Source organism: Ochotona curzoniae, unplaced genomic scaffold (assembly GCF_017591425.1).
Source record: "Ochotona curzoniae isolate NIBS_2020 unplaced genomic scaffold, NIBS_Ocur_1.0 scaffold_3208, whole genome shotgun sequence".
Lineage (NCBI taxonomy): Eukaryota > Metazoa > Chordata > Mammalia > Lagomorpha > Ochotonidae > Ochotona > Ochotona curzoniae.
The window spans coordinates 60,080,825-60,203,521 of NW_024467106.1; the positions used below are offsets into that span (position 1 = coordinate 60,080,825).

At 48.5% G+C, this 122,697-nt stretch overlaps 6 protein-coding genes and 1 pseudogene across 6 annotated transcripts; all 7 read right to left on the reverse strand.

The window, feature by feature from the left end:
- Nucleotides 1-6,122: 6,122 nt before the first annotated feature.
- LOC121144670 lies at nt 6,123-7,477 on the reverse strand (annotated as a pseudogene).
- A 41,660-nt stretch (nt 7,478-49,137) lies between these two features.
- Nucleotides 49,138-54,771, reverse strand: LOC121144989 (NUT family member 2G-like). The gene is made up of 6 exons (XM_040963617.1): nt 54,566-54,771; nt 52,580-52,708; nt 51,465-51,604; nt 50,741-51,030; nt 50,371-50,493; nt 49,138-49,902 (listed from the first exon to the last, which is right to left on the reverse strand). Exons 1-6 carry the CDS (start codon nt 54,769-54,771, stop codon nt 49,138-49,140), a joined length of 1,653 nt encoding a protein of 550 aa, XP_040819551.1.
- Nucleotides 54,772-61,774: 7,003 nt separating this feature from the next.
- Nucleotides 61,775-72,956, reverse strand: LOC121144990 (NUT family member 2G-like). The gene is made up of 8 exons (XM_040963618.1): nt 72,909-72,956; nt 70,563-70,616; nt 67,204-67,841; nt 65,216-65,344; nt 64,107-64,246; nt 63,383-63,804; nt 63,013-63,135; nt 61,775-62,539 (listed from the first exon to the last, which is right to left on the reverse strand). Exons 1-8 carry the CDS (start codon nt 72,954-72,956, stop codon nt 61,775-61,777), a joined length of 2,319 nt encoding a protein of 772 aa, XP_040819552.1.
- Nucleotides 72,957-74,414: 1,458 nt separating this feature from the next.
- On the reverse strand, nt 74,415-80,538 carry LOC121144991 (NUT family member 2G-like). Its single transcript, XM_040963619.1, has 6 exons — nt 79,844-80,538; nt 77,857-77,985; nt 76,747-76,886; nt 76,023-76,444; nt 75,653-75,775; nt 74,415-75,179 (listed from the first exon to the last, which is right to left on the reverse strand). Exons 1-6 carry the CDS (start codon nt 80,536-80,538, stop codon nt 74,415-74,417), a joined length of 2,274 nt encoding a protein of 757 aa, XP_040819553.1.
- A 7,163-nt stretch (nt 80,539-87,701) lies between these two features.
- LOC121144992 (NUT family member 2A-like) lies at nt 87,702-98,255 on the reverse strand. The gene is made up of 8 exons (XM_040963620.1): nt 98,208-98,255; nt 95,862-95,915; nt 92,495-93,132; nt 90,508-90,636; nt 89,398-89,537; nt 88,674-89,095; nt 88,304-88,426; nt 87,702-87,830 (listed from the first exon to the last, which is right to left on the reverse strand). The coding sequence occupies exons 1-8, from the start codon at nt 98,253-98,255 to the stop codon at nt 87,702-87,704; spliced, it is 1,683 nt and encodes a 560-aa protein (XP_040819554.1).
- Nucleotides 98,256-99,713: 1,458 nt separating this feature from the next.
- Nucleotides 99,714-110,905, reverse strand: LOC121144993 (NUT family member 2G-like). The gene is made up of 8 exons (XM_040963621.1): nt 110,858-110,905; nt 108,512-108,565; nt 105,143-105,780; nt 103,156-103,284; nt 102,046-102,185; nt 101,322-101,743; nt 100,952-101,074; nt 99,714-100,478 (listed from the first exon to the last, which is right to left on the reverse strand). The coding sequence occupies exons 1-8, from the start codon at nt 110,903-110,905 to the stop codon at nt 99,714-99,716; spliced, it is 2,319 nt and encodes a 772-aa protein (XP_040819555.1).
- A 1,458-nt stretch (nt 110,906-112,363) lies between these two features.
- Nucleotides 112,364-118,487, reverse strand: LOC121144994 (NUT family member 2G-like). The gene is made up of 6 exons (XM_040963622.1): nt 117,793-118,487; nt 115,806-115,934; nt 114,696-114,835; nt 113,972-114,393; nt 113,602-113,724; nt 112,364-113,128 (listed from the first exon to the last, which is right to left on the reverse strand). The coding sequence occupies exons 1-6, from the start codon at nt 118,485-118,487 to the stop codon at nt 112,364-112,366; spliced, it is 2,274 nt and encodes a 757-aa protein (XP_040819556.1).
- Nucleotides 118,488-122,697: the final 4,210 nt, after the last annotated feature.

The window sequence follows — 122,697 nt, forward strand, 5'->3', positions numbered from 1 at the left end:
CCAGTGTGACATATCCTTAAATTTTTTGAACACCTGTTTTACATGCTTCTTGTTGTTCATAAGAAGCTTTATAATAAGTGTTTTAAATTTTGTATTCCTCATTTTCTTTACGTCTTCCTCAGTGAACTCTTAGGTTTGCAAAGGGTTTTGCTCCTTTGCAGGGGAGTCGTCAGTAATATTCATTGTGTCTGTCTCTTCTTCTTTTGCTCTTGGTCATTGTACTTCTGGTTAGCAGATTCTTCACCTTAGGGCAGGTTTCTAAGCTGTGTCACCCACAGTTCTACAGTTCGATTTTACTTATTGCAGTTGGTACCCAGCTCTTTGTTTGCGGCCAGTTGTGCTGCAACCTCCAGCAAGTTCCAGGTCTGGGTTCTTATGTCAGATTTCCACCATGGTCTCTGTAACCCCAGCTCCTGGCTCACCACTCTCCACCTCCTGTGATACTGTGCTGAGGCTTCACCATTGTCTGTACAACTTTCCTCCACTTCTGTTTGGAGTAGTTCCCAGGATTAGGGAGACACCAGATGTCCTATCTAGCTAGGTTGTTGGTGATGGTGATCTTGCCAGTACCTGTTGCCCATTAAGTCTGAGGGCCACACAGACCTATTTTGACCTGTGTGATGCCACAGTCAGTATTATTTTCCTGTGGGACCAGTGCAATGCACTGAGCTCAGTGAGTTCTTGTGAGCTCAGCACATGTGCAGCTCACTGTGTTCCCTGCAGTCCTGAAACTTTTGCCATACTGTACAAAATGGTGCCTGATGTGCCACTACTAGAGTTCTTGATCTGCTGTCCATCAGGTCTGAGGGCTACCTGGACTTGCCTTGGGTGGAACTTGTAGGATGCCACGTTGATGCAATTCACTGAGTTAGAAATGAGTTGATTCCCAGCTCAGCACATGTGCAGCCCTGCCCCATAGCCCTAGCCTCCTTAAGCAAAATGGTGCTTGGTTTGGTCTAGGAGGTTGACTGGGCTATGAAATCCACCCTGTTCCTGCCCCGCCTGTCTTGGACCTGCTGCTCTGTCTCTGTTCCTAGTCAAATGAACAGACCAGCAGGACGGACAGTTCTTTGTCTGGGTTCACCTCCTGATCTCCTGGTGAATGGCCCTTCCCACCTTGTTGCCTGTGGAGTTCTGGCTGCCAGTACAATTCAGATTGCTGTTCACTGAATGCCGCTGGAGTATCAGTCACTGCAACTCCACACCATTGTGTCCATTGCTTTCCTGTGTCTGTCAGTCTCCAGGTACCCCTCTGTTGTCACTCTGTTCTCTTCTGTTTCCTGGCATGTACCCTCTCTGCTTCACACTGGCTCACGTTTCTCTGTCTGTTTAAACCTATCCTTACCCTTTTCCACCATCTTGATTATTTCGTACAAAGTCATTTTAAAAAGTTCTACTTTTGCCCACTCCCAAAAATAACAATCATTAGAGTAATCAGACAGTGTGTTAGATGCTGGATAACAGATTTCTATGTAACATCTCAGGAAGACATCACCAACGTTTTCTGAATTGGTTCCAGTGGCTTAGTGAGTTAGGCCATGACTTAGTGGCTAAAATCTTGCCTTGCATGTGCTGGGATCCAATATGGATGTTGGATGGTATACTGGCTGCTCTACTTTCTGTCTAGCTCCTTATTTGTGGTCTGGTAAAGCAGTGGAAGATGGCCCAAATCCTTGGGACTTTGCACCCACAAGGAAGAAGCTCCTGGCTCTTGGCTTCGGATCAGGTGATTTCTGATCATTTTGGCCACTTGGAGAGTGAGCCAGCAGATGGAAGATGTTTCTCTCTGTATCTGCTTCTCTTTGTAAATCTGCCTTTCCAATAAAAATAAATACAACTTCAAAATTTTTTTCTGAATTAAAAAACCTAGTACTTTCATTGTACAACTGGAAAATCTGAATAACACAACCTATATGAATGTTAAGCAATTTATTTAGTATTAAACATTTGAGAGGAGTTTTCAAAATGTTTATGGAAAGTGTGTATCATGAAAAAACTCCATGGATTTTAGAATTTTTTGGAGCCGAAATTGTCTTTTAATTCAATTTTCTACAGTTTTGGAGTCTCTCTGTTGATGGAAAATTTTGATTAGGAATCCAGATTTATTTATAGTAGAGGCTAAACAGATTATATAGATGTGCAGCGTAATTCCAAGGATATTCAAGACATGAGTTGCATTTGTTGTGCAAGCTACCCACCATTTGTATCATAAGAAGCTGCTAAACATCTATCAAATTTGAAAGAGAAGTATCTTTAATCATGGAAGCTTAGCCATGGTTACATGCGCATACCCAAACTCCTCAGGTCATTTTGGTATGCTTTCTCAAAGAGTTCCAAGCAGAATCACAGAGCTTTAGCATCAGAGAACTTAAAGCCTCAGAGTTCCTGAAGATTATATAGTGCAGTTCTTATGATATAATCTTGGAAAAAGCTAATATCCATGAATGAAAATGGGCTTTCCTTGATAGAGATAATGGGAGAACTTTACCTCTTTTACACAGTGATTAAAAATAATGTTGAAAACAACAATGAGTAAGCTAGAAGTTCTCTGCAATATGTCTTCCATTCTCTTAGTATGTATGCTCTTTTCTTTGACAGATTTCTAAAACTTTTTCTATTTTCCATGATACAGTTCTAGTTGATGTTCTATTTTAGATGCATTTAAAGTTGTGAATTATAACATATACATAACTTAGTTTAATCCCATTAAAATATATTTAAAATCTGAAGACCTCTTTCTTAAACATCCATGTACTTTTATTTCATAATGCAATATGAAATTATCTCTTATGTTGATTTTACCTTAATACCTAAAAAATAGAATCCAAAGCTTAACAATGACTCTCATTATATATCATATAGGACATTAATCAAAACTAATTTTATAAATTATTTGTGTGCATACTTAATATATTACTGTAAGAATGGTATGAAATTTTTTTATGTGTATGAAAAGCAAATTCTCTAAAAACATTCTCCCTAAAGAGGAAAGATACATAATAATATTAAAAGTTTCATAGTTACAAATGCTATCAAATTTAGCAAAATAATTAAATTGCTCTTTTATGTCTAAATGCTTAAAGAAATATAAAAGTAATGCTTTTAAAATAATTTTGTTTTTTATTTTTACAAATGTATTATATTTTTGTTGAAAATTATAGCTTCCACTTATACAGGCCACTCATCATTTACAGTTTTTTAAAGACATTTTAAAGTTACTTTGTAAGTTCAACAGAGTAATGATTTTCCGGAGTTTCCAAACACTTTTAATATATAATAATTTACTCGAGTTTTTATAATTATTAGTGATAAATTTCAACACAAAGTTTTAGTAATATTTAAAGTGTGAGTTAAGATATGTTCTAAGTCAACCCTTAAAATAATCTTTCTGTATAAGAGTTATCAGCAACTTGAATTTTAAAAAGGGTTTCTAAGACCATGTTCATACTTAGAAACATTGAAATTGAATTGCTCATAAAAGCTCAAGATTCTGTATATTTGCCACTGTTAAGTTATTTCTTTTGTTAAAAATATTCATTTGTTTGAAAGTCATAGTTATAGAGAGAGGGAGAAACAGAGACAGAGATATTCCCCTGTCTGTTTCACCCCCTGAAGACCGTACCAGCCAGGACTGGGCCAGGTTGAAGCCTGAAACTGGAACACCATTCTGATCTTTCACACGGGAAGCCCAGGTACTCCAACTATTTCCACTGCTTTCCCAGGCTCATTAGCAAAGAACTGGATTAGAGTTGGAGTAGGCCAGGACTCAATGAGGGCTCTGATATGCAATACTGGCTTTGCAGGCAGCAGCTTAATCCACCATGCCACAATGCCAGTGCCGTTTCATTTTAACATCAACTTCTCTTTTTCGTGCTGTTTATAAAGAGCTTAAAAATGGTATGTCAATGAGAACATAATGAGTTTACTAGGCAAATATATATTCCATGACCAATTTCAGAAAGATCAAATAGCCTAGATTTATTATAATCTCTATCAAGATTTGTAAGAAAGGAATGTATGCAGGACACTGGCACCTCGGGTTGTGAAAAACAACAGGGTCATCTTGAAGAATACATGCTTCCTCTCTTGTAGGAATATTGGTTGACACTTTTATAAACATTCCATTTCTGTCTTACGTTACAGTCTTTCTTTTCCGTTTTGACCTGTCTTGGTAGTTTCTTAAGGCATGTTTTTGGGCTCCACAGAGGTAACAGGAGACTCAAATGTGTCCCAGATCAAGTGACTGGTGGACTCCTCCACAGTGGCATCTGTCACCAGAACTTTGTTGGAGGGAAATAGCCAGTTGTTCTGTGAAGCTTTACCAGAAATTTCTGGAGTGTTGCTTTTTCTTTGTCAATCTCCCTGAGCCGAATAATTAGAGCTTTATGAATTCTTTCGACGTGAAGTTTGGTCCTCTTTTCTTCCCCAAGGTTGTTTACCTGAGTCCTCTGCAGGTGTAAGGCATCTGGTTCTTTGAAGGTTCTCTTATTCATGAGGTAGCCATCCCATCCCTGTGTTAGTTCTGGCCCGGGAGTTCAGGACAGGAAAGGGAGGCTGCCTTGAATGGCTCAGTAAGATGATTCTCCCTGGGGTGTGGAGCAATAGAACCGCAGCTCCATGGGAACACAGACTCAGAGAATCTCGGAACTGAGTGACATCAGAGAACCACCTACGCAACCCTTAAATTAATTAATTAATTAATTAATTAATTTTAAAGTGTCCATGGCAAATGTATTATGCTTTAGGAAGCATAACCTAAAACCCCAACATTAAAAAGCTATGATATCTCTGTTCATGGTAGAACAGAACTTCAAAATATATATACTTTAAATCTATTCAGTCAGTAAACAATCTTATAAAAGTTATATATATTTTTGTCAATACCTTCATTACATTTATAAATACAAGATAAACATAGCACCCCATCAAAACAATTAAAATGCCTTACAAATATCTACATATATTTCATATCTATAAAACTTCCAGAGGAGTGCTGTTAATGGTAGGTCCCAGCTAATGGTCCATTTACTTTTGCAGCAAAATACATATAAATCTGTAAAGTGTTCTTTATCCATAAAACACCTTGAAAAGTTAGCAAGACACTTGTTGTGAAACTGAGCTTCACCAAACCCTCCTATTTCAGAAAGGAATTCGATGTGCAGATTTCTATGAGATTCAAAACTCAGGAAACAGATTGAGAGAAAAGATTAACTGGGAAGAAACGCAAACTGCCGAGCAGTTAGGGCAGGAGTGTGAAGGATGAGAAAACCTTTGGAGAAGCAGGCCATGGGAGGATGGTGAGAAACGATCAGGAGTCTGTACTTGAATATAAGCTGCACTGGTGTCCCGCCACGAACTCATCTACTCTTAGGAATGTTCACATTGTTCAAGGAGTTTCTTCCAAGCGCCCTCCACAATGTCTCTGTCGCCACTAGGTTACATGATGCCTGTGTCTTCTGTAATAACACTTCAGATCTGACCGGGACACTACATCCAGAAATCGGAGTTCTACCTGATTTAAATGTAAGAGAAAAACTCCTCCAGCTAGGAAAGATGATCATTAATCAACATTGCCAATGTTCATTTCAGCCAAGCATAGAAAGTAGAGGAAATACAAGAACAAAAACTAAGTTTTTGTCTGACCTTTGGAAAAAGGCAACGGGTCCCTGATACGGAGTGACTCTCGAGTGGCCACTCACCATGCCTATGGGCATGTGAAAATACCTCAAAGCAGGAGGGAAGAAAATAAAGATCTTTACCTGAAATCTTGCCAGAGGCAGCAGTCCACTGCAGTCCTGCAGTCTGCCCTAACCTCCAGGGTTACTCAAGAAAAGCTATCCTTTCATCAGAGCTATCACCTTTATTATCTGAAGTTCAAAGTTTGGAATCCAGATAACCTTGAGAGTTGCGCATTAATTGCAATTATTTCAAACCTTACCTTGTTCTAATAATGCACATCAAAAGAGAGAGAATCCAAGCAAAGGAATAAGAGGAGGAAACTGAAGGATGGAGTCCCTCATCAAATTTCAGCCTGAAGGATGCTGCTTTACATCTTCCTGCCCACACCATGCAGCCCCCAAGTGCAGCTCCCTCCGTGGTTCTTCCCTCCCCCTCTCCCCCGCCCCGCACCACGCAGCCCCCAAGTGCAGCTCCCTCCGTGGCTGTCAGAGGTGGGTCGTGCTCAGCAGAATCCCCTTCTTGCCGAGGTCACAATTCGGTACATTGACTGCCAGGCTCCTCAGAAGAGGAGAGCTCACAGATGCTGCTGTCCTGCCACAGCGGCTCAACGTCCTCCCCAGTGCCCCTTTCAGGGGAGCTGGCCAGGCTGCCACTGCCACTGCTATGCTTTTGAGCGCCACCAGCTTTGCTGTACTCAGGGATGAATAAGGCAACCAGAAAAGATGTAAGAACTATACATGCTCCAAATAAAAACGGTGGGCCTGCAGGGTGGCACTGTTGGAATTCAATTCCATACCCAGATTGGTGAGCTCCACATGGCGGCCACAGTGCCTGCCAACCATATCATCCAGGTCTGAGATCCAAACCTGTACCAGGCCAACTGGAACATCTGGAAGCCCAGGCCAAGGAGGACAATGCTCTTGTTTCCCAATGACCTCATCAAGATGCTGAGAAAGACTGGCTGAGCCACAATAGAAAGAATTCCTACCATAGCTATGAAAGCTACAATTTTCACAGATCCAAAACCTATGACCTGCCTGAGATACAGGGAAAAGCTCGAATACTGTCCAGCTTCAGGAAGGTAGGAAAGAAACACGGTGATGCACTTAAGTAAGACAGTAGAATCTTGGCCAACTTTCTTTAATGACGCGAAAGGGTCCACTTGTTTCCAAGAAATCTGAGCTCCCCAGGAGACTGGTCGCATTTTCTCAGGAAGAGATCCTGGAACAGCCACCAGGATGAAGCAGATGTCCAGGAGGGCCACCATGGTGGCCACCAGCACCACAAGGCTGTCCCCATAAGTGGCAGAAAGGTATGCTCCAATGGCCGGGCAGCTGACCAGACTAGCGGCAGATGTGGCTGAGACCCTTCCGTAAGCGGGGCTTCTCTCGTGCTCCTGGGTAATGTCAGCGACATAGGCGACTGTCACAGAGAAGGTAACGGAGAAGACTCCAGACACAGAAATCATTGCAAAATCCCACCACGGGCTGATCCTCATCAGGGGGATTGGGAAGCAGGTGAAGAAAACGGTGCTCAGGAGGAAGGACTTCTGCCCCCCACACGTCAGACAGAGCTCTTATCAGCCTTGCGCTCAGAAACCAGAGCAGGTCCTTTACACCTTGAATGAGACCATTCGTAAGAAATGTGTGCTGAAGAAATGTTTCCTGCAAAACAGTCAACACTGGAGTTGTCAGAATTCAAGGAAGATGACAGCATGATGCACACTGGGCCGGCCAACGCCTGGTAACAAGCCTGCACGCGCGGCCTGCACTCCTGCGCGTTTCTTGGGCATCGCTGCCACCTCTGCTCCGGACACCGTTTTCCGCTCCGGCTCCCGAGGTGGTGGTGGTGGCGGCGGTCGGGTCTCATGCCGCAGCCATGCCCGAGCCGCCTCGGGATGCTCCGGGATGACGGCCACGCCTCGGGGGCGGCGGCGCCCTGGGCTTCATGGGCTTTGCGCCCCCCGACAGCCTGCGGGCAGGGCGGCGGTGCAGCGGCCACGCCGAGCGCACCGAGGGACGCGCCGACCAAGGGCTCCTCCCCGCAAGCGCCCCGGCAGCCCGGCCCCGCGCGCCCCGCGACGCCCCCGCCAGCGGCCCGTCCACAGCCCTTAAATTTATCATCAGGAAATTTAAGCTGAAAAACATTCTTAATTGAGGGAGATAGATGAGTGAATTGACGGACCAGAAAGAGCCAAAAGATGCTTCTTTTCATCCCGTGCTTCTAGTTAGTTTGAGTGACATTTGCCTTTAGTAGTTTGTCATTAGAAACGTATAAAGTCCACAGAGGATGACATAAGGCCTGCCTTCTGTGTTTTGAGGCTGGAAACCCAGTGAGGCGCAGTGCTTGTTGCAAAGACTCACAGGCCTAACCCCGTAAGGCACCCTTGGAAGCCATCCCTTGGTGACCATTCCTCACAAGGACTCAAGCCGATCTATAGAATCATTAATTGATAAACGTTTGCATAGTCTTGAGTTCATACTGTGATTTGAGAATCACAGGTACATAGTGATTCATACTGATTTATATCCTTGGGATCATACTGGTTCGTAGAACCACAGATGCATACTGATTCACAAAGCATGCTGACTTACAGCATAGTAAATCCGTTTTGATACCTTCAATTCAAACCCAGCACCACAGGACACATGATGGTCTCTTCCTGCTTTCTTCATTTGTAGCTCTTTCTCCCACAGAATTTGGCTCTCATTGTCCACAGTTCTGTTTGCTTCTCTGCTCAGTCCCAGAATGCACATAAAATAGTTAAAAGAACCATCTACCCCCAATCCTTGTTGAATTTATTTTTGAGCGTACTAAAATTTAGCGTTTTCTAAATATAAAACCAATGAAGAAGTATATTCAAAGAGGTGTTCTTTCTATGGCTCCTACCTAGCTCCCGTTCCCCTATCCTCTCCAGCTCACTCGTCTAACCTCTATAATTTGATTTGTGTGTAGTTCTTGTGCATTTTTCGCACAAATGGGTAGATCTGAGGTGTCCTCACAAAGCTTATGGAAGTGGCCATCATTTGTCAATTCAGTATTTCCATGAATCTTTTCTAATCTCCTTGTATTTTAGTCTCTTTCTTTCTTATATGAAAACTAGATACATCATGAAAGAAGTTCTTATCTAACGTAACTCCAGTCTTGAATCCAAAATGAATAATCCATTCAGAAACTAAACCAAATTGTATTAGTCTTTGCTAGGAGCTGCCATCATGGTATAACATGCTACACTTGCTCAATTTTCCTTCCCTCTGACAGGGAATATCTTTTTCCATCTTTTCATTTTCAGTCCTTGTGTTTATGTATTGCTGAGTGTATTTCTTATAGTCAGCAAATGGATGATTTTCATTTTTTAATCCATTAATCTAGAGTATATGTTTTAATTGGAGAGTTTAGGCCATTTGCATTCGTGGTTGTTACTGAAAGGTAACAGCTTGGCCCTACTACTTCTTAGTAGATATTCTTGTTGCTTGCTTTGCTTTGTATTTCTTCTGTACCTTTTTTTTCCCCCTAGGAATTGTTGTACCTTCACATTCTTTCATGTTCCTTCATTAGATATCTGGAGGTGTTTTCTGGTTATGGTCAGCATGCTCTGGCCAGTGCTCATGTGGGCTGTTAGAGTCCAGATGTGGCATAACTCTTCTTTCGTCAGCAAAGGAGAGGTAGTGAACATGTTTGTTAGTGTAAATACAACCTCTTGTCTTACAAGGTGATTAGTGCCTGGGTTTAGCCCACAGTGGCTGCAACCCCCACCCACACCAGCATATGTATCACTGTGACTTTTGGTGATCTTACTCTGGAGGTCTCTCCCAGCTGGTCTGAGTCACCTTCAGAATGGCTCTCCTCCACTACCCCCACTGTGAGGTCACCAACTCAGACTTACAGTCATGAAGACCATGGCTTTATCCTTTTGATAGAACCACTTGATTGTGTGTACTCTCAAAGAGCCAGACGCATGCTACAGCAGTTGCAGCCACCATAATCTTTGGTGACCTTTCTCTGACCAGTTCTCCCAGCTGGCCTGGGCTCCCTTCAAAATGACATCTTCTCCCCATCAGACCAAGTGCATTGTGGGAGAACGGGAGAAAAAAGTATACTCTGCCTGTGATGACCTGCTGAAACCCTTCCCCTGCTCTGGCTCCAGTCTCATCACAAAGTGTGGTCATGGTATTCTATGCCACACCATGTCACCAGTGACTGTCCACTACAGTCTGCTCCCACCACTCTCTCTGTATCTATTCTCTTCCCCGGTCTCCTGTGTGGTGTCTCTGCCCATGATGTTTCTCAGCCCTCTGCAAAATTTCCACTGTGGACCTTATTCCAGCTCTCCTTTGGGAATAAACCTTATCCACTTCGTTTTCACTAGCTGTCACTAGTCAAAATCAGCACAGCTTTCCCATTCAGCCATCTTGGAAACTCCTGTTTAATTCTTTAAACTTGGTCCCAGGTCTAGCATTTGAGATACCTTTTTTGCATATCAGAGTTGCAGCCTGAGCTCAGTGGCCCCTCTAGCAGCCAGTTGCAACTTCTTGGGAGCAGTGATGATAACTCAGTTGGTTTGATTCCTACAACCCGTGGAGATGACATGAAGTGAGATTCCGATTCTCTGCTTTGACATGGCCCAGTCTTAGACATTTGTATGTGTCTGAGGAACTGTTGATAGGTGTCCTCCCCGCTTTTCCAAACTCCTCACCTTATTCTCTACCAAGTAAATTTTTAAAATGAGGAATAAAAGAGTATTTTTTTAAAGAACAGTTTTCTTTTGGTTTTTAAACATTTACTATAGATGTTTTGAAGTCTTTATCTGCTAATTTAAATATCAGACTCACATACAAATTTTAATATTTTTAAGAGATTTGTTTATTATTATTGAAAGGCAGATATGCAGAGAGAAGCAGAGACAGAGAGAAAGATTTTCCATCTGCTGGTTCACTCCCCAAGCAGCTGTAATGGCCAGAGCTGAACCAGTACAAAGCCAGGAGGCAGGAGTTTTTCTGTGTCTCATCATACATATAGACATGCACAGGTGTTCAGTGTCAGACCACAAAGGATGTGTAGAAGTTTTTTGCAGTCTCATTTTCATTCTTCATTTTTCTGTTAGATTCTTGTTTAGTCGGGGCAGGCATTTGGTGCAGCAGTTGAATTGCTACTTGGGATGCTGATATTGCAGACAGAGTGCCTGTCCCAACTTCCAAATGTCGCCCTTCTGTTATTATGTGTTCTGGGTAATAGCAGGTAATGGCTAGTTCCTGGGCACCTGTCACAATAGAAGACCTGAGTTGAGTTCCTGTCTCTTGACTTTGGCTTGACCCCTGGCTGGCCATTGCAGGCATTTGTGAATGAACCAACAGATGGCAGATCTGTCTGTGTTTTGTCATGCTACCTTTCAAATGAAAATAGATAATTTAAAGTTTTATTTTTCTCTTATATTCTTGCTAACTGCTAGATAACAGAAACAAAATTAAATAGAGGGCTCATGCATGGAAAATATATCTCAAAATAAAAACATGTTCTAGTATTGTACTCAGTAAGAATGTTTGAGCAATGAATTTTAGAGCAATGGAATTTTAATTTGTTGTTTGGTTTTCTTACATTCAAATCAAAGAGCTGCAGAAACAGTGCACAGCAATTCAGACCCAAGAAAATGTGTATGAGACCAAGTGAATATGAAACCAAAAGAGAAAATGGTTCTCTTCTAAGAGCAGGAGAGATGGGGAAATCTGCCAACGACAGTAGGAAAAAAGCATTTTGTTTTGCTCTGCTTTCTCTCTCTAAAATGTTTGTTTGCTTTTATTTAAAAGGCTAATTTTTACAGACAGGAGAGGAGAGACAGAGTTCTTTCATCCACTGATACTCTCACCAAGTGGCATCAATAACTGGAACTGAGCTGATTTGAATCCAGGAGCTTCTTACATGAGTACAAGGACTCAAGGGCTTTGGCCATCCTCTGCTGCTTTCCAAGATCATAAGAAGGGGAGCTGGATTGGGAGTGGAGCAATTGGGACGCGAACCAGCACCCATATGGGATGTCAGTGCCACAGGTGGAGGATTAGCCTGATGTACCACTGCATTGGCTAGGTTTTTTTTCTTTTTAAATTAAGCATACATTTTGATGTGTCACTTAGGCCAAACATTGTTCCAACAATTTACAAGTAGTGTTTTGTTTAGTATTCATAATGATTTTTATTGTTTAAATATTTTTGTTCTATCCATTCTCACCTAAGTGAACAGATAGATATTCAGTACCTTTTCTAAGGTCACATGGGTTTGGTTAGAAGCATCAGGGTATAAACTCAAGTTCACTGTTACCACTTTCTAGCTTCTGTTTCCATCATTACAACTCCATAAGATTTACCTGACAATGCACTGAAAATAAGAATAAGCACACTCAGGCCCAGCGTGATAGCTTAGCGGCTAAAGTCCTTGCCTTGAACACACCAGGATCCCATATGTGATCTGGTTCTAATTCCAGCAGCCCTGCTTCCCATCCAGCTCCTTGTCTGTGGCCTGAGAAGCAGTCAAGGAGAGCCCAAAGCCCTGGGACCCTGCACTTGTGTGGGAGACTTGTGAAAAATTCCTGGCTCCTGGCTTTGGATTGGCTCAGCTCCAGCTGTTGTGGCCGCTTGGGGGAGTGAATCATCAAACGGAAGCTCTTACTCTCAGACTCTCCTCATCTCTGTATATCTGCCTTTCCAAAATAAAAATAAATAAGCACACTCCATGTTGTGAAACAACTGCTTCCCTGTAGCCTCTGGGATCTTCCATATGTGAGGAAACTTCAGAATTTTTGTGGAAAAATGGAATTTAAAGAGTATTTTTGTGCATGTTCTCATCCTGTTTTGCACTTGCGGAGTTAGGCTCTAGACTGCACTCCAAATTTAGAACATGTAGTGTGAGAAAAGTGTGTTTAAGAGGACAAGGGAGAGAGAATGTCTTAAAGCAAAAGGTCATCTCAGCAAATCAGAGTGTGGTTTTTTGTGTGTGTGTGTGTTGGTAGTTCATCCTGAAGGAAGTAGTCTTGTCATGTCCACTCCTGGAACCTGCACTCTCCAGAGGACAGTCCACCTTTCTCCCCTTTACTGGAGAACCTAGTCTATTGAATAACATTGAGGTAACCCAAGTTTCTTTTTTGGTTTTTGATAATATTACCTTAGTAAATATTTATGTCCTGACCTCTTTAATTTAATACCTATGTCCTGACCTCTATAATTTTGACCTCTTTAATAACTTAAGCTTAATTTTATAGTATGTAACATCTTCTGAGTATTTTGTAGTCGGAATATTTAGTCATGAGTTTATTTCCCACTCTGGTCACTGATTTTCCTTCCCAGAGAAGTGAGCTTGATCTTGATTTTTTCTTAATTTTAATTTATATATTTTTAAAAGATTTATTTATTTATTGGAAAGTCAGATATAGAGAGAGGAGGAGAGACAGAGAGGAAGATCTTCCGTCAGATGATTCACTCCCCAAGTGAGCGCAACGCCCGATGCTATGCTGATCCGAAGCCAGGATCCAGGAACTTCTTCTGGGTCTCCCACACAGGTGTGGGGTCCCAAGGCTTTGAGCCATCCTCGACTGCTTTCCCAGGCCACAAGCAGGGAGCTGGATGGGAAGTGGAGCATCTGGGATTAGAACCGGCGCCCATATGGGATCCTGGCGCGTTGAAGGCAAGGACTTTAGCCGCTAGGCCACACCGCTGGGCCTGTGATGCTTGATTTTTAAAAAAGCTTTCCATAGTTATCCTTGGCCCCTTGCCACCCATGTGGGGTATCAGAATGGAGAAGCTGTCTCCTGATTTTGCCTGTTCCAGACCTTGCTGTTGCAGTCATCTGTGGAGTGAAGCAGCAGATGGAAGAACTTTATCTCTTTCTCCCTGTTGCTTTTTCATACAATAAATGTTTAAGATGCTTCATTCTTTCTGTTTAAAATTAATACATAACTAAGGTTTTTGTAAAATTGATTGAAAATATGTAGTTTGAAAAGACTACAGATATCAAAATCTTTTGCATCAAAAGAAACTTGTCTTTTCCTGTCATTTTCCATTAACTTTTAAAAAAAGATTTATTCATTTTTATTGGAAAGTCAGATATACAGAGAGCAGGAGCGACAGAGAGGAAGATCTTCCATCTGATGATTCACTGCCCAAGTAGCTGCAATGGCTGGAGTTGCACCAATCCGAAGCTAGGAGCTAGAAGATTCTTCTGGGTCTCTCTCGTGGGCGCAGGGTCCCAAGGAATTGGGCTGTCCTCAACTGTTCTCCCAGACCACAAGCAGGGAGCTAGATTGGAAGTGGAGCAGTGGGGATTAGAACTGGCACCCATATTGGATCTTGGTACATGCAAGGGGAGGACTTTAGCTACTAGCCTACTGCGCTGGGCCCTTCCATGAACTCATGAACTTTTATAAATTCTGTCATATTTATTTACAGCAACATGATATGTACTATGGTTTTGTTTGTCCTGGTAACATGGCTCCTATATTTCTGTAGGGTAGATTTTTACAATGCGAGGTTTCATCATCCCTTAAAATGCAACGTATCGGAAAGGATAAGGTGGACAGATTCAGCAAAAATAAAGCCTCTGCATTTGAATTTGAACAAATTAGCTTTTATTAAAATATAACTCCATGGATTATGACTGGGTTTTTCTGATAGTGTTTAATACTCAAGTCAGTATTTATTTGTCAATTGCAGTTCTGAAATGGGGACATCGTGGAGGAGGATAAAATTACTTTTGTAAGATAGACTTTAACTGATAAAGTCACTTAAGATAGGTAGATTTTAAGTGAGCCCGATTATTAAATCTCTATGTGAGTCATAAATGTTCAATGAAACGCAGTGTGAATTCCTACTTTTTGAAAACTGACTTGATAGAAACAAAAATTCCGGAGAGTCAGGAGTCCAAACCCCTCAGTGTTTGCCAAATCTAAAATCCTTTGCCAGATTATTTTGTAATGGAACCTCACATAGACCAACACCGAATGCAGCATTTTGAAAGGCTGGGACAAGAACCAAACGCCTTCAGTGCCTAGAGGAAACAGGTGCTCGGCCAGCTGCAGGAGACTCAGCTTTTGCGAGCAACTCTGAGAAAAACTGTGTCCGGAAGGGCTTCTTTCTGCCTCTGTGGGTAGAAGGTTATGAGTGGATGTTCCTCAGACCCAGGAGGCCAAAGGCGAGACAGCCACAGGAGTTTCGGCTGCAGCTGTCCCTTTAACCTAGTGACCAACAGCCCTCTAAAATCTGCCATCTCGTAGCTCTCCTCAACTCGCACCCAAAACCTTCCTGGGACGCCCTGAGGCGGCAGCGCGATGTGAGTGCGCATGCGCGGTCCTTCCAGCCGGCGTTCTCGCGTCGTCTGCCAGGGGCGCAGCACGAGGGCCGCCTGGGTGCCCAATGGCAGCGTGGTGTGAGTGCGCATGTGCAGTCCTCCCAGCCGGCGTTCCCGCGTCGTCTGCCAGGGGCGCAGCACGAGGGCCGCCCGGGTGCCCAATGGCAGCAGAGCAGTGTGAGTGCGCATGCGCAGGCCTCCCAGCCGGCGTTCCCGTGTCGTCTGCCAGCGGCGCAGCACGAGGGCCGCCCAGGTGCCCAATGGCAGCGTGGTGTGAGTGCGCATGCGCAGTCCTCCCAGCCGGCGTTCCTGCGTCGTCTGCCAGGGGCGCAGCACGAGGGCCACCCGGTGCCCAACGGCAGCGCAGTGTGAGTACGCATGCACAGCGCTCCAAGCCAGTGTTCCTGCGTCGTCTGCCAGCGGCGCAGCACGAGGGCCGCCCGGGTGCCCAACGGCAGCAGAGCAGTGTGAGTGCGCATGCGCAGCCCTCCCAGCCGGCGTTCCTGCGTCGTCTGCCAGCGGCGCAAGCACGAGGGCCACCCGGTGCCCAACGGCCGTCGGCCCGAGGCCCTGAGATACAAGAAACGGTAATGGCTGCACTGGCCTCGTGTCCTGAGCATGTTACCGAGGCGCTTTGCCGGTGTTGCCGGCTGTCAGCCTCGGCGTGGGCAGGGCACGCGGCCCTGTGCGGCCCAGCGCCCGCGCCATGGCCCGGCTTGCTATTGTTTCTGTTGGTGCGGACGTTGATCTTACAAAGGGAGATCCTGAAGTGTGTCCCATCGGGGTCTGTTGTCCTCCGAGGAGGGCAGAGAGGGGCTGTTTCCTCAGGATTGGCAAGCCCTGATCCTGTTCCTCCAGGAATGGGACCAGGTCTCAGGGGGCGTGTTGTTTGACTTCCATGAAGAAAAGTGGTCAACCTGCTTTTTGTTAAAATCTCAGATTAGGGATGTGTGACTGACTTGGCTTGATTCAGTTGAGCTTTCTTCATATCCCAGGCTGTCGAATCATGAACAGACTTGCCCTAGAAGGCTGGCAATTAATACAAGATTTTGACGAAAGTGAGCCAAAGGCCGTGTGAGAATCAGTTTGTCTGAAGTTTATAATAAAGCATCTCATAAGTTTTTTGTATGTTGTGTCTTTTTCATCTGTTGCCCCAGGGGAATTTCTCTCACAAACAGGTGTTTGTCTCTGTTCCTGGTTTTTCTGGGAGGCCAGTGCATACTTTTGAGGTTGTGATGTTTTCTCTTTGATGTTTTGGGCATGTGGGAGTTATGAGGTGGCTGTGTGTTTCATTAAGTGTGTATTTGTGGATGTCAGTGATTTCAGGAATTCTGCTGAAGTGATGTGAGCTGTTTGGTATATCTTTGGGAGTTAATTGGTAACATATACATTTGTAGTTTGGTGATTAGATACATAATTGGCAAGAAGTTGATATGTATACGAAGATGTGTGGGCGGTGTTTGGATATATTGACTAAGGGGTAGGTGATAATTTTTTAGTCTGTAGTGTTGGGTAGGTTTGGTGGGTATGAGAGCCCACACACATAAAAGGGGTTTGGATAAAGCAGCTCTCTTTGTTTTTAAAATTTACTTGAAAAGTAGAGTTAGAGAAAGAGATAGGTATTTCAAGCAATGGTTCACTCCTTAAGTACAGCCAGGAGCCAGGGGCTGCTTCTTGGTCTCCCATGTGGGTGCAGGAGCCTAGGCACTGGAGCAGCTGAGACTAGAACTGTTGCCCACATGTGATGCCAGCATCGGGCAGGCAGTGGCTCAACTCCTTTTGCCACAGTGCTGTTCCCATGGTTCTAATTTATTGTTGGGAGGAATATTTTACTTTAAGCTTCATGACTATGAGGGTGCGCTTGTGTGTGGCGGTGGTGGGTTTGGCGTGCATATGGGCAATTTTTAGGAGTGCGGGTATATTTGAGTGTGTTTTTTTATATTTAGTAAGTATGGGGGATTATTTTTATAATCATAGCATGTAATATGAGTGTGAAAGCTTCTGTGGTTTTAGAAGTTGTATATGTCTATATTAACGTGTGTAGAGAAGTCCTACTACTATGTTTTGGTATTGGTGAAGTTAAATTGTGCAATATAGAGTTTGTTAAGACTATATTACAGGGACCGTGTATCCTACATTCTCACCAGCATTTATTGTTTCTTGATTTCTGTATGACAGCAATTCTGACTGGGATGAGATTGTGATCACGTGTGTATCAGAGTTCATGAGGCTTAGGAATTGTGTATTTTGGGGACTGTGGGAAGTTCAGGGTGTGGATTTAGAAGCACACTGTTGTGGATATGTTTAGTGTGGTTTTCTTTGTATATTTGGTGTGAGGATCAAGGGTCCTGCTGGCGATGCAGGAGGGTACATTTTATCTGAAAGGACGTGGATGTGCTGGAGGTGGCTTACAGATGCTTGAGCCAGCTGATGGTTCACATCTTCTGTCTACACTGTAAGCAGTGGTCTTAGGTTGGTAGCTTAAAGTTAGTCATCCTGGGATAATTTACTTCAGGGAAACATCACATGGTAAGGATTTGAAGGGTCCAGTCAAGGGGGCTGCAGTGTCAGCTCTGTGATTTTTGTCACTCTGGATAAGCATACGAGCCTTCTGAGTCTCAGTTTCTCTTCTTGTAAAATGAGAGGATAGTGGTAATTCTACAGGGTTCTGGACATTTTGGTTATAGTGTTTGTGGCAATGAGTGGCACGTTAACTGCCCATTGCCCTAGTGCAGCTCCCTTTTCCTCATAAGGAAGAAAGCAGCCCGTACTTTGCTGGTCTGCTGGGACATGGACTTCCTACTCCTTTTCCCAAGAATCCCACCTCAAACTCTGCCTTACAGCAAACAGAGTGCTTAAAGCTCTGCTGCAGTGTCCACACCTCAAAGCAACAAGGTCCTGGTTCTTCACTCTGTGTGGTGCTGGCCCCTAACTCTGGCTCTGGACTTGGTTGTAGATCCAGCAGGGGAGGGGGCCTTCCTTTGCTCTTCTGTTTTCAGCAGGAGAATGTGGTGCAGCTCACTGCTGAAGGATGTGTTCAGAGTGGTGGGAGTTGTGTGTATTTTCAGGGTAGTGTGTCTTTGTACATACAAACTCAGGGCATATGGGAGTTATGTGTTTATTAGGCTGGTTTGGAAGCCTCCATCATATATATTTGTGGTATTGTTTGTGTTGATATACATATGTGAAATTTCTTGTGGGTTATGTGTATTCTAGAGTTTGGGTGCTTAAATATAAATTTAGTGTTTGTAGGGAGTGTGCATATATGTTTATGAAAGAAGAGATTATGTGAAGTATAAATTGACTAGGGACTATGGCAATTTATAGCTTGTGACGATTTTATACACATTTTTGAGAGGTCAAAATGTTCAGTGTGTGTGTGTATATATATATGGACTGAGGTCTGGTATTCTATTTTTGGAGGGTTATGGAAGTTCATAGATGTATATAAACTGAGGAGGAGAGATAGTTGAAGATGATTTCGGGGAAGTCTTGATGGGAGCGTACATGTGTGCACACATGCACACAGTTTGGTGGTGGTGGTTGGTGTGTGTGTGTATGTGTGTATTGCTGAGAGGACATGAATCCATTAGTATGTGCCTGATTATTTGATTTAACAAATCTGCATCTCAGTGACTTATAATAGCAAATGATTGTTTTGTAAGTCACATATCCTCCAGTAGTTGGTTTTGCATTGTTGGTTTCAGGTGGATAGAGCAGCATTGTAAGGGACAGAGGAGTTTTTGTTTGTTGTGTTTTCTGCTCAGATGTCATTCATGGCATTTCATGTTGCATTTCTTTGGCCAACAAAAGTCACTTGATCATACCTGAGCTCAACAAGGTATGAATGTGTGATTTTTGAAGATATCTACAGAGAGGGACAATAAATATGCTTTGTAATGGTACGTCTGCCACATTTTGTAGATAGATTTTAGGTCCCATCGCTGTGTATATAGTGTCCTGAGGAGTATGAAGAGATCATGTGGGAGTGTTTTTAAATGTATGAAGGCTGCTGTGTGACAGTGACCCATTGTCAGATGTGGAATGTGTTATAATGAAATTAGGGGCTTCATGCCCATTTCAGTGATGAATGTTTGGGTGTCTGTATTCTGTGTCATGTATGTATTATATATTTGAAGTATGTATTTCAAGTAAATGGGTGTGGTGAGTTATTTAATGGTTTTAGAAGTGCATTTTAAGGGAATATGAATAGCCTATTTAATATATTATGGAAGTATGGTGGGTTTGGGTTTATATGAAGGACTGTGTGAATCTGGAATATATTGGGCAGTCAAGGGTGCATTTATGAATGATGTATGAATGGGTGGGATGTAGGAATGGTTCTGTACAATTTTGAGAGTATTTTGAGATAATGTGAATATCTGTACATTTGACAAGACGTAGTATGAATTTTACTGTTTTGTATATCCTGACAGAAAAAGGAGTTTAGTGAGTGCCCATGGTTTCTAGGAAAGAAGTTGGGTGTGCCTTTTTTTTAAGCAGACATTTTATAAAAATGGGAGATTGGGTACATTTGGATATTTTGAGTTATGTCTGTCTACTCTGGTGATATGGAAAGATTCTGTTAATAATTTCTCAAGCCAAAGACTGTGCGTTTGTACCGAAGACAATGTGGTTATGGACATATTTGGATCTATGAGTAAATTGTAGATGTAAGGATGCTTGAACTTGTGAAGTGCAGTTGAATATATTTGGGAAATGTGCCTGTGTTCCCATTCTAGAGCTGTGAATGTGTGGTGCATATTTTTGCTAGGAATGTAGGGTGATTTTATGTATAAAGGGCTTTGGAAATTTAAATTATATACTTTTAAGGCCTTTGCATATACTTGGGATATATATTTTGGTTAACGGAGTTGAGTATATTTTTATGTAAAAGTTGCATTAGGATGCCTTGATGAGAATATATTCATGTATGTGTAGTTTATATGTTTGGATTTAGAGCTTTATTAAGGGTGGTGTTTGAATTTTATCAACTGCATTTTCTGCAACAGTTGAGATGACCATGCTTTTCCATTATTGTGCTAATGTGATGTTTTACAGTGATTGATTCTCATGTGTTGAACCATCTTTACATTACAGGAATAAGTTGTACTTGGTACTGGTCAAGCTTTTTAATGTGTTTTGAATCCATTTCACTTGTATTTTGTTTAGTATTTTTGTATCAGTATATGTAAGTGGTATTGATAATTAGTGATGATCTTTTTTTAATGTGTAGTTTTCTTATATCGTCTTTGCCTTTGGCATCAGGGTAATGCTGGCCTCATAAAATAAGTTCGGGAGTGTTCACTCGTCCTTAATTTAATTTATTCCTTTTAAAATCTTTGACATAATTCACCAGTAAAATCATCTAATCCTAAACTTATAATATTTATAAGGTTTTTGATTACTCATTTGACTGCTTCATTATGTAAAGATTTTTCACATTTGCTGGTTCTTTATGATTCAAGCTTGACATGCTATTTTTCTAGTATTGTCTGTTTCATCAAGAGTTTCCACTTTGTTGGCATACATTTTTTAATATTTCTTATATATTTATGAAATGAGCAGTAACATCCTCTTTTTGCTTAATGATTTGAGTTGTCTCTTCTGCTGGCGATTTGTTAATTTTGTTATTTTTCAAACAACCAAGATTTACTTTTGTTGATTTTTTTTTCTGTTTTCTAATTTATCTCCACTGTCACCTTTATTTTTTTCCTTCATTCTGCTAGTTTGTTTCTTTTTCTCTACTTTTAGGTTGCTGGGTTGAGATTTTTTTTCCTTTTATAATACAAATTTTTAATGAACAAATTTTATGTAATTGAAAACTATTCTATTTCAAAACACAAGAAAACTTAAAATATAAAGGAAAGAACCAAAAAGGAAGTATGTATGGCCTATATACATATGTGTATATACATATGCATGTATCTATCTATATACATAGATATACATAGATTTATATACATAATATTCGTAGATATGTAGATACACACAAAATACATTCATACATGTCATTTAATCTATATGAAAGAAATTATATACTTGTTTTTGAGATAAACATTTTCAATTAAGATATATTTTCAGTAAAGAACAATCAGTTGTTACAAGCAGATAGAGTGCCTAATATTCTAGTTCAATGTTCACACATGTTCATTTATTGTGGGATTCTATATCTCAGTGTATAAACTATATTCTTTTCTGTGCATCACATGTTATGTAAGAATATAAAATAAAAAGCATAATGAAAACAGTTTAGATATTTTCTTACATTTAAGAAAGAGTAGTAAGTACAAAAAGACTAAGAATTACATGTTAGCAGTGCATGTTCATTATTTTTGAAAGGTCAGAAGACTTACAGGCTCATTATTATTAATATAACCACAATATGAATTATCACTTAGAAACAAGTGGCAGCTATATGTTTATATTTAAAATAATAGCTACATATTTATGTTTTAAAAACTACACACAGAGTATCTCATTCTTTTTACTGCACTCAGCATACACTGCTATGGAGGGTAGGAGGCACCAGTTGTGCTTCCAACATATATAACATAATAACATATTTCAAGCATTAAAACTGTTTAAGTTACAAAAATCAAGTTTGTTTCTTCAAACATTTTTATCTAAGTTTGAAGACAACATATAGGATAGACACCAATGATCTTCATATTATTTCATATACTTTAAAGTAATTATTGCAGAGTCAACAGTTGTAGAAAACCTGAAAATATGGAGGTTATGGGAGTGGATGTATTTTAATAGGGAAAAAAAGCCTACAACAGATATATTTTTGCCTGGATATCAAACATTAAATAATTATTTATTACATTGAACCTGCAAATTAAGCCAGAACGCTCAAACACAAAAATTATTATTGTAAACACAGCATTCTTATTCTTTAGTTTCTTTAGATAATTTCACTAATTTTAGAGTATTTACCTGAAAGATCATTAGGAGTCATAATTAGAGTACTCATACAAGTCTACTTTTATTTTTAAAGAAGTGCCATGTATTACATTTTTATTTAAAAAAAGACATAAATTAATGAAAGCCTGTTTACTTTCATCTCTTTCCCTTTTTTGCTCTTTATTGAATGCTTGTTTTAGACATTTTCTATCCTTTAATCCTTACCAATGTTGGGTGGGTTCACCATCCCGTCTTACAGATAGAGCTGTGGCTCCTCCAGCTGAGAAAACAAGGGATGCCAGAATTAAAAGCACTGCCTGAGTCCAGAGTTATTTCCATTACACACTATGATACCTGTGATTATAATCTTTACATCTGGCCTGAGGGGAAGGTTGTTGAAACTGGCCAAAATTCTGTTGTGTAGAACCATCACAAAAATAACATCTAAGATTTTATCAGAGTATTTTATTTGAACACTTGAAAATGTTGTCTTCACTCAAAACAAACCCAAAAATTATTGCTTAAATAATTGTATATATGCTTAGTTTATTCTACACATAGGTCAGCAGATAAGTCTACAACATAAGAAAACATAATCAGTGATCATTTAAGAAACCAGGCATTTGGAAACATCATTTCCAGTGCTTGATCTGAATAATTCAGGCACAACTCATAGTTTTGGATCATTCCATTGATTGTAGTAGTTTTCTGGAGGGAGAGGGAAGAGTGAAATACAAATAAATGAAGGCTTAAGAAATGCAGTTGATATATACAGTATTACATATACAAAAATCCTGAAGCATCCACTGAGTCTTGTTAAATGGTCTGAGTAAGTGGTATAAGAAGAGTTTCTTCTCTCACCTCTGTCAGGTTAGGCCCCTTATTTTAAAAGGTTATTATTATTATTTTTTTAAGCCATAGGAAGAGAGTGAAATTTAGGAAAGAAAAGCTTATAAAACCAGTAAGAATCAAAGCATGGTATTTTGTACCTCTGCATAAACTCCTCAGGGACAAGTACAATGTCCAGATGATGGCATTTATAGGACTTGACAAACTAGTGTTAGTTAAACATTGACACAATGAGACTGTAGAGTTTACATTTTAATTTTGTACGTGGAGATACAAGTTATTTCTTTGTATCATGATCTTGTATTTTTTATTACAAATCATCACATATAAGTTACCTTGAAAAGCTATTTTTGGAGTCTTCCTCTTGATCATGCTTCCTAGTATTTCTTTACAAGGTTCTGGTTATCCTTAGTGTCAAGATTTAAAATCAGGGTTTCATTTCAAAGTTATTTCACTTTGCATGCCAAGGCACAGTTTTTTTTATCTCTTCTAAATCATAAATTTTACATAAACTACCAAATAACCTGCTAAATAAGGATACTGAGTCACAATGTGAAGAAAAACAAGATTCTTACCCCACTTATATAACTTATTCAACAAGATTGATTGGATCACTATGTGTCTTTGATTTGTATTTTAACAGCTATATTTAGCTGTTGCATTTCTCTAAGCCCCATTGGTCTCCAAAATCCTCGAGAATCATTTTGTGGGGCCTGTATATATTGCAGATGGTGGAATGACCCAAAATTGTGTGTTGTATCTATACTCCTCTCTGGGGATAAATGTGGACTGTAATTCTCACATTGCATTTTGAGCAGCACCCTTGCCACATAATATGTACAACCTCAAATAGATTTTAAGCTGTTTCTGTTTTAGCTTGCTAGTAGCAAGCCACTAAATATGGAGGAATAAAATCTTTCCAGGATTCTGCACTAAACCAACCAGTGTCCATATCAAAATTGTTATTTTTTTTTAATCTTCCAGACTAAAGCATTTGTGCATTTGAGTTCTACTTTATCAGTAAAAGCCTTCACATTAACACGAGCAAAGAGTCCTTTCCAGATTCCCAAGTGAAGGGGGGAAATTAACTAACTGAAAGGCCAGCTGCTTGCAGGCATGCTTGACACAGCTGGCTCTGGCAAACCCAAAAACTCACAGTCAACTTTAGAATCCTAGTGAACAGTGACAAATGAGTAATATCTGAGCTCAGGCCCCTCTTTGACATTTCGCCCCTTTCCTCTCTATCCCCACCAGCCTACCACCAAAACCCCAGCCCACCAACCATTAAACACATCTTACCCCAAGAAAGCAACCCATTGTAAAAAAATTTTTAAAAAGCTGAACAAGGTTTACCTTGAAGAAAATAGCCTACCCTTCCCATTCAAGGGTCCTATTCTGCCTCACAGAGCCCCACTCCATGAATGTCCAGTTCTTGATACCCTGTACTTCCTGCACAGCCTCGGGCAACAAAACCCTGCTTTTGTGACTCAGCCAGGACTGACAGTTAAGGCTGCAGTAGCCCCTGGGCATCAGGGGCCTTCTCGCAGCCAAAGCCCATTCAGATCATGTATCCCTAGGCTTGTGAGAAGGGCCTGGCCAGAGCAGGGCCTGATGGATGGCCTGGAAGATGGAGGGAATCAGAGGGAGGAAGCTTGCCCGGCCTTGGTTGTAGCTGCATCTGAGGCAACACTGATGTGTCTTTGGCTGTGGGCTTGGGCCAGTTACAGGGATGCCATCTTTGCCCACACCTGTCGCCAGCTCCCACCACCTCATCATTCCCTTTCCCTACATTCACTTGCCAAGGATCATGTGGGACCTGTGTTCTTCCTTCCTCAGAAACCAAGGCTGGGATAGAGCACGCGAGGACAGCTGAAAACCCAGCATAAGTTGCTGGCCATCACTGTCTTTCCACACTGGGGGGCTGCGTGGTCCTTCTGGGAGGGACTACAGTCCAGGAGCTGCTCCTAGCAGGAGCCGAGGGAGGCACCGCTGGCCAGTGCTGTGATCACAGGGTCCATGGAGGTGAAGTGTAAATTTGGGCAGATGCAGGGTGCCTGGGTGGTGGCTGGCTATACAGAGACATTGTGCATGAGTGAGTGAAGGATGATGTGTAGGGTCCTGGTGAAGGGAAGAAGGCCTTGTCACCTCCTCTACTCACCCTGAGTCCTTTGTCACTGTCTTAGAAGAAACATGGATCCCGCAACCGTAGCACAAGATGGGATGGCTGACTGGGCCTGCTTTCATCTTTTTTTAAATCTTTTTTTAAAAAATTAATTACATTGTATTATGTGACACAGTTTCATAGGCTCTGGGATTCCCCCAAACCCTCCCTATACCCTCCCTCCATGGTGGATTCCTCCACCTTGTTGCAGTATTACAGATCAAATTCAGTTGAGAGTCTTTCATTGCAAGCATATACCAAGCAAAGAGTCCAGTATCTAATTATCCAGATACATTCAACGGTTTCTTGGGGAGATCATCTCAGGTCTGAAGGTAGAGCTGGCAGAATATCATGAAACATCAAAGTGTTTCTTTAATTCCGATTCTAAATGGTGTCTGGTGTCCAATGCCCAAGATCTCTTAATTTGGCACATTCTAGCAGAGCATTTCTGGGACATTGTACTCCTAAGACAGTGCTCTCAGTGCTAGATCTAAGGGACTGCTGGAACAGTTGAAGTCATCTGTAGTTGTAGTTGCACATGTTATTTTATCTGTAGTCATCTACGGATGCCAGACTAGTGAGAAGTTCCTTCACTTCTCTCCATGTTTGACTTGTGGAGGAAACCCTTATTACTTCCAGCAAGTGCATGTCTGCAGATTAGTTGCTGCTCTGTTATTTCTCAAACACAACAGTCACACCACTTCAAGGTTTTCAACCTCCCCTTGCAAAATAGGAATCCTCAAAGCAGCCATCTCCTGACTTGTTCAAAGTACAGCTTTTCTCCTTCTAATTTTGTTTTGCCAGAGAGATTTAGGAGAGTTGGTATATATTCCTCTCTGGAAGGTGTATTTGTCCCATATACAGCCTGTGAACATGAGAAATGCTCCAATTACATCTTATTATTTTGCTAAATTCCTTTGCTGAAAGTTGAGAAGCAGAATCTGGCTGAGTTTTCACTGTATCTGGTCTTGCCTTTGCTGCATAGTGTTCAGCAAAATGAGGCTGAAACTCATGCATGATGTGATGAACTGCATCAGAATTCAAGAGATTAACTTGCCCAAATTTTGATCTTGTATCAAAAAAACCGCTACTGTTCTTGAGGAGTATAGAAGAAGGGTGTGAAGAGATAGGAAACTTCAGAATGTCAATCTAGTTCTTATAGACTGTATTTTTAAATACTTTGTGTATTATTTATCATTTATCAGTGAAAATATGTGATATTTGTCTCTTGGGGACTAACCTATTTCACTAAGCATGGTGGTTTCCAGTTGCATTCATTTTGTTGGTGAAGACAGGATTGTTTTGTTTGTTACATTTATTGGGATATTTATAAGTTCTGGTTATCAATCCTTGATCAGTTGCATAGTTTACAAATATTTTCTCTTATTCTGTCCATTAACTCTTCACTATATTGAGGGTTTTCTTTGCAATGAAGAAATCTCATTGTTTACTGTTTTCCCATTTGTTTTTGCTTTTGTCTTGCTTCTGGTGTCTTACAAGAAGTCTTTGCCCATGACAGTTTTTGCAGGGTTTCCCCTCAGTGTTTTCATATAATAATTAGATGGCATAAGATCATAAATTTAAATCTTTGATCCATTTCAAGTTGATTTTTGAATAATATATAAGGTAGAATCTTGTTTCATATTTTTGTATGTGGGGAGATTCAGTTTACTCAGCATTTGTTTTTGAAGAGATTGTACTGTTTCCTGGAGCTTATTTTAACTTTATATTTTCAAAGATTAGTTGGGTACAGATACAGATACAGATACAGATACAGATACAGATACAGATACAGATACAAATACAGATAGATTTCTGGGGTGCTGTCTGTCCCATTGATCTGCATGTCTGTTTTTGTGCCAGTTCCAGGCTGTTTTGATCATTACTGTCCTGCAGCATGTCTTGAAATCTAGTATAGTGATGCATTCTGCTTTCCTTTTGCTTTTAAGATACTTTATCTATTTGAGGACCTTTGTATTTCCACATGAATTTTAGCATTAGTTTTCTCTAGATCTGAGAATATTGTTGGTGTTTTGATTGGGATGTTCGCAACATTTTGAAGGTATTAATTGTTCCTATCCACGGACATGGTAGTGTCTTCTGTTATTTTGTCTCTTTGACTTCTTTCTTAAAAGTTTGTTAAATTCATTGCAGAGGTCGTTTACAGTCTTGGTTATTTTGACTCCAAAATATTTAAACTTTTGTAGCTATTAGAAATTGAACTGATCTTATTAGATCATTGTGTGTATACAAAAGTTATTGATTTTTGTATATTAATTTTATATGCTATAATTTTCCAAACTCGCGGAGTTCCAATAGTCTCTTAGTGGGAATCTTTTGGTTTCTGTATATATGTGATCATGTCATCAGAAAAGAGGTATATTTCCAATTTATATCCCTTTCATTATTTTTTCTTGCCTAATTGCTCTGACTCAAACTTTCACAACTATTTTGAATAGATATGGTGAAAGCGGACATCCTTGTCTGGTTCTGTGTCTTGCTGGAAATACTTCCAACTCTTCCCCATTGAATACAATTCCTGCTTTGGTTTCTTTCATATATATTGCTTGATTGTGTTGAGGAAAGTTCCTTCTATACCCAATTTGATTAATGTGTTTTAATCTGCACCTTTTGAAGTAATCATACGGCTTTTACTTTTCAATTTGTTAATGTAATGTATCATATTTATTGATTTGTGTATGTTGAAGCATCCCTGCGTGCTGTGCATAAATTCCATTTAGTCTGGTGGATGAATGATCTTTCTGGTATGGTGTTGCATTCAATTAGCTAATTTTTGAGGATTTTTGTATATATATTCATCAAGAGTATTGAGCTATAGTTCTTTTTCTTGTATCTTTTTCTGGTTCTGGAATTAAGGTGATGCTGGGCTCACAGAATGTGTTTTAGGAGGATTTCCTTCCTTCTGATTGTCTGGATCAGTTTGAAAAGCATTGGAGTATGTAGTTCTTATAAACTTTGGTAGATTTCAGCAATGAAGCCACCTGATTCTGTGTTTTATTACTGATTCAATCTTGGTCTTGGTGATTAGTCTATTTGGGTATTCTGTGTCTCCTTGGCTTCATTTTGGTAGATCATGTATGTCCAGAAATCCATCAGTCTTCTAGATTTTCCATTTAACTGACATGTAGCTATTGTAATAAATCCATAAGATTATGTAATTTCTGTGGCATCTGTTGTAACAGATCATTTTCATCTCTGATTTTATTAATTTGATTAGTCTCCCTATTTTTATTAATTTGTTGTGCCAGTGATGTATCAGTTTGTTTATTTTTTCCTAAACCAGCAATTCATTTCATTCATCTTTTGTACAATTTTTGGTCTTAACTGCATATATTTCTAATACAATTTTAATTGTTTATTTCCTCCTGGTAATTTTAGGTTTAGTTTATTGTTTTATAGATCCTTGAGATGCATTTTTAGATAATTTAGTAAGTATCTTTCCAACTCATTCATGTAAGCACTAATTGTTATAAACTTACCTCTTAACACTACTTTTGCTGTAGATTTTAAGTTTTGATATGTTGATATCATATTCATTCTTTTCTAGGACTTATTTTCCTGTTGCTTTCTTTAATATCCACTGTTAATTAGCATATTAGTTGGCTATCATGTGGCTGCATATTTTCTAAAGTACCTTAAGTTAATTTGTAGTTTCACTCCATCTTGGTCAGAAAAGACACATGGTCTGATTTCATTTTTAAAAACTTATTAAGGCTTACTTTATGTCCTAGCACATAGTCTTTCCTCAGTACAGTTACATGCGCTGATAGAAGAGATAGGTATTCTGTTGCTGTGGGATGAAAGATTCTGTAAGCATCAATTAGGTTCATTTGATTCATAGTATAACTTGGTTTTGTTTCTTTGTTGATTTTCTGTCTAATTGATATGTCAGTTGATGATAGTGTTGAAGTTTCTCATTGTTTTTGCATTGAAAGTCTGTGTCTCCCTTGAGATTCATTAGACATTTTAAATGCTTTAGGAGGATTTCTTTCCTTCCTTCTAATTGTCTCGATCAGTTTGAAAAGCATTGGAGTATGTCATTCTTATAAATGCATCCTGGCATTGAGTATGCATATACATCGGGTACAGTCACATCTTCCTATTAAATTGATCCTTTAATCATAACATAATTCTTTGTCCCTTTCAACAGTTTTTGAACTAAAGTCTGTTTTGTGTGATACAAGAATAGGTAGTCCTGCTCTTTTCTGCTTTCCATGGATATGGAATATCTTTTTTCATCCTTTTACTTTCAGTCTATGTGTATCTTGGTTGATAAAATGATTATTGAAAGCCACAAGTAGTTATGTCCTGTTTTTTTTTCCTCCTCCTTTTTCTTAAAAGATTTATTTTTATTTGAAATGCAGAGTTACAGAGAGAAAGAGAGTCAGAGAGAAATCTTCCATCTGAGGGCCCAGTGTGGTAGCCTAGTGGCTAAAGGATCTCATATGTGCACCAGTTTGTGTCCCAGCTGCTCCATCTCCCATCCAGCTTCCTACCTGTGCCTTTGAAAAACTGTCGAGTACAGCCCAAAGCCTTAGGACCCTTCACTTGCATGGGAGACCTGGAAGACCTGAAAGTAGCTTTTGGCTCCTGGCTTTGAATTGGCTTAGTTCTGGCCATTGTAGCCACTTGGGGAATGAACCAGTGGATGGAAGATCTTTCTCTCCTCTCTATATATCTGCCTTTCCAATAACAATTAAAATAAAAAATCTTTCATTTACTTGTTAACTCCCCACATGACTGCAGTGACCAGATCTAAGCTGATCTGAAGCCAGGAACCCAGAACCAGAAACCAGAGGCTTCTTCTGAGTATCCCACATTGGTGCAGGGGCCAAGGGCACTAGTCATCCTCACTGCTCTCCAGGGGCATAAGCAGGGAGATAGACCAGAAGTAGAGCATCTAGGACACAAAGCAGTGTCCATAAGGATGCTAGCACTTCATGCAACTGATATCAGCCCCTGAGTTTTCTTCTTTTATGACTTGGACTGTGTCTCCTTCATTATCTCTTATCTTGTAAGATTCCTAAAGAGAGATCAACTGTCTAGTTGGAGATCCTCTGAAGATAATGCAGCTTTTCTCACAAGTACATTTTAAAATATTTTATGTTTTACTGTTGAAAGTTTGATTGCAATGTGTCATAGTGAAGACATTTCTGTTCCTGTCTATCAGGAATTCCATGTGCTTCCTATACCTGAATATCTTTTTCTTTCTCCAAATTGGGGAGGTTTTGTGCTATTGTTTCATTGAGTAGACTTTTTAAATCATTCTTTCCATACCTTTAGAACTCCAAAGACATGTGTGTTAGGTCTTTGCATAGTATCCCACGAATCTCAAAGAAACTTTCAGCTTTTTGTTTGAGTATTTCCAGAAAATTTGTTTTAGGTTAGATGTTTTTGTTTTCTGATTCCTGCAGTCTGTTGTTAGGAATTTCTATGGTATTTTTATTTGCAATGTTGAATTCTTCATTTCTAATATTTCATTGTTATTTCTTTTCAGTATCTCAATCTCACAGGAAATGTTTTCATCCATGGATTTTCTTAACTCGTGCATTTGCTTCTCATTGTTTTTGATTATTCTTATCACTGTTTTTAAATTAATTTTCAGGTATTTCATCAATCTCTACATCTTCACATCTAATGTTGGAATGTTGTGTTCTTTTGAGGGAGTGATATTGTCTTTCTTATTCATGGGTCCTGTGTCTGTGTATGTTTATTTTTAGGCATTTGTGGGACCACTTGTTGTTTTTCTTTCACAGTCTAGGCAGGATCCAAAGTCCTTGTGGCCTACAAGGGTCTCACTCAGGCAGTATCCCCAGTGACAGGGCTGCTTGCAATCTCCTCCTGATGCTGACTCGGATGCTGGTAGATGTGAATCAGATGAGTACTGCCTGACTTTTCACTTCCTACAATAGCGCTCTGCATGAGTGAGGGCTTGGAAAGATCAGGAGGGCTTGCCTGCTACAAGCCTGGCAGCTGTTCCCAGCTCCTGGGTTGAAATAAAAATTTTCAGGTGACTGGGATTCTTTTCCAGCTGGAACTGTGAGTGGTGATCATGGCTACTCCTTCCTCCCTTTTCATGGTATGATGGCCACTCCCAAAGGCTGTGCTCTGCAGGTGGCTACGGCAGTGTCTGTGTCTTCTTTCTTTCTTCATGGTGTCTTCCTTTTTTTCCCCCCCTCTTTTTTGGTGAAAATTTTCTCTAGCCAGACACCTTTCTTCCTTTGTCCTTTTCCTATCCTGACATTAGCATAGCTCTACCTTATTCAGCGTTTTTCTGTTTCTGAAGAAAATTTTATTTTTCTTTTCATATGATAAGTAAAAAGGTGAAAGAGGGAGGTAGGGAGGGAGATAAATGAGCAAAAAGGAATAGAGAAGGAAAATATTTAGTATGTATGCTAGCCAAGTAAGAACAAGAAGGGAAAGGGAACTCTTCAATCCAGTGATTCACTCTCTGATGCCTGCAACAGTTTTGCAAAATCGGGATCCTGGAAAGACCAAAGTTGGGGTCCTGGAAGTCATTCTAAGTTTTCTACGTGGTGACTGTTACCCAAGTGTGTGACCCCAAGTTTGTGCTGCTCAGGTTGCCTATTAGTTGGAAGGTGGAATGCAAGTAGAATAGATATCACTTGAACCAGGAGCATCCTAAGTGCATATTAACCTCTGTTCATACCATATAGCTCTCCTGCCAGGCTTCGGTTTCTTGGGGTCTTTGGATGACTGTTTCTGACTTATTTTTATGTCTCTTACTTCTAGATCTGTTCAGATTTTCAGAATTGGTTGGCGATTCAATCCTGGTACATTGTATATTTCTCAGTATCTGTTCAATTCTTCTAGGTGTCATCCAATTTGTTGGTATAGAATTATTCATATTCTCTTGTAATCATTTTTATTTCTATGATGTTGACTAAAATGCCTGTTCTTTCTTTTAACTTTTTTATTGAAAGACAATGTTACAGAGAGAGGGAGAGAGACAGAGATCTTTCATTTTCTGGTTCAGTTCAAATGACTACATTGGCTAGAGCTGGGCTGATCTGAGGTCAAGAACTAGGAGCTTTTTCAGGGTCTCCCATGTAGATGCAGGGGCCCAAGGACTTGAGCCATCCTCCACTGTTTCCCAGGTCAAAACAGGGAGCTACATAGGAGGTAAAGCAGCCTGGACTAGAACTAGCACCTACGAGGGATGCATGCACTATAAGGCAGAGGATTAGCCCATTGAGCCACTGTGCCTACCCCAGCAAAAAAATATTCATTAGAAAACCTAGTTTGTGGATCTCAGCATTCAAATGGGATACCAGAAGAAGCCAGACTCATGGCTTTGGAATGATCCAATTCTAGCTTTTGCGGCCACTTGGAGAGTGAAGCAGCAGATGGAAGGTCTCTCTCTCTCTCTCTCTCTCTCTCTCAATCTCTGTCTGTAAATCTACCTTTTATAAAAACAGTCTTGGTATCTTTCGAAAGATAATGTATATTTCAACACCAATAAGAACTCAATTGAGAATTATCTTTTCTTTTAGCGATAGTTTCTTTGAGAAATCATAAACAGCAGGAGACATACTGGATCTCCCATGAGAGTTCCGTGGGCCATCTTCTGCTGGAAGTGATGCAGCTGGGAGTTGAGCTGCTGCTCAAATGGGATGCCAGGGTCACAGACAGAAGCTTAGCCTGATAAGCCATCTTCTGGCCTCTTATTTATTTCTAAGTTTAGTTAGTTTAGTTTAATTGTTTTCTTCAAGTTGGGAAGGGTTGTGATTTTGTGAATATTTTCAGCGCCACACTTTTGATTTTTCTATTTTGTTTATCTCTAGCCTAAAATTTTCTGTCTTCTACTATCTTTTGGTTTAGTTCTTCTTTTGTTACTTCTATAAAAGTGAACAAATACCACATATTTCACAATATAGATTTGGAAGCGTGGTGATACTTCCTACCCTATTCTCCCTCTTGTCTGTATTCTCGACCCACCCTCCTCCTTCCCCAATTTTTTCCCCTAGTTTTCACAATGACATACTTTTAAAAAAAGGTTTTTGACTCTTATTTTCTGTGTTGTAATTTTGTAAGAACAGGGCTCCTCCCTTTCTCTCCCTTTCCTCCACCCTCTTTTCCCCCTCCCTATCAGAATGGCATTCCTTTATTCCCTTCACAAGCACAGGCTTAGTATTCCATTAGGTAAATACAGTAAATCATAGAAAGTGGAAATTTTTCAGTCTACTATCCTTTAGGAGTATAGGAAAACACAGGTCTAATTCTTTTAAGTTGTTGATTTGTGTTTTTCCTTTAAACCTAAACTGCTCCATGAAAACATCTGTGGTGAAAGATTTAAATAATAGATTTTTTCCCCCAAATTTCTGAAGGCTGGGAAGTGGAAGATCAAATCATCTTAGATTTCCATGTCCATACACTTCTAACTGTTCTTCTCTGTGCTTCATTTAGGTCATTGATCTTTTGTGTCATCAATGTCCTCTTAATTCATGCCTAATCCACTCTTTTATTTATTATTTTTGATATATTAAAGTATGCTTGTATGTTTGATTTCATCACATATTATTAAAATACATATTCTGAATTATCAAGATTGAATAATATTAATTATTTGTATTAATTTATCCAGAAAACTTCCAAATGAACCAGCCATTTATTTACATGTGTTCCACTGAAGAAGGGGCACTTTGGTGGTGTTTCCTTGATTCCCCTAAGACTCCAACAACTGTTTCTACTGTGTTTTCCCCTTTACTGCATTGTTATTGTCACAATCATTCCAGGATATTTTGAGAGATTTGCTGGGGTCCGTGCGGTAGGTGTGGATGGCACGAAGGTGTGAAGAGAACAGCTCCCCTGCTTGGCAGGGCCGGGGGCAACTTCCAGCTATTTGGCAGGGCCCAGCGTATTTCTCTCTGACCACCCTGACGCTGTTTCACCCCCTGACTGCATGGACACTCGAGCACACCACTAAGAATTCTATATTCTATTGAGGCATTGTTGTTTGCCCCTGTGAGATAGTTTTACAACCAATGTGAGCTTGAGAGTCAATGTCACTGATAATGTCTTGGTGAGTGGGCCTTTGACAATTTACACACAGGAGCACAATTAAGCCCATGCCATTTTTGGACACCTTATTGTGTACCTACCCATTGCCCTGAAATCGGGCCCAGACATACAGCACACCCTCTGGGAAGGGGCTTGATATATATGTCTTAAATACTAATGCAAGGGATGGGAGTGAGAGCTGAAACTGCTATGGCAATAAATATAGTTATTGTTATCTCAAAGGCTAGCCTGCCTTTGCAATTTTTTGGAGCCTAGAAAATGTAATTGTTTTAACTGCTTTTATAATTTTTAACTAGAAGAATTAAGAATGTTTTATTAACAAAAAAAAGCTTTTGATTATTGCTTTATTGTTTATGGGATTGTAGAAGTCTATAGTTGTAGGGGGATTTAACATTTAAAGTTTCTGTTTTAAATTTTAGGTTTTTCCCTCATAACCTATTTTCCCATTAAGTGATGGGAAAACTGTAGAAGCAGAAATGTAGTGGGAAACTACCACTAATTAGCAGGTAATCGCATGTGCCTTGGTCTTAGAGTCCTGGCTGTTACTCCATGACTGCTGTTGTAGAATAAACAATAACTTGCTTTGAAGAATATGAATACAGTATTTTACAAAATTATCTTTAGGGGCACTTGCTTAGCCTTGAAGTGCAGAGAGAGTGACCAAATATCTGTACATGCCCCCTTAATTTTAAAAAGAAAAAAATAAAATAGTTGCTTGTGCAAAAGCTTGTGAGGTGTTTCAAGTAAATAAAAAGGACAGCTTTTTCTGAAGCTGTAATGAGAACGCACCAAACGTCTGTGTCTGTGTCTTTCTTTATCGCCAACTCCACGCACCCTTCCCGAGCTCTGAACTCAACTGGAACTGGACTCCGACAGAGATTCAAACAAGCAGACTAGGTCTTGAACAAGTCAACAGCAATCCATTTGTGATCAAGTATGTTGATTATTTAGAGCAGATGCTAAAGTATCAGAGAGAGGGAGAGACAGAGACAGAGATCTTCCCTCTGCCGGTTCACTCTGCCAAACATTTGGGCCAGGCTGAATCTAGCAGACTAGAAATCATCCAAGTTTCCCACCTGGGTTGCTGGAGCCCAAGTACACAGGCCATCGTCTGCTGCTTTCACAGACACAACAACAAGAGAATTCAAAGTGGGGAACTAGGATGTGAACAAGTATCCATACGGGATGTCAGTGTTACAGGCAGTAAATAAACTTGTTGCATCACAGAATCTCACAATTCTGAGATTTTAAATGGCACTTAAGAAATTATAATTAAGTGATACTGATTCTATTTGATAAAGTCAGCTGACCAAACTATCCCATTCGGCTCTCATGAATATGTGTCTCACTGTTAATGATATTAGTATACTGTTTTGTCTTATTTCCCCGTTGATTTTTCCATTTCACACATTGGTGTTTATGAGGTCTGATCATACAACTTCTCAGATATGACTCTGAGGGGAGAAAAAATAAGGAGACTGGGAAATAGTACACCTCTGGCTGAGATTGAAGACCAACAATGAAAAATACTTCTTTATTTATATTTATAGGGCAGCGATAGCCATCATCCATCTGTTGGTTCACTTCCCAAATGCCTATAACAGCAGCTGAGTCTGCTGGGCCAGATTGAAACAAGATGCTTGGAACTCAGGTCATAGGGATGGTGGGGACATAAGTACTGCACCTAAGTAAGAGATCAGAAAGGAGCTTCTGACTTCTGTCCAGCCCACCCCTGGACATTGCAGTTATCTTTGAAGTGAATCAGTGGGTGGAGGATCTCTTTCTGCCTCATTTTTTTCTGTAACTGTCTATAATGTAAATAAAATGAATCTTTTTTTAGAGATTGTAAAAAATATAAAGAACACAGGCTGAAAAATACCAAAATGTGAAATGAAAATATCCATATGCAGGATGCAAAGTACAGTTGCATGGAAGCATATCAACAGTAATCCATTAGTGTAGCAAATAGTTGCTTTAAGTCAATTTTTATTTAAAAAATGTTTGGAATACCAGTACATTATTAACATGTTAAGTATGTATGTCTCATAAAATTTTAAAAATCTGTGGAGGTATAAAGTTTAGTGAAAATTAGTTTTATTTTTGCATTTTTGCCGGAGTCCAGCTCCAGCTGAGTTCGGAGCTCGGGAAGGGTGCGTGGAGTCGGCGATAAAGAAAGACACAGACACTGACACTTGTTGCGTTTTTGCTGCCTCCTCCGCTCAAGAAGAAGCTGTCCTTTTTATTTACTTAGACACATCACAAGTCTCTGCACAAACATTTGATTTTTTATCTTTAACTTTAGAACTAAGACAGCATGCACAGATGTTCAATTAATTTTTACTTCATGGTCAACCAGGTGCTCTTAAAGATAATTCTGTAAGTTACTATAATCAGTTTCTTTAAAGCAAGCCATTATTCATTCTTCAGAAGTAGCCATTAGGTGACAGCCTGAACTCCAAGGCCAAGGCACAGATGGTTACCTACTAATCAGTAAAACATTCCTACTACATTTTATTTTCACAACTTATCACTTAATGGGAGAAATACATCAAAAGGGAAAAAAACATAAAGATGTAAGACAAAAAGTTCCAAACATTAAATCCCCCTACAACTGCAGGCTCTACAACCTCATAAACAATCAAGCAATAATCAAAAGTATATCTCTATGATGTTAATAGAATCACCCTATATTTCCTCTAGTTAAAAAATTATGAAAGTGGCTAAAACAGCTATGTTTTCTATGCTCTAAAGAGTTGCAAGGACAGGCTAACCTTTAAGGTCACAGTAACTATATTTTTGCCATAGCAGTTTCAGCTCTTACCCATCACTTCCATTAGTTTGTAAAATTCTTGTTAAGCTGTTTCCCAGAAGGCATGCTATATGTCTGAGCCCGATTTCAGGGCAATGGGTAGGCACACAATAAGGTGTCCAGAAATGGCATGGGTTTAATTGTAGGTTTAATTGTACTCCTGTGCGCAGTTAAAGGCCCACTCACCAAGACATTATCAATAACATTAACTCTTGAGCTCACAGTAGTTGCCAAAGCCATCTCACAGAGGCAAACAATGCCTCAATAGATTACAGAATTCTTAGTGGGGTGCTTGAGTGTCCATGCAAACAGGGGATGAGACTGCGTCAAGGTGGTCAAAGAGAAATCCGCCGGGCCCTGCCAAATAGCTGGAGGCTCCCCAGGCCCTGCCAAGCAGGGAACTGTTCTCTTCACACCTTCGTGTCATCCATACCTACTGCACAGACCCCAGCACATTTTACCATTTATGTAACTAGCTTTCTTTTTTTTCCTTCTAGTTTGTTTCTAATTTTATAATAAAATTACATACACTGTGGGATTTCTGTTACTTTCTTCCCAAATTCCTTCCCAAAGGATTTCCCCCTATTGCAATAATATAGTCCTTAATAAGCAGTGATAGGTCCATCATCATGCTATTTAAGTGTATTCTGACATTGTGGGCACAGACAGTGATAGACAGTACAGAATCATATTGTCAAGATAAATCCAACAGTTTTTATATTGGGAGTCCATCTTTGATTTTGAAGTCGAGATGCATGCTGAATTGTATCTTTATGTATGGATAAGATAGTATCTATTATGCCATTTCTATATAGTCCCTTAAATGAAAAGCCATAAAATAAAATCAACAACAGGAATAAAGCTTTAAAAATTTACAACATCATGGTGTTAAATAACATGCTACTGAATAGTCAATGTTTTGATGAAGAAGTGAAAAAGAAAACAAAAGACTTCTTGGAGAAAATTATGCTACTGTGTGATCTATGAGTCAGTGAAGAATTTAATAAGAGGAAAGAAACTGTTTTGAAGAAATGAAAATTAAAAGCAAGCTTATCAAAACCCGTAAGTTGCAGCAAAAACATTATTGAAAGGGCTATCAATCTTACAATTTGCATGAAGTTAGTCATATCAGACAGAATTATGATATTTGTCCTTTTGGCATTGGCTTATGTTACTGATCATAATGGTCTCTAGTTGGGACAATTTGGTTACAAATAGTAGAATTTCGTTCTTTTTAAATGAGTGAGTAGTGTTCTATGCAGTAGATGTACCACAGTTTCATTATCCACTCCTCTTTGCATGGGCATCTGGGTTGTTTCCATGTCTATGCTATTGTAGTTTGTGCTGCTATAAATATAGGATTACAGATCCTTTTCTCAAATGCAGTTTTCATTTCTTTCGTTATGTTGCTAGGAGCGGGATATCTGGGTCATACAGCAGGTTTATTTGAGTTCTCTAAGCACTCTCCATGATGGCTTCCATAGTGGTTGTACTAGCTTACACTCCCACCAGAAAGTACCTTTCTCCCCACATCCATGCCAGCAGGTTAGTAGAGTTCTGAATGTAGGCCAAACTCACTAGAATTAGGTGGAGTCTCAATGTGGTTTTCGTTTGTATCTCCCTGATGGCTAGGGGAGCCTGATCATCTTTTCATGTCTGTTAGTCATTTGAATTTGTTGTTTTGAAAAATGTCTGTTTCCTTTGTCTGTTTCTTCACAGGGTTGTTTTACTGTCCCTGGGTTTTTGAAGCTCTTTGTAAATCCTGGATATTAGTCCGCTATCACTTGTGTAGTGTGCAAAAATTTTCTCTCATTCTGTTGGTTGCTTCTTCACTTTTTTTTATGTAGTCTCACTTGTTTATTTGTCTTTACCTGTGCTTATGATGACTTTTCTAAGACGCTTCCCCCAATGACTATATCTTGGAGAGTGCTTCCTATGCTTTCTTTACTAGTTGGATGATTTCTAGGTGCAAATTTAGGTCGTTGATCCATTTAGAGCTGATTCTTATTTAAGGTGACAGGTGGGTGGGGTCTTGTTTCTGATATCTAGTTGTCCCAATAATATTTGTTGAAGATACCAGGCTTTTGTCCCTGGAGGGAGTGTTTTCAGTTTTCTTGTCATACATTAGTTGGCTATAACATGCGTAGGCTCAGTTCTGGTGTTTCTGTTTGGTTCCATTGATTTTCTTATCTGTTTCTATACCAATACCAGACTGTTTTGATGATCATTGCCTTGTAGTATGACGAGGTCTGGAATTGAAATTCCTCTAGCTTAATTTTTATTTTTCAGAGTAGCTTTGGCTATTCATGGTCTCTTGCTTTTCCAGTTGCACCTTTGTATGTTCTTTTCTATTTCTGAGAAGAATGTTGTTGGGATTTTTATTGGGATCACCTTGAATTTGTATAATGTCTTTTATTTCTTTTACTTAAAATGTTATATACTTTTCATCATAGAGATCCTCTGCATATTTGGTTAGATTAATTCCTGGGTATTTAAAATTCCTTTCCAGTATTTTAATGGGGACTGTACTTACAACTTCTTTCTCAGCCATGGAATTTTTTGTATATACTAGTGCCATCTATTTGTGTTCGTTAGTTTTGTATCCTGCTATCCTGTGAAAGTCTCTTATGAACTCCAGTAGTCTCTTGATTGAGTCTTTTGGTTCTCCTTTGTAGAGAATCAAGTTTCTACAAAAGAGATAATTTCATTTCCTCGTTTATGATTTGAATTTCTTTAATTTGTTTTTCTTGCCTAATAGACCTGGCAAGGACTTCTAATACTATGTTGAATAGCAGAGTTGCAAGTAGACATCCTTTTCTAGTTCCAGATCTTAGTAGAAATGCTTCCAGTATTTCCTCATTTAGTTTGATGCTTTCATTGGGTTTTTGGTAAATTGCTTTGATTATGTTATAGAATGTTCCATCTATGCCTATCTTGCTTAAGGTTTTTAGGATGAAATTGTGTTGGGTTTTGTCTAATGCCTTCTCTGCATCTATTGAAGTGATCATATGGATTTTATTTTTCAATTTGTTGATTTGGAGTATCACAATTATTGATTTGCAAATGATGAAACTTCATCCCTGCATGCCAGGGATGAATCCCACCTGGTTCAGGTGAATGATCTGCCTGATGTACTGTTGTATCCTATTGGCTAACATTTTGTTGAGGAATTTACATCTATGTTTATCAGGGTTATTGGTCTGTAGTTCTCTTTTTCTGTTGTTTCTCTATCTGGCTTTGGTATTAAGGTGACATTGGCTTCAGACAAAGAGTTTGGGAGGATTGCCCCTCTTTCTGATTTTTGGAAAAGCTTGTGGAGAATTGGGTTCTGGTCTTGAAATGTTTGATAGAATTCAGCAGTGAATCATCTGGTCCAGGACTTTTCTTTGTTGAGAGGGATTAAATTAGCAGTTTGATTTCAGTCCATGTTATAGGTCTATTTAGATTATCAATTCCTTCATGATTCAATTTTAGTAGATTGTATGCATCCAAAAATCTCTCCATTTCTTCTGGGTCTGTTGATTTGTTTGCATTCATCTGTTTACAATAGTTCCTAATAATTCTATGTATGTCTGAGGTATCTGTTGTTACATTTCATTTTTTGTCTCTGATGCTATTGATGCATATCTTCTCCCTCCTGTTTTGATTAAGTTGCCTGTGGAGAATCTATTTTGTTTATTTTCTCCAAGAACCCAGCTCTTTGATTCATTGATCTTATGTATATTCTTTTGGTCTGTATTTGAATTCTTTCCTCCATTATTTTGGTTCTTTCTTTTTCTTACTAATCTTTTGGTTGCTTTGCTGTCGTTTTTCTAGCTCCTTCAACTGTAAGATTAACTCATGTACTTGATGGTTTTCTAATTTGTTAACATAAGCATGATTGAGATGTACTTTCCTCTTAACACTGCCTTGATTGTGTCTCATAAGTTTTGATATGTTGTGTTGACACCTTCACTTGTTTCAAACAATTTTTAAAATTTTCCCTTAGATCTCCTCTCTAACCCGTTGCTCATTTAGTAACATATTATTCAGTCTCCAGGTGTTTGCACATCTTCTGGGCTGTTTTGACTGATTGATCTCTAGTTTCACTCCATGATGATCTGAGAAGATGCATTGTATAATTTTGATTTTTTAAAAAAAAATTTGCTGAGGCTTGTTTTGTGGCTATATCATGGTAAATCCTGGGGAAAGTTCTATGGACTGATGAAAAAGTATTCTCTGTCTATAGGATGAGAGATTCTATGGATATCAATTAAGTCCATTTACTCTAGTGTCTGGGCAAGGTCTGTTGTTTCCTTACTGAGTTTCAGACTCATCAATCTGTCTATTGATGTTAATGGGGTTTAAGATGTTTACATTCAGGGTTAATATAAATAGGTAGGTGTTTGGTCCTGTCATTTTAGCAATAGGTTGTTCTTTGATTTCGTCTTCTGTTAGCTTTTATTGGGATATTCTCTGCATTTGCCTTTGGTTTTGATAGGTGCTATTCATTTTCTTTGTCAAGAGAACACCTTTAACTATCATTTGTAGGACAAGTCTGGAAGAGGCATATTCTTTGACCTTTCCTTTGCTGTAAAAGAATTTTATTTCATTTTCTAAAACAAAGAAGAGCTTTGCTGGGTATGTTATACTAGCCTGACAATATTTTCCTTTTAGAATCTGGAATATGTCACTCCATTTTAATCTGGCCTGTGAAGTTTCCTCTGAGAGGTTAACTAAAGTCTGATTGGGGTTCTTCCATAGGTCACTTGATTTTTTGCACATGCACATTTAAGGATCTTTTCCTTATATTCAACTGAAGAGAGTCTGATTATCATGTGTTATGGTAAAGATCACTTTTTGGCCAACCCTGTTGGGAGTTCTGTGCTACTCCTGGATATTGTTTTCCAATTCTTTCTCAAGATTATTTTCACTTAGTATTTCATTGAATACTTCTTCTCTTTCTGAGCCTTCTGGAACTCCCATAACTCTCACATTTGGCCTTTTAATAGTGTTTCTTACCGATTGAATACCTTTTTTTAAGCTTGACCCAGTTCTGCTTCCAGCTTTTTGATTCTTTCCCCCGGTGATAGGAAATATCTTCCAAGTCTGAGATTTTTTTTTCTTCTGCTTCATTCATTCTATTATTGAGACTTTCCACTGAATTTTTAATTTGCTTTATTTTGTTTTTCATTTCTAATAATTCTGCTTCATTTTGCTTTAGTGTTGTTATTTCCCGTGTGACCTATTCTTTAAATTCTTCAAACTTCTGTGTGCTTCTCACTGTTGTTGAGAAGCTTTATAATGTTTTCTAAATTCTGTATCCCCCATTTTCTTGATGTATTCCTCAGTTAACTCTCATGATGGCAGAGGCTTTTGCTCCTTTTAGGAGCATCTTCAGTAATATTCATTGTGCCTCTGTCTCTTCTTTTGCTCTTTGTCATTGCAATTCTGGTTAGTAGATTCTTGCCTTAGGGCTGGTTTTAAGATGTGTTCCCCACAGGTCTACAGTTTGAAATTATTGATTGAGTTTGATACACGGTTCTTCAGTTGTAGTTATTTGTGCCATTTCCTCTAGTGAGTTTTAGACCCGGACTCTTGTGCTAGGCTTTCACCACAGACTCCATTCATAGTCCCAGCCTCTGGCTTAGCACTTTTCCTCCTCTGGTGATCCTATAGTGTGGCCACACCATTGTCTGTGTAGCCTTTCTCCACTTCTGGTTCAAGCAGCGCCAAGGATTAGGGAGATACCAGCTTTCCTAAAATACTAGGTTGTTAGTGGTGCTGAGTGTGTTGAAACCTGCTGGCTGTTAGGTCTGAGGGCTGCCCAAACCTATATTGGGTGAAACCTGCAGGGTACTACATTGTTACTATCTTTTCTGGGGGACCAGTGTAATTTTCTGAGCCTAAAGTGATTTTGCTCCCAGTTTAGTGCATGCACATCTCACTGCTGTCCCTCTAATCCCACAGCCTGAGTGAGTTCTCCCTGGTTGAGTTCTATGTCCGCTGGTCATCAGGTCTGGGGGCCACTGGACCTGTTTTAGGTAGAACCTGTAGAATGCCACATCAGAATTGTTTTCTCAGGGGAACCAATGTGATGCACTGAGCTGGAAGTCATTTTGCTCCTAGTCTATACTCCTGCAGTTCGCTGTTGTCTTTCTGTTCCACAGCCTTTGCCCCACTACACAAAATGGTACCTGATGTGGCACTGGTGGAGTTCTGGGTCTGCTGGTTGTTACATCTGGGGGCCACAGGACCTACTGTGAATGGAACCTGCAGAATGAGATGTTGGCTCTGTTTTCCCTGTGGAATTAGTGCAAAGCGCTGAGCCAGAATGAGCCTACTATCAGCTGTCACTCTGGTCCCATTGCCTTAGCCCCACAACACAAAGTGGCACCTGATACGGCTTCTGGCTTAGTGCCTGTGCAGCTCATTGTTGTCTTCCCAGACCTACAACCTTTTCCACACTACACAAAATGATGCCTGATGTGGCACTGGTGGAGTTTTGGGTCTGCTAGCCATTAGGTGTGAGGGCCACTTGGACTCACTTTGTGTGGAACATGCAGGATGCAAAGCTGGCACTGCTTTCTCTGTAGGATCAGGGCAATGTGTTGAACCAGAAGCAAGCCTGTCTTTCCACTCCCATAGCTTTTACCCTACTACACAATATGGTGCCCAATGTGACTCTGGTAAGGATCTGGGCTGTGAGTTCCACCTGTATTTGCACTGCCCCTTGAAGTCTGCTGCTTTTTCCCTGCTCATAGTTGGATCATACTGATTAGCAGGATGGGCAGTTCTTTGCCTGTGTTCACCACCTGAGCTCCCTTTCCCACCTGACTGCTGCTGGAGCTCTGGCTCCAGTGGAGCTCAGATTGCCACTCACCAACTGCTGCTGGGATGTCTGATCACTGCAACACTGCTTCACTGTTGCCCTTGCTTGTACACATATAAGGGTTCCCTATGCCATTGGCCTGTCCTCTATCTTTTCCTGGAGTCTGCCCTGTGTGCTTCACCCTGGCTAATGATTCTTCATGAGTTTAAACCTGTCTGCATCCTATATCACCAATTTGTCTTCTGCCAATAATTAATTTTTAAAAAGTAAAGTGACAATATAAATAGAACAAATGGAAAACATTTTTTTTTCTATAACTGCTATACCATTTTACATTCCCAACAATAGTGGGAGGCATTTCAGGTTGCAGTTTGAACTGCTGTGCCACAGTACCAGCCCATTCCACAACTTTAAAAAATTTTCATTGTCAGTTAAGTTAATGTTCTTTTTTTTCAGTTTCTTCTTTGTCACATGGATTAGAAGTGTGTCTGTCATTTGAGCCTTTATGCAAAATGCATGTACATATAGTCATATAGTCATCTAGAGGAACTATATAATAAGAGAATATAATACTGAGCTGTGAACATACAATACAGTATACATCTCTACTTCCAAAGCAAAGATGGACTCCCAGTGAAACTGCTAAATATATCTTGACAATAGAATTCTAGACTTTCTGCTATTTTCTAGGCCTGTAATACCAGGATACACATAAGTAGCATGATGATGGACTTATGACTATTTTTGAAGGACTATACTATTGTAGTATAGGGGAATTGTAGTATATTGTAGTATATAGTATAGGGGAAATCAGTTGGGGGGAGAAAAGCTGGTGGGGGAGGGGAAATCCTATAGTCTATGGAACTATATCATAAAATAATTTTTAAAAAGAAACATGTTCTTTGATTTCCAATACTTGGAGATATTCTAGATATCCCTCTATTGTTGATTCTTGGTATGAATTTATTGTAGACCAAGACCACATTGTATATGATTTGAATTAAGGTTTTCATGGCTTAAAATATGATAAATCTTGGAAATGCTCCTATTGTGCATAAATAGCATGGGGTATACTGATATGGATGGCATATTCATTCATGTCAACCAGAAGAAACTGGTTTGCATTGATGCTGAACCAGTTTGTTTTATGCTTATTTTCTGCTTATTCTTTTTATCAGTTTTCTCAGTTATGCAAAAAGGTTATGTAAATCTCCATAGTGTAAATTTAGATTAGCCTGTTTCTTTTGGTAGCTCTTTAGTGTGTTTGCCTCATGAGTTTTGAAGTTTAGTTCTTGAATGCAAAGTTGTGTAGAGTTTTATGAACTTTTTGATCAATTGACCCCTTGACGGAGATGAAATCACTATTTGTAATTGGCATATCTGAAATATGCCTGTTGGCTATTGATTTAGCTGCTATAATGTTTGCACTATTGCTTGCTCACTCATTTTTTGTTTCCTTTTCTTTCTTTTTTTTTTTTTACCATGGCTATCTTTTAATTAATGTTGACACATTCTACCTTTTTCATACTTGCACTTATATTTATTTTTAAAGCTTTATTGTATTTGAAAGGCAAAGAAAACAGAGAGATAAATCTTCCGTTGTCTGTTTCACTTCCAGTAATTCTACAACAACTGAAACTAGGCTTGGCCAAAGAAAATAGCTGAGAACTCCATCTTGGTCAACACTTGAGAGGCATGGACTAAAGTGTTTCAGCCATTATTGGTGGCCTTCCCAAATACATTAGCAGGGAGTTGGATCAGAACACAGAGATGGGACTCAATCTTGGGACTCTGATATGGGAAACAGGTGTACCTAGGACTGTTTAAAACCCTGTGTCATGAACATACCCCTTGTTCTTTTATATTTTAAAAAGGTTTTTTTTTAATAGTGATTAAAGCATTGAATTTGAGATATATGAAATATTTTATCTTTATATTATATGTTTTTGGAAAAGAATATTTTGGTAATATTTAATTTTAAATTAGTTGTTAAAATGGCTCTTTTTTTAAAAAAAGGATTTATTTATTTTTATTGGAAAGTTACATTTACAGTCAGGAGGAGAGACAGAGAGGAAGATCTTCAATCTGTTGATTCACTTCCCAAGAGGCTGCAGTGGCCAGAGCTGAGCCAGTATGAAGCCAGAAGCCCCAAGCCTCCTCCAGGTCTCCCTTGCAGATGCAGGCTCTCAAAGCCTTGGGGTGTCCTCCATTGCTCTCCCAGGCCGTATTAGGGAGCTGGATGGGAAATGTGGCCTCCAGGATTAGAACCGGCACCCATATGGGATCCTGGCATGTGCAAGGCAAGGATTTCAGCTGCTAGGTTACTATGCCTGGCCCTAAATCAGTCTTTTTACTTAATGTTATTACTGATGTAGTCAAGCTTAATCCTGCCACTTTGTTATGTTTTCATCCCATCTTATCCTTGCCACACTTCCATATTTCTCTGCCTGCATGAGTAATTTTTATTCATTTAACCTATTTTGTTAGCTTGTCATCATCTATAACTTTTATATTTTAATGGTTGTGTTAGATTTGACTATACGTTTTCGCCATTGTATTTCTGTAATATTGTATTAATTCATGTTATAGTGTCAACATCTAAGAATTGCATTCTATTCTCATCTTACTACTTTTTGTGTTGTTGTTATTATAATTCATGTTATTTCTGAAGATGTCATAAACCTCACGATATGTTGTTACTGCAGGTACTTCATGACTTTTATAGGGAAAATGAATCATAAGTAGAAAACATTTAAATCAAAATGCATTTGATGCATCTAATTTTCTAGACATCATAACTGCAACACAGTGCTCCATAGAGAATCAGTTGTTTGCACTTGTGAATAATCACATGACTGATTGGAAGCCTTGGCATTCCTCTGCTCAGCATCATAAAAATATCAACTGTGCAACTAGCTCAGGAAAATACCAGCATTTGAAATTTGAAGCACATTTTCTATTGATCACAATAGTGGTCCTCATATTTCCCCACAGGAAGTTTGCTTTGGTGTAAATCAACTCTGTCTAGCATAGCCATATAGAACTTGGTGGATGGCTCCTGGGTCCCTCCCATCTTGAGAGAGGGCTTTCCATCTCTTTGTTGAGATTTCTGAGACACTTGTAAATCCCAGAATTTTAGGTAGCCCTGAGTTGTATTTGAATTTCTGATGAAGAACCAGGTGTGTCCAATAATAGTTACTACACAACAATATAGGTCTTTCATCAGCAGTAGGAATGATTAATATTATTACATCTTGTGTCTTGAAGTTATAGCTTTTTAATAATACATAATGAAAACAAATGCATAAGCACACTTTATCATATCAAAGGGAATAGACAAAAGACTTGACATTAATGAAGTGGAAATGTATGACATGAAAAAGTATTGGGAAAAATTAGCCTAGAATGAAACTCAGTAGAGTCAGAAATCGTGTAGCACCAACTAAGAGACGTGGAGTCTAGCCTTCTAAACTGTCAGAATGCAAAAGCTCATTATTTAAATCACACTGTTGTGTTGTTAGAACAGCCTAAGCTTTGGAAGAGTTCAAATCAACAGCTTAACTTAGACCTCAAAGAATTAGACAAAGAAAAAGCCAGAATGAAAGATAGCAGAAAGAAGGATATGAAATTAAAAGTGTCAATGTAAAAGACAAATGAAAAAAATCAGATAAATTTCAGAAAGATTAACAAATGTAAAAGGATTTTTCTAGACCATGTAAGATGAGAAACTAAAACCTTCTAAAATATGAAGAGAAAAACAGTATATATGAAATGATATTAAAGAATATGAAGATGATTTATGAACAAGTTGTGAACACTGCAAAGCCTGTCTCGCATGAAGTCAGGCTGAGTGTGCTCCCTGATGGAGAATTTCCAAGTGCTTTCATTATCTCCACATAAACATCACAATGAATGAGAAAGGCATTAACAGCCCTGTTAGGCAGCCTTGTCATTTGTCCTCCTGTGAGATGGGTGCGCAGCTATAACCAGTTGATTGAAAAACAGACTGAGGCAGATCAGGCCCTTTTTCAGGAGCTGGTCCAGATAGAGCAGCCTGGCTGAGGCCCCTGACCAGCTCCACTGACCTTAGAAAGGCACATTCAGAAATCAGGAGAACTCAGCCCTAGTGAAGCTCAGAGTGCTAAAAAGAGTTCTACCTTGGCAAATCTTCCAGGTGACAGAAAGGCACATCCTTTTCCATTTGGTGACCAGTAAAGGTGCTATCGTTGTCAGCTCACCTTTGTCTAGGTGCTGCATATTCTGATTCCACGATTTTTCACTTGTCAAAATCAACACTCAGAAAGGGCAAGTCCTAGAAAGAACAGTGCCTCAAACATTATGTCCTCTTTCAAAGAAACAAAAAGAAGCTTCCTGATATGCTGATGGAACACATGGCTTAATCAAAAAGCAGTTTCAACACAGGGACACCATTCCCTGCAATTCTATACTTCCTGCTACCAATTCTGCTTATATTTTCCCTCTTTTTTGGCAATCAAAGCTACACCAAACCTCGGTGGTCGGACATCTTTTTTCCAACCAAAAGAGGTATGGAAAATATGTTTAAGGACAACATTATTCAAGTTTTCAGCTAATAAGTGCTGATTTTCTGAGTATTCTTTTTGCATACTTTTGTGCATGGTTAAAAAAAAGAGGACATGGAAAGGATATGACTAGCTAATCAGCACTACTAGATCAGGAGAGTTCTTTAGACAGACAGAGCCTGAGTCCAAATGATCTAATGTAGCCTGAAGATTCACAGTAGTGTCTCCTCCTCTCTTGTCAAGGCAGAGCATGAGGCATAGAAGAAAAAAAGGGGAGAGGGAGGTAACGATGGAGACAGAGCAACAGAGATGCTGTTTAACCGACTGTTTGCATGGACACTCAGGCAAAGCACGTCCTAAGATGTGTGTCAAAAGCATATAGTATAGTGATGTGGGATGGCATGTTGTGTTCCTGTGAAGCAGAATCTATCGAAGTGCATGTTTGTTCAAGTCTTCAGTGGATTGGTGCTGATTTTCTGAGTGTTCTTTTGGTTCTTTTTGTGCATGGTTGAGAACCCAGGGTATGCAAAGAGTCAAAGAAGAACTCGGCCGTGGGGGGCACTGCGCACTGCTGTGTGTCCCTGTGCAGGACAGGCTTTGTGAAGAGAGCAGGAGAAAGAGAAGCATGAAGTGGAGGGGAGGAAAGGCCTTGGCTGGCCGCATGTGCAACCAGCAGCTGGGAGTCCTGATCCATGTTTCCTCACTTGTTCAGTGTACTGAAGCCAGAACAGAAGAGAGCATTTTCTAGTTCTGTTTCTTTATTGAAGCAAACAGTGTCCCTCAGAAAAGGTCCCCACCCCACCCTCTAGATCCCTCCACCTGGGAAGCCCACCCCCCTCCACCTGGGAAGCCCACCCCCCTCCCTCCCTGGGCACAATGGGTTTGAACAACAAGAGTGGCGGTGGTGCAAGAGACAAGGATCCATGTCCTTTTGGCCGGCACGTAGTGGGGCAGCTTCCCAGAGGCCACAGGCTCACGCCTGGCCTCAGTATCGCATCTTTTTGTTTATATCGCCCCAGGAGTCAGCCTTCCTCTTGTGAGCCTGGCAGTGTGGCACAGACTCCAGAGCTGGGGCCTGTTCTGCAGAGGCCTTGGAGCCAGCCCTCGGGCAAGGCTTGTTTAGTCTAGGGCCTGGGTCCGCTAGAAGAGCCTGCTTCTTGCTATTGGTAGCAGGTGGTGGAGGACCAGTGAAGGCCCTTCCAAGATTGGAGGTGGGCTTGTGTGCTCTGCCTGGTTTCCCAGGTGCAGGACAAGGCAGGTCCTCAGCAGAGACCTGGCTCTGGGCAAGTCTCAAGGGCAGCAGATGGTGCTGTGAATCAAGGAAGAAGGCCAGGCTGGGCAGTTCCTCGTCGTCCTCACCAGTCAGATCCACGACTGGTGGTGGCTCCTCCACAGAGCATTGTCCTTGTGAAGCCCTGGCTGCCTTGGGCACCTGTGTGGAAGGGGCTCTGGGAGAAGTGGGCCTAATGTCCCCCAGTAAAGGACATGTCTTGTCCCCAGAGAAGCCAGCATTGTCTTTGTGCATGGACAGGCGGGTGTCTGGGACCACGCATCTCTCAGGCTTCCAGCAAGACATGCTTTGGGCGGAGGTCTCCGCACTGAGCCCAGGGCTGGGAGCACGGTCATCTCTCTGTGTGCCTTGCAGGGCTCTGGAATCCGAAGTACTGGCTTCCAGTAGGGGTGTCGCAGGCCTGGGTTTTTCCCGCATGGTGCCATCCGTCTTCAAGGGCCAGAGGTTCTTGTCCACCACCTGCAGGAGGAAAGAGGCACTGAGTGGCTCTGCAGCTGGTGTCAGAAGGACCATGGGGTCCAGAGCAGTGGCCAGGGGAGGAGGGAGGCAGGCCAGAGTCGCTGGGCTTTCTTTGTAGAAGGAGGCAGCTGCTCTGCTGTCATCGTGCTGGGGCTGGTTGCAGTTCTGCACACTCACCTGACCCTGGTTCTCCTGGCTCCTTGCTATATGTGTGTACCTGCACCACACTGGAAGCAGTTCCTTTGCAAGTCCCGCATGGCCAGCATGTCGGGGGAGACAGGCTCTCGGGGCCTACTGTGCTGGAGACCCACTTGCACACAGTTGACCTAGTTGCAGGCCTCGCCCAAATGTAGCTGCTCTTCCACAGCGCCCCTCTTCTGTTTTCCTGGTGCGTATCCCTGCCCTGTCTGCATGCTGCGCCTTGCTGCCCTTCCCTGCTTGAGGTTCCTTCCTCCCTCCCTCCTTCACCTGGTCAGGGTTCAGCCCTTCCTCCTTGTCCTTGTCCAGCTCTTCGGCTAGGGCCATGAGATCCAGCTGTGGATTTGGTGAAAGGAGCTCTTCCAGGAATCGTGGATGGATGATGGTCTCCACCTAGCAGAGAAGGAAGAGGTTTCTCTCATTCTTTCCAGAAGTCACCAAACTATGGGACTTGAAGGAGAAGCAGAAAGCAGTGAGCAGCAGAGCGCCATGCCCAGCTTGGGATGCCCAGTCGGCAGGGCTGCCAGCTACTCACGCACACTGGTACACCCAGGGGCAGTAGCTAGGGAAGTGAGCTTGATCCAGGGGCATGAGATGGTCACGGCCCAGATTGGACAAATCGTAGAGTGGCACAGCCCACCTTGGTGACAAAGTCATCTTGGGAGCACAGCTGGTCAAGGTAACTCAGGAGCTCTGGGTCGGGGCCCAGTCCCTCCTGCTGGGGCTGCAGCATGCCGTCCTCTTCTGGCTGTTCACTGGGCTGGCCCGAGGCAGAGGGCCCCAGCTCCAGCAGTGCATCCATGATGTCCATGTACTCGCTCACGGCCTCTGGAGGGATCTCCTTGGGTGTCCTTTCCCGAGAGGCCTGGTGTCTTTGTGGCAAGGGTTTGTTGGGCAGAGCTTTGGAGCTGTTCTTCCTGCGGGCATGCTCTATGGGAGGAAAGAGGCGAGTGAGGTTCAGGGGCTCGAGCTCCGCATCAGCCACATTGCAGAGGGCGGTTGTTGGGCATGTGAGCTGGTGGGGCTGGTCTAGCACAAGCTGCCGACGGCACCTGGAGTGGGCTGAGGTGGAACGTGTGAGGCACTCACTGACATGCCCCGTGGTCTGCCGCCAAGCCCATGTCCTCTGCAGAAGGTGAGGATGTGTGTGGTGTCCCTAGACAGAGGCACTGCCGGCGTGGTCAGACAGCTACTACCGAGTTGTGACCCAAGGCTCAGGCAACGTGGGCTGTCAGGGGCACATGCTGAACAAGAAGACACAAGTGCTGCTCTTGCAGGAAAAGGTCCGGAGGATGGGTTAGTCACACCCAGAGAACCTTGTCCTGTGCAGTGTTGTGTGTGGTGGCAGGGGAAGCTCACTGTACCTGGTTGCTGGAGGGCCACAGGGCTTGGGGGCCCAGGAGGAGCCAGCTGCTGTGGTGTTGGCGGGGGCTGGCACAGGTTCTCTTTCTTCCACCCCAGGTTTTGAATTTGTATCTCCTCCTCTGCCTCAAACTCCGTGAACCTGGGAGAAGGAAAGGCAGGTCCCACTTGAGTAATTGAGGAGGTCCTGAGCCAGCACAGGGCAGCAACTGAGGAGCGAGATATGGAAATGGGCTTTGTGGTGAGCCTGGGCCTACTGAGTTGCAGCGCTGGGAGGGACAAATGTTATGGGAAGCAGCTAAGTGACATGTGGTGTGGTGTGCACTTTCAGACCTGCAACAGGCCTCGTTGACTAAAGCAGGGCCAAGCTGACGCCCTGAAGGCCATGTGGGTCTCGAAGCCAGGCCCATGAGGAGAGCTGTCAGCAGAGGCTGGCCAGCACCTCATTTCTCCTAGTCTATTCCAAGGTCCTGGCCCAGGATTAGGGCCTGAGAGGCTGTGGGTCGTTGAGTGGAAGTGTTGGAATTGAGGCTCGAGGGGCAGGTGGGAGGCTGGGGAGTCCTAGCTAGGAGGTGGTATATTTCCATGTCAGAGTGGACAGCATGGAGTGGTAGAAAAGGCCCTCTCTGGACCTTGGGGTATCTTAGACACCAGCTCTCCATGGCCATGCTCTGAAACAGCATCTCTGGGATGGTGTGTCTCACTTTTGGAACACGGGTTTGAGTGGATCGGGCCAGTTCAGTGCATGAGCCTGAGGGGTCTGTGTGGTGCAGCTGGTGCCATGTGCGCAGTGCCCACGGTCAGAAGACAGCCAGTGATGGTGCTGCTTGTTCTACCTCAGCCTTCCAAATGAAGGCAGGTATCCTCAGCTGAAGCTGTGGGAGGATGTTCTGTGCTTGGGGCAGAGTGAGAAGAAAGCAGCCAGAGACCCTCTACAGCCACGTGGTAGGGGCAACACCCTGGGATGGCAGGGCCCCCGGATGGGCTGAGGCTGAAAACAGGCCTCTTGTCAGCCTGTGAGTTGCCAACTGCTGCGCCCCCCCCCCCCCGGAGGCCTAGCCCCTCTATCCACCCTCCTTCAGCACACGTGGTGTCAGGTGCAGGCATCTTGACTCACTTTTCTGCCATTTCATAGTAGATCATGCGGTCAAAGTTGCTCTTGTGCTGCCATTCCCGCATGGCAATCCGCATGCCATCATCCAGTGGCATGCTGGGCTTCCTCTGGGCCAGCGTGCGCAGCACCGGGCTGTAATTTGGCAGAGTCAGTCACGGGGCAGCAGTGCTGTCCCCACGCCCTGTCCCCTGCCACAGCTCCCCAGCTCACCAAGCTGAGTCAGGCCACCTCCCTGCTCTGCTTCCATCAGACCTGTGGTCTGCCCCTGTCTCATCCTCCTCTGCAGTGGCCACTCTCCGCCCTCCCGGACCCCCTTGCATGTGTGGCACATCAGCAGCCAGGGCTGCATTGGCCTGTGTGTCCTCTGCTTGAGACCTCGATGTCATTGTGCACAATGGCCTGAATGCTGTGTCACAATCCATAAGTGCGATGCCTAGTCCTCAATGTGATGATGGCCTCTTGAGTGGTCTGGGGGTTGCGTGGGTTAGAGGACGTTTTGTATGTGGAGCTCCCTTGATTGGATTGTTGTCCTGAGAGAAAGAGCAAGAGACACCATGACCCCGTGTCTCAGTCCCCTCAGCTCACACAGTGAGGAAGAGGCTTGTCAGGCTGGGAGAGCAGCCTCACTGGGATGTGAATCCTGCCGATGCCTTGTTTTCAGATGTCCATTGTGCAGATGTGAGAGGTGAGCATGTGTGGCTGCACGTGTGTAAGCTGTCGGGGACAGAGAGTGTCCTGGGAGTCAGGGTTCAGCAGCGGTTTCCTGGCCCCGTGACTGGGCCTCGAATCAGTGTGTTGGAGAGGCAGTAGTTGTGGAAGTGAGCCAGCCCAGTGCTGCTGGGGCTCAGGAGCAGAAGAGGGAGCCTGTGAATGGCCTGCGTGTGCCCAGTTACAATCGCAGAACCTTGAAGGTATGGGTTTAGGGACTGGGGGCAAGATGTGCTCTCCCGGGGATGTTGACTATTCAGAGCTGTAGGGGAATGGAGATGGTCATGTGCACAACATTGAGCTCCCTTTCATTTACAGGCCTGATGCAGATGCTGCTGGACAGCCACAGGGGTCAGGCCACACAGGCACATTGGACTGTTGCGTGGAAAGTGGGCCGTGTGTGCCATGATGGTTGGGCATGGACCAAGGGTGTGCATGGTCAGGAGAGGTGAGTGTGGGACTGAGGGACAAAAGCCCTTTGCCCTGAAGTCACAGCCTCCCAGGAGGAAGGCTGCAGGCTTGGCTGTGTGGCACAGAGTGTCCTTCATTTCTGAAGCCATGACATTTGTTTTGGGGCTCTGTTCTGCACAGTGCCTGTGCGTCGTGATGATAGCTCCCAGTGTCTAAGCTTCATTGTCTGCGGTCAGCGTGCATAGCTGGTATCTGCGTAGCCCATCATGTTGAGCCAGTGCCATGTTCATGGGGAAACCAGTCATGCCTTCCTGTGAGGGCTCTGGGATGTGGATGTTAGTAGGAGCCCAGGACAGACAGCAGTGATGGGGGTCGCACGTGGCCCAGTGTGGGCTTGTGACCAGCTTTTTCTATTCCTCGCATTCCCCAGAAGAATGAGGTGAGAGCTCTATACAGGTCTTGTTGGGGTGCTTGCATCCCTTATGAGCCCCTTCTCCTGTGAATTTCCCAGTGGCATTGACCTGTGTGTGTGTGTGTGGCAGGTGTTGCACTGCAAGACTCCATCCCTGAAGGGCTCTCGTGATAGCAGGGCCCTCTCTAACTAGCATCAATGGTGCCATGCAATGTATTGAGTAGCACAGAGAGGCTGTGCTCCTAGAGGATGAAGATCCAGAGTAGAAAACCTCTAAATGGTATCCCAAGCTGCATGGGAAAAACACACTAGAGAGAACCAAGCTGCTCATGCGTGGCCTTGTCTTTTCCCTTCAGGTGCTCCTTGATGCCCCGTGCATGGCATGATCGTGCTCACCCGTTAGTCCTCCCTAGGCAGGGCTCCAGACTGCGTTCTGGGTCCCAGCGCCTGGCACTCACATGAGGAAGCAGGCTAGAGCTTCGGCATCAGGGCTCTGCGGGAGGTGCCTGCGGGCCAGGGTCTTGAAATGCTGCCAGCGCCGGAAGTTGTTGTAGACGCTGGAATCCCCCGATGGAGCTTTGTCCTTGGAAGTAGGCAAGGAGCCCTCTGTGCTTGCTCCCTGTTGTGGAGGCCCGTTGTCTGCGGGGCACAGCGTGGGAGCCATCTGGACAGCCGGTGGTGGAGCTGGAGGTGGTGGAGCTGCTCCCTGTGTGCAGCCCTGCTGGGTGCCCTGAGCCCTGATTATGGTTGGTGCAGGCGCTACTGGCTGCAGGGAAGACTTGGGCAGCAAGAGGGGAGCAGGCTTCTTTGCCTGTGCGCAGAGGGCCCCCTGGACACTCCAGTTGAGAGGGGCTTGATGAAAGACCAAGGTCTGAGAGCGTGGAGGCTCCACCACTTGCCCTTGAGTGCTCAACTGGAGGAGGATGTTGAGGTTGCCAGTCTGGTTTGGGCCACAGGCAGCAGCACCTGCTGTCACCACAGGCATGGTGGGGAGGACAGCAGGCAGCACAAGGCGGCTGCCTGGAGGGCATGCTGCATTCAGGATGGGCGGTGGGCGTGGCCCGCTGGGGGCCTGGGTTGCTGGGCCCTGAGTTGGCTGGGGACAGGGCATGAGAATAAAGGAAGGTGTGGAGGTGCCAGGGTTCAGCGTCATGGCTGGTCTCAGCCCTGGAGCTGCTGTGGAGACAAAGCAAAGGGCTAATGGAGGATGGGCACCCGCAGTGCACAGTGTGGAGGGAGGCTCTGTGTTCCCTGTCAGTCACTGGTTGGGACACTGAGGCCCTCTGGGGGCCTGGGATAGTGGTGGTATGGACATGTCCCTTGGTCAAGCTCAGGTTCTGTTCCTCCCATGGAAAGTATCCCCCAGAGCCTTCCCATCCTTCTGGTCCATCTCGTCAACCTGTCTCCCAGGGGGGACCATGGCTCTGCCTGTCTTGAGGGTCTCCCCAGGGCATCTGTGTGAACACCTGGCCAGCCTCATAGCTGGATCTGGAAGCTTCAATCAGGACTGAGTCCTTGGCAGCTCTGCACCCCCTCAGTACTCAGCACTACTAGGTCAGGGGACTTCTTTAGACAGACAGAGCTTGAGTCCAGGTGATCTAGACGCAGCCTGAAGATTCACAGTAGTGTGCCCTCATCTCTTGCCCAGGCTTCTTGAATGACTACTGCTATGAAGCACTTCTTTATTCCCACTGTCTTTTCTAATAACCTATCCTATATTATATACCTAATGTAATGTATATTGCGTAGATAATAATATAATAGAATCTTGAAATAGACTATTACAATATTCTGTGTAGTAGAAGAAAAGTGAAACAAACACAGGCCCCAGATTTCTCTGCCAACTCGGGGGTAGCCAAGCAGGAGCAGACATGAGCTGGCAGCCATAGGACTAAGCTGACTGGAAGCCATCCTCGTGTAGGATCCATGCAGAGCCTGGTCAACAGCAGCGTGCACAACCACGTCCCCGATGACCAGTACTCTTTGAGGCTACAATGGATGGTAGCCTTCCTACCTGTCTGCTCGGCTCTTTCATTTCAGGAAAGGAACGCAGGGGGTGGGTGGATTGTAGCTGAGTGGGTAAACCCCAGCTTGGGGAAGTGCAGGAAAGGTTATCAGGTCACTGACTGGAGTCAAGTTCCTCTCAACTTTTCCAATCCAGCTTTGTGGTCATGTATCCTATCCAAGAGGCGGCAGGTGCTCTGTGTTCTCAGGATGCTGTCTAAGAGGTGGAAGACGCAGGCAGCGTAGGTATCCTGGCATGCTAGTAGTATTATTTCACCTGCCATAAATGTGGAAGCTCTCAGGCATTAGATCAAGCTGCTCAGTTTCCGTCTAGTTTCTTATGTGTCGTGGCATTGAAGGAACAAATGCAATGGGTGTTTGTTTGTTTGTTTGTTTGTTTCAGTTTTTGTTTTTTATTGGACAAAGAATAAAGGGGAAAGAAAGTACAGCCTGTGTTTCAGTTCTCTCTGTAAAGTCAGCCAGAGCCATGCAGGCTGGTCCTTGAAAAGAGCAGCAAGCTGAGAAGAGTCTACATATTTTGGGCAAGTCTTGAGCTCAGGGCCCACCATGGGATGAGAAGGGAGAGCAGTAGGTGAAGTACTTGAGTTTCAACTTGTGGGAGAAAACATTGGACTGAGTGAGGGAACCCCACGGACTGTGTGGTGGAAGGAAAGGGCTCCACGGTCCTTGTCAAATCCAGATAGCAGCTACCGGGAGTCAGAGAAGCCGTCAGTGAGAGGGAAGGAGGCTGGAGACTCAGGCCTGCAGGGGACGGAGTAACCAGCAGGTCTCCACGTGGGAGAATATTTCTCTGCAGAGAGGGTGAAAGCAGCAACACCATCACTGTGCAGTTTCATGGCTATGTGCCCATATCTCTCACAGCCTCCTAATGTCTAGGACACCCCAGTCACCAGCCTGAGAACCATGTTGAGGTCACACTCTACATATGCCAAGAAAGGACAGGGCTCTAGTGTGCCTGTCCTCTTTCTCCCTCTGCCTCCACAGCAAAGCCCATCGCTCTTGCCTCTACAAAAGCACACTGAAGTGACCTCTGAGTGTGTGTATATGTGTGTGTGTGTGTGTGTCTGGGTTGAGCCAAACTTCAAACTCATCTGTTCTCATCTCTGCCTCTGAAGCAGTGAATTTGTCCCTCAAGCATCACGTTGCAGCTCTAAGGAGCCCTTCTCCTGCCGCCCCCACCCCTTTCAGCAATGTCAGTTCAACATGGGCTTCCAGAGTCTTCTCCCCAGGTAGTGTGAGCTGCTGGGAACCCAGGGCTTTCTCTCTACTCCACTTCAGGCGCACCAACTGTCCCCAGCGGAGATGTCCAATGGGAGCTCCCAAGTCTTGGAGCAGTAGCAGGGAGTGTGTGGTTCAACAGCCACACCCCAACAGACTTACCTCCTTCGGAAGCAGTGCTCACAGGCTTGGACACTCAGCACAGCTGACTGGCAGCCCCCTAATTGGAAAGTTCAAGCTGAGGAGCCAACGCGTGAGATGGCCGCTCAGAGTCCAACTGCAGCACGTTTAAATTTAAAGGTAACTGGAATAGAATGTTGGGGAGGGGTGGGGGAGGGGTGGCAGGAGTGTTCCTGGTGGCTCTGGCAGGGTGGGTAGAACCTCAAGTGCTTTGGAAGTTTTACAGTGGCCACACAAATGGTGTGTCTCTTGAGCAATTTAAACATTGTTGCTGAGATTTCCAGCACTGAGACTGTATTGCTTGTCACCCCTTTCCCAGCTGGTATCAGTAAACCTCCTTTGGCGTTCCCCACTAGTCCTGCTTCCCTGTGCTGGGAGTCTCCTGTGCATACCTCCAACATGTTCAACTCCACATTCAACAGTGTCTGCTCCTTCTGCTCACAGTTCTGTGTGCAAAGTGCGAGAAGGACAGGCTTACTCAGGGGAGGACACGGGAGGTCATCTGAGCAGTTCCGATGGTGCTTGTGCTTTTGCCTGCATGCAGTCTTTCCTGAAGTACTCATTCAAGTACTCATGTCGCTCCGTGCTGGCTACTGCTGGAGCTTTCATTCTGCAGAGGATGTTCCAACTGGAGATCCTCTTGTCAGAAAGGCCATTCCATCATGGACCGTAGCAAAACCTAGAGAAGCACCTGGGCTACCGCTCTCCCATAGGAAGTCTTCTGTCTGGCAGGCCCCAAGACCACCGAGGGGTGAGGCGACATGTTCTTCTTCAGCAGTAACACTGGAGACAAGCTGCTGGTGAGGGATGTCCATTGGTTTGAGAGACGTCACAAGCTTGTGTACTATGGTAGGAAAAGGATGCAGGCAGAGGGGTGTTGCCGACGGTACTTCCACCAGGAAATGACATAGTGACTGGCTAATAGGTATGATGATCTCTTTGGAAGCTCCCGTGAAGTTCAAACCCATGAAGCACAGAGAGCACAGAAAGCTATGTCTCAGGACCAGGTGGTGAGCTGCTGAAAAGCAGGGTGAATGTAACATTTGACTTGCTAGAGTTGTTTGCCAAGAAAGTCCTAGCACAGTTTGATCCAGAGGCAGAGAAGAGAGATTGGAGTGCAGGGCATCACTCTTGCTGCATGCCCAGTGAACAGGCCAGGTTGGGGCCTCAGTTAGCCAAGACTCCTGTCAGGGCTTCCCCCAGGGACACGGTGTGCCATGTGCCTATGGCCTCCCACATGGGCTAGGCAGGCAGAGATGCAGGGGCGATTTCCCACATCTCATGTCTTGTATATCTTTGGTCCTGGGAGTATGTGTGGTTAAATCTGTGCTTTTGATTCCCGGCACTGATTTCCATGGAAGGGTGTGGCCCACAAACTGTTTATGAATTGCCAAAGGTGTGTGGGATATGTAGAGATGGCTCTTCCTCCCAGCAAGCTGCCTGGACCTCCCATTTCCTTCTCCAGAACAAGTCTTTTTTATAGGTGTTCCTTCTCAGTACAAGCATGCAGGCACTGGGTTCCTAGAGCCTTCTTTCTCTAGAGACAAGAAACCCAGCGCCCTTAGAGTGGCCAAGCACTCATTTGTCCACGTGACAAATGTACAACTTTGCGTCTCCAGGATGCCTTGCCTGCCGATGCCTTGCATCCAAGTGGATGCTCTCTTTCTGCAGCACTTGTCTCCACCCGATAGCCTCACTGCAGTGAATCCTGGAGAAGGTTCCTTGTAGTGACGGACACCAGTGTGTTTGGTGTGTATAAGATGAAAGGTTCTGTAGGTATCCATTCTGTCCACTTGTTCTGTTGTCTGGGTGAGTGCTCTTGTTTGCTTGCTGAGTGTGTTAGTTTAGCTGGGTACACTAAGCTTTATGTATGTACCTTCCTACTCATCATTTCCTCCGGTTGAAAGTCTGCCTTAATCATGATGTGGTGTCTTTGTGTTTTAATGCCTTTCACATGGTTGTTTGGGTTATGTGATACTAATGTGGTTATTCCATTTTGTTTCCCTTTCCATTGCTTGTGCTGTCTTTTTCCCTTTTTGGACTTTGCGTTTCTGCCTAGCTTTGTGGGTTGATGAGGGAGGAGAGTTTGTTCGCTCCTAGGCAATCTGGCTGCTGCAGTGTCGCTCTGCTCTCTCCCACTGCTTCCCTGTGTGCACGTGTTGGCAGCTGTCTCTCTGGCACTGATCTGCCTGCAGGTGTCATCCAGGATTCCATGCTGTCTGCTTCTCTTCTGTTCACCCTTGTCTGTCCATCTTAACGTGTCCTGACCCTCTGCCTCCATGTTGGTTTCTGCTTGGAACTCTTCCACCGTGCCTCAGGGTTCTAGTTTCTCTGCAACTTTCAGTGCACTGGCTATGCTCATATTTCTGGTGTGCTTTTGCCGCATGATCGTGATTTGTGTTGACCCGCGTGAGTGAAATGGAGCACATTGTCTCCTGCTTATTTTCCATGTATGTGCATTCTTTGGGGGAAGTGACGGTTGCTGTCAGTTGCCCAGTTGAATGGGATGATGACTCTTCATTTTGCTGTTGAGTTGGCATCGCTTACCTAGTTGGCCATGAGCCCTGTAGTTGACACCCAGTTTGAAATAATGTTTTCTCGTGAATTGTAGTGTCACTGGCGTTGGCACTCTGTCGGTTATATGCTTTATGGTGCAGCAGCCGCTTGCTTGGCTATAGTCTCATTTGCCTCTGTTTGGTTGCTAGTTTGGTGTTTTTTGCCTGTGCTTTTGGTGTTACCTGCACGCAATCATTGTGAAGATTACCATCATGAATCTCTTCGCTCATGATTTCGGGTAGACATTTCATGATTGCAGGTCACGTTTCCATGATTCATCCATTTTGTATCCTGCTTTTCTGCAATTTAACATGTAAAGTGGGAGCAGCAGCAGCTGTTCATGTGAGGCCTTCCTTTGCTACCTGGATTTTGTGGTCGGAGATTGGCCTAAGTCCTGTTTTGTTTGCATCCCCCAGGTATGTGTGTTTTGGTGGTGGGTTTTATATACTTCCCATCCAGGATTAGACACTGCGATGTGTAGAGTTTGAAGGAGAGTGGCAGAGCATGAGGCATGGAGGGGACAAGGGCAGAGGGAGGTCAGGAGGGAGACAGAGCGAGAGAGACGCCAGTGGGTCTTGCATCCACTGGTTCACTCCCCAGACGGCTGCAGCGACTGAGCCCAAACCACATTCAGCATTCTCTGACTGCATCCATCTGTCCAACACAGCTGCAGGGGCTGAAGTAGCAGGCTTAGCTCTGCTGACTGGAAGAAGCAGGACTGGCACCAGCACCCTTGTGGGATACACGTGTTGCAGGTGGTGCGTCCCAATGCTCTGCCACTAGAGCAGCACATCCCACACATTGTGAAACCTTGCATGCTCAGGGTCACCTAATTTACAATACCTTCTAATGTTCTTTTCTGTGTCTGTCTTTGGGGTTAGTCAATAGTGTGCACTTTGCTTTAGGATTCTTGGAGCTCTTGTAGCTGTGCACCTACGAATGCTTGTCGCTTTGATTTCCTTGCACAATATGGCCACACTCTACTTGATTTCAATGAAGATTTCTATGGACAAACATAGGGTAGGTAGCTCTTGGAAGGGTAGCTTAGGACAGCACGTGCTAAGATGTGTGTCAAAAGCATATAGTATAGTGATGTGGGATGGCATGTTGTGTTCCTGTGAAGCAGAATCTATCGAAGTGCATGTTTGTTCAAGTCTTCGGCGGATTGGTGCTGATTTTCTGAGTGTTCTTTTGGTTCTTTTTGTGCATGGTTGAGAACCCAGGGTATGCAAAGAGTCAAAGAAGAACTCGGCCGTGGGGGGCACTGCGCACTGCTGTGTGTCCCTGTGCAGGACAGGCTTTGTGAAGAGAGCAGGAGAAAGAGAAGCATGAAGTGGATGGGAGGAAAGGCCTTGGCTGGCCGCATGTGCAACCAGCAGCTGGGAGTCCTGATCCATGTTTCCTCACTTGTTCAGTGTACTGAAGCCAGAACAGAAGAGAGCATTTTCTAGTTCCGTTTCTTTATTGAAGCAAACAGTGTCCCTCAGAAAAGGTCCCCACCCCACCCTCTAGATCCCTCCACCTGGGAAGCCCACCCCCCTCCACCTGGGAAGCCCACCCCCCTCCCTCCCTGGGCACAATGGGTTTGAACAACAAGAGTGGCGGTGGTGCAAGAGACAAGGATCCATGTCCTTTTGGCTGGCACGTAGTGGGGCAGCTTCCCAGAGGCCACAGGCTCGCGCCTGGCCTCAGTATCGCATCTTTTTGTTTATATCGCCCCAGGAGTCAGCCTTCCTCTTGTGAGCCTGGCAGTGTGGCACAGACTCCAGAGCTGGGGCCTGTTCTGCAGAGGCCTTGGAGCCAGCCCTCGGGCAAGGCTTGTTTAGTCTAGGGCCTGGGTCCGCTAGAAGAGCCTGCTTCTTGCTATTGGTAGCAGGTGGTGGAGGACCAGTGAAGGCCCTTCCAAGATTGGAGGTGGGCTTGTGTGCTCTGCCTGGTTTCCCAGGTGCAGGACAAGGCAGGTCCTCAGCAGAGACCTGGCTCTGGGCAAGTCTCAAGGGCAGCAGATGGTGCTGTGAATCAAGGAAGAAGGCCAGGCTGGGCAGTTCCTCGTCGTCCTCACCAGTCAGATCCACGACTGGTGGTGGCTCCTCCACAGAGCATTGTCCTTGTGAAGCCCTGGCTGCCTTGGGCACCTGTGTGGAAGGGGCTCTGGGAGAAGTGGGCCTAATGTCCCCCAGTAAAGGACATGTCTTGTCCCCAGAGAAGCCAGCATTGTCTTTGTGCATGGACAGGCGGGTGTCTGGGACCACGCATCTCTCAGGCTTCCAGCAAGACATGCTTTGGGCGGAGGTCTCCGCACTGAGCCCAGGGCTGGGAGCACGGTCATCTCTCTGTGTGCCTTGCAGGGCTCTGGAATCCGAAGTACTGGCTTCCAGTAGGGGTGTCGCAGGCCTGGGTTTTTCCCGCATGGTGCCATCCGTCTTCAAGGGCCAGAGGTTCTTGTCCACCACCTGCAGGAGGAAAGAGGCACTGAGTGGCTCTGCAGCTGGTGTCAGAAGGACCATGGGGTCCAGAGCAGTGGCCAGGGGAGGAGGGAGGCAGGCCAGAGTCGCTGGGCTTTCTTTGTAGAAGGAGGCAGCTGCTCTGCTCTGCTGTCATCGTGCTGGGGCTGGTTGCAGTTCTGCACACTCACCTGACCCTGGTTCTCCTGGCTCCTTGCTATATGTGTGTACCTGCACCACACTGGAAGCAGTTCCTTTGCAAGTCCCGCATGGCCAGCATGTCGGGGGAGACAGGCTCTCGGGGCCTACTGTGCTGGAGACCCACTTGCACACAGTTGACCTAGTTGCAGGCCTCGCCCAAATGTAGCTGCTCTTCCACAGCGCCCCTCTTCTGTTTTCCTGGTGCGTATCCCTGCCCTGTCTGCATGCTGCGCCTTGCTGCCCTTCCCTGCTTGAGGTTCCTTCCTCCCTCCCTCCTTCACCTGGTCAGGGTTCAGCCCTTCCTCCTTGTCCTTGTCCAGCTCTTCGGCTAGGGCCACGAGATCCAGCTGTGGATTTGGTGAAAGGAGCTCTTCCAGGAATCGTGGATGGATGATGGTCTCCACCTAGCAGAGAAGGAAGAGGTTTCTCTCATTCTTTCCAGAAGTCACCAAACTATGGGACTTGAAGGAGAAGCAGAAAGCAGTGAGCAGCAGAGCGCCATGCCCAGCTTGGGATGCCCAGTCGGCAGGGCTGCCAGCTACTCACGCACACTGGTACACCCAGGGGTAGTAGCTAGGGAAGTGAGCTTGATCCAGGGGCATGAGATGGTCACGGCCCAGATTGGACAAATCGTAGAGTGGCACAGCCCACCTTGGTGACAAAGTCATCTTGGGAGCACAGCTGGTCAAGGTAACTCAGGAGCTCTGGGTCGGGGCCCAGTCCCTCCTGCTGGGGCTGCAGCATGCCGTCCTCTTCTGGCTGTTCACTGGGCTGGCCCGAGGCGGAGGGCCCCAGCTCCAGCAGTGCATCCATGATGTCCATGTACTCGCTCACGGCCTCTGGAGGGATCTCCTTGGGTGTCCTTTCCCGAGAGGCCTGGTGTCTTTGTGGCAAGGGTTTGTTGGGCAGAGCTTTGGAGCTGTTCTTCTCGCGGGCATGCTCTATGGGAGGAAAGAGGCGAGTGAGGTTCAGGGGCTCGAGCTCCGCATCAGCCACGTTGCAGAGGGCGGTTGTTGGGCATGTGAGCTGGTGGGGCTGGTCCAGCACAAGCTGCCGACGGCACCTGGAGTGGGCTGAGGTGGAACGTGTGAGGCACTCACTGACATGCCCCGTGGTCTGCCGCCAAGCCCATGTCCTCTGCAGAAGGTGAGGATGTGTGTGGTGTCCCTAGACAGAGGCACTGCCGGCGTGGTCAGACAGCTACTACCGAGTTGTGACCCAAGGCTCAGGCAACGTGGGCTGTCAGGGGCACATGCTGAACAAGAAGACACAAGTGCTGCTCTTGCAGGAAAAGGTCCGGAGGATGGGTTAGTCACACCCAGAGAACCTTGTCCTGTGCAGTGTTGTGTGTGGTGGCAGGGGAAGCTCACTGTACCTGGTTGCTGGAGGGCCACAGGGCTTGGGGGCCCAGGAGGAGCCAGCTGCTGTGGTGTTGGCAGGGGCTGGCACAGGTTCTCTTTCTTCCACCCCAGGTTTTGAATTTGTATCTCCTCCTCTGCCTCAAACTCCGTGAACCTGGGAGAAGGAAAGGCAGGTCCCACTTGAGTGATCGAGGAGGTCCTGAGCCAGCACAGGGCAGCAACTGAGGAGCGAGATATGGAAATGGGCTTTGTGGTGAGCCTGGGCCTACTGAGTTGCAGCGCTGGGAGGGACAAATGTTATGGGAAGCAGCTAAGTGACATGTGGTGTGGTGTGCACTTTCAGACCTGCAACAGGCCTCGTTGACTAAAGCAGGACCAAGCTGACGCCCTGAAGGCCATGTGGGTCTCGAAGCCAGGCCCATGAGGAGAGCTGTCAGCAGAGGCTGGCCAGCACCTCATTTCTCCTAGTCTATTCCAAGGTCCTGGCCCAGGATTAGGGCCTGAGAGGCTGTGGGTCGTTGAGTGGAAGTGTTGGAATTGAGGCTCGAGGGGCAGGTGGGAGGCTGGGGAGTCCTAGCTAGGAGGTGGTATATTTCCATGTCAGAGTGGACAGCATGGAGTAGTGGAAAAGGCCCTCTCTGGACCTTGGGGTATCTTAGACACCAGCTCTCCATGGCCATGCTCTGAAACAGCATCTCTGGGATGGTGTGTCTCACTTTTGGAACATGGGTTTGAGTGGATCGGGCCAGTTCAGTGCATGAGCCTGAGGGGTCTGTGTGGTGCAGCTGGTGCCATGTGCGCAGTGCCCACGGTCAGAAGACAGCCAGTGATGGTGCTGCTTGTTCTACCTCAGCCTTCCAAATGAAGGCAGGTATCCTCAGCTGAAGCTGTGGGAGGATGTTCTGTGCTTGGGGCAGAGTGAGAAGAAAGCAGCCAGAGACCCTCCACAGCCACGTGGTAGGGGCAACACCCTAGGATGGCAGGGCCCCCGGATGGGCTGAGGCCGGAAACAGGCCTCTTGTCAGCCTGTGAGTTGCCAAGTGCGCCCCCCCACCCGAGGCCTAGCCTCTCTATCCACCCTCCTTCAGCACACGTGGTGTCAGGTGCAGGCATCTTGACTCACTTTTCTGCCATTTCATAGTAGATCATGCGGTCAAAGTTGCTCTTGTGCTGCCATTCCCGCATGGCAATCCGCATGCCATCATCCAGTGGCATGCTGGGCTTCCTCTGGGCCAGCGTGCGCAGCACCGGGCTGTAATTTGGCAGAGTCAGTCACGGGGCAGCAGTGCTGTCCCCACGCCCTGTCCCCTGCCACAGCTCCCCAGCTCACCAAGCTGAGTCAGGCCACCTCCCTGCTCTGCTTCCATCAGACCTGTGGTCTGCCCCTGTCTCATCCTCCTCTGCAGTGGCCACTCTCCACCCTCCCGGACCCCCTTGCATGTGTGGCACATCAGCAGCCAGGGCTGCATTGGCCTGTGTGTCCTCTGCTTGAGACCTCGATGTCATTGTGCACAATGGCCTGAATGCTGTGTCACAATCCATAAGTGCGATGCCTAGTCCTCAATGTGATGATGGCCTCTTGAGTGGTTTGGGGGTTGCGTGGGTTAGAGGACGTTTTGTATGTGGAGCTCCCTTGATTGGATTGTTGTCCTGAGAGAAAGAGCAAGAGACACCATGACCCCGTGTCTCAGTCCCCTCAGCTCACACAGTGAGGAAGAGGCTTGTCAGGCTGGGAGAGCAGCCTCACTGGGATGTGAATCCTGCCGATGCCTTGTTTTCAGATGTCCATTGTGCAGATGTGAGAGGTGAGCATGTGTGGCTGCACGTGCGTAAGCTGTCGGGGACAGAGAGTGTCCTGGGAGTCAGGGTTCAGCAGCGGTTTCCTGGCCCCGTGACTGGGCCTCGAATCAGTGTGTTGGAGAGGCAGCAGTTGTGGACGTGAGCCAGCCCAGTGCTGCTGGGGCTCAGGAGCAGAAGAGGGAGCCTGTGAATGGCCTGCGTGTGCCCAGTTACAATCGCAGAACCTTGAAGGTATGGGTTTAGGGACTGGGGGCAAGATGTGCTCTCCCGGGGATGTTGACTATTCAGAGCTGTAGGGGAATGGAGATGGTCATGTGCACAACATTGAGCTCCCTTTCATTTACAGGCCTGATGCAGATGCTGCTGGACAGCCACAGGGGTCAGGCCACACAGGCACATTGGACTGTTGCGTGGAAAGTGGGCCGTGTGTGCCATGATGGTTGGGCATGGACCAAGGGTGTGCATGGTCAGGAGAGGTGAGTGTGGGACTGAGGAACAAAAGCCCTTTGCCCTGAAGTCACAGCCTCCCAGGAGGAAGGCTGCAGGCTTGGCTGTGTGGCACAGAGTGTCCTTCATTTCTGAAGCCATGACATTTGTTTTGGGGCTCTGTTCTGCACAGTGCCTGTGCGTCGTGATGATAGCTCCCAGTGTCTAAGCTTCATTGTCTGCGGTCAGCGTGCATAGCTGGTATCTGCGTAGCCCATCATGTTGAGCCAGTGCCATGTTCATGGGGAAACCAGTCATGCCTTCCTGTGTGAGGGCTCTGGGATGTGGATGTTAGTAGGAGCCCAGGACAGACAGCAGTGATGGGGGTCGCACGTGGCCCAGTGTGGGCTTGTGACCAGCTTTTTCTATTCCTCGCATTCCCCAGAAGAATGAGGTGAGAGCTCTATACAGGTCTTGTTGGGGTGCTTGCATCCCTTATGAGCCCCTTCTCCTGTGAATTTCCCAATGGCATTGACCTGTGTGTGTGTGTGTGGCAGGTGTTGCACTGCAAGACTCCATCCCTGAAGGGCTCTCGTGATAGCAGGGCCCTCTCTAACTAGCATCAATGGTGCCATGCAATGTATTGAGTAGCACAGAGAGGCTGTGCTCCTAGAGGATGAAGATCCAGAGTAGAAAACCTCTAAATGGTATCCCAAGCTGCATGGGAAAAACACACTAGAGAGAACCAAGCTGCTCATGCGTGGCCTTGTCTTTGCCCTTCAGGTGCTCCTTGATGCCCCGTGCATGGCATGACCGTGCCTACCCATTAGTCCTCCCTAGGCAGGGCTCCAGACTGCGTTCTGGGTCCCAGCGCCTGGCACTCACATGAGGAAGCAGGCTAGAGCTTCGGCATCAGGGCTCTGCGGGAGGTGCCTGCGGGCCAGGGTCTTGAAATGCTGCCAGCGCCGGAAGTTGTTGTAGACGCTGGAATCCCCCGATGGAGCTTTGTCCTTGGAAGTAGGCAAGGAGCCCTCTGTGCTTGCTCCCTGTTGTGGAGGCCCGTTGTCTGCGGGGCACAGCGTGGGAGCCATCTGGACAGCCGGTGGTGGAGCTGGAGGTGGTGGAGCTGCTCCCTGTGTGCAGCCCTGCTGGGTGCCCTGAGCCCTGATTATGGTTGGTGCAGGCGCTACTGGCTGCAGGGAAGACTTGGGCAGCAAGAGGGGAGCAGGCTTCTTTGCCTGTGCGCAGAGGGCCCCCTGGACACTCCAGTTGAGAGGGGCTTGATGAAAGACCAAGGTCTGAGAGCGTGGAGGCTCCACCACTTGCCCTTGAGTGCTCAACTGGAGGAGGATGTTGAGGTTGCCAGTCTGGTTTGGGCCACAGGCAGCAGTACCTGCTGTCACCACAGGCATGGTGGGGAGGACAGCAGGCAGCACAAGGCGGCTGCCTGGAGGGCATGCTGCATTCAGGATGGGCGGTGGGCGTGGCCCGCTGGGGGCCTGGGTTGCTGGGCCCTGAGTTGGCTGGGGACAGGGCATGAGAATAAAGGAAGGTGTGGAGGTGCCAGGGTTCAGCGTCATGGCTGGTCTCAGCCCTGGAGCTGCTGTGGAGACAAAGCAAAGGGCTAATGGAGGATGGGCACCCGCAGTGCACAGTGTGGAGGGAGGCTCTGTGTTCCCTGTCAGTCACTGGTGGGACACTGAGGCCCTCTGGGGGCCTGGGATAGTGGTGGTATGGACATGTCCCTTGGTCAAGCTCAGGTTCTGTTCCTCCCATGGAAAGTATCCCCCAGAGCCTTCCCATCCTTCTGGTCCATCTCGTCAACCTGTCTCCCGGGGGGACCATGGCTCTGCCTGTCTTGAGGGTCTCCCCAGGGCATCTGTGTGAACACCTGGCCAGCCTCATAGCTGGATCTGGAAGCTTCAATCAGGACTGAGTCCTTGGCAGCTCTGCACCCCCTCAGTACTCAGCACTACTAGGTCAGGGGACTTCTTTAGACAGACAGAGCTTGAGTCCAGATGATCTAGACGCAGCCTGAAGATTCACAGTAGTGTGCCCTCATCTCTTGCCCAGGCTTCTTGAATGACTACTGCTATGAAGCACTTCTTTATTCTTAACCACTGTCTTTTCTAATAACCTATCCTATATTATATACCTAATGTAATGTATATTGCGTAGATAATAATATAATAGAATCTTGAAATAGACTATTACAATATTCTGTGTAGTAGAAGAAAAGTGAAACAAACACAGGCCCCAGATTTCTCTGCCAACTCGGGGGTAGCCAAGCAGGAGCAGACATGAGCTGGCAGCCATAGGACTAAGCTGACTGGAAGCCATCCTCGTGTAGGATCCATGCAGAGCCTGGTCAACAGCAGCGTGCACAACCACGTCCCCGATGACCAGTACTCTTTGAGGCTACAATGGATGGTAGCCTTCCTACCTGTCTGCTCGGCTCTTTCATTTCAGGAAAGGAACGCAGGGGGTGGGTGGATTGTAGCTGAGTGGGTAAACCCCAGCTTGGGGAAGTGCAGGAAAGGTTATCAGGTCACTGACTGGAGTCAAGTTCCTCTCAACTTTTCCAATCCAGCTTTGTGGTCATGTCTCCTATCCAAGAGGCGGCAGGTGCTCTGTGTTCTCAGGATGCTGTCTAAGAGGTGGAAGACGCAGGCAGCGTAGGTATCCTGGCATGCTAGTAGTATTATTTCACCTGCCGTAAATGTGGAAGCTCTCAGGCATTAGATCAAGCTGCTCAGTTTCCGTCTAGTTTCTTATGTGTCGTGGCATTGAAGGAACAAATGCAATGGGTGTTTGTTTGTTTGTTTGTTTGTTTCAGTTTTTGTTTTTTATTGGACAAAGAATAAAGGGGAAAGAAAGTACAGCCTGTGTTTCAGTTCTCTCTGTAAAGTCAGCCAGAGCCATGCAGGCTGGTCCTTGAAAAGAGCAGCAAGCTGAGAAGAGTCTACATATTTTGGGCAAGTCTTGAGCTCAGGGCCCACCATGGGATGAGAAGGGAGAGCAGTAGGTGAAGTACTTGAGTTTCAACTTGTGGGAGAAAACATTGGACTGAGTGAGGGAACCCCACGGACTGTGTGGTGGAAGGAAAGGGCACCACGGTCCTTGTCAAATCCAGATAGCAGCTACCGGGAGTCAGAGAAGCCGTCAGTGAGAGGGAAGGAGGCTGGAGACTCAGGCCTGCAGGGGACGGAGTAACCAGCAGGTCTCCACGTGGGAGAATATTTCTCTGCAGAGAGGGTGAAAGCAGCAACACCATCACTGTGCAGTTTCATGGCTATGTGCCCATATCTCTCACAGCCTCCTAATGTCTAGGACACCCCAGTCACCAGCCTGAGAACCATGTTGAGGTCACACTCTACATATGCCAAGAAAGGACAGGGCTCTAGTGTGCCTGTCCTCTTTCTCTCTCTGCCTCCACAGCAAAGCCCATCGCTCTTGCCTCTACAAAAGCACACTGAAGTGACCTCTGTGTGTGTGAGTATGTGTGTGTGTGTGTGTGTCTGGGTTGAGCCAAACTTCAAACTCATCTGTTCTCATCTCTGCCTCTGAAGCAGTGAATTTCTCCCTCAAGCATCACATTGCAGCTCTAAGGAGCCCTTCTCCTGCCGCCCCCACCCCTTTCAGCAATGTCAGTTCAACATGGGCTTCCAGAGTCTTCTCCCCAGGTAGTGTGAGCTGCTGGGAACCCAGGGCTTTCTCTCTACTCCACTTCAGGCGCACCAACTGTCCCCAGCGGAGATGTCCAATGGGAGCTCCCAAGTCTTGGAGCAGTAGCAGGGAGTGTGTGGTTCAACAGCCACACCCCAACAGACTTACCTCCTTCGGAAGCAGTGCTCACAGGCTTGGACACTCAGCACAGCTGACTGGCAGCCCCCTAATTGGAAAGTTCAAGCTGAGGAGCCAACGCGTGAGATGGCCGCTCAGAGTCCAACTGCAGCACGTTTAAATTTAAAGGTAACTGGAATAGAATGTTGGGGAGGGGTGGGGGAGGGGTGGCAGGAGTGTTCCTGGTGGCTCTGGCAGGGTGGGTAGAACCTCAAGTGCTTTGGAAGTTTTACAGTGGCCACACAAATGGTGTGTCTCTTGAGCAATTTAAACATTGTTGCTGAGATTTCCAGCACTGAGACTGTATTGCTTGTCACCCCTTTCCCAGCTGGTATCAGTAAACCTCCTTTGGCGTTCCCCACTAGTCCTGCTTCCCTGTGCTGGGAGTCTCCTGTGCATACCTCCAACATGTTCAACTCCACATTCAACAGTGTCTGCTCCTTCTGCTCACAGTTCTGTGTGCAAAGTGCGAGAAGGACAGGCTTACTCAGGGGAGGACACGGGAGGTCATCTGAGCAGTTCCGATGGTGCTTGTGCTTTTGCCTGCATGCAGTCTTTCCTGAAGTACTCATTCAAGTACTCATGTCGCTCCGTGCTGGCTACTGCTGGAGCTTTCATTCTGCAGAGGATGTTCCAACTGGAGATCCTCTTGTCAGAAAGGCCATTCCATCATGGACCGTAGCAAAACCTAGAGAAGCACCTGGGCTACCGCTCTCCCATAGGAAGTCTTCTGTCTGGCAGGCCCCAAGACCACCGAGGGGTGAGGCGACATGTTCTTCTTCAGCAGTAACACTGGAGACAAGCTGCTGGTGAGGGATGTCCATTGGTTTGAGAGACGTCACAAGCTTGTGTACTATGGTAGGAAAAGGATGCAGGCAGAGGGGTGTTGCCGACGGTACTTCCACCAGGAAATGACATAGTGACTGGCTAATAGGTATGATGATCTCTTTGGAAGCTCCCGTGAAGTTCAAACCCATGAAGCACAGAGAGCACAGAAAGCTATGTCTCAGGACCAGGTGGTGAGCTGCTGAAAAGCAGGGTGAATGTAACATTTGACTTGCTAGAGTTGTTTGCCAAGAAAGTCCTAGCACAGTTTGATCCAGAGGCAGAGAAGAGAGATTGGAGTGCAGGGCATCACTCTTGCTGCATGCCCAGTGAACAGGCCAGGTTGGGGCCTCAGTTAGCCAAGACTCCTGTCAGGGCTTCCCCCAGGGACACGGTGTGCCATGTGCCTATGGCCTCCCACATGGGCTAGGCAGGCAGAGATGCAGGGGCGATTTCCCACATCTCATGTCTTGTATATCTTTGGTCCTGGGAGTATGTGTGGTTAAATCTGTGCTTTTGATTCCCGGCACTGATTTCCATGGAAGGGTGTGGCCCACAAACTGTTTATGAATTGCCAAAGGTGTGTGGGATATGTAGAGATGGCTCTTCCTCCCAGCAAGCTGCCTGGACCTCCCATTTCCTTCTCCAGAACAAGTCTTTTTTATAGGTGTTCCTTCTCAGTACAAGCATGCAGGCACTGGGTTCCTAGAGCCTTCTTTCTCTAGAGACAAGAAACCCAGCGCCCTTAGAGTGGCCAAGCACTCATTTGTCCACGTGACAAATGTACAACTCTGCGTCTCCAGGATGCCTTGCCTCCCGATGCCTTGCATCCAAGTGGATGCTTTCTTTCTGCAGCACTTGTCTCCACCCGATAGCCTCACTGCAGTGAATCCTGGAGAAGGTTCCTTGTAGTGACGGACACCAGTGTGTTTGGTGTGTATAAGATGAAAGGTTCTGTAGGTATCCATTCTGTCCACTTGTTCTGTTGTCTGGGTGAGTGCTCTTGTTTGCTTGCTGAGTGTGTTAGTTTAGCTGGGTACACTAAGCTTTATGTATGTACCTTCCTACTCATCATTTCCTCCGGTTGAAAGTCTGCCTTAATCATGATGTGGTGTCTTTGTGTTTTAATGCCTTTCACATGGTTGTTTGGGTTATGTGATACTAATGTGGTTATTCCATTTTGTTTCCCTTTCCATTGCTTGTGCTGTCTTTTTCCCTTTTTGGACTTTGCGTTTCTGCCTAGCTTTGTGGGTTGATGAGGGAGGAGAGTTTGTTCGCTCCTAGGCAATCTGGCTGCTGCAGTGTCGCTCTGCTCTCTCCCACTGCTTCCCTGTGTGCACGTGTTGGCAGCTGTCTCTCTGGCACTGATCTGCCTGCAGGTGTCATCCAGGATTCCATGCTGTCTGCTTCTCTTCTGTTCACCCTTGTCTGTCCATCTTAACGTGTCCTGACCCTCTGCCTCCATGTTGGTTTCTGCTTGGAACTCTTCCACCGTGCCTCACGGTTCTAGTTTCTCTGCAACTTTCAGTGCACTGGCTATGCTCATATTTCTGGTGTGCTTTTGCCGCATGATCGTGATTTGTGTTGACCCGCGTGAGTGAAATGGAGCACATTGTCTCCTGCTTATTTTCCATGTATGTGCATTCTTTGGGGGAAGTGACGGTTGCTGTCAGTTGCCCAGTTGAATGGGATGATGACTCTTCATTTTGCTGTTGAGTTGGCATCGCTTACCTAGTTGGCCATGAGCCCTGTAGTTGACACCCAGTTTGAAATAATGTTTTCTCGTGAATTGTAGTGTCACTGGCGTTGGCACTCTGTCGGTTATATGCTTTATGGTGCAGCAGCCGCTTGCTTGGCTATAGTCTCATTTGCCTCTGTTTGGTTGCTAGTTTGGTGTTTTTTGCCTGTGCTTTTGGTGTTACCTGCACGCAATCATTGTGAAGATTACCATCATGAATCTCTTCGCTCATGATTTCGGGTAGACATTTCATGATTGCAGGTCACGTTTCCATGATTCATCCATTTTGTATCCTGCTTTTCTGCAATTTAACATGTAAAGTGGGAGCAGCAGCAGCTGTTCATGTGAGGCCTTCCTTTGCTACCTGGATTTTGTGGTCGGAGATTGGCCTAAGTCCTGTTTTGTTTGCATCCCCCAGGTATGTGTGTTTTGGTGGTGGGTTTTATATACTTCCCATCCAGGATTAGACACTGCGATGTGTAGAGTTTGAAGGAGAGTGGCAGAGCATGAGGCATGGAGGGGACAAGGGCAGAGGGAGGTCAGGAGGGAGACAGAGCGAGAGAGACGCCAGTGGGTCTTGCATCCACTGGTTCACTCCCCAGACGGCTGCAGCGACTGAGCCCAAACCACATTCAGCATTCTCTGACTGCATCCATCTGTCCAACACAGCTGCAGGGGCTGAAGTAGCAGGCTTAGCTCTGCTGACTGGAAGAAGCAGGACTGGCGCCAGCACCCTTGTGGGATACACGTGTTGCAGGTGGTGCGTCCCAATGCTCTGCCACTAGAGCAGCACATCCCACACATTGTGAAACCTTGCATGCTCAGGGTCACCTAATTTACAATACCTTCTAATGTTCTTTTCTGTGTCTGTCTTTGGGGTTAGTCAATAGTGTGCACTTTGCTTTAGGATTCTTGGAGCTCTTGTAGCTGTGCACCTACGAATGCTTGTCGCTTTGATTTCCTTGCACAATATGGCCACACTCTACTTGATTTCAATGAAGATTTCTATGGACAAACATAGGGTAGGTAGCTCTTGGAAGGGTAGCTTAGGACAGCACGTGCTAAGATGTGTGTCAAAAGCATATAGTATAGTGATGTGGGATGGCATGTTGTGTTCCTGTGAAGCAGAATCTATCGAAGTGCATGTTTGTTCAAGTCTTCAGCGGATTGGTGCTGATTTTCTGAGTGTTCTTTTGGTTCTTTTTGTGCATGGTTGAGAACCCAGGGTATGCAAAGAGTCAAAGAAGAACTCGGCCGTGGGGGGCACTGCGCACTGCTGTGTGTCCCTGTGCAGGACAGGTTTTGTGAAGAGAGCAGGAGAAAGAGAAGCATGAAGTGGAGGGGAGGGAAGGCCTTGGCTGGCCGCATGTGCAACCAGCAGCTGGGAGTCCTGATCCATGTTTCCTCACTTGTTCAGTGTACTGAAGCCAGAACAGAAGAGAGCATTTTCTAGTTCCGTTTCTTTATTGAAGCAAACAGTGTCCCTCAGAAAAGGTCCCCACCCCACCCTCTAGATCCCTCCACCTGGGAAGCCCACCCCCCTCCACCTGGGAAGCCCACCCCCCTCCCTCCCTGGGCACAATGGGTTTGAACAACAAGAGTGGCGGTGGTGCAAGAGACAAGGATCCATGTCCTTTTGGCTGGCACGTAGTGGGGCAGCTTCCCAGAGGCCACAGGCTCGCGCCTGGCCTCAGTATCGCATCTTTTTGTTTATATCGCCCCAGGAGTCAGCCTTCCTCTTGTGAGCCTGGCAGTGTGGCACAGACTCCAGAGCTGGGGCCTGTTCTGCAGAGGCCTTGGAGCCAGCCCTCGGGCAAGGCTTGTTTAGTCTAGGGCCTGGGTCCGCTAGAAGAGCCTGCTTCTTGCTATTGGTAGCAGGTGGTGGAGGACCAGTGAAGGCCCTTCCAAGATTGGAGGTGGGCTTGTGTGCTCTGCCTGGTTTCCCAGGTGCAGGACAAGGCAGGTCCTCAGCAGAGACCTGGCTCTGGGCAAGTCTCAAGGGCAGCAGATGGTGCTGTGAATCAAGGAAGAAGGCCAGGCTGGGCAGTTCCTCGTCGTCCTCACCAGTCAGATCCACGACTGGTGGTGGCTCCTCCACAGAGCATTGTCCTTGTGAAGCCCTGGCTGCCTTGGGCACCTGTGTGGAAGGGGCTCTGGGAGAAGTGGGCCTAATGTCCCCCAGTAAAGGACATGTCTTGTCCCCAGAGAAGCCAGCATTGTCTTTGTGCATGGACAGGCGGGTGTCTGGGACCACGCATCTCTCAGGCTTCCAGCAAGACATGCTTTGGGCGGAGGTCTCCGCACTGAGCCCAGGGCTGGGAGCACGGTCATCTCTCTGTGTGCCTTGCAGGGCTCTGGAATCCGAAGTACTGGCTTCCAGTAGGGGTGTCGCAGGCCTGGGTTTTTCCCGCATGGTGCCATCCGTCTTCAAGGGCCAGAGGTTCTTGTCCACCACCTGCAGGAGGAAAGAGGCACTGAGTGGCTCTGCAGCTGGTGTCAGAAGGACCATGGGGTCCAGAGCAGTGGCCAGGGGAGGAGGGAGGCAGGCCAGAGTCGCTGGGCTTTCTTTGTAGAAGGAGGCAGCTGCTCTGCTGTCATCGTGCTGGGGCTGGTTGCAGTGCAGTTCTGCACACTCACCTGACCCTGGTTCTCCTGGCTCCTTGCTATATGTGTGTACCTGCACCACACTGGAAGCAGTTCCTTTGCAAGTCCCGCATGGCCAGCATGTCGGGGGAGACAGGCTCTCGGGGCCTACTGTGCTGGAGACCCACTTGCACACAGTTGACCTAGTTGCAGGCCTCGCCCAAATGTAGCTGCTCTTCCACAGCGCCCCTCTTCTGTTTTCCTGGTGCGTATCCCTGCCCTGTCTGCATGCTGCGCCTTGCTGCCCTTCCCTGCTTGAGGTTCCTTCCTCCCTCCCTCCTTCACCTGGTCAGGGTTCAGCCCTTCCTCCTTGTCCTTGTCCAGCTCTTCGGCTAGGGCCACGAGATCCAGCTGTGGATTTGGTGAAAGGAGCTCTTCCAGGAATCGCGGATGGATGATGGTCTCCACCTAGCAGAGAAGGAAGAGGTTTCTCTCATTCTTTCCAGAAGTCACCAAACTATGGGACTTGAAGGAGAAGCAGAAAGCAGTGAGCAGCAGAGCGCCATGCCCAGCTTGGGATGCCCAGTCGGCAGGGCTGCCAGCTACTCACGCACACTGGTACACCCAGGGGTAGTAGCTAGGGAAGTGAGCTTGATCCAGGGGCATGAGATGGTCACGGCCCAGATTGGACAAATCGTAGAGTGGCACAGCCCACCTTGGTGACAAAGTCATCTTGGGAGCACAGCTGGTCAAGGTAACTCAGGAGCTCTGGGTCGGGGCCCAGTCCCTCCTGCTGGGGCTGCAGCATGCCGTCCTCTTCTGGCTGTTCACTGGGCTGGCCCGAGGCGGAGGGCCCCAGCTCCAGCAGTGCATCCATGATGTCCATGTACTCGCTCACGGCCTCTGGAGGGATCTCCTTGGGTGTCCTTTCCCGAGAGGCCTGGTGTCTTTGTGGCAAGGGTTTGTTGGGCAGAGCTTTGGAGCTGTTCTTCTCGCGGGCATGCTCTATGGGAGGAAAGAGGCGAGTGAGGTTCAGGGGCTCGAGCTCCGCATCAGCCACGTTGCAGAGGGCGGTTGTTGGGCATGTGAGCTGGTGGGGCTGGTCCAGCACAAGCTGCCGACGGCACCTGGAGTGGGCTGAGGTGGAACGTGTGAGGCACTCACTGACATGCCCCGTGGTCTGCCGCCAAGCCCATGTCCTCTGCAGAAGGTGAGGATGTGTGTGGTGTCCCTAGACAGAGGCACTGCCGGCGTGGTCAGACAGCTACTACCGAGTTGTGACCCAAGGCTCAGGCAACGTGGGCTGTCAGGGGCACATGCTGAACAAGAAGACACAAGTGCTGCTCTTGCAGGAAAAGGTCCGGAGGATGGGTTAGTCACACCCAGAGAACCTTGTCCTGTGCAGTGTTGTGTGTGGTGGCAGGGGAAGCTCACTGTACCTGGTTGCTGGAGGGCCACAGGGCTTGGGGGCCCAGGAGGAGCCAGCTGCTGTGGTGTTGGCAGGGGCTGGCACAGGTTCTCTTTCTTCCACCCCAGGTTTTGAATTTGTATCTCCTCCTCTGCCTCAAACTCCGTGAACCTGGGAGAAGGAAAGGCAGGTCCCACTTGAGTGATCGAGGAGGCCCTGAGCCAGCACAGGGCAGCAACTGAGGAGCGAGATATGGAAATGGGCTTTGTGGTGAGCCTGGGCCTACTGAGTTGCAGCGCTGGGAGGGACAAATGTTATGGGAAGCAGCTAAGTGACATGTGGTGTGGTGTGCACTTTCAGACCTGCAACAGGCCTCGTTGACTAAAGCAGGACCAAGCTGACGCCCTGAAGGCCATGTGGGTCTCGAAGCCAGGCCCATGAGGAGAGCTGTCAGCAGAGGCTGGCCAGCACCTCATTTCTCCTAGTCTATTCCAAGGTCCTGGCCCAGGATTAGGGCCTGAGAGGCTGTGGGTCGTTGAGTGGAAGTGTTGGAATTGAGGCTCGAGGGGCAGGTGGGAGGCTGGGGAGTCCTAGCTAGGAGGTGGTATATTTCCATGTCACAGTGGACAGCATGGAGTGGTGGAAAAGGCCCTCTCTGGGCCTTGGGGTATCTTAGACACCAGCTCTCCATGGCCATGCTCTGAAACAGCATCTCTGGGATGGTGTGTCTCACTTTTGGAACATGGGTTTGAGTGGATCGGGCCAGTTCAGTGCATGAGCCTGAGGGGTCTGTGTGGTGCAGCTGGTGCCATGTGCGCAGTGCCCACGGTCAGAAGACAGCCAGTGATGGTGCTGCTTGTTCTACCTCAGCCTTCCAAATGAAGGCAGGTATCCTCAGCTGAAGCTGTGGGAGGATGTTCTGTGCTTGGGGCAGAGTGAGAAGAAAGCAGCCAGAGACCCTCCACAGCCACGTGGTAGGGGCAACACCCTGGGATGGCAGGGCCCCCGGATGGGCTGAGGCCGGAAACAGGCCTCTTGTCAGCCTGTGAGTTGCCAAGTGCGCCCCCCCCACCCGAGGCCTAGCCTCTCTATCCACCCTCCTTCAGCACACGTGGTGTCAGGTGCAGGCATCTTGACTCACTTTTCTGCCATTTCATAGTAGATCATGCGGTCAAAGTTGCTCTTGTGCTGCCATTCCCGCATGGCAATCCGCATGCCATCATCCAGTGGCATGCTGGGCTTCCTCTGGGCCAGCGTGCGCAGCACCGGGCTGTAATTTGGCAGAGTCAGTCACGGGGCAGCAGTGCTGTCCCCACGCCCTGTCCCCTGCCACAGCTCCCCAGCTCACCAAGCTGAGTCAGGCCACCTCCCTGCTCTGCTTCCATCAGACCTGTGGTCTGCCCCTGTCTCATCCTCCTCTGCAGTGGCCACTCTCCACCCTCCCGGACCCCCTTGCATGTGTGGCACATCAGCAGCCAGGGCTGCATTGGCCTGTGTGTCCTCTGCTTGAGACCTCGATGTCATTGTGCACAATGGCCTGAATGCTGTGTCACAATCCATAAGTGCGATGCCTAGTCCTCAATGTGATGATGGCCTCTTGAGTGGTTTGGGGGTTGCGTGGGTTAGAGGACGTTTTGTATGTGGAGCTCCCTTGATTGGATTGTTGTCCTGAGAGAAAGAGCAAGAGACACCATGACCCCGTGTCTCAGTCCCCTCAGCTCACACAGTGAGGAAGAGGCTTGTCAGGCTGGGAGAGCAGCCTCACTGGGATGTGAATCCTGCCGATGCCTTGTTTTCAGATGTCCATTGTGCAGATGTGAGAGGTGAGCATGTGTGGCTGCACGTGCGTAAGCTGTCGGGGACAGAGAGTGTCCTGGGAGTCAGGGTTCAGCAGCGGTTTCCTGGCCCCGTGACTGGGCCTCGAATCAGTGTGTTGGAGAGGCAGCAGTTGTGGACGTGAGCCAGCCCAGTGCTGCTGGGGCTCAGGAGCAGAAGAGGGAGCCTGTGAATGGCCTGCGTGTGCCCAGTTACAATCGCAGAACCTTGAAGTATGGGTTTAGGGACTGGGGGCAAGATGTGCTCTCCCGGGGATGTTGACTATTCAGAGCTGTAGGGGAATGGAGATGGTCATGTGCACAACATTGAGCTCCCTTTCATTTACAGGCCTGATGCAGATGCTGCTGGACAGCCACAGGGGTCAGGCCACACAGGCACATTGGACTGTTGCGTGGAAAGTGGGCCGTGTGTGCCATGATGGTTGGGCATGGACCAAGGGTGTGCATGGTCAGGAGAGGTGAGTGTGGGACTGAGGGACAAAAGCCCTTTGCCCTGAAGTCACAGCCTCCCAGGAGGAAGGCTGCAGGCTTGGCTGTGTGGCACAGAGTGTCCTTCATTTCTGAAGCCATGACATTTGTTTTGGGGCTCTGTTCTGCACAGTGCCTGTGCGTCGTGATGATAGCTCCCAGTGTCTAAGCTTCATTGTCTGCGGTCAGCGTGCATAGCTGGTATCTGCGTAGCCCATCATGTTGAGCCAGTGCCATGTTCATGGGGAAACCAGTCATGCCTTCCTGTGTGAGGGCTCTGGGATGTGGATGTTAGTAGGAGCCCAGGACAGACAGCAGTGATGGGGGTCGCACGTGGCCCAGTGTGGGCTTGTGACCAGCTTTTTCTATTCCTCGCATTCCCCAGAAGAATGAGGTGAGAGCTCTATACAGGTCTTGTTGGGGTGCTTGCATCCCTTATGAGCCCCTTCTCCTGTGAATTTCCCAATGGCATTGACCTGTGTGTGTGTGTGTGGCAGGTGTTGCACTGCAAGACTCCATCCCTGAAGGGCTCTCGTGATAGCAGGGCCCTCTCTAACTAGCATCAATGGTGCCATGCAATGTATTGAGTAGCACAGAGAGGCTGTGCTCCTAGAGGATGAAGATCCAGAGTAGAAAACCTCTAAATGGTATCCCAAGCTGCATGGGAAAAACACACTAGAGAGAACCAAGCTGCTCATGCGTGGCCTTGTCTTTGCCCTTCAGGTGCTCCTTGATGCCCCGTGCATGGCATGACCGTGCCTACCCATTAGTCCTCCCTAGGCAGGGCTCCAGACTGCGTTCTGGGTCCCAGCGCCTGGCACTCACATGAGGAAGCAGGCTAGAGCTTCGGCATCAGGGCTCTGCGGGAGGTGCCTGCGGGCCAGGGTCTTGAAATGCTGCCAGCGCCGGAAGTTGTTGTAGACGCTGGAATCCCCCGATGGAGCTTTGTCCTTGGAAGTAGGCAAGGAGCCCTCTGTGCTTGCTCCCTGTTGTGGAGGCCCGTTGTCTGCGGGGCACAGCGTGGGAGCCATCTGGACAGCCGGTGGTGGAGCTGGAGGTGGTGGAGCTGCTCCCTGTGTGCAGCCCTGCTGGGTGCCCTGAGCCCTGATTATGGTTGGTGCAGGCGCTACTGGCTGCAGGGAAGACTTGGGCAGCAAGAGGGGAGCAGGCTTCTTTGCCTGTGCGCAGAGGGCCCCCTGGACACTCCAGTTGAGAGGGGCTTGATGAAAGACCAAGGTCTGAGAGCGTGGAGGCTCCACCACTTGCCCTTGAGTGCTCAACTGGAGGAGGATGTTGAGGTTGCCAGTCTGGTTTGGGCCACAGGCAGCAGTACCTGCTGTCACCACAGGCATGGTGGGGAGGACAGCAGGCAGCACAAGGCGGCTGCCTGGAGGGCATGCTGCATTCAGGATGGGCGGTGGGCGTGGCCCGCTGGGGGCCTGGGTTGCTGGGCCCTGAGTTGGCTGGGGACAGGGCATGAGAATAAAGGAAGGTGTGGAGGTGCCAGGGTTCAGCGTCATGGCTGGTCTCAGCCCTGGAGCTGCTGTGGAGACAAAGCAAAGGGCTAATGGAGGATGGGCACCCGCAGTGCACAGTGTGGAGGGAGGCTCTGTGTTCCCTGTCAGTCACTGGTGGGACACTGAGGCCCTCTGGGGGCCTGGGATAGTGGTGGTATGGACATGTCCCTTGGTCAAGCTCAGGTTCTGTTCCTCCCATGGAAAGTATCCCCCAGAGCCTTCCCATCCTTCTGGTCCATCTCGTCAACCTGTCTCCCGGGGGGACCATGGCTCTGCCTGTCTTGAGGGTCTCCCCAGGGCATCTGTGTGAACACCTGGCCAGCCTCATAGCTGGATCTGGAAGCTTCAATCAGGACTGAGTCCTTGGCAGCTCTGCACCCCCTCAGTACTCAGCACTACTAGGTCAGGGGACTTCTTTAGACAGACAGAGCTTGAGTCCAGATGATCTAGACGCAGCCTGAAGATTCACAGTAGTGTGCCCTCATCTCTTGCCCAGGCTTCTTGAATGACTACTGCTATGAAGCACTTCTTTATTCTTAACCACTGTCTTTTCTAATAACCTATCCTATATTATATACCTAATGTAATGTATATTGCGTAGATAATAATATAATAGAATCTTGAAATAGACTATTACAATATTCTGTGTAGTAGAAGAAAAGTGAAACAAACACAGGCCCCAGATTTCTCTGCCAACTCGGGGGTAGCCAAGCAGGAGCAGACATGAGCTGGCAGCCATAGGACTAAGCTGACTGGAAGCCATCCTCGTGTAGGATCCATGCAGAGCCTGGTCAACAGCAGCGTGCACAACCACGTCCCCGATGACCAGTACTCTTTGAGGCTACAATGGATGGTAGCCTTCCTACCTGTCTGCTCGGCTCTTTCATTTCAGGAAAGGAACGCAGGGGGTGGGTGGATTGTAGCTGAGTGGGTAAACCCCAGCTTGGGGAAGTGCAGGAAAGGTTATCAGGTCACTGACTGGAGTCAAGTTCCTCTCAACTTTTCCAATCCAGCTTTGTGGTCATGTCTCCTATCCAAGAGGCGGCAGGTGCTCTGTGTTCTCAGGATGCTGTCTAAGAGGTGGAAGACGCAGGCAGCGTAGGTATCCTGGCATGCTAGTAGTATTATTTCACCTGCCGTAAATGTGGAAGCTCTCAGGCATTAGATCAAGCTGCTCAGTTTCCGTCTAGTTTCTTATGTGTCGTGGCATTGAAGGAACAAATGCAATGGGTGTTTGTTTGTTTGTTTGTTTGTTTCAGTTTTTGTTTTTTATTGGACAAAGAATAAAGGGGAAAGAAAGTACAGCCTGTGTTTCAGTTCTCTCTGTAAAGTCAGCCAGAGCCATGCAGGCTGGTCCTTGAAAAGAGCAGCAAGCTGAGAAGAGTCTACATATTTTGGGCAAGTCTTGAGCTCAGGGCCCACCATGGGATGAGAAGGGAGAGCAGTAGGTGAAGTACTTGAGTTTCAACTTGTGGGAGAAAACATTGGACTGAGTGAGGGAACCCCACGGACTGTGTGGTGGAAGGAAAGGGCACCACGGTCCTTGTCAAATCCAGATAGCAGCTACCGGGAGTCAGAGAAGCCGTCAGTGAGAGGGAAGGAGGCTGGAGACTCAGGCCTGCAGGGGACGGAGTAACCAGCAGGTCTCCACGTGGGAGAATATTTCTCTGCAGAGAGGGTGAAAGCAGCAACACCATCACTGTGCAGTTTCATGGCTATGTGCCCATATCTCTCACAGCCTCCTAATGTCTAGGACACCCCAGTCACCAGCCTGAGAACCATGTTGAGGTCACACTCTACATATGCCAAGAAAGGACAGGGCTCTAGTGTGCCTGTCCTCTTTCTCTCTCTGCCTCCACAGCAAAGCCCATCGCTCTTGCCTCTACAAAAGCACACTGAAGTGACCTCTGTGTGTGTGAGTATGTGTGTGTGTGTGTGTGTGAGTGTGTGTCTGGGTTGAGCCAAACTTCAAACTCATCTGTTCTCATCTCTGCCTCTGAAGCAGTGAATTTCTCCCTCAAGCATCACATTGCAGCTCTAAGGAGCCCTTCTCCTGCCGCCCCCACCCCTTTCAGCAATGTCAGTTCAACATGGGCTTCCAGAGTCTTCTCCCCAGGTAGTGTGAGCTGCTGGGAACCCAGGGCTTTCTCTCTACTCCACTTCAGGCGCACCAACTGTCCCCAGCGGAGATGTCCAATGGGAGCTCCCAAGTCTTGGAGCAGTAGCAGGGAGTGTGTGGTTCAACAGCCACACCCCAACAGACTTACCTCCTTCGGAAGCAGTGCTCACAGGCTTGGACACTCAGCACAGCTGACTGGCAGCCCCCTAATTGGAAAGTTCAAGCTGAGGAGCCAACGCGTGAGATGGCCGCTCAGAGTCCAACTGCAGCACGTTTAAATTTAAAGGTAACTGGAATAGAATGTTGGGGAGGGGTGGGGGAGGGGTGGCAGGAGTGTTCCTGGTGGCTCTGGCAGGGTGGGTAGAACCTCAAGTGCTTTGGAAGTTTTACAGTGGCCACACAAATGGTGTGTCTCTTGAGCAATTTAAACATTGTTGCTGAGATTTCCAGCACTGAGACTGTATTGCTTGTCACCCCTTTCCCAGCTGGTATCAGTAAACCTCCTTTGGCGTTCCCCACTAGTCCTGCTTCCCTGTGCTGGGAGTCTCCTGTGCATACCTCCAACATGTTCAACTCCACATTCAACAGTGTCTGCTCCTTCTGCTCACAGTTCTGTGTGCAAAGTGCGAGAAGGACAGGCTTACTCAGGGGAGGACACGGGAGGTCATCTGAGCAGTTCCGATGGTGCTTGTGCTTTTGCCTGCATGCAGTCTTTCCTGAAGTACTCATTCAAGTACTCATGTCGCTCCGTGCTGGCTACTGCTGGAGCTTTCATTCTGCAGAGGATGTTCCAACTGGAGATCCTCTTGTCAGAAAGGCCATTCCATCATGGACCGTAGCAAAACCTAGAGAAGCACCTGGGCTACCGCTCTCCCATAGGAAGTCTTCTGTCTGGCAGGCCCCAAGACCACCGAGGGGTGAGGCGACATGTTCTTCTTCAGCAGTAACACTGGAGACAAGCTGCTGGTGAGGGATGTCCATTGGTTTGAGAGACGTCACAAGCTTGTGTACTATGGTAGGAAAAGGATGCAGGCAGAGGGGTGTTGCCGACGGTACTTCCACCAGGAAATGACATAGTGACTGGCTAATAGGTATGATGATCTCTTTGGAAGCTCCCGTGAAGTTCAAACCCATGAAGCACAGAGAGCACAGAAAGCTATGTCTCAGGACCAGGTGGTGAGCTGCTGAAAAGCAGGGTGAATGTAACATTTGACTTGCTAGAGTTGTTTGCCAAGAAAGTCCTAGCACAGTTTGATCCAGAGGCAGAGAAGAGAGATTGGAGTGCAGGGCATCACTCTTGCTGCATGCCCAGTGAACAGGCCAGGTTGGGGCCTCAGTTAGCCAAGACTCCTGTCAGGGCTTCCCCCAGGGACACGGTGTGCCATGTGCCTATGGCCTCCCACATGGGCTAGGCAGGCAGAGATGCAGGGGCGATTTCCCACATCTCATGTCTTGTATATCTTTGGTCCTGGGAGTATGTGTGGTTAAATCTGTGCTTTTGATTCCCGGCACTGATTTCCATGGAAGGGTGTGGCCCACAAACTGTTTATGAATTGCCAAAGGTGTGTGGGATATGTAGAGATGGCTCTTCCTCCCAGCAAGCTGCCTGGACCTCCCATTTCCTTCTCCAGAACAAGTCTTTTTTATAGGTGTTCCTTCTCAGTACAAGCATGCAGGCACTGGGTTCCTAGAGCCTTCTTTCTCTAGAGACAAGAAACCCAGCGCCCTTAGAGTGGCCAAGCACTCATTTGTCCACGTGACAAATGTACAACTCTGCGTCTCCAGGATGCCTTGCCTCCCGATGCCTTGCATCCAAGTGGATGCTTTCTTTCTGCAGCACTTGTCTCCACCCGATAGCCTCACTGCAGTGAATCCTGGAGAAGGTTCCTTGTAGTGACGGACACCAGTGTGTTTGGTGTGTATAAGATGAAAGGTTCTGTAGGTATCCATTCTGTCCACTTGTTCTGTTGTCTGGGTGAGTGCTCTTGTTTGCTTGCTGAGTGTGTTAGTTTAGCTGGGTACACTAAGCTTTATGTATGTACCTTCCTACTCATCATTTCCTCCGGTTGAAAGTCTGCCTTAATCATGATGTGGTGTCTTTGTGTTTTAATGCCTTTCACATGGTTGTTTGGGTTATGTGATACTAATGTGGTTATTCCATTTTGTTTCCCTTTCCATTGCTTGTGCTGTCTTTTTCCCTTTTTGGACTTTGCGTTTCTGCCTAGCTTTGTGGGTTGATGAGGGAGGAGAGTTTGTTCGCTCCTAGGCAATCTGGCTGCTGCAGTGTCGCTCTGCTCTCTCCCACTGCTTCCCTGTGTGCACGTGTTGGCAGCTGTCTCTCTGGCACTGATCTGCCTGCAGGTGTCATCCAGGATTCCATGCTGTCTGCTTCTCTTCTGTTCACCCTTGTCTGTCCATCTTAACGTGTCCTGACCCTCTGCCTCCATGTTGGTTTCTGCTTGGAACTCTTCCACCATGCCTCACGGTTCTAGTTTCTCTGCAACTTTCAGTGCACTGGCTATGCTCATGCTTCTGGTGTGCTTTTGCTGCATGATCGTGATTTGTGTTGACCCGCGTGAGTGAAATGGAGCACATTGTCTCCTGCTTATTTTCCATGTATGTGCATTCTTTGGGGGAAGTGACGGTTGCTGTCAGTTGCCCAGTTGAATGGGATGATGACTCTTCATTTTGCTGTTGAGTTGGCATCGCTTACCTAGTTGGCCATGAGCCCTGTAGTTGACACCCAGTTTGAAATAATGTTTTCTCGTGAATTGTAGTGTCACTGGCGTTGGCACTCTGTCGGTTATATGCTTTATGGTGCAGCAGCCGCTTGCTTGGCTATAGTCTCATTTGCCTCTGTTTGGTTGCTAGTTTGGTGTTTTTTGCCTGTGCTTTTGGTGTTACCTGCACGCAATCATTGTGAAGATTACCATCATGAATCTCTTCGCTCATGATTTCGGGTAGACATTTCATGATTGCAGGTCACGTTTCCATGATTCATCCATTTTGTATCCTGCTTTTCTGCAATTTAACATGTAAAGTGGGAGCAGCAGCAGCTGTTCATGTGAGGCCTTCCTTTGCTACCTGGATTTTGTGGTCGGAGATTGGCCTAAGTCCTGTTTTGTTTGCATCCCCCAGGTATGTGTGTTTTGGTGGTGGGTTTTATATACTTCCCATCCAGGATTAGACACTGCGATGTGTAGAGTTTGAAGGAGAGTGGCAGAGCATGAGGCATGGAGGGGACAAGGGCAGAGGGAGGTCAGGAGGGAGACAGAGCGAGAGAGACGCCAGTGGGTCTTGCATCCACTGGTTCACTCCCCAGACGGCTGCAGCGACTGAGCCCAAACCACATTCAGCATTCTCTGACTGCATCCATCTGTCCAACACAGCTGCAGGGGCTGAAGTAGCAGGCTTAGCTCTGCTGACTGGAAGAAGCAGGACTGGCGCCAGCACCCTTGTGGGATACACGTGTTGCAGGTGGTGCGTCCCAATGCTCTGCCACTAGAGCAGCACATCCCACACATTGTGAAACCTTGCATGCTCAGGGTCACCTAATTTACAATACCTTCTAATGTTCTTTTCTGTGTCTGTCTTTGGGGTTAGTCAATAGTGTGCACTTTGCTTTAGGATTCTTGGAGCTCTTGTAGCTGTGCACCTACGAATGCTTGTCGCTTTGATTTCCTTGCACAATATGGCCACACTCTACTTGATTTCAATGAAGATTTCTATGGACAAACATAGGGTAGGTAGCTCTTGGAAGGGTAGCTTAGGACAGCACGTGCTAAGATGTGTGTCAAAAGCATATAGTATAGTGATGTGGGATGGCATGTTGTGTTCCTGTGAAGCAGAATCTATCGAAGTGCATGTTTGTTCAAGTCTTCAGCGGATTGGTGCTGATTTTCTGAGTGTTCTTTTGGTTCTTTTTGTGCATGGTTGAGAACCCAGGGTATGCAAAGAGTCAAAGAAGAACTCGGCCGTGGGGGGCACTGCGCACTGCTGTGTGTCCCTGTGCAGGACAGGTTTTGTGAAGAGAGCAGGAGAAAGAGAAGCATGAAGTGGAGGGGAGGGAAGGCCTTGGCTGGCCGCATGTGCAACCAGCAGCTGGGAGTCCTGATCCATGTTTCCTCACTTGTTCAGTGTACTGAAGCCAGAACAGAAGAGAGCATTTTCTAGTTCCGTTTCTTTATTGAAGCAAACAGTGTCCCTCAGAAAAGGTCCCCACCCCACCCTCTAGATCCCTCCACCTGGGAAGCCCACCCCCCTCCACCTGGGAAGCCCACCCCCCTCCCTCCCTGGGCACAATGGGTTTGAACAACAAGAGTGGCGGTGGTGCAAGAGACAAGGATCCATGTCCTTTTGGCTGGCACGTAGTGGGGCAGCTTCCCAGAGGCCACAGGCTCGCGCCTGGCCTCAGTATCGCATCTTTTTGTTTATATCGCCCCAGGAGTCAGCCTTCCTCTTGTGAGCCTGGCAGTGTGGCACAGACTCCAGAGCTGGGGCCTGTTCTGCAGAGGCCTTGGAGCCAGCCCTCGGGCAAGGCTTGTTTAGTCTAGGGCCTGGGTCCGCTAGAAGAGCCTGCTTCTTGCTATTGGTAGCAGGTGGTGGAGGACCAGTGAAGGCCCTTCCAAGATTGGAGGTGGGCTTGTGTGCTCTGCCTGGTTTCCCAGGTGCAGGACAAGGCAGGTCCTCAGCAGAGACCTGGCTCTGGGCAAGTCTCAAGGGCAGCAGATGGTGCTGTGAATCAAGGAAGAAGGCCAGGCTGGGCAGTTCCTCGTCGTCCTCACCAGTCAGATCCACGACTGGTGGTGGCTCCTCCACAGAGCATTGTCCTTGTGAAGCCCTGGCTGCCTTGGGCACCTGTGTGGAAGGGGCTCTGGGAGAAGTGGGCCTAATGTCCCCCAGTAAAGGACATGTCTTGTCCCCAGAGAAGCCAGCATTGTCTTTGTGCATGGACAGGCGGGTGTCTGGGACCACGCATCTCTCAGGCTTCCAGCAAGACATGCTTTGGGCGGAGGTCTCCGCACTGAGCCCAGGGCTGGGAGCACGGTCATCTCTCTGTGTGCCTTGCAGGGCTCTGGAATCCGAAGTACTGGCTTCCAGTAGGGGTGTCGCAGGCCTGGGTTTTTTCCCGCATGGTGCCATCCGTCTTCAAGGGCCAGAGGTTCTTGTCCACCACCTGCAGGAGGAAAGAGGCACTGAGTGGCTCTGCAGCTGGTGTCAGAAGGACCATGGGGTCCAGAGCAGTGGCCAGGGGAGGAGGGAGGCAGGCCAGAGTCGCTGGGCTTTCTTTGTAGAAGGAGGCAGCTGCTCTGCTGTCATCGTGCTGGGGCTGGTTGCAGTGCAGTTCTGCACACTCACCTGACCCTGGTTCTCCTGGCTCCTTGCTATATGTGTGTACCTGCACCACACTGGAAGCAGTTCCTTTGCAAGTCCCGCATGGCCAGCATGTCGGGGGAGACAGGCTCTCGGGGCCTACTGTGCTGGAGACCCACTTGCACACAGTTGACCTAGTTGCAGGCCTCGCCCAAATGTAGCTGCTCTTCCACAGCGCCCCTCTTCTGTTTTCCTGGTGCGTATCCCTGCCCTGTCTGCATGCTGCGCCTTGCTGCCCTTCCCTGCTTGAGGTTCCTTCCTCCCTCCCTCCTTCACCTGGTCAGGGTTCAGCCCTTCCTCCTTGTCCTTGTCCAGCTCTTCGGCTAGGGCCACGAGATCCAGCTGTGGATTTGGTGAAAGGAGCTCTTCCAGGAATCGCGGATGGATGATGGTCTCCACCTAGCAGAGAAGGAAGAGGTTTCTCTCATTCTTTCCAGAAGTCACCAAACTATGGGACTTGAAGGAGAAGCAGAAAGCAGTGAGCAGCAGAGCGCCATGCCCAGCTTGGGATGCCCAGTCGGCAGGGCTGCCAGCTACTCACGCACACTGGTACACCCAGGGGTAGTAGCTAGGGAAGTGAGCTTGATCCAGGGGCATGAGATGGTCACGGCCCAGATTGGACAAATCGTAGAGTGGCACAGCCCACCTTGGTGACAAAGTCATCTTGGGAGCACAGCTGGTCAAGGTAACTCAGGAGCTCTGGGTCGGGGCCCAGTCCCTCCTGCTGGGGCTGCAGCATGCCGTCCTCTTCTGGCTGTTCACTGGGCTGGCCCGAGGCGGAGGGCCCCAGCTCCAGCAGTGCATCCATGATGTCCATGTACTCGCTCACGGCCTCTGGAGGGATCTCCTTGGGTGTCCTTTCCCGAGAGGCCTGGTGTCTTTGTGGCAAGGGTTTGTTGGGCAGAGCTTTGGAGCTGTTCTTCTCGCGGGCATGCTCTATGGGAGGAAAGAGGCGAGTGAGGTTCAGGGGCTCGAGCTCCGCATCAGCCACGTTGCAGAGGGCGGTTGTTGGGCATGTGAGCTGGTGGGGCTGGTCCAGCACAAGCTGCCGACGGCACCTGGAGTGGGCTGAGGTGGAACGTGTGAGGCACTCACTGACATGCCCCGTGGTCTGCCGCCAAGCCCATGTCCTCTGCAGAAGGTGAGGATGTGTGTGGTGTCCCTAGACAGAGGCACTGCCGGCGTGGTCAGACAGCTACTACCGAGTTGTGACCCAAGGCTCAGGCAACGTGGGCTGTCAGGGGCACATGCTGAACAAGAAGACACAAGTGCTGCTCTTGCAGGAAAAGGTCCGGAGGATGGGTTAGTCACACCCAGAGAACCTTGTCCTGTGCAGTGTTGTGTGTGGTGGCAGGGGAAGCTCACTGTACCTGGTTGCTGGAGGGCCACAGGGCTTGGGGGCCCAGGAGGAGCCAGCTGCTGTGGTGTTGGCAGGGGCTGGCACAGGTTCTCTTTCTTCCACCCCAGGTTTTGAATTTGTATCTCCTCCTCTGCCTCAAACTCCGTGAACCTGGGAGAAGGAAAGGCAGGTCCCACTTGAGTGATCGAGGAGGCCCTGAGCCAGCACAGGGCAGCAACTGAGGAGCGAGATATGGAAATGGGCTTTGTGGTGAGCCTGGGCCTACTGAGTTGCAGCGCTGGGAGGGACAAATGTTATGGGAAGCAGCTAAGTGACATGTGGTGTGGTGTGCACTTTCAGACCTGCAACAGGCCTCGTTGACTAAAGCAGGACCAAGCTGACGCCCTGAAGGCCATGTGGGTCTCGAAGCCAGGCCCATGAGGAGAGCTGTCAGCAGAGGCTGGCCAGCACCTCATTTCTCCTAGTCTATTCCAAGGTCCTGGCCCAGGATTAGGGCCTGAGAGGCTGTGGGTCGTTGAGTGGAAGTGTTGGAATTGAGGCTCGAGGGGCAGGTGGGAGGCTGGGGAGTCCTAGCTAGGAGGTGGTATATTTCCATGTCAGAGTGGACAGCATGGAGTGGTGGAAAAGGCCCTCTCTGGGCCTTGGGGTATCTTAGACACCAGCTCTCCATGGCCATGCTCTGAAACAGCATCTCTGGGATGGTGTGTCTCACTTTTGGAACATGGGTTTGAGTGGATCGGGCCAGTTCAGTGCATGAGCCTGAGGGGTCTGTGTGGTGCAGCTGGTGCCATGTGCGCAGTGCCCACGGTCAGAAGACAGCCAGTGATGGTGCTGCTTGTTCTACCTCAGCCTTCCAAATGAAGGCAGGTATCCTCAGCTGAAGCTGTGGGAGGATGTTCTGTGCTTGGGGCAGAGTGAGAAGAAAGCAGCCAGAGACCCTCCACAGCCACGTGGTAGGGGCAACACCCTGGGATGGCAGGGCCCCCGGATGGGCTGAGGCCGGAAACAGGCCTCTTGTCAGCCTGTGAGTTGCCAAGTGCGCCCCCCCCACCCGAGGCCTAGCCTCTCTATCCACCCTCCTTCAGCACACGTGGTGTCAGGTGCAGGCATCTTGACTCACTTTTCTGCCATTTCATAGTAGATCATGCGGTCAAAGTTGCTCTTGTGCTGCCATTCCCGCATGGCAATCCGCATGCCATCATCCAGTGGCATGCTGGGCTTCCTCTGGGCCAGCGTGCGCAGCACCGGGCTGTAATTTGGCAGAGTCAGTCACGGGGCAGCAGTGCTGTCCCCACGCCCTGTCCCCTGCCACAGCTCCCCAGCTCACCAAGCTGAGTCAGGCCACCTCCCTGCTCTGCTTCCATCAGACCTGTGGTCTGCCCCTGTCTCATCCTCCTCTGCAGTGGCCACTCTCCACCCTCCCGGACCCCCTTGCATGTGTGGCACATCAGCAGCCAGGGCTGCATTGGCCTGTGTGTCCTCTGCTTGAGACCTCGATGTCATTGTGCACAATGGCCTGAATGCTGTGTCACAATCCATAAGTGCGATGCCTAGTCCTCAATGTGATGATGGCCTCTTGAGTGGTTTGGGGGTTGCGTGGGTTAGAGGACGTTTTGTATGTGGAGCTCCCTTGATTGGATTGTTGTCCTGAGAGAAAGAGCAAGAGACACCATGACCCCGTGTCTCAGTCCCCTCAGCTCACACAGTGAGGAAGAGGCTTGTCAGGCTGGGAGAGCAGCCTCACTGGGATGTGAATCCTGCCGATGCCTTGTTTTCAGATGTCCATTGTGCAGATGTGAGAGGTGAGCATGTGTGGCTGCACGTGCGTAAGCTGTCGGGGACAGAGAGTGTCCTGGGAGTCAGGGTTCAGCAGCGGTTTCCTGGCCCCGTGACTGGGCCTCGAATCAGTGTGTTGGAGAGGCAGCAGTTGTGGACGTGAGCCAGCCCAGTGCTGCTGGGGCTCAGGAGCAGAAGAGGGAGCCTGTGAATGGCCTGCGTGTGCCCAGTTACAATCGCAGAACCTTGAAGTATGGGTTTAGGGACTGGGGGCAAGATGTGCTCTCCCGGGGATGTTGACTATTCAGAGCTGTAGGGGAATGGAGATGGTCATGTGCACAACATTGAGCTCCCTTTCATTTACAGGCCTGATGCAGATGCTGCTGGACAGCCACAGGGGTCAGGCCACACAGGCACATTGGACTGTTGCGTGGAAAGTGGGCCGTGTGTGCCATGATGGTTGGGCATGGACCAAGGGTGTGCATGGTCAGGAGAGGTGAGTGTGGGACTGAGGGACAAAAGCCCTTTGCCCTGAAGTCACAGCCTCCCAGGAGGAAGGCTGCAGGCTTGGCTGTGTGGCACAGAGTGTCCTTCATTTCTGAAGCCATGACATTTGTTTTGGGGCTCTGTTCTGCACAGTGCCTGTGCGTCGTGATGATAGCTCCCAGTGTCTAAGCTTCATTGTCTGCGGTCAGCGTGCATAGCTGGTATCTGCGTAGCCCATCATGTTGAGCCAGTGCCATGTTCATGGGGAAACCAGTCATGCCTTCCTGTGTGAGGGCTCTGGGATGTGGATGTTAGTAGGAGCCCAGGACAGACAGCAGTGATGGGGGTCGCACGTGGCCCAGTGTGGGCTTGTGACCAGCTTTTTCTATTCCTCGCATTCCCCAGAAGAATGAGGTGAGAGCTCTATACAGGTCTTGTTGGGGTGCTTGCATCCCTTATGAGCCCCTTCTCCTGTGAATTTCCCAATGGCATTGACCTGTGTGTGTGTGTGTGGCAGGTGTTGCACTGCAAGACTCCATCCCTGAAGGGCTCTCGTGATAGCAGGGCCCTCTCTAACTAGCATCAATGGTGCCATGCAATGTATTGAGTAGCACAGAGAGGCTGTGCTCCTAGAGGATGAAGATCCAGAGTAGAAAACCTCTAAATGGTATCCCAAGCTGCATGGGAAAAACACACTAGAGAGAACCAAGCTGCTCATGCGTGGCCTTGTCTTTGCCCTTCAGGTGCTCCTTGATGCCCCGTGCATGGCATGACCGTGCCTACCCATTAGTCCTCCCTAGGCAGGGCTCCAGACTGCGTTCTGGGTCCCAGCGCCTGGCACTCACATGAGGAAGCAGGCTAGAGCTTCGGCATCAGGGCTCTGCGGGAGGTGCCTGCGGGCCAGGGTCTTGAAATGCTGCCAGCGCCGGAAGTTGTTGTAGACGCTGGAATCCCCCGATGGAGCTTTGTCCTTGGAAGTAGGCAAGGAGCCCTCTGTGCTTGCTCCCTGTTGTGGAGGCCCGTTGTCTGCGGGGCACAGCGTGGGAGCCATCTGGACAGCCGGTGGTGGAGCTGGAGGTGGTGGAGCTGCTCCCTGTGTGCAGCCCTGCTGGGTGCCCTGAGCCCTGATTATGGTTGGTGCAGGCGCTACTGGCTGCAGGGAAGACTTGGGCAGCAAGAGGGGAGCAGGCTTCTTTGCCTGTGCGCAGAGGGCCCCCTGGACACTCCAGTTGAGAGGGGCTTGATGAAAGACCAAGGTCTGAGAGCGTGGAGGCTCCACCACTTGCCCTTGAGTGCTCAACTGGAGGAGGATGTTGAGGTTGCCAGTCTGGTTTGGGCCACAGGCAGCAGTACCTGCTGTCACCACAGGCATGGTGGGGAGGACAGCAGGCAGCACAAGGCGGCTGCCTGGAGGGCATGCTGCATTCAGGATGGGCGGTGGGCGTGGCCCGCTGGGGGCCTGGGTTGCTGGGCCCTGAGTTGGCTGGGGACAGGGCATGAGAATAAAGGAAGGTGTGGAGGTGCCAGGGTTCAGCGTCATGGCTGGTCTCAGCCCTGGAGCTGCTGTGGAGACAAAGCAAAGGGCTAATGGAGGATGGGCACCCGCAGTGCACAGTGTGGAGGGAGGCTCTGTGTTCCCTGTCAGTCACTGGTGGGACACTGAGGCCCTCTGGGGGCCTGGGATAGTGGTGGTATGGACATGTCCCTTGGTCAAGCTCAGGTTCTGTTCCTCCCATGGAAAGTATCCCCCAGAGCCTTCCCATCCTTCTGGTCCATCTCGTCAACCTGTCTCCCGGGGGGACCATGGCTCTGCCTGTCTTGAGGGTCTCCCCAGGGCATCTGTGTGAACACCTGGCCAGCCTCATAGCTGGATCTGGAAGCTTCAATCAGGACTGAGTCCTTGGCAGCTCTGCACCCCCTCAGTACTCAGCACTACTAGGTCAGGGGACTTCTTTAGACAGACAGAGCTTGAGTCCAGATGATCTAGACGCAGCCTGAAGATTCACAGTAGTGTGCCCTCATCTCTTGCCCAGGCTTCTTGAATGACTACTGCTATGAAGCACTTCTTTATTCTTAACCACTGTCTTTTCTAATAACCTATCCTATATTATATACCTAATGTAATGTATATTGCGTAGATAATAATATAATAGAATCTTGAAATAGACTATTACAATATTCTGTGTAGTAGAAGAAAAGTGAAACAAACACAGGCCCCAGATTTCTCTGCCAACTCGGGGGTAGCCAAGCAGGAGCAGACATGAGCTGGCAGCCATAGGACTAAGCTGACTGGAAGCCATCCTCGTGTAGGATCCATGCAGAGCCTGGTCAACAGCAGCGTGCACAACCACGTCCCCGATGACCAGTACTCTTTGAGGCTACAATGGATGGTAGCCTTCCTACCTGTCTGCTCGGCTCTTTCATTTCAGGAAAGGAACGCAGGGGGTGGGTGGATTGTAGCTGAGTGGGTAAACCCCAGCTTGGGGAAGTGCAGGAAAGGTTATCAGGTCACTGACTGGAGTCAAGTTCCTCTCAACTTTTCCAATCCAGCTTTGTGGTCATGTCTCCTATCCAAGAGGCGGCAGGTGCTCTGTGTTCTCAGGATGCTGTCTAAGAGGTGGAAGACGCAGGCAGCGTAGGTATCCTGGCATGCTAGTAGTATTATTTCACCTGCCGTAAATGTGGAAGCTCTCAGGCATTAGATCAAGCTGCTCAGTTTCCGTCTAGTTTCTTATGTGTCGTGGCATTGAAGGAACAAATGCAATGGGTGTTTGTTTGTTTGTTTGTTTGTTTCAGTTTTTGTTTTTTATTGGACAAAGAATAAAGGGGAAAGAAAGTACAGCCTGTGTTTCAGTTCTCTCTGTAAAGTCAGCCAGAGCCATGCAGGCTGGTCCTTGAAAAGAGCAGCAAGCTGAGAAGAGTCTACATATTTTGGGCAAGTCTTGAGCTCAGGGCCCACCATGGGATGAGAAGGGAGAGCAGTAGGTGAAGTACTTGAGTTTCAACTTGTGGGAGAAAACATTGGACTGAGTGAGGGAACCCCACGGACTGTGTGGTGGAAGGAAAGGGCACCACGGTCCTTGTCAAATCCAGATAGCAGCTACCGGGAGTCAGAGAAGCCGTCAGTGAGAGGGAAGGAGGCTGGAGACTCAGGCCTGCAGGGGACGGAGTAACCAGCAGGTCTCCACGTGGGAGAATATTTCTCTGCAGAGAGGGTGAAAGCAGCAACACCATCACTGTGCAGTTTCATGGCTATGTGCCCATATCTCTCACAGCCTCCTAATGTCTAGGACACCCCAGTCACCAGCCTGAGAACCATGTTGAGGTCACACTCTACATATGCCAAGAAAGGACAGGGCTCTAGTGTGCCTGTCCTCTTTCTCTCTCTGCCTCCACAGCAAAGCCCATCGCTCTTGCCTCTACAAAAGCACACTGAAGTGACCTCTGTGTGTGTGAGTATGTGTGTGTGTGTGTGTGAGTGTGTGTCTGGGTTGAGCCAAACTTCAAACTCATCTGTTCTCATCTCTGCCTCTGAAGCAGTGAATTTCTCCCTCAAGCATCACATTGCAGCTCTAAGGAGCCCTTCTCCTGCCGCCCCCACCCCTTTCAGCAATGTCAGTTCAACATGGGCTTCCAGAGTCTTCTCCCCAGGTAGTGTGAGCTGCTGGGAACCCAGGGCTTTCTCTCTACTCCACTTCAGGCGCACCAACTGTCCCCAGCGGAGATGTCCAATGGGAGCTCCCAAGTCTTGGAGCAGTAGCAGGGAGTGTGTGGTTCAACAGCCACACCCCAACAGACTTACCTCCTTCGGAAGCAGTGCTCACAGGCTTGGACACTCAGCACAGCTGACTGGCAGCCCCCTAATTGGAAAGTTCAAGCTGAGGAGCCAACGCGTGAGATGGCCGCTCAGAGTCCAACTGCAGCACGTTTAAATTTAAAGGTAACTGGAATAGAATGTTGGGGAGGGGTGGGGGAGGGGTGGCAGGAGTGTTCCTGGTGGCTCTGGCAGGGTGGGTAGAACCTCAAGTGCTTTGGAAGTTTTACAGTGGCCACACAAATGGTGTGTCTCTTGAGCAATTTAAACATTGTTGCTGAGATTTCCAGCACTGAGACTGTATTGCTTGTCACCCCTTTCCCAGCTGGTATCAGTAAACCTCCTTTGGCGTTCCCCACTAGTCCTGCTTCCCTGTGCTGGGAGTCTCCTGTGCATACCTCCAACATGTTCAACTCCACATTCAACAGTGTCTGCTCCTTCTGCTCACAGTTCTGTGTGCAAAGTGCGAGAAGGACAGGCTTACTCAGGGGAGGACACGGGAGGTCATCTGAGCAGTTCCGATGGTGCTTGTGCTTTTGCCTGCATGCAGTCTTTCCTGAAGTACTCATTCAAGTACTCATGTCGCTCCGTGCTGGCTACTGCTGGAGCTTTCATTCTGCAGAGGATGTTCCAACTGGAGATCCTCTTGTCAGAAAGGCCATTCCATCATGGACCGTAGCAAAACCTAGAGAAGCACCTGGGCTACCGCTCTCCCATAGGAAGTCTTCTGTCTGGCAGGCCCCAAGACCACCGAGGGGTGAGGCGACATGTTCTTCTTCAGCAGTAACACTGGAGACAAGCTGCTGGTGAGGGATGTCCATTGGTTTGAGAGACGTCACAAGCTTGTGTACTATGGTAGGAAAAGGATGCAGGCAGAGGGGTGTTGCCGACGGTACTTCCACCAGGAAATGACATAGTGACTGGCTAATAGGTATGATGATCTCTTTGGAAGCTCCCGTGAAGTTCAAACCCATGAAGCACAGAGAGCACAGAAAGCTATGTCTCAGGACCAGGTGGTGAGCTGCTGAAAAGCAGGGTGAATGTAACATTTGACTTGCTAGAGTTGTTTGCCAAGAAAGTCCTAGCACAGTTTGATCCAGAGGCAGAGAAGAGAGATTGGAGTGCAGGGCATCACTCTTGCTGCATGCCCAGTGAACAGGCCAGGTTGGGGCCTCAGTTAGCCAAGACTCCTGTCAGGGCTTCCCCCAGGGACACGGTGTGCCATGTGCCTATGGCCTCCCACATGGGCTAGGCAGGCAGAGATGCAGGGGCGATTTCCCACATCTCATGTCTTGTATATCTTTGGTCCTGGGAGTATGTGTGGTTAAATCTGTGCTTTTGATTCCCGGCACTGATTTCCATGGAAGGGTGTGGCCCACAAACTGTTTATGAATTGCCAAAGGTGTGTGGGATATGTAGAGATGGCTCTTCCTCCCAGCAAGCTGCCTGGACCTCCCATTTCCTTCTCCAGAACAAGTCTTTTTTATAGGTGTTCCTTCTCAGTACAAGCATGCAGGCACTGGGTTCCTAGAGCCTTCTTTCTCTAGAGACAAGAAACCCAGCGCCCTTAGAGTGGCCAAGCACTCATTTGTCCACGTGACAAATGTACAACTCTGCGTCTCCAGGATGCCTTGCCTCCCGATGCCTTGCATCCAAGTGGATGCTTTCTTTCTGCAGCACTTGTCTCCACCCGATAGCCTCACTGCAGTGAATCCTGGAGAAGGTTCCTTGTAGTGACGGACACCAGTGTGTTTGGTGTGTATAAGATGAAAGGTTCTGTAGGTATCCATTCTGTCCACTTGTTCTGTTGTCTGGGTGAGTGCTCTTGTTTGCTTGCTGAGTGTGTTAGTTTAGCTGGGTACACTAAGCTTTATGTATGTACCTTCCTACTCATCATTTCCTCCGGTTGAAAGTCTGCCTTAATCATGATGTGGTGTCTTTGTGTTTTAATGCCTTTCACATGGTTGTTTGGGTTATGTGATACTAATGTGGTTATTCCATTTTGTTTCCCTTTCCATTGCTTGTGCTGTCTTTTTCCCTTTTTGGACTTTGCGTTTCTGCCTAGCTTTGTGGGTTGATGAGGGAGGAGAGTTTGTTCGCTCCTAGGCAATCTGGCTGCTGCAGTGTCGCTCTGCTCTCTCCCACTGCTTCCCTGTGTGCACGTGTTGGCAGCTGTCTCTCTGGCACTGATCTGCCTGCAGGTGTCATCCAGGATTCCATGCTGTCTGCTTCTCTTCTGTTCACCCTTGTCTGTCCATCTTAACGTGTCCTGACCCTCTGCCTCCATGTTGGTTTCTGCTTGGAACTCTTCCACCGTGCCTCAGGGTTCTAGTTTCTCTGCAACTTTCAGTGCACTGGCTATGCTCATGCTTCTGGTGTGCTTTTGCTGCATGATCGTGATTTGTGTTGACCCGCGTGAGTGAAATGGAGCACATTGTCTCCTGCTTATTTTCCATGTATGTGCATTCTTTGGGGGAAGTGACGGTTGCTGTCAGTTGCCCAGTTGAATGGGATGATGACTCTTCATTTTGCTGTTGAGTTGGCATCGCTTACCTAGTTGGCCATGAGCCCTGTAGTTGACACCCAGTTTGAAATAATGTTTTCTCGTGAATTGTAGTGTCACTGGCGTTGGCACTCTGTCGGTTATATGCTTTATGGTGCAGCAGCCGCTTGCTTGGCTATAGTCTCATTTGCCTCTGTTTGGTTGCTAGTTTGGTGTTTTTTGCCTGTGCTTTTGGTGTTACCTGCACGCAATCATTGTGAAGATTACCATCATGAATCTCTTCGCTCATGATTTCGGGTAGACATTTCATGATTGCAGGTCACGTTTCCATGATTCATCCATTTTGTATCCTGCTTTTCTGCAATTTAACATGTAAAGTGGGAGCAGCAGCAGCTGTTCATGTGAGGCCTTCCTTTGCTACCTGGATTTTGTGGTCGGAGATTGGCCTAAGTCCTGTTTTGTTTGCATCCCCCAGGTATGTGTGTTTTGGTGGTGGGTTTTATATACTTCCCATCCAGGATTAGACACTGCGATGTGTAGAGTTTGAAGGAGAGTGGCAGAGCATGAGGCATGGAGGGGACAAGGGCAGAGGGAGGTCAGGAGGGAGACAGAGCGAGAGAGACGCCAGTGGGTCTTGCATCCACTGGTTCACTCCCCAGACGGCTGCAGCGACTGAGCCCAAACCACATTCAGCATTCTCTGACTGCATCCATCTGTCCAACACAGCTGCAGGGGCTGAAGTAGCAGGCTTAGCTCTGCTGACTGGAAGAAGCAGGACTGGCGCCAGCACCCTTGTGGGATACACGTGTTGCAGGTGGTGCGTCCCAATGCTCTGCCACTAGAGCAGCACATCCCACACATTGTGAAACCTTGCATGCTCAGGGTCACCTAATTTACAATACCTTCTAATGTTCTTTTCTGTGTCTGTCTTTGGGGTTAGTCAATAGTGTGCACTTTGCTTTAGGATTCTTGGAGCTCTTGTAGCTGTGCACCTACGAATGCTTGTCGCTTTGATTTCCTTGCACAATATGGCCACACTCTACTTGATTTCAATGAAGATTTCTATGGACAAACATAGGGTAGGTAGCTCTTGGAAGGGTAGCTTAGGACAGCACGTGCTAAGATGTGTGTCAAAAGCATATAGTATAGTGATGTGGGATGGCATGTTGTGTTCCTGTGAAGCAGAATCTATCGAAGTGCATGTTTGTTCAAGTCTTCAGCGGATTGGTGCTGATTTTCTGAGTGTTCTTTTGGTTCTTTTTGTGCATGGTTGAGAACCCAGGGTATGCAAAGAGTCAAAGAAGAACTCGGCCGTGGGGGGCACTGCGCACTGCTGTGTGTCCCTGTGCAGGACAGGTTTTGTGAAGAGAGCAGGAGAAAGAGAAGCATGAAGTGGAGGGGAGGGAAGGCCTTGGCTGGCCGCATGTGCAACCAGCAGCTGGGAGTCCTGATCCATGTTTCCTCACTTGTTCAGTGTACTGAAGCCAGAACAGAAGAGAGCATTTTCTAGTTCCGTTTCTTTATTGAAGCAAACAGTGTCCCTCAGAAAAGGTCCCCACCCCACCCTCTAGATCCCTCCACCTGGGAAGCCCACCCCCCTCCACCTGGGAAGCCCACCCCCCTCCCTCCCTGGGCACAATGGGTTTGAACAACAAGAGTGGCGGTGGTGCAAGAGACAAGGATCCATGTCCTTTTGGCTGGCACGTAGTGGGGCAGCTTCCCAGAGGCCACAGGCTCGCGCCTGGCCTCAGTATCGCATCTTTTTGTTTATATCGCCCCAGGAGTCAGCCTTCCTCTTGTGAGCCTGGCAGTGTGGCACAGACTCCAGAGCTGGGGCCTGTTCTGCAGAGGCCTTGGAGCCAGCCCTCGGGCAAGGCTTGTTTAGTCTAGGGCCTGGGTCCGCTAGAAGAGCCTGCTTCTTGCTATTGGTAGCAGGTGGTGGAGGACCAGTGAAGGCCCTTCCAAGATTGGAGGTGGGCTTGTGTGCTCTGCCTGGTTTCCCAGGTGCAGGACAAGGCAGGTCCTCAGCAGAGACCTGGCTCTGGGCAAGTCTCAAGGGCAGCAGATGGTGCTGTGAATCAAGGAAGAAGGCCAGGCTGGGCAGTTCCTCGTCGTCCTCACCAGTCAGATCCACGACTGGTGGTGGCTCCTCCACAGAGCATTGTCCTTGTGAAGCCCTGGCTGCCTTGGGCACCTGTGTGGAAGGGGCTCTGGGAGAAGTGGGCCTAATGTCCCCCAGTAAAGGACATGTCTTGTCCCCAGAGAAGCCAGCATTGTCTTTGTGCATGGACAGGCGGGTGTCTGGGACCACGCATCTCTCAGGCTTCCAGCAAGACATGCTTTGGGCGGAGGTCTCCGCACTGAGCCCAGGGCTGGGAGCACGGTCATCTCTCTGTGTGCCTTGCAGGGCTCTGGAATCCGAAGTACTGGCTTCCAGTAGGGGTGTCGCAGGCCTGGGTTTTTCCCGCATGGTGCCATCCGTCTTCAAGGGCCAGAGGTTCTTGTCCACCACCTGCAGGAGGAAAGAGGCACTGAGTGGCTCTGCAGCTGGTGTCAGAAGGACCATGGGGTCCAGAGCAGTGGCCAGGGGAGGAGGGAGGCAGGCCAGAGTCGCTGGGCTTTCTTTGTAGAAGGAGGCAGCTGCTCTGCTGTCATCGTGCTGGGGCTGGTTGCAGTGCAGTTCTGCACACTCACCTGACCCTGGTTCTCCTGGCTCCTTGCTATATGTGTGTACCTGCACCACACTGGAAGCAGTTCCTTTGCAAGTCCCGCATGGCCAGCATGTCGGGGGAGACAGGCTCTCGGGGCCTACTGTGCTGGAGACCCACTTGCACACAGTTGACCTAGTTGCAGGCCTCGCCCAAATGTAGCTGCTCTTCCACAGCGCCCCTCTTCTGTTTTCCTGGTGCGTATCCCTGCCCTGTCTGCATGCTGCGCCTTGCTGCCCTTCCCTGCTTGAGGTTCCTTCCTCCCTCCCTCCTTCACCTGGTCAGGGTTCAGCCCTTCCTCCTTGTCCTTGTCCAGCTCTTCGGCTAGGGCCACGAGATCCAGCTGTGGATTTGGTGAAAGGAGCTCTTCCAGGAATCGCGGATGGATGATGGTCTCCACCTAGCAGAGAAGGAAGAGGTTTCTCTCATTCTTTCCAGAAGTCACCAAACTATGGGACTTGAAGGAGAAGCAGAAAGCAGTGAGCAGCAGAGCGCCATGCCCAGCTTGGGATGCCCAGTCGGCAGGGCTGCCAGCTACTCACGCACACTGGTACACCCAGGGGTAGTAGCTAGGGAAGTGAGCTTGATCCAGGGGCATGAGATGGTCACGGCCCAGATTGGACAAATCGTAGAGTGGCACAGCCCACCTTGGTGACAAAGTCATCTTGGGAGCACAGCTGGTCAAGGTAACTCAGGAGCTCTGGGTCGGGGCCCAGTCCCTCCTGCTGGGGCTGCAGCATGCCGTCCTCTTCTGGCTGTTCACTGGGCTGGCCCGAGGCGGAGGGCCCCAGCTCCAGCAGTGCATCCATGATGTCCATGTACTCGCTCACGGCCTCTGGAGGGATCTCCTTGGGTGTCCTTTCCCGAGAGGCCTGGTGTCTTTGTGGCAAGGGTTTGTTGGGCAGAGCTTTGGAGCTGTTCTTCTCGCGGGCATGCTCTATGGGAGGAAAGAGGCGAGTGAGGTTCAGGGGCTCGAGCTCCGCATCAGCCACGTTGCAGAGGGCGGTTGTTGGGCATGTGAGCTGGTGGGGCTGGTCCAGCACAAGCTGCCGACGGCACCTGGAGTGGGCTGAGGTGGAACGTGTGAGGCACTCACTGACATGCCCCGTGGTCTGCCGCCAAGCCCATGTCCTCTGCAGAAGGTGAGGATGTGTGTGGTGTCCCTAGACAGAGGCACTGCCGGCGTGGTCAGACAGCTACTACCGAGTTGTGACCCAAGGCTCAGGCAACGTGGGCTGTCAGGGGCACATGCTGAACAAGAAGACACAAGTGCTGCTCTTGCAGGAAAAGGTCCGGAGGATGGGTTAGTCACACCCAGAGAACCTTGTCCTGTGCAGTGTTGTGTGTGGTGGCAGGGGAAGCTCACTGTACCTGGTTGCTGGAGGGCCACAGGGCTTGGGGGCCCAGGAGGAGCCAGCTGCTGTGGTGTTGGCAGGGGCTGGCACAGGTTCTCTTTCTTCCACCCCAGGTTTTGAATTTGTATCTCCTCCTCTGCCTCAAACTCCGTGAACCTGGGAGAAGGAAAGGCAGGTCCCACTTGAGTGATCGAGGAGGCCCTGAGCCAGCACAGGGCAGCAACTGAGGAGCGAGATATGGAAATGGGCTTTGTGGTGAGCCTGGGCCTACTGAGTTGCAGCGCTGGGAGGGACAAATGTTATGGGAAGCAGCTAAGTGACATGTGGTGTGGTGTGCACTTTCAGACCTGCAACAGGCCTCGTTGACTAAAGCAGGACCAAGCTGACGCCCTGAAGGCCATGTGGGTCTCGAAGCCAGGCCCATGAGGAGAGCTGTCAGCAGAGGCTGGCCAGCACCTCATTTCTCCTAGTCTATTCCAAGGTCCTGGCCCAGGATTAGGGCCTGAGAGGCTGTGGGTCGTTGAGTGGAAGTGTTGGAATTGAGGCTCGAGGGGCAGGTGGGAGGCTGGGGAGTCCTAGCTAGGAGGTGGTATATTTCCATGTCACAGTGGACAGCATGGAGTGGTGGAAAAGGCCCTCTCTGGGCCTTGGGGTATCTTAGACACCAGCTCTCCATGGCCATGCTCTGAAACAGCATCTCTGGGATGGTGTGTCTCACTTTTGGAACATGGGTTTGAGTGGATCGGGCCAGTTCAGTGCATGAGCCTGAGGGGTCTGTGTGGTGCAGCTGGTGCCATGTGCGCAGTGCCCACGGTCAGAAGACAGCCAGTGATGGTGCTGCTTGTTCTACCTCAGCCTTCCAAATGAAGGCAGGTATCCTCAGCTGAAGCTGTGGGAGGATGTTCTGTGCTTGGGGCAGAGTGAGAAGAAAGCAGCCAGAGACCCTCCACAGCCACGTGGTAGGGGCAACACCCTGGGATGGCAGGGCCCCCGGATGGGCTGAGGCCGGAAACAGGCCTCTTGTCAGCCTGTGAGTTGCCAAGTGCGCCCCCCCCACCCGAGGCCTAGCCTCTCTATCCACCCTCCTTCAGCACACGTGGTGTCAGGTGCAGGCATCTTGACTCACTTTTCTGCCATTTCATAGTAGATCATGCGGTCAAAGTTGCTCTTGTGCTGCCATTCCCGCATGGCAATCCGCATGCCATCATCCAGTGGCATGCTGGGCTTCCTCTGGGCCAGCGTGCGCAGCACCGGGCTGTAATTTGGCAGAGTCAGTCACGGGGCAGCAGTGCTGTCCCCACGCCCTGTCCCCTGCCACAGCTCCCCAGCTCACCAAGCTGAGTCAGGCCACCTCCCTGCTCTGCTTCCATCAGACCTGTGGTCTGCCCCTGTCTCATCCTCCTCTGCAGTGGCCACTCTCCACCCTCCCGGACCCCCTTGCATGTGTGGCACATCAGCAGCCAGGGCTGCATTGGCCTGTGTGTCCTCTGCTTGAGACCTCGATGTCATTGTGCACAATGGCCTGAATGCTGTGTCACAATCCATAAGTGCGATGCCTAGTCCTCAATGTGATGATGGCCTCTTGAGTGGTTTGGGGGTTGCGTGGGTTAGAGGACGTTTTGTATGTGGAGCTCCCTTGATTGGATTGTTGTCCTGAGAGAAAGAGCAAGAGACACCATGACCCCGTGTCTCAGTCCCCTCAGCTCACACAGTGAGGAAGAGGCTTGTCAGGCTGGGAGAGCAGCCTCACTGGGATGTGAATCCTGCCGATGCCTTGTTTTCAGATGTCCATTGTGCAGATGTGAGAGGTGAGCATGTGTGGCTGCACGTGCGTAAGCTGTCGGGGACAGAGAGTGTCCTGGGAGTCAGGGTTCAGCAGCGGTTTCCTGGCCCCGTGACTGGGCCTCGAATCAGTGTGTTGGAGAGGCAGCAGTTGTGGACGTGAGCCAGCCCAGTGCTGCTGGGGCTCAGGAGCAGAAGAGGGAGCCTGTGAATGGCCTGCGTGTGCCCAGTTACAATCGCAGAACCTTGAAGTATGGGTTTAGGGACTGGGGGCAAGATGTGCTCTCCCGGGGATGTTGACTATTCAGAGCTGTAGGGGAATGGAGATGGTCATGTGCACAACATTGAGCTCCCTTTCATTTACAGGCCTGATGCAGATGCTGCTGGACAGCCACAGGGGTCAGGCCACACAGGCACATTGGACTGTTGCGTGGAAAGTGGGCCGTGTGTGCCATGATGGTTGGGCATGGACCAAGGGTGTGCATGGTCAGGAGAGGTGAGTGTGGGACTGAGGGACAAAAGCCCTTTGCCCTGAAGTCACAGCCTCCCAGGAGGAAGGCTGCAGGCTTGGCTGTGTGGCACAGAGTGTCCTTCATTTCTGAAGCCATGACATTTGTTTTGGGGCTCTGTTCTGCACAGTGCCTGTGCGTCGTGATGATAGCTCCCAGTGTCTAAGCTTCATTGTCTGCGGTCAGCGTGCATAGCTGGTATCTGCGTAGCCCATCATGTTGAGCCAGTGCCATGTTCATGGGGAAACCAGTCATGCCTTCCTGTGTGAGGGCTCTGGGATGTGGATGTTAGTAGGAGCCCAGGACAGACAGCAGTGATGGGGGTCGCACGTGGCCCAGTGTGGGCTTGTGACCAGCTTTTTCTATTCCTCGCATTCCCCAGAAGAATGAGGTGAGAGCTCTATACAGGTCTTGTTGGGGTGCTTGCATCCCTTATGAGCCCCTTCTCCTGTGAATTTCCCAATGGCATTGACCTGTGTGTGTGTGTGTGGCAGGTGTTGCACTGCAAGACTCCATCCCTGAAGGGCTCTCGTGATAGCAGGGCCCTCTCTAACTAGCATCAATGGTGCCATGCAATGTATTGAGTAGCACAGAGAGGCTGTGCTCCTAGAGGATGAAGATCCAGAGTAGAAAACCTCTAAATGGTATCCCAAGCTGCATGGGAAAAACACACTAGAGAGAACCAAGCTGCTCATGCGTGGCCTTGTCTTTGCCCTTCAGGTGCTCCTTGATGCCCCGTGCATGGCATGACCGTGCCTACCCATTAGTCCTCCCTAGGCAGGGCTCCAGACTGCGTTCTGGGTCCCAGCGCCTGGCACTCACATGAGGAAGCAGGCTAGAGCTTCGGCATCAGGGCTCTGCGGGAGGTGCCTGCGGGCCAGGGTCTTGAAATGCTGCCAGCGCCGGAAGTTGTTGTAGACGCTGGAATCCCCCGATGGAGCTTTGTCCTTGGAAGTAGGCAAGGAGCCCTCTGTGCTTGCTCCCTGTTGTGGAGGCCCGTTGTCTGCGGGGCACAGCGTGGGAGCCATCTGGACAGCCGGTGGTGGAGCTGGAGGTGGTGGAGCTGCTCCCTGTGTGCAGCCCTGCTGGGTGCCCTGAGCCCTGATTATGGTTGGTGCAGGCGCTACTGGCTGCAGGGAAGACTTGGGCAGCAAGAGGGGAGCAGGCTTCTTTGCCTGTGCGCAGAGGGCCCCCTGGACACTCCAGTTGAGAGGGGCTTGATGAAAGACCAAGGTCTGAGAGCGTGGAGGCTCCACCACTTGCCCTTGAGTGCTCAACTGGAGGAGGATGTTGAGGTTGCCAGTCTGGTTTGGGCCACAGGCAGCAGTACCTGCTGTCACCACAGGCATGGTGGGGAGGACAGCAGGCAGCACAAGGCGGCTGCCTGGAGGGCATGCTGCATTCAGGATGGGCGGTGGGCGTGGCCCGCTGGGGGCCTGGGTTGCTGGGCCCTGAGTTGGCTGGGGACAGGGCATGAGAATAAAGGAAGGTGTGGAGGTGCCAGGGTTCAGCGTCATGGCTGGTCTCAGCCCTGGAGCTGCTGTGGAGACAAAGCAAAGGGCTAATGGAGGATGGGCACCCGCAGTGCACAGTGTGGAGGGAGGCTCTGTGTTCCCTGTCAGTCACTGGTGGGACACTGAGGCCCTCTGGGGGCCTGGGATAGTGGTGGTATGGACATGTCCCTTGGTCAAGCTCAGGTTCTGTTCCTCCCATGGAAAGTATCCCCCAGAGCCTTCCCATCCTTCTGGTCCATCTCGTCAACCTGTCTCCCGGGGGGACCATGGCTCTGCCTGTCTTGAGGGTCTCCCCAGGGCATCTGTGTGAACACCTGGCCAGCCTCATAGCTGGATCTGGAAGCTTCAATCAGGACTGAGTCCTTGGCAGCTCTGCACCCCCTCAGTACTCAGCACTACTAGGTCAGGGGACTTCTTTAGACAGACAGAGCTTGAGTCCAGATGATCTAGACGCAGCCTGAAGATTCACAGTAGTGTGCCCTCATCTCTTGCCCAGGCTTCTTGAATGACTACTGCTATGAAGCACTTCTTTATTCTTAACCACTGTCTTTTCTAATAACCTATCCTATATTATATACCTAATGTAATGTATATTGCGTAGATAATAATATAATAGAATCTTGAAATAGACTATTACAATATTCTGTGTAGTAGAAGAAAAGTGAAACAAACACAGGCCCCAGATTTCTCTGCCAACTCGGGGGTAGCCAAGCAGGAGCAGACATGAGCTGGCAGCCATAGGACTAAGCTGACTGGAAGCCATCCTCGTGTAGGATCCATGCAGAGCCTGGTCAACAGCAGCGTGCACAACCACGTCCCCGATGACCAGTACTCTTTGAGGCTACAATGGATGGTAGCCTTCCTACCTGTCTGCTCGGCTCTTTCATTTCAGGAAAGGAACGCAGGGGGTGGGTGGATTGTAGCTGAGTGGGTAAACCCCAGCTTGGGGAAGTGCAGGAAAGGTTATCAGGTCACTGACTGGAGTCAAGTTCCTCTCAACTTTTCCAATCCAGCTTTGTGGTCATGTCTCCTATCCAAGAGGCGGCAGGTGCTCTGTGTTCTCAGGATGCTGTCTAAGAGGTGGAAGACGCAGGCAGCGTAGGTATCCTGGCATGCTAGTAGTATTATTTCACCTGCCGTAAATGTGGAAGCTCTCAGGCATTAGATCAAGCTGCTCAGTTTCCGTCTAGTTTCTTATGTGTCGTGGCATTGAAGGAACAAATGCAATGGGTGTTTGTTTGTTTGTTTGTTTGTTTCAGTTTTTGTTTTTTATTGGACAAAGAATAAAGGGGAAAGAAAGTACAGCCTGTGTTTCAGTTCTCTCTGTAAAGTCAGCCAGAGCCATGCAGGCTGGTCCTTGAAAAGAGCAGCAAGCTGAGAAGAGTCTACATATTTTGGGCAAGTCTTGAGCTCAGGGCCCACCATGGGATGAGAAGGGAGAGCAGTAGGTGAAGTACTTGAGTTTCAACTTGTGGGAGAAAACATTGGACTGAGTGAGGGAACCCCACGGACTGTGTGGTGGAAGGAAAGGGCACCACGGTCCTTGTCAAATCCAGATAGCAGCTACCGGGAGTCAGAGAAGCCGTCAGTGAGAGGGAAGGAGGCTGGAGACTCAGGCCTGCAGGGGACGGAGTAACCAGCAGGTCTCCACGTGGGAGAATATTTCTCTGCAGAGAGGGTGAAAGCAGCAACACCATCACTGTGCAGTTTCATGGCTATGTGCCCATATCTCTCACAGCCTCCTAATGTCTAGGACACCCCAGTCACCAGCCTGAGAACCATGTTGAGGTCACACTCTACATATGCCAAGAAAGGACAGGGCTCTAGTGTGCCTGTCCTCTTTCTCTCTCTGCCTCCACAGCAAAGCCCATCGCTCTTGCCTCTACAAAAGCACACTGAAGTGACCTCTGTGTGTGTGAGTATGTGTGTGTGTGTGTGTGTGAGTGTGTGTCTGGGTTGAGCCAAACTTCAAACTCATCTGTTCTCATCTCTGCCTCTGAAGCAGTGAATTTCTCCCTCAAGCATCACATTGCAGCTCTAAGGAGCCCTTCTCCTGCCGCCCCCACCCCTTTCAGCAATGTCAGTTCAACATGGGCTTCCAGAGTCTTCTCCCCAGGTAGTGTGAGCTGCTGGGAACCCAGGGCTTTCTCTCTACTCCACTTCAGGCGCACCAACTGTCCCCAGCGGAGATGTCCAATGGGAGCTCCCAAGTCTTGGAGCAGTAGCAGGGAGTGTGTGGTTCAACAGCCACACCCCAACAGACTTACCTCCTTCGGAAGCAGTGCTCACAGGCTTGGACACTCAGCACAGCTGACTGGCAGCCCCCTAATTGGAAAGTTCAAGCTGAGGAGCCAACGCGTGAGATGGCCGCTCAGAGTCCAACTGCAGCACGTTTAAATTTAAAGGTAACTGGAATAGAATGTTGGGGAGGGGTGGGGGAGGGGTGGCAGGAGTGTTCCTGGTGGCTCTGGCAGGGTGGGTAGAACCTCAAGTGCTTTGGAAGTTTTACAGTGGCCACACAAATGGTGTGTCTCTTGAGCAATTTAAACATTGTTGCTGAGATTTCCAGCACTGAGACTGTATTGCTTGTCACCCCTTTCCCAGCTGGTATCAGTAAACCTCCTTTGGCGTTCCCCACTAGTCCTGCTTCCCTGTGCTGGGAGTCTCCTGTGCATACCTCCAACATGTTCAACTCCACATTCAACAGTGTCTGCTCCTTCTGCTCACAGTTCTGTGTGCAAAGTGCGAGAAGGACAGGCTTACTCAGGGGAGGACACGGGAGGTCATCTGAGCAGTTCCGATGGTGCTTGTGCTTTTGCCTGCATGCAGTCTTTCCTGAAGTACTCATTCAAGTACTCATGTCGCTCCGTGCTGGCTACTGCTGGAGCTTTCATTCTGCAGAGGATGTTCCAACTGGAGATCCTCTTGTCAGAAAGGCCATTCCATCATGGACCGTAGCAAAACCTAGAGAAGCACCTGGGCTACCGCTCTCCCATAGGAAGTCTTCTGTCTGGCAGGCCCCAAGACCACCGAGGGGTGAGGCGACATGTTCTTCTTCAGCAGTAACACTGGAGACAAGCTGCTGGTGAGGGATGTCCATTGGTTTGAGAGACGTCACAAGCTTGTGTACTATGGTAGGAAAAGGATGCAGGCAGAGGGGTGTTGCCGACGGTACTTCCACCAGGAAATGACATAGTGACTGGCTAATAGGTATGATGATCTCTTTGGAAGCTCCCGTGAAGTTCAAACCCATGAAGCACAGAGAGCACAGAAAGCTATGTCTCAGGACCAGGTGGTGAGCTGCTGAAAAGCAGGGTGAATGTAACATTTGACTTGCTAGAGTTGTTTGCCAAGAAAGTCCTAGCACAGTTTGATCCAGAGGCAGAGAAGAGAGATTGGAGTGCAGGGCATCACTCTTGCTGCATGCCCAGTGAACAGGCCAGGTTGGGGCCTCAGTTAGCCAAGACTCCTGTCAGGGCTTCCCCCAGGGACACGGTGTGCCATGTGCCTATGGCCTCCCACATGGGCTAGGCAGGCAGAGATGCAGGGGCGATTTCCCACATCTCATGTCTTGTATATCTTTGGTCCTGGGAGTATGTGTGGTTAAATCTGTGCTTTTGATTCCCGGCACTGATTTCCATGGAAGGGTGTGGCCCACAAACTGTTTATGAATTGCCAAAGGTGTGTGGGATATGTAGAGATGGCTCTTCCTCCCAGCAAGCTGCCTGGACCTCCCATTTCCTTCTCCAGAACAAGTCTTTTTTATAGGTGTTCCTTCTCAGTACAAGCATGCAGGCACTGGGTTCCTAGAGCCTTCTTTCTCTAGAGACAAGAAACCCAGCGCCCTTAGAGTGGCCAAGCACTCATTTGTCCACGTGACAAATGTACAACTCTGCGTCTCCAGGATGCCTTGCCTCCCGATGCCTTGCATCCAAGTGGATGCTTTCTTTCTGCAGCACTTGTCTCCACCCGATAGCCTCACTGCAGTGAATCCTGGAGAAGGTTCCTTGTAGTGACGGACACCAGTGTGTTTGGTGTGTATAAGATGAAAGGTTCTGTAGGTATCCATTCTGTCCACTTGTTCTGTTGTCTGGGTGAGTGCTCTTGTTTGCTTGCTGAGTGTGTTAGTTTAGCTGGGTACACTAAGCTTTATGTATGTACCTTCCTACTCATCATTTCCTCCGGTTGAAAGTCTGCCTTAATCATGATGTGGTGTCTTTGTGTTTTAATGCCTTTCACATGGTTGTTTGGGTTATGTGATACTAATGTGGTTATTCCATTTTGTTTCCCTTTCCATTGCTTGTGCTGTCTTTTTCCCTTTTTGGACTTTGCGTTTCTGCCTAGCTTTGTGGGTTGATGAGGGAGGAGAGTTTGTTCGCTCCTAGGCAATCTGGCTGCTGCAGTGTCGCTCTGCTCTCTCCCACTGCTTCCCTGTGTGCACGTGTTGGCAGCTGTCTCTCTGGCACTGATCTGCCTGCAGGTGTCATCCAGGATTCCATGCTGTCTGCTTCTCTTCTGTTCACCCTTGTCTGTCCATCTTAACGTGTCCTGACCCTCTGCCTCCATGTTGGTTTCTGCTTGGAACTCTTCCACCATGCCTCACGGTTCTAGTTTCTCTGCAACTTTCAGTGCACTGGCTATGCTCATGCTTCTGGTGTGCTTTTGCTGCATGATCGTGATTTGTGTTGACCCGCGTGAGTGAAATGGAGCACATTGTCTCCTGCTTATTTTCCATGTATGTGCATTCTTTGGGGGAAGTGACGGTTGCTGTCAGTTGCCCAGTTGAATGGGATGATGACTCTTCATTTTGCTGTTGAGTTGGCATCGCTTACCTAGTTGGCCATGAGCCCTGTAGTTGACACCCAGTTTGAAATAATGTTTTCTCGTGAATTGTAGTGTCACTGGCGTTGGCACTCTGTCGGTTATATGCTTTATGGTGCAGCAGCCGCTTGCTTGGCTATAGTCTCATTTGCCTCTGTTTGGTTGCTAGTTTGGTGTTTTTTGCCTGTGCTTTTGGTGTTACCTGCACGCAATCATTGTGAAGATTACCATCATGAATCTCTTCGCTCATGATTTCGGGTAGACATTTCATGATTGCAGGTCACGTTTCCATGATTCATCCATTTTGTATCCTGCTTTTCTGCAATTTAACATGTAAAGTGGGAGCAGCAGCAGCTGTTCATGTGAGGCCTTCCTTTGCTACCTGGATTTTGTGGTCGGAGATTGGCCTAAGTCCTGTTTTGTTTGCATCCCCCAGGTATGTGTGTTTTGGTGGTGGGTTTTATATACTTCCCATCCAGGATTAGACACTGCGATGTGTAGAGTTTGAAGGAGAGTGGCAGAGCATGAGGCATGGAGGGGACAAGGGCAGAGGGAGGTCAGGAGGGAGACAGAGCGAGAGAGACGCCAGTGGGTCTTGCATCCACTGGTTCACTCCCCAGACGGCTGCAGCGACTGAGCCCAAACCACATTCAGCATTCTCTGACTGCATCCATCTGTCCAACACAGCTGCAGGGGCTGAAGTAGCAGGCTTAGCTCTGCTGACTGGAAGAAGCAGGACTGGCGCCAGCACCCTTGTGGGATACACGTGTTGCAGGTGGTGCGTCCCAATGCTCTGCCACTAGAGCAGCACATCCCACACATTGTGAAACCTTGCATGCTCAGGGTCACCTAATTTACAATACCTTCTAATGTTCTTTTCTGTGTCTGTCTTTGGGGTTAGTCAATAGTGTGCACTTTGCTTTAGGATTCTTGGAGCTCTTGTAGCTGTGCACCTACGAATGCTTGTCGCTTTGATTTCCTTGCACAATATGGCCACACTCTACTTGATTTCAATGAAGATTTCTATGGACAAACATAGGGTAGGTAGCTCTTGGAAGGGTAGCTTAGGACAGCACGTGCTAAGATGTGTGTCAAAAGCATATAGTATAGTGATGTGGGATGGCATGTTGTGTTCCTGTGAAGCAGAATCTATCGAAGTGCATGTTTGTTCAAGTCTTCAGCGGATTGGTGCTGATTTTCTGAGTGTTCTTTTGGTTCTTTTTGTGCATGGTTGAGAACCCAGGGTATGCAAAGAGTCAAAGAAGAACTCGGCCGTGGGGGGCACTGCGCACTGCTGTGTGTCCCTGTGCAGGACAGGTTTTGTGAAGAGAGCAGGAGAAAGAGAAGCATGAAGTGGAGGGGAGGGAAGGCCTTGGCTGGCCGCATGTGCAACCAGCAGCTGGGAGTCCTGATCCATGTTTCCTCACTTGTTCAGTGTACTGAAGCCAGAACAGAAGAGAGCATTTTCTAGTTCCGTTTCTTTATTGAAGCAAACAGTGTCCCTCAGAAAAGGTCCCCACCCCACCCTCTAGATCCCTCCACCTGGGAAGCCCACCCCCCTCCACCTGGGAAGCCCACCCCCCTCCCTCCCTGGGCACAATGGGTTTGAACAACAAGAGTGGCGGTGGTGCAAGAGACAAGGATCCATGTCCTTTTGGCTGGCACGTAGTGGGGCAGCTTCCCAGAGGCCACAGGCTCGCGCCTGGCCTCAGTATCGCATCTTTTTGTTTATATCGCCCCAGGAGTCAGCCTTCCTCTTGTGAGCCTGGCAGTGTGGCACAGACTCCAGAGCTGGGGCCTGTTCTGCAGAGGCCTTGGAGCCAGCCCTCGGGCAAGGCTTGTTTAGTCTAGGGCCTGGGTCCGCTAGAAGAGCCTGCTTCTTGCTATTGGTAGCAGGTGGTGGAGGACCAGTGAAGGCCCTTCCAAGATTGGAGGTGGGCTTGTGTGCTCTGCCTGGTTTCCCAGGTGCAGGACAAGGCAGGTCCTCAGCAGAGACCTGGCTCTGGGCAAGTCTCAAGGGCAGCAGATGGTGCTGTGAATCAAGGAAGAAGGCCAGGCTGGGCAGTTCCTCGTCGTCCTCACCAGTCAGATCCACGACTGGTGGTGGCTCCTCCACAGAGCATTGTCCTTGTGAAGCCCTGGCTGCCTTGGGCACCTGTGTGGAAGGGGCTCTGGGAGAAGTGGGCCTAATGTCCCCCAGTAAAGGACATGTCTTGTCCCCAGAGAAGCCAGCATTGTCTTTGTGCATGGACAGGCGGGTGTCTGGGACCACGCATCTCTCAGGCTTCCAGCAAGACATGCTTTGGGCGGAGGTCTCCGCACTGAGCCCAGGGCTGGGAGCACGGTCATCTCTCTGTGTGCCTTGCAGGGCTCTGGAATCCGAAGTACTGGCTTCCAGTAGGGGTGTCGCAGGCCTGGGTTTTTCCCGCATGGTGCCATCCGTCTTCAAGGGCCAGAGGTTCTTGTCCACCACCTGCAGGAGGAAAGAGGCACTGAGTGGCTCTGCAGCTGGTGTCAGAAGGACCATGGGGTCCAGAGCAGTGGCCAGGGGAGGAGGGAGGCAGGCCAGAGTCGCTGGGCTTTCTTTGTAGAAGGAGGCAGCTGCTCTGCTGTCATCGTGCTGGGGCTGGTTGCAGTGCAGTTCTGCACACTCACCTGACCCTGGTTCTCCTGGCTCCTTGCTATATGTGTGTACCTGCACCACACTGGAAGCAGTTCCTTTGCAAGTCCCGCATGGCCAGCATGTCGGGGGAGACAGGCTCTCGGGGCCTACTGTGCTGGAGACCCACTTGCACACAGTTGACCTAGTTGCAGGCCTCGCCCAAATGTAGCTGCTCTTCCACAGCGCCCCTCTTCTGTTTTCCTGGTGCGTATCCCTGCCCTGTCTGCATGCTGCGCCTTGCTGCCCTTCCCTGCTTGAGGTTCCTTCCTCCCTCCCTCCTTCACCTGGTCAGGGTTCAGCCCTTCCTCCTTGTCCTTGTCCAGCTCTTCGGCTAGGGCCACGAGATCCAGCTGTGGATTTGGTGAAAGGAGCTCTTCCAGGAATCGCGGATGGATGATGGTCTCCACCTAGCAGAGAAGGAAGAGGTTTCTCTCATTCTTTCCAGAAGTCACCAAACTATGGGACTTGAAGGAGAAGCAGAAAGCAGTGAGCAGCAGAGCGCCATGCCCAGCTTGGGATGCCCAGTCGGCAGGGCTGCCAGCTACTCACGCACACTGGTACACCCAGGGGTAGTAGCTAGGGAAGTGAGCTTGATCCAGGGGCATGAGATGGTCACGGCCCAGATTGGACAAATCGTAGAGTGGCACAGCCCACCTTGGTGACAAAGTCATCTTGGGAGCACAGCTGGTCAAGGTAACTCAGGAGCTCTGGGTCGGGGCCCAGTCCCTCCTGCTGGGGCTGCAGCATGCCGTCCTCTTCTGGCTGTTCACTGGGCTGGCCCGAGGCGGAGGGCCCCAGCTCCAGCAGTGCATCCATGATGTCCATGTACTCGCTCACGGCCTCTGGAGGGATCTCCTTGGGTGTCCTTTCCCGAGAGGCCTGGTGTCTTTGTGGCAAGGGTTTGTTGGGCAGAGCTTTGGAGCTGTTCTTCTCGCGGGCATGCTCTATGGGAGGAAAGAGGCGAGTGAGGTTCAGGGGCTCGAGCTCCGCATCAGCCACGTTGCAGAGGGCGGTTGTTGGGCATGTGAGCTGGTGGGGCTGGTCCAGCACAAGCTGCCGACGGCACCTGGAGTGGGCTGAGGTGGAACGTGTGAGGCACTCACTGACATGCCCCGTGGTCTGCCGCCAAGCCCATGTCCTCTGCAGAAGGTGAGGATGTGTGTGGTGTCCCTAGACAGAGGCACTGCCGGCGTGGTCAGACAGCTACTACCGAGTTGTGACCCAAGGCTCAGGCAACGTGGGCTGTCAGGGGCACATGCTGAACAAGAAGACACAAGTGCTGCTCTTGCAGGAAAAGGTCCGGAGGATGGGTTAGTCACACCCAGAGAACCTTGTCCTGTGCAGTGTTGTGTGTGGTGGCAGGGGAAGCTCACTGTACCTGGTTGCTGGAGGGCCACAGGGCTTGGGGGCCCAGGAGGAGCCAGCTGCTGTGGTGTTGGCAGGGGCTGGCACAGGTTCTCTTTCTTCCACCCCAGGTTTTGAATTTGTATCTCCTCCTCTGCCTCAAACTCCGTGAACCTGGGAGAAGGAAAGGCAGGTCCCACTTGAGTGATCGAGGAGGTCCTGAGCCAGCACAGGGCAGCAACTGAGGAGCGAGATATGGAAATGGGCTTTGTGGTGAGCCTGGGCCTACTGAGTTGCAGCGCTGGGAGGGACAAATGTTATGGGAAGCAGCTAAGTGACATGTGGTGTGGTGTGCACTTTCAGACCTGCAACAGGCCTCGTTGACTAAAGCAGGACCAAGCTGACGCCCTGAAGGCCATGTGGGTCTCGAAGCCAGGCCCATGAGGAGAGCTGTCAGCAGAGGCTGGCCAGCACCTCATTTCTCCTAGTCTATTCCAAGGTCCTGGCCCAGGATTAGGGCCTGAGAGGCTGTGGGTCGTTGAGTGGAAGTGTTGGAATTGAGGCTCGAGGGGCAGGTGGGAGGCTGGGGAGTCCTAGCTAGGAGGTGGTATATTTCCATGTCAGAGTGGACAGCATGGAGTGGTGGAAAAGGCCCTCTCTGGGCCTTGGGGTATCTTAGACACCAGCTCTCCATGGCCATGCTCTGAAACAGCATCTCTGGGATGGTGTGTCTCACTTTTGGAACATGGGTTTGAGTGGATCGGGCCAGTTCAGTGCATGAGCCTGAGGGGTCTGTGTGGTGCAGCTGGTGCCATGTGCGCAGTGCCCACGGTCAGAAGACAGCCAGTGATGGTGCTGCTTGTTCTACCTCAGCCTTCCAAATGAAGGCAGGTATCCTCAGCTGAAGCTGTGGGAGGATGTTCTGTGCTTGGGGCAGAGTGAGAAGAAAGCAGCCAGAGACCCTCCACAGCCACGTGGTAGGGGCAACACCCTGGGATGGCAGGGCCCCCGGATGGGCTGAGGCCGGAAACAGGCCTCTTGTCAGCCTGTGAGTTGCCAAGTGCGCCCCCCCCACCCGAGGCCTAGCCTCTCTATCCACCCTCCTTCAGCACACGTGGTGTCAGGTGCAGGCATCTTGACTCACTTTTCTGCCATTTCATAGTAGATCATGCGGTCAAAGTTGCTCTTGTGCTGCCATTCCCGCATGGCAATCCGCATGCCATCATCCAGTGGCATGCTGGGCTTCCTCTGGGCCAGCGTGCGCAGCACCGGGCTGTAATTTGGCAGAGTCAGTCACGGGGCAGCAGTGCTGTCCCCACGCCCTGTCCCCTGCCACAGCTCCCCAGCTCACCAAGCTGAGTCAGGCCACCTCCCTGCTCTGCTTCCATCAGACCTGTGGTCTGCCCCTGTCTCATCCTCCTCTGCAGTGGCCACTCTCCACCCTCCCGGACCCCCTTGCATGTGTGGCACATCAGCAGCCAGGGCTGCATTGGCCTGTGTGTCCTCTGCTTGAGACCTCGATGTCATTGTGCACAATGGCCTGAATGCTGTGTCACAATCCATAAGTGCGATGCCTAGTCCTCAATGTGATGATGGCCTCTTGAGTGGTTTGGGGGTTGCGTGGGTTAGAGGACGTTTTGTATGTGGAGCTCCCTTGATTGGATTGTTGTCCTGAGAGAAAGAGCAAGAGACACCATGACCCCGTGTCTCAGTCCCCTCAGCTCACACAGTGAGGAAGAGGCTTGTCAGGCTGGGAGAGCAGCCTCACTGGGATGTGAATCCTGCCGATGCCTTGTTTTCAGATGTCCATTGTGCAGATGTGAGAGGTGAGCATGTGTGGCTGCACGTGCGTAAGCTGTCGGGGACAGAGAGTGTCCTGGGAGTCAGGGTTCAGCAGCGGTTTCCTGGCCCCGTGACTGGGCCTCGAATCAGTGTGTTGGAGAGGCAGCAGTTGTGGACGTGAGCCAGCCCAGTGCTGCTGGGGCTCAGGAGCAGAAGAGGGAGCCTGTGAATGGCCTGCGTGTGCCCAGTTACAATCGCAGAACCTTGAAGTATGGGTTTAGGGACTGGGGGCAAGATGTGCTCTCCCGGGGATGTTGACTATTCAGAGCTGTAGGGGAATGGAGATGGTCATGTGCACAACATTGAGCTCCCTTTCATTTACAGGCCTGATGCAGATGCTGCTGGACAGCCACAGGGGTCAGGCCACACAGGCACATTGGACTGTTGCGTGGAAAGTGGGCCGTGTGTGCCATGATGGTTGGGCATGGACCAAGGGTGTGCATGGTCAGGAGAGGTGAGTGTGGGACTGAGGGACAAAAGCCCTTTGCCCTGAAGTCACAGCCTCCCAGGAGGAAGGCTGCAGGCTTGGCTGTGTGGCACAGAGTGTCCTTCATTTCTGAAGCCATGACATTTGTTTTGGGGCTCTGTTCTGCACAGTGCCTGTGCGTCGTGATGATAGCTCCCAGTGTCTAAGCTTCATTGTCTGCGGTCAGCGTGCATAGCTGGTATCTGCGTAGCCCATCATGTTGAGCCAGTGCCATGTTCATGGGGAAACCAGTCATGCCTTCCTGTGTGAGGGCTCTGGGATGTGGATGTTAGTAGGAGCCCAGGACAGACAGCAGTGATGGGGGTCGCACGTGGCCCAGTGTGGGCTTGTGACCAGCTTTTTCTATTCCTCGCATTCCCCAGAAGAATGAGGTGAGAGCTCTATACAGGTCTTGTTGGGGTGCTTGCATCCCTTATGAGCCCCTTCTCCTGTGAATTTCCCAATGGCATTGACCTGTGTGTGTGTGTGTGGCAGGTGTTGCACTGCAAGACTCCATCCCTGAAGGGCTCTCGTGATAGCAGGGCCCTCTCTAACTAGCATCAATGGTGCCATGCAATGTATTGAGTAGCACAGAGAGGCTGTGCTCCTAGAGGATGAAGATCCAGAGTAGAAAACCTCTAAATGGTATCCCAAGCTGCATGGGAAAAACACACTAGAGAGAACCAAGCTGCTCATGCGTGGCCTTGTCTTTGCCCTTCAGGTGCTCCTTGATGCCCCGTGCATGGCATGACCGTGCCTACCCATTAGTCCTCCCTAGGCAGGGCTCCAGACTGCGTTCTGGGTCCCAGCGCCTGGCACTCACATGAGGAAGCAGGCTAGAGCTTCGGCATCAGGGCTCTGCGGGAGGTGCCTGCGGGCCAGGGTCTTGAAATGCTGCCAGCGCCGGAAGTTGTTGTAGACGCTGGAATCCCCCGATGGAGCTTTGTCCTTGGAAGTAGGCAAGGAGCCCTCTGTGCTTGCTCCCTGTTGTGGAGGCCCGTTGTCTGCGGGGCACAGCGTGGGAGCCATCTGGACAGCCGGTGGTGGAGCTGGAGGTGGTGGAGCTGCTCCCTGTGTGCAGCCCTGCTGGGTGCCCTGAGCCCTGATTATGGTTGGTGCAGGCGCTACTGGCTGCAGGGAAGACTTGGGCAGCAAGAGGGGAGCAGGCTTCTTTGCCTGTGCGCAGAGGGCCCCCTGGACACTCCAGTTGAGAGGGGCTTGATGAAAGACCAAGGTCTGAGAGCGTGGAGGCTCCACCACTTGCCCTTGAGTGCTCAACTGGAGGAGGATGTTGAGGTTGCCAGTCTGGTTTGGGCCACAGGCAGCAGTACCTGCTGTCACCACAGGCATGGTGGGGAGGACAGCAGGCAGCACAAGGCGGCTGCCTGGAGGGCATGCTGCATTCAGGATGGGCGGTGGGCGTGGCCCGCTGGGGGCCTGGGTTGCTGGGCCCTGAGTTGGCTGGGGACAGGGCATGAGAATAAAGGAAGGTGTGGAGGTGCCAGGGTTCAGCGTCATGGCTGGTCTCAGCCCTGGAGCTGCTGTGGAGACAAAGCAAAGGGCTAATGGAGGATGGGCACCCGCAGTGCACAGTGTGGAGGGAGGCTCTGTGTTCCCTGTCAGTCACTGGTGGGACACTGAGGCCCTCTGGGGGCCTGGGATAGTGGTGGTATGGACATGTCCCTTGGTCAAGCTCAGGTTCTGTTCCTCCCATGGAAAGTATCCCCCAGAGCCTTCCCATCCTTCTGGTCCATCTCGTCAACCTGTCTCCCGGGGGGACCATGGCTCTGCCTGTCTTGAGGGTCTCCCCAGGGCATCTGTGTGAACACCTGGCCAGCCTCATAGCTGGATCTGGAAGCTTCAATCAGGACTGAGTCCTTGGCAGCTCTGCACCCCCTCAGTACTCAGCACTACTAGGTCAGGGGACTTCTTTAGACAGACAGAGCTTGAGTCCAGATGATCTAGACGCAGCCTGAAGATTCACAGTAGTGTGCCCTCATCTCTTGCCCAGGCTTCTTGAATGACTACTGCTATGAAGCACTTCTTTATTCTTACCACTGTCTTTTCTAATAACCTATCCTATATTATATACCTAATGTAATGTATATTGCGTAGATAATAATATAATAGAATCTTGAAATAGACTATTACAATATTCTGTGTAGTAGAAGAAAAGTGAAACAAACACAGGCCCCAGATTTCTCTGCCAACTCGGGGGTAGCCAAGCAGGAGCAGACATGAGCTGGCAGCCATAGGACTAAGCTGACTGGAAGCCATCCTCGTGTAGGATCCATGCAGAGCCTGGTCAACAGCAGCGTGCACAACCACGTCCCCGATGACCAGTACTCTTTGAGGCTACAATGGATGGTAGCCTTCCTACCTGTCTGCTCGGCTCTTTCATTTCAGGAAAGGAACGCAGGGGGTGGGTGGATTGTAGCTGAGTGGGTAAACCCCAGCTTGGGGAAGTGCAGGAAAGGTTATCAGGTCACTGACTGGAGTCAAGTTCCTCTCAACTTTTCCAATCCAGCTTTGTGGTCATGTCTCCTATCCAAGAGGCGGCAGGTGCTCTGTGTTCTCAGGATGCTGTCTAAGAGGTGGAAGACGCAGGCAGCGTAGGTATCCTGGCATGCTAGTAGTATTATTTCACCTGCCGTAAATGTGGAAGCTCTCAGGCATTAGATCAAGCTGCTCAGTTTCCGTCTAGTTTCTTATGTGTCGTGGCATTGAAGGAACAAATGCAATGGGTGTTTGTTTGTTTGTTTGTTTGTTTCAGTTTTTGTTTTTTATTGGACAAAGAATAAAGGGGAAAGAAAGTACAGCCTGTGTTTCAGTTCTCTCTGTAAAGTCAGCCAGAGCCATGCAGGCTGGTCCTTGAAAAGAGCAGCAAGCTGAGAAGAGTCTACATATTTTGGGCAAGTCTTGAGCTCAGGGCCCACCATGGGATGAGAAGGGAGAGCAGTAGGTGAAGTACTTGAGTTTCAACTTGTGGGAGAAAACATTGGACTGAGTGAGGGAACCCCACGGACTGTGTGGTGGAAGGAAAGGGCACCACGGTCCTTGTCAAATCCAGATAGCAGCTACCGGGAGTCAGAGAAGCCGTCAGTGAGAGGGAAGGAGGCTGGAGACTCAGGCCTGCAGGGGACGGAGTAACCAGCAGGTCTCCACGTGGGAGAATATTTCTCTGCAGAGAGGGTGAAAGCAGCAACACCATCACTGTGCAGTTTCATGGCTATGTGCCCATATCTCTCACAGCCTCCTAATGTCTAGGACACCCCAGTCACCAGCCTGAGAACCATGTTGAGGTCACACTCTACATATGCCAAGAAAGGACAGGGCTCTAGTGTGCCTGTCCTCTTTCTCTCTCTGCCTCCACAGCAAAGCCCATCGCTCTTGCCTCTACAAAAGCACACTGAAGTGACCTCTGTGTGTGTGAGTATGTGTGTGTGTGTGTGTGAGTGTGTGTCTGGGTTGAGCCAAACTTCAAACTCATCTGTTCTCATCTCTGCCTCTGAAGCAGTGAATTTCTCCCTCAAGCATCACATTGCAGCTCTAAGGAGCCCTTCTCCTGCCGCCCCCACCCCTTTCAGCAATGTCAGTTCAACATGGGCTTCCAGAGTCTTCTCCCCAGGTAGTGTGAGCTGCTGGGAACCCAGGGCTTTCTCTCTACTCCACTTCAGGCGCACCAACTGTCCCCAGCGGAGATGTCCAATGGGAGCTCCCAAGTCTTGGAGCAGTAGCAGGGAGTGTGTGGTTCAACAGCCACACCCCAACAGACTTACCTCCTTCGGAAGCAGTGCTCACAGGCTTGGACACTCAGCACAGCTGACTGGCAGCCCCCTAATTGGAAAGTTCAAGCTGAGGAGCCAACGCGTGAGATGGCCGCTCAGAGTCCAACTGCAGCACGTTTAAATTTAAAGGTAACTGGAATAGAATGTTGGGGAGGGGTGGGGGAGGGGTGGCAGGAGTGTTCCTGGTGGCTCTGGCAGGGTGGGTAGAACCTCAAGTGCTTTGGAAGTTTTACAGTGGCCACACAAATGGTGTGTCTCTTGAGCAATTTAAACATTGTTGCTGAGATTTCCAGCACTGAGACTGTATTGCTTGTCACCCCTTTCCCAGCTGGTATCAGTAAACCTCCTTTGGCGTTCCCCACTAGTCCTGCTTCCCTGTGCTGGGAGTCTCCTGTGCATACCTCCAACATGTTCAACTCCACATTCAACAGTGTCTGCTCCTTCTGCTCACAGTTCTGTGTGCAAAGTGCGAGAAGGACAGGCTTACTCAGGGGAGGACACGGGAGGTCATCTGAGCAGTTCCGATGGTGCTTGTGCTTTTGCCTGCATGCAGTCTTTCCTGAAGTACTCATTCAAGTACTCATGTCGCTCCGTGCTGGCTACTGCTGGAGCTTTCATTCTGCAGAGGATGTTCCAACTGGAGATCCTCTTGTCAGAAAGGCCATTCCATCATGGACCGTAGCAAAACCTAGAGAAGCACCTGGGCTACCGCTCTCCCATAGGAAGTCTTCTGTCTGGCAGGCCCCAAGACCACCGAGGGGTGAGGCGACATGTTCTTCTTCAGCAGTAACACTGGAGACAAGCTGCTGGTGAGGGATGTCCATTGGTTTGAGAGACGTCACAAGCTTGTGTACTATGGTAGGAAAAGGATGCAGGCAGAGGGGTGTTGCCGACGGTACTTCCACCAGGAAATGACATAGTGACTGGCTAATAGGTATGATGATCTCTTTGGAAGCTCCCGTGAAGTTCAAACCCATGAAGCACAGAGAGCACAGAAAGCTATGTCTCAGGACCAGGTGGTGAGCTGCTGAAAAGCAGGGTGAATGTAACATTTGACTTGCTAGAGTTGTTTGCCAAGAAAGTCCTAGCACAGTTTGATCCAGAGGCAGAGAAGAGAGATTGGAGTGCAGGGCATCACTCTTGCTGCATGCCCAGTGAACAGGCCAGGTTGGGGCCTCAGTTAGCCAAGACTCCTGTCAGGGCTTCCCCCAGGGACACGGTGTGCCATGTGCCTATGGCCTCCCACATGGGCTAGGCAGGCAGAGATGCAGGGGCGATTTCCCACATCTCATGTCTTGTATATCTTTGGTCCTGGGAGTATGTGTGGTTAAATCTGTGCTTTTGATTCCCGGCACTGATTTCCATGGAAGGGTGTGGCCCACAAACTGTTTATGAATTGCCAAAGGTGTGTGGGATATGTAGAGATGGCTCTTCCTCCCAGCAAGCTGCCTGGACCTCCCATTTCCTTCTCCAGAACAAGTCTTTTTTATAGGTGTTCCTTCTCAGTACAAGCATGCAGGCACTGGGTTCCTAGAGCCTTCTTTCTCTAGAGACAAGAAACCCAGCGCCCTTAGAGTGGCCAAGCACTCATTTGTCCACGTGACAAATGTACAACTCTGCGTCTCCAGGATGCCTTGCCTCCCGATGCCTTGCATCCAAGTGGATGCTTTCTTTCTGCAGCACTTGTCTCCACCCGATAGCCTCACTGCAGTGAATCCTGGAGAAGGTTCCTTGTAGTGACGAACACCAGTGTGTTTGGTGTGTATAAGATGAAAGGTTCTGTAGGTATCCATTCTGTCCACTTGTTCTGTTGTCTGGTGAGTGCTCTTGTTTGCTTGCTGAGTGTGTTAGTTTAGCTGGGTACACTAACCTTTCTGTATGTACCTTCCTACTCATCATTTCCTCCGGTTGAAAGTCTGCCTTAATCATGATGTGGTGTC

Excerpts from the sequence above, each read along its gene's own strand:
- LOC121144989 (XM_040963617.1), bottom strand. The coding sequence starts at position 54,771 with ATGGCTCCCACGCTGTGCCCCGCAGACAACGGGCCTCCACAACAGGGA. Across the intron at positions 51,605-52,579 it reads TACTATGAAATGGCAGAAAA|GTTCACGGAGTTTGAGGCAG; the intron begins GTGAGTCAAGAT and ends TCCTTCTCCCAG. Across the intron at positions 51,031-51,464 it reads TGTGGCCCTCCAGCAACCAG|AGCATGCCCGCAGGAAGAAC; the intron begins GTACAGTGAGCT and ends TTCCTCCCATAG.
- LOC121144990 (XM_040963618.1), bottom strand. The coding sequence starts at position 72,956 with ATGAGCGAAGAGATTCATGATGGTAATCTTCACAATGATTGCGTGCAG. Across the intron at positions 64,247-65,215 it reads TACTATGAAATGGCAGAAAA|GTTCACGGAGTTTGAGGCAG; the intron begins GTGAGTCAAGAT and ends TCCTTCTCCCAG. Across the intron at positions 63,805-64,106 it reads TGTGGCCCTCCAGCAACCAG|CCCACTCCAGGTGCCGTCGG; the intron begins GTACAGTGAGCT and ends GTTCCACCTCAG.
- LOC121144991 (XM_040963619.1), bottom strand. The coding sequence starts at position 80,538 with ATGACGCTGAACCCTGGCACCTCCACACCTTCCTTTATTCTCATGCCC. Across the intron at positions 77,986-79,843 it reads GCTCTAGCCTGCTTCCTCAT|CCCGGTGCTGCGCACGCTGG; the intron begins GTGAGTGCCAGG and ends GCCAAATTACAG. Across the intron at positions 76,887-77,856 it reads TACTATGAAATGGCAGAAAA|GTTCACGGAGTTTGAGGCAG; the intron begins GTGAGTCAAGAT and ends TCCTTCTCCCAG.
- LOC121144992 (XM_040963620.1), bottom strand. The coding sequence starts at position 98,255 with ATGAGCGAAGAGATTCATGATGGTAATCTTCACAATGATTGCGTGCAG. Across the intron at positions 93,133-95,861 it reads TGGAGTTGAACATGTTGGAG|CCAACTCAGGGCCCAGCAAC; the intron begins GTATGCACAGGA and ends CCCTGTCCCCAG. Across the intron at positions 88,427-88,673 it reads AAGATGACTTTGTCACCAAG|GTGGAGACCATCATCCATCC; the intron begins GTGGGCTGTGCC and ends CTTCTCTGCTAG.
- LOC121144993 (XM_040963621.1), bottom strand. The coding sequence starts at position 110,905 with ATGAGCGAAGAGATTCATGATGGTAATCTTCACAATGATTGCGTGCAG. Across the intron at positions 102,186-103,155 it reads TACTATGAAATGGCAGAAAA|GTTCACGGAGTTTGAGGCAG; the intron begins GTGAGTCAAGAT and ends TCCTTCTCCCAG. Across the intron at positions 101,075-101,321 it reads AAGATGACTTTGTCACCAAG|GTGGAGACCATCATCCATCC; the intron begins GTGGGCTGTGCC and ends CTTCTCTGCTAG.
- LOC121144994 (XM_040963622.1), bottom strand. The coding sequence starts at position 118,487 with ATGACGCTGAACCCTGGCACCTCCACACCTTCCTTTATTCTCATGCCC. Across the intron at positions 114,836-115,805 it reads TACTATGAAATGGCAGAAAA|GTTCACGGAGTTTGAGGCAG; the intron begins GTGAGTCAAGAT and ends TCCTTCTCCCAG. Across the intron at positions 113,725-113,971 it reads AAGATGACTTTGTCACCAAG|GTGGAGACCATCATCCATCC; the intron begins GTGGGCTGTGCC and ends CTTCTCTGCTAG.